The sequence below is a fragment of the Diabrotica undecimpunctata genome, chromosome 1 (genome assembly GCF_040954645.1).
Source record: "Diabrotica undecimpunctata isolate CICGRU chromosome 1, icDiaUnde3, whole genome shotgun sequence".
Classification (NCBI taxonomy): Eukaryota; Metazoa; Arthropoda; class Insecta; order Coleoptera; family Chrysomelidae; genus Diabrotica; species Diabrotica undecimpunctata.
The window spans coordinates 57,375,296-57,519,474 of record NC_092803.1 but is presented as its reverse complement, the minus strand read 5'-3'; the positions used below and the strand labels follow the sequence as shown (position 1 = coordinate 57,519,474).

Sequence of the window (144,179 nt, the reverse complement as noted above, 5' to 3'; positions counted from 1 at the left end):
TAACTTTCTGTTTAACAAAATAGAGTCTATTTTTTTGTGCTCTAATATTTTCAAAAGTATTTATAATTGTATTGTTTTTTGTGAATTGAAAAGTGTTGTTATTACGTGTATCACTTCAGCTACAGAAGCTCTCTCAATCACTCAAATTTGCATATACGAGGGTTTGAATGTGGGTGTTCATATGTACTGCATACGCGTGCTTCTCGCAAGGCTAATATTTTACTGCAGCAATATTTCTCAGCTCTACATCCCATTTTTTCAGCTTTTAGTTTCTCATCAAAGTATTATTCACTCCCCTTTTTGCTCTTTGATGTTTCGGGACTCCACTGTTTATATGTACATAGTTATTAATAAGCAATTATAGACTAAGCTCAAGAATACTGTTATAATCGAAAAATAATCCATGTTACTACAAAATACGCGCTTGCTTGAGATTATAACGGATTATACCAAAATGCTGTATCCGATTGAACACAGATAACCAAAGATATATAAATGCGTTCGGTTGGTATTTATTTTTTATTAAATAAATTAATAATTAAGGTAATACTATTGAGAATTGATTGACCTACTTTCAAGGAATACGGGTCGTCCTTGGGAGGAACGTCCATTAATGAAAGAGTGTTCGTTGAAAACTTCTCTTTGGGGCGTAGTAGCTTTAAATACACCGCTAAAACATAATTTGCTTATATTGTGTTATTTATTTTGAGCACAGGTGATGTATTGTTCATCCGAAGTCAATAAGCCATAATAATTGAATCAGAAAAATAAAAAAATACTTTATGATATTTTAAAAGGAAACATCACGTTTTGACAATTACCATCTTGAGTTTGGTTTATTTATTAAATTCTACGGCACCGTTATAAAAAAACGTATCAGACGTTGCAAATTATATGAATGTTCTCACAAATAGAGCAATATTAGTGATTTTATAAAAGCTTCCAGTATAATCGTTTAAATATTTGTTGTTGTGCTGTTAAGATACTTTTTTTTATAACAATTAAAAACACTGAAGGTGACAGTTGTCAGACATATGTAAAAACCATATTTAGGATAGTAACTAGGACCATTTACGTTCATAGGCATATAATGTACCTCGAATCCTTTATCTTTTTTTTTCTGTATTTATCTTCCAGGGTTTCGTAATTTTTTCATGTTTTTACGTACGTTCAGATGTCTTCCATGTTACTTTCTTAGTATCTTGATTCTCCCTCTGAGTGCTAAAGACTTCCATATATAGTCGTTTTACTATATCTACTAATATTGTGGCTAACGAGTTACTTACTATATTAAATACATAAAGTAGTAAAAAGTTTCTAACTTAAAATGAATCATACTTTTTCTCTATTTTAGGTACAGCAGCAAATCTCCGGAAGGAAGTCATTAGAAATAAAATCAGAGCTATTGGGAAAATGGCTAGAGTATTTTCTGTATTAAGGTAAGTTTCTATACTCGTAAAATTCTCTTATCATCTTGTCGCGAACCATGCTTAAGATAATAAAAGCAAGATATGTAACACTAGCTACAAAATATGCAGTTAAACGGACATGTTAAATGCTTTTTACATTTATCGAATAGAATGCTCCTCATTCAACTTAATACATACCCAATTACACCTAACATTATCCAGGTATATGCCCCTACAGATGACAAACCAGACGACATAAGTGAAGCATTCTCTAATTAATTATCCAACACTTTAAAAAGGGAGAACAATTGGGAAAATTCATGAAACAATTTTGGCTTGGAGAAAAAATGAGCGGAGAGACCAATTTTGTGAATTTCTAACAGCAGAAGATTATATTATATTATATATAAGAAGATTATATACACGAAAATCACCTCAAGATACTCCAGGCTGCTTAGTGAAAAATAAGATAGATTGCATTATGATTAGTATTCCGTAACAGGATAATATCAGTCAAGACATACCCAGGAGTCGATATCAAGTTAAACTAAAACCCACTTATTTTAAAAATTAGGCCTAGGCTATAGAAGATTAACATAAGATAATAGAAGATAAGGTAGCGGGTAGATACAACGTACGATCCCAGTACAGTTAGATCTACATCAGGGTCGCGACCCTGTCTACGCGAGGCATAGTTCACTATCTCTTCCTTTAACCGAAGAGGTACCATGTCCCAACCTGCTATCCTTGTCGATGACACCAAATTTTCTAACCAATCGTAACATCCTTCTACCAACCCGCACAGGTCAACGTGGTAAAAAAACGGCTAGGAATCTCCGTAAAATAAGAAACGACGAAAATGAATGGCCCTCAGTCTACAGCAGTCCCTTGAAACCAGGCTATGTTGGTAGTCTCGGATGTAGAGCTATAGAGGGTGCTAAGAATCCCCGTAGTTGACCAGTGATAAGCCAGTGATAAGCGACCAGTGTTAAGCATACAACTAACATTGCAGAGTTAAGGAATTTAAACAAAACCATTTCAAAAGCCTATAAGAAAGACGTATAGAAACACTAAAGAAAAACCCAACTACAACTAACCATAGAACAAACCGAAAGCCTAAAAGTTCTAAAACAAAAGTTGAAGACAGGAATGAGGAATATTTTTAAGTTAAAAACAAGGGCATGCCATATATGAACAACAAGATATACTGAAAATCATCTAAGAGTACTAGAGAACATTATATCGTCGGAGATGCTCACATTTCAGTGGTAGAAATCCCGGCAATACACAATAAAGGGTCAGAGGAATTTCCAGATATAACCATAGAGGAAATTTAGAGTTACAGTTTACATGTGTAACATTTTATTATGCCTGCCTCTTTAAAGGAATTACACCAGAAACGTGGAATAGTTCCATTGCGATAATATTGCATAACAAAGGAATGTATAAATGGAACTATTTTTAATAGATCGACGCAAATTCTCGCATTCGCTGACTATAATAGTTATAGTGGGCAGAAGTATGAGAGACATGGGGCAGTGTTTTACAAGGCTTGCGGACGCAGCAAGTGAATTAGGACTTGTGGTAAACGAGGAAAACACCAAATATATGTTGGTTTCTAAAAACCCTTGAAATATCCAACAGAAAATTCAAATTAACAACCATACCTTTGAGCAAGTCAAAGGACTTACATATCTTGGATCGCTAGTAAACGCACAAACACGACAAGCGACGAAATAAAAAGACGCATAGCAATAGCAAACAGAACTGTTCACGGCCTCCAGAAACATTTAAAAAATAAAAATATAAAACGTGCAGAAAAGCTTAATATATACAGGACCTTAATAAGACCGGTTTTGATATATGGGTCTGAAACGTGGATCTTATGTTAAAATGATAAAAGACTTCTTGGTATTTTTGAGAGAAAAATTCTTAGAAAGATTTTTGGGGCCGTAAATGAAAATGGGCTATGGCGTCGAAGATACAACTTTAAATTATATCAGTTATACACCGATCCAGATATTGTGAAATTCGTTAAAGTGCAGAGACTTAGATGGGATGGACACATTGCTAGGATGATAGATCACGAATACACGAAGAGATTAACATTTTCAAAACCAGAGTGCACAAGAAGCAGAGGACGACCACGAATGAGATTGATTGATGGTGTGGAAGAAGGCCTACAGATTCTAAGGGTTAGAAGATGGAGGGAAGTTGCCAGGAATCGACAGGAGTGGCGACTTCTTTGTGAGCAGGCCAAGATCCACAACGGATTGTCGAGCCACTTACGATGATGAAAGGAATGTAATAGAAATGGGATAATACAGACCTATCAGCTTTTAATCTCATTTATATAAGCTCTTTATAAGAATAATTACTAACAGACTGGGACCTAAGCTAGATTTTCACCAACCACTAGAGCAAGCCGAATTTACGTGTCAACGCGAAATACGACAATCAACTCACACAGAACAGAGTGTAAAACAATACCGTTATTCAAATGGATGTAACACAACCCGGAGCTTAAAAAGTTGCATAGACTTTCAGAAGACATACAAGAGATGACAAATAAGATTTTAGATATGATGGAGGAGAGGAGAAAGTTTAAAGATCAGGACACATTCTACAAAATCATAGACAAAAAGATCAAAAAAGCAATAAGAATAGCTAAGGATACATAGCTAAGAGAACAATATAGCTATTGTAACATATAAACGCGATTCATTCAATATGCACAAAAAAAGTTAAAGAAGCTACAGGCTTATACGAGAGTAGAAGAGTTGGATGGTTTGCAGACAAACAAGGCAAACCACTATTAAGTGTGGAAGAGAGAGTGGACGTTTGGACGAAATATGTGGAAATAACTTTTGCAGATGAAAGGCAGCATACCGTTGAAGACACGGAATGCTAAACAGGTCCCCAGATTACCATCAGAAAATTCACGTTAGGTAGAAAAACCAAAGATTGTAAAACTGTACGGCCTAAGGAGTTTTGTGCAGAATTCCTAAAACTTATGGATGAACAGGGAATAAAATAGATAACAACAATATATAACAAAATATATGTAACTGGAAAAATTCCCCAAAGCTGGTTAAAATCGACCTTCGTGACTATAGAATAAAAATTAAATACACAAACATGCGAAGACTACAGGACAATTAGTCTAAAATTATTCCAATGAACCACTTACTTAAAATTTTTTTAAAAGTGTCCTGGAATAACAAGTGTCATGGACACAATTTGGATTCCTTTGGATTCCGCGATGCCTTAGCCATCTTAGAGGCTCTATTCGCTGTATTAAAGCTTATGCAGAGTTTCAGGTATGCCAACTGTGCCAACGTATATATATATATATATATATATATATATATATATATATATATATATATATATATATATATATATTTGTTTTATCGACTTAAAAAAGACAATTGATAGAGTAAGGCATAATAAGCTCATAACCATCTTGAAAGAAGTGGGCTTAAATAATAGAGACTTGAGAATCATATAGAATTTATATTACAACCAAACTGTCAATATTTAAGTAGATGACAGTTGACAGAGGCAATCTCCATAGAACGACGAGTGCGACAGGGATGTATTCTCAGTGTTATTTAACATGTACTCTACAGATATATTCGATCAAGCACTGGGAGAACTAGAGGAAGGCGTAGTAGTCAACGAAATGCGTCTTAACATCATTAAAAAATGTTGTAAAAAATAATGTCGCGCATATCAGATATAAGTAGAGAATAGGGACTTGTGTGATAAGGACTTGAGTAAGTCTGGAAGTCAGTAAGTGTAAAATATTAAATATACGGCTTTTGGTTAACCAACAACCAATTGATAGGGTAAACAGATACAATTACTCATCAAAGTAGATATGCAAAGATTTCTATTGACGAAACCAAAATTTAGATTGTTGCTTTAATCTGTGCCTTCTATAAATTGCAAGGCAAAACAGACGATGCTGAAGGTATAAGAAAGATATTTCATCCTTATTTTCAACAAAATATTTACTATACCTTCGATTTTAAGTAAAAATATAAAAATATAAACTACTAAAACGCTACTCCTAAAGCCAATCTTTGGCCTAAAATTAAAAATAGTTTTGATAGTTTTCAATAAATCGAAACTTCGTTTAAATAGCTTATTATTTTTTAGTATATTTATTATATAATAATAACATATTTCTATATATTTTTCTTGTTGTTTTAGGGAAGAGAGCGAGTCTGTATTACAGTTGAAAGGGCTTACGCCAACTGGAGCATTGCCGTTAGGAGCATTATCTGGAGGAAAAACGAGTCTCAAGAATGGTAAGTCAAAACACTTAACCACATTAAAAGTCTGATCATCTTTTAACGTTCATTTGATTATATGTCTTCAGATGAGTAAAAATATAGTATATCGTTGATGTATATTTATTAACATTCTAATAAAATCTGGCATTTCACAGTGGTTTGTCCCACTTAATGTGTTGAATGTACACCTGAACTAAAAAAAAGTCACAAAAAAGATATGTTCCAATATTGGACTAACCCGTACCCGTACTCCCTTCACATTATCATAGTGTAATGTCTGCCCTCAAATCCTACTCTGCTGCAGTTTACATTGTATTATATAGAAAAGTTCTGTTTTTCTGTCAAGAATGTTGTTTTCTAACGAAATAGTATATAATATCAATGAAAAAAGTCAACTTGCTAAGAAATTTACATATTTTAAATGTGCTGTAAATTCAACAGTTAAAGTCAATTCAACCTTATATTCCATTGTTTACCTGCAAAAAAATGTTTAGTGATTTCAACTGAATGTTTTGATCATAAAAGATAGTTGATCAATTAAAAGGCTGGAAAACTGTATTAAAATAAAACATGTTTATCCCAACGCAAGAGTTTATTGAGAAATAACAGATTTACAAAATCCATTTTTACAAAATATAAACACAAACAAATAAAACAAACAAGCTAAAAGTAAGGTTGCTTTGGATTAACTGACGGATCTTCACGATATGACAGACCTTTAAATAACACTTTATGTAATTTTCTACTGTGGCTTGGTCATTTTACGCATAGCAATGCAGGACATGGTACATGATACCGTTTATTATTAATATTATACATAGATATATAATACAAATAGACTGAGTGTTCTAATACAGTCCTGTTCCCCCGGTGCGACAGAGAAAACTATCCCTATATCTCTTTCTAATGGGCCGGGTTAATCGATGACGTGATCTAAATGGCCAATGGGAAATTTACGTGGTCGATAAATCCGGCCGTTAAAAAGAGATGCGGGGGCTGCTTTGCGTCAGTTTTCTCTGTCGCACTGGTGGAAGGGGGCTGTATTGCAGCGCTCAGTCTATTTGTCTATGAGTATTATCATAGACATATAACACAAGACTGGTGCAATAAAGTCGCGTTCCCCCAGTGTGACAGAACAAACTGACGCAAAGCAGTCCCTGCGTCTCTGTCTAATGAACCGGCTTTATCGACCACGTGACCTTCTGATTGCTCATTTAGATCACATGGTTGATAAGCCTGGCAAATTAGGAAGATATGGAGGGGGGACTGCTTTGCGCTAGTTTTCTCTGTCGCACTGTGGGAACGGGCTGGTATTGCAACGATCAGTTTATCTTGTATTATATGTCCATGGATATAATAACTAACCTAACCTAACTTTTAACTTTGTGGTTGTCTTTTGTCTATGTTTTTGTTTTGAAAAAATTGATTTTGCAAATCTGTTATTACTCAATAAACTCTTGTGTTTGGATAAACATAAACATTTGGATAGAAAAAACGAACTTTTCTATATATATAATACAATGTAAACTGCAGCAGAATAGGACTCGACGGCAGACATGACACTTTGGCAGTGTGTAAGAGGTACGAGTACGTTTTAGCCCAATAGGATGACTGTTTTCCAGTATATTTAAAAAATAAATACCGCTATCCATAATACCAAATGTTTGAGTGGTATTTATTTTAATACATCGCTGATCTTGAAAGAGCTCATGGTAAATAAATTTATATAAAAGCAGAAATTTTAACGAGGCGACTAATACTGTTTGTTTTTGAGGAAGGTTGATCTCAACAAATTAAAACCGTTTTTATTCTATCTATTTATATGTCGGTTTTTAAGCGCACACGCTTATCTGGTAGGAATCTATGGAATAAGTAATACCGAGTCGCAAGTCCCCATCTCTTTAAGTACTACTCATCCATAGGTATATCCGATACACCAGCGTATTCTAGTCTAAGCAGATTCTCTAGCATATCCATTTATAATTTTAAACTATTACGTTAGCCTTTTTGTTTTTTCCGCCTAGGACTAAACCATCGACCACTAGATCATTCATAGTGAAATTCATTCGATTCGTTCGCCTGGATCGCTTGGCATTTGTTCTACATGGCGTTTATATTCTCTACGTCTCCTAAACTTTGGTTATGATAGTATACTAGTGTTATATGAATTTTTCTTCATCCAAATTTCTACTTTTTTACTCATATATAAGATGTTTTACCACACTTGGTTAAAGTACAAAATTTAGGTAATTGTAAATTAATCAACAATTCCCGCTGTTCAAAATTCAAATGTGCTGCTGTTGTTAAACAGCAGCACATTTGAAGAGTTAAAGATTATTGTGTATCTTCTATTTATTCATGATGCCCATTCCAGAATACTAGAACCTTGTAACACTATACATACATTGAATTGACTCCATATGTTTTTGAAGTTACTTGGTGCTCTCCCTAAAATATTTTCTGCCTAGATCTAAAGTCTAGCAGTCGTGCAATATAGTGTTGCTACAATTTTGTGCAACTTAAGTTTCCATAAATCAGACGCACGTATTCCATGACTGGTACATAGATTCCTGCTTGTTTTCCATAGCTCTTTCCACTCTATCTTGCTTACCTCACAGAATTAACAACTAGGTCTGAGTATGAACGGACTCTATACCATAGCAAGGTTCCACGGCTCTTGAAGGAGTGCTATTTTATTATATTTACAAAATATCTCCATCATATACTCACTTTTTATTATTAGCTCCTTTTAAAAGATCTAATCTTTATATTAATTTTAATCTATTTATGTTTAATTATTCTGTTACAAAGATGAGGTATATATTATGCTAACTTAATTATGATGCTAATATATTTTTATTAACGTTTTTCTTTTCTTTTGTTAGCACTGCAAGGATTCTCACCGAATCACAAGATTACCAGTTTCGCAGAGGCTAAGGGTCTCGACGCAATCAATGAACGTATGCCTCCCAGGAAAGATGCGCCTCCTTCGCCATCAGCTGAAGAAAATCCACAGGACCACAATCACACTCAAACAAATGCACACTCGTGAGCTAAACTTAGCTAGGACATCACATTAGCCATCTGCAGGTAAATTTATTTAACACTTTTATACCTGCCATTAGCAGTATTATAATTAAATTTTTGAGTAGTGTTATTTCGTTTGTCGATGTTATTATTAGGGATGTAGCTAATATGGCAGCTACTATTAGGAAGTATTCAAACCGCTAATGTTATTGTGTTAGGAAAAAATTTACAATATTGTTAGGGAAAAGCTTTAAAAGAATGAAAGATATTTGGAAATATTTAAATGCGAATGAAAGTTTTATCAGGCCACTAGATTTCAGAAATTTGGGAAAAACGCAATATTGTCTTGCTTTGTGATAAATTTACAGGAAGTCATACCGGACTTGCAATAGCTGACAAAATTGCATTCTTGACAAACAGATGATCCGTTGAGAAACAAAAAATTCATTTATTGTTTAGAGCTTACGGACAGCGAAGCTAATATGATAAAAGGGTCTGAAGATGAAGAAAGAAACAGGGGTGTTTTTTACACAAACTTCAATTAATAATCAATGACATTATAAATTCCCAAAGAACCCTGTCAGATATACCGCCCGTAGAATCGCAACTCATTTCAATCACTCGTCTTTAGCATGCAGACAATTAATCGAAATACAATAAGAGTAAATATGGACAAGAAAAAAAAACGGGTGTGGCAGTCCAGTCGGACTGCCGGTGGAAGTTACACTTCTATACACGCATTCGCCGTTACAAATTTATTTGGGAGTCAATCTGCACAATCATTACATATGTAATTCTATAGGTAAGACATAGCAGAAAGAGAAACAGAATTAATAACAACTTACTAACAATGAAGGATTGAATCAATATTTTGATGAAAATGTATATTTTTATTTTCATATATGTATGAAAGGAGTTGACTGCAAAAATGTTTTTACACATACTCTGCAGTAAAATTCATTGTTTATTTTGTTATTAATATAATAATACAATACAAATTAAACTGCAATATTCATAAGTATTTAAAAATGACAATAATATACATAAAAAAATACACTACAATACAGTGCAACATAATTCCATATAATAATACAATAAATATTAAAATGCAATATCCATAAGTATTTAAAAATGACAATAATGTAATAATATTAATAAAAAAGACCTCCCCGACTGGGAATCGAACCCCGGTCTCCCGCGTGACAGGCGGGGATACTGACTACTATACTACCGAGGACATGACACAAACGTATTTCAACATTGACAGTTCTGGATCATACAGTGATTTATTGAGATTATTATTTTGAAATACAAAAGACTAATATAATTATGAACATTTAATAAATGATGCAAAACATATCACATAAATAATAATATTAATAAATATTTTATTATATGTATAATATTATATGTATATATATATATATATAATATATATAATATTAAATTATATAATAAAAGGAACATTTTTATATTCGAGAGAGGAAGAGAGAGAAAATATATCTTCTGTCTCTCTCTTACTCATTATCTTACATATGTAATGATTTCACAGATTCACTCCCATACAAATTTCCAGCGTGGCGCGCGCGTATAGAAGTATAACTTCAAAAATTTTCAAGATGTATAAACACGGTGGAATTCTACTTTCTACAACTTAGAAAGGTTGCTTTATTTGATACTTTGTGTAAGCACCTATCTTACTTAAAATATCGAAATAAATAATTTAAGCAGTTAAAATCTACCCTTGAGTTACTTAGACCTTTTGAAGAGGTCATGAGTTTGATCAGCAGGACTCAGTTATTTCAGAAGTGCTTTCAAAAATTGTTGCATTAAGGCACTGTCTTTTGCACAATAAAATAGAACAGTTATATGGCGTTGGAACTAAAAAAGTCTCATTACTGGAATTAACTGGCATCACAAAAAGGTTTTCCAATGAGCAATCGCACGGATTGTTTTACCAAATCTACTACTTTAGAGCCCAGATATACATTTTTTTTTTCAAGTAATATTGTAGTGGCAGCTATTAAAAACAAAGTTGTGAAAAAAATTACACAAATTAATAAAAATCAATATAGATGAGTCTAGTTTTAAAAAACAAGTAGATGATAGGGATAGCGTGGTTATTATTAGCGAATATGAGGATGAAGTGCCTTTAACCGCTGCTAGGCAAAAAAAGGCGAGAATAAATTAAAAAACCGATTCGTCAACAAATGCATCCTTCACACTTTAGAAGTGCTACGATGACTTTTTATCACCTTCAACTTCTACATCTTCTATCAGTGGTTCGAAAGCAAACATACTCCATGAACTTTAAGTTTACGCTGAAATGCCGCTTAGTGATAAAAAGTCAGACCCAATTAAGTGGTGTAGCAGACACTCTGGAACATTTCCTGTTTTAATTAATTTAATTCTGCATTTTGTTGCTAAACTTGATAAAAACTATGAAAAAGAAAAACACTGAAAACTTTTGTTTTCAACACTTTCATAAATTTTATTATAATGTACTATCACTACAGCTGTTTCGGCAGAGTTCCTTTGTCAAGTGACCTATTTCTGTTATGTGTTTAACACTTTATAGTCTTTAACTCAATTAGTTATGGAGAGGAGAGCTGTTTGTCTCAAGTTGGTCATTCAGAATTCTAATAATGATAGCTTAAGGCCTTTATTTTGAATGTAAAGAATTAGAAATTGGTTATTAAGCGAATGATTATGATATAGAAGGCGAACTCCGTAAGTAGAACCGGTTTTTCTGTTATTGAAAGCCCTTTTGTGTTCTGCTATCCGTTTGTTAAAGGTTATACCCGTTTGACCGATGTTAATGTGTCTGTTTCGCCATATAGTGTTATTAAGGCATCCTACCAGTCTATTTGCTTTTTGTACTTGATCTCTCACTTCGTTGTCCAGATCTCCATAGCTGGACAGTGTAATTCCCAGATATTTATTTCCATAGCTTGTTCAGTACTGATGCCATCAAATTCTATTTTATATCTGATTGGTTCTTTGCTGCCTACTATTATTTTAGTTTTCTAGATGAGATTGTCATATTAAATTCTTTTGCTACTACCACTACTTGTCGGTGTATAACGTTCACCGCCGTTTTCCGACTTCCAATCGCCACTTAGTCCGGTTGTTCCATAGGTCTTCTTCTATGGCCATCTCTCTCAGTTCTTTATTTATTCCTTTGCTCCAACTTTTTCTCGGTCTACCTCGTTTTCTCTTTCCTTCTGGTTGCCATTTTAATATTTCTTTTGGTATTCGTTGTTCATCCATTCTTTGTATGTGTCCGAACCAGATAAGTTGCTTTTTTGTTAGGTCATCTGTGATTGTTCGTTTGATTCCCATTATTTCTCTAATGCGTTCGTTGGTAATCCTTTCTTTTCTAGATCTTCCTGCGGCTCTTCTCCAAAAATCCATTTCCGTCGCTTTCAGCGTTGCCAGTGTTCTTTCTTTCAGTGGCCATACCTCATAGCTGTATAAAGTGATACTTTTTACTATAGTCTCATATATTCTCTTTTTATTTTCTTTGCTGATGGATTGGTCAAATAAAATGCTGTTTAACATTGTGATGGCTTTTCTCTCTGAGCTATTTCTCTCTCTTATGGCTTTGTCTAATGTTCCATTCTGTGAAATAGTGATACCTAGATATTTGTAGTCGTTAGCAGTGCTTTATCGTGGTGTTATCGTCTAATATGAGATCTTTATGTTCTCCTCTAATGCACAGGTATTCGGTTTTCTTTTTATTTACTTCTAGACCCCATATATCATACTCTTTAATTAATTTTCGTGCTATATAGTTTAAATCGTCACAATCTTGAGCCATTACTACTTGATCGTCTGCAAAGTTGAGCGTATATACCATAGTGTTGGTGAGTGGTATCCCCATTGTCCTGCATTTTTGTTTCCATCTTTTTAAAGCAGTTTCGAGGTATATTTTAAATAAAGTGGGGGACAGACAACATCCTTGCTTTAATCTTTTTGATGTTATAAATCCTGTTGTTATTTGTGTCCCTGCTTTTAGTTTTGTTATTGGTTGGGTGTAAAGCACTTTGACGGCTTTTATTAATTCTATATTAATATTTGTGCTTTCCATTGATTGCCACAGCTTCTTCAGTGGGACGTTGTCGTAGGCTTTCCGTAGGTCGACGAACAACATATGAATCTCTTTATTCCGTGCCATCTTTTTTTCTATTATCTGGGTTAAGGAGAAAATGTGGTCAATAGTGGATCGACCCGTACGAAATCCTGCTCGTCCTTCTGCTTCATAATCTAAGTATTCTCTCTCGATTCGGTTCTTTAAAACCTTTCCATATATTCGACTCATAGATCCGGTTACAGCTATTCCTCGGTAATTTTCACATTTATTTTTATCACCCTTTTTATGTATAGTACTGAGGTATGATATCTTCCATTCCATAGGGATTTCGCTTGTGTTTATGCATTCTTGAAATAGTTGTCGAAGACATTCGTACAATTTGTTCGTTCCGTACTTAAACAATTCTCCAGGTATATCCCCTGGTCCGGGTGTTTTGTTCCTCTTCAGCTGTTTACATACATTTTTAATTTCCTCTGTTGTTAATCTTATTGGCGAGCCGACTATTGAGATTCTATCTTGATTTTGATTTCTATATTCTTGAAATTCGACTCTATTCTCTACCAAAAGTTCTTTGAAATACTCTTCCCAGTCTTCAGGTTTTATGCTGTGTATTACTTCTTTATTCTTTTCTTTTCTCAATTTTTTTATCAGTATCCAGCTTTCTGTGCTTCTGGTTCCTCCTAGATAAGTATTTTTTCGTTGGCAGTTTCTTTCCCAAGACTCGTTCTTCTTCTTAGAGATTTTCCTTCGTAAAATTCTTTTGCTCTTATGTTAAATCTGTGGACCAGTCTTTGCAGACTATCTTTATCTGGGGCTATCAATATGGCGTCGTCTGCGTAACAGAGTATTTTTATTTCTTATTTTTTTTTTGTCGGTATTAAATATCGTTTCTATTTTGTGTTTTCTTAGCACCCTCTTTATTTTCTCTGGTGTATCCTTTACATATGGTAGAATAGCTTTTGCGATCGGATTTGTGTCTTCTTTTGGACCCTTTATTCTTTCTTAGCGTTATCAGCCTTTTCAATGGTATATGTTGGGAAGCCGTTTTTTCTTAGCGCTGTTTTCACATGATGCATTTCTTTATTTTTATGTTCTTTCTCAGACAGTCTTTCGCATCGTGTCATCAGGGTTTTAACGACTGAATGTAATTGTACAGGATAGTGATGTGAATTGGCATGTATATATATGTCGGTATGTGTGGGTTTTCGGTATACTGTGTGTCCTATGTGCCCGTCTTCCTTGTTTATTATTATTAACACATCTAAAAGTGGAATTTGAATCGTTTTCTTCCGGTTTCATAGTACACTGGATTTTATGGTGGATATTATTGATGTATTCTAAATGTACTTATAGTTTTTCTTCGTCGTGTGTCCAGATTTTAAACGTATTATCCACGTACCTAAGCTAAAGTTTGGGTTTGTATTTTTTTTGTGTCAAAACCAAAATTATTCAACGCGGAGTCAAACCCGGAAAACCACAGAAAGCACATTATAACTCCCGCGGAAATTTCAAGTGTTCAAATTATGTATTATAAATAAAAGGAAATAAAAATTCAGGCCTATGCCTAAGAGTCGGCGCAATTATATACTTCTTTCATACACAGAAACTTTTATGTTTTAAGAAGTGTGTAAGAGAGTAACTCACTACATTTTTTTTTAATTAGGGTATGCTTTATAATTTACGTAAAATTCCCATTTAAAATAATCAAAGTTTTCGCAAACTCTGTTATTGGTATATTTTCGAATGTGATTCGCTACACATATATATCTTCTGTAGATAAGTATTCCAATAAGTGGATAAGGTTTATAGCATGTGCCAATCTTGAGTTGAAGCTGACTAAAATTGAAAATAGCAAGAAAAGACAATAGCAACTGGGGAAAAGACGTTAAAAGAAATCCTTTAGTGTCATTATTCGTATTACGGCGTTTCTTCGAGACAGCGAAATGATCAGTTCGATAAACGCATTGTGACAATTGTATAAAATTGTAACAGCGGTTCCTAGCTACTTTAAAACACTAGTGGAAAGAATATGTTTTTTAATACGGGAGCTCCTTCGTTTTTTTATTTTTTTGTAACCTTTTTTTTTCACTTAAAAGCATTGATATCAGTCTTTATCTGATTTCATTTATTATTCGACTAATGTAGGTTTTTTGGCTCTTTTTTAAACAAAATTTATAAATCTTGCAGAGTTCGGGTTTAACTAGTTTTGAGAATATTTCTCTGCGAAAATCAGAAGACTTTTAAAAAGAACGTCACATACTACAGACAAAAAGGTAATACTGAAAGAAAAAAGTTTATCCTACGCTTTCTTAAACACAGAATACAAATTAAACAATAGGAGATATAACGCACATCATTGTCACATCTTCTTGTTATTAATACTATGGTGTTGCGGATTCTTCATTTCTTTGAAGGGAATGAATGAATTTAGAATGGCACACCAAACGCTATCAAAACTATTTCATATGAAAAAAATATAAAGTTCTAATTCTTAGTTTATTTTCAGATACCTCCTGTGATGGTTCAGCGATTCCTAAGCAGTGGCGTTCACCTGAACATCTTACATCTTAACTAGGTTATAGGATCCATGTTATCTCATCAGGACGACAGGCTCGTTCCAATATTCTGATACAAGTAGCTGGTCTGCTTTCCTTTCTCTCTTCTTTTATAACGCTTTGTTCGTGTCCCGCTCTTGCACACTGGCTGCGATAGTAAACAACGTTGTATCTGCTCCTACTACATTCCATGTCTACTGGAACGGATGCTGCATCCATCTGTCACTTGTCAAAACGTCAGTAGCCTTCCTGACCTCACTCGCTGTTCTGCGAAACCAGTAGAATTTGTTATGATTAGATTATTGCATTATTGGTGTATGGAAATAGAGAACACTGAATAAAACTAACATAATTTTAGTAGGTCCAGTATAATACAAATGTTTTGTATATAAAATAAATTACAAACAAAACTTTTGCGCTTAAAAATAGTTGTACGTGAGAAAAATGTTCAACTTCAAAGTTTATTTTTTGTGCTAGACATTTTTCTATATATTCTTTACCGCTGTTATTTCAGTGTTTTAAATTTTTGTACATCACATGATATATATTTCAGTTTTTGATTCGTTCATTTTTCCGAATTTCCCATTATTACTAAAGCCTTTTTCTACTTAAATATTAAATGTATCACTGAAATTATTGTCCATGGAATTAGGTACTGAATTATAAACTGAAATATTTTTTATCATTGTATGTGTGTTCTTAAAATCAATTTAGTCATAGTCATACTAAAGCTTCAAAAAGTGTGACCATTTGTGCAGATACATAATATTTCGTGTATAGTATAGGGTTGTTATTCGTTAAAGGGTGTTTTGAAAATGAAATTGCTATTTAACAAACTTTCCATTCAGTATCTTGATCTGGAGATATTGTTGTAAACAGGTCATGCCTTAAACACAGATTTAGTACCCTATTCAAAACCAATACCAAACAAAAAGGTGTAGCTATAAAAAATATAAATTGCTGGTGTCACAGTTTTTGAAAATAGTTAAAGAAAGAATAAACTTAACAAGGCACTCAAGAAGATTTATGTTAGCAACTGGATTAAAGGACTTTCGAATTGAAATACTACAAAACAAAGCTATAAAATGATGACATAATATACTGACTTTTCTGCATTATTCGACTATTGGCTATCGTGCACCTATAAATTTTTGAGACCTATGTTTTTTGAACTCCTTAAATATGTGTGTTTGCCGTGTTTATTTGGCACGTTTGCTTTCAATGTATAGCTTATATTCAACCAATATTTGTACTAGCAATAGTCGATGGTACTATTAATATTTGTTTTTCGCAATGCTTACAAAACGGTGAGTATATACATATTCGTATCTTACCGTACATAACCTACCGTGCACTACAGTCATAAAACCGAACAGTCTTCTCTAATTGTGTATAACTTTACATAATCTGAAACTATTTTACCTCACATCACATTACATAATATAAGATCTTAAACTTAGCCATCATTTAACAATTGTTGTTTTCAAAACGCCCTCTAGAGTCGAACAGCAGTGTGAAAATGCGAGCAGAACTGGCTAGTTGCACGTGTTAAGTGATATAAGCGTGCCATATACCCCACCTGTCGCCACTGTTTTACGTCATTTTTCATTCTCATATATTGTTCTCCATTGATGTTCACCCGCCATTTTCATGTGTGTTTAATTTAAAAAAATAAAAATAAAGAAAAGAGATATTGCTACATTCTATTTGCCAGCATGAATTTTTAATTGTGTGAAATAAGTACATTTTTCTCTCTAATAATAATATATATATTATATAAAAATAATTCATTTGTAGATTATTTCTTGGAAAGATATTCCGGTTTTTTGGCATGGGACGCTATAAGATGCTGATTGTACAGTAGAAACTGTCATAGTTGGTCAGAAAAAAGGCTGAATGTTAGGAGAAAACTCCAAACTAATCTATTAAAACAACAGAACTTTTTCAAAACCTTCAAAAACTTATTTTCAAATCAATCAAACATATTTTTCTAAACATCTAATCAAATGGAGTGCTATTTTTGGCTTATTTAGGCTAACATATTTGTAGGAACACCAGATTTTGATCCATTAGGGTATAGTGGATGAATGCAACCAAATAAGCAATTTTTGTAATTATAGCATTTTGGAAAATAAAGAGATAATTTTACAATTTTAAAATGGGAAAGTTCACAGTGGTTGGCTGTAGAGCATAGTAATTAAACAACTTTACGGTGAAGTAAAGACATCCAATATAATTAATATAAATATTTTAATAGAAAATAAAAATTTTAAAATTCAAACGGTTTACAATTATTGTTTAAAACGAAATGTTTCAGGTCCCATCAGACCATCATCAGTGAACTTAAGAGTACTTGTTTAATAACCTTATCACAAAACAGTGAATATGTTGATATTATATTTTTTAGGTAGTTTTTTAAAATTGTAAAGTAAAGCAACACAAGGTTGATATTTAAAGATTAACTTTGAGAGAACACCAGCCCACTAGAGTTGGATAGACTATATTCGACAGTTTTGTCTTAGAGAGTTTTCATAATTTTTGAATTTGAATAAAAATCCAGAATTTGCTACTAATACTGCTACCTTCTCAGTGTATTTTTTAGGAATTGTTCTTGGATTAAAATAAATATACATATTATTTTTTTAATTATTATATTACTGAATGCTGTACAGTCGAAATCATCAAGATATGTTAGGTTTGAGTTTTTTTACCCATTGAACCCAAGTTTGTTCTAGTTTGAGAAAAAAATCGACCACAAATGTCTACGTTTAGCTTTGGGAAATGTTAATTCCAAGAAATAGCCTATGATTATTTTAGACAAAAAAAAACACATCTTTGCTACGAGTTGTACTTATTTTTTCTTCATTGTACAAATTGTGTTATATTAAATGGTTAATATTAACTGTGCTCTTTGTCCGAGAGAAAACCTTCCTTCACTGAAGCGTGTGTGTGTATATAATGTGTACAAATATATATGTTAATTCAATGTAATCAACAAAATGCATTCAAGAAACTAAGAATCTCCAGCACCGTCGTTATTATTGTAATCAATAGTTGAATTCGTATCCGATAGGCGTTGTCTCGATGATTCTTACCAAATATGTGGAGGTTTTGAATGGTATGTTTTAGATTTATACTGTTCCCGTTTGCTGATAGAAAAAAACGCTAAAAATGTTATATAATGTATATAATTTACGAAAACAACTATTATTTTTTAAGTTAATACCATATTAAAATATGTTAAATGATCTAAATATATTATTTGACTTTCTATTTATTTGTATTGGCTTCAACAATTAAATTAGTTTCATTGTTCATTTTTGTAAAAAATGCAAATTAAATGTAATTCAATATACAAAAACGAAAACAGAAAATCCTTTTTATTTCCTCCTGTAACCCTTACCTGAACATCAATGTTCTTGTCTCTATTATAATGTAATTTTGTCTAAATTGTCGTTATTATCATTTTTTTTTTTCAGTTTCTAAGATCTTCATCCAGTTATTTTCTAATCTCTTCGCTGTAACTTTTTGTCGTGTTTTCGTATTTAATTTCGAAGCTTGCTTCCTGTTCCTTAAATAGGAGTATACATAAGAATATTTAAAAGGTACAGTACACACCATCGATATTTCGCTCGTAGTTTTTTCATCTCTTTTAAAGATAAGCCACTTTAAGCGCGCATTACTCAATGCAAATAACTAATTTTATCACTTTCGAAATCTTTACACAAATTTGTCAACTCGTCCATATTAGTACAGTTAAAACTATTTGACGATAAAAAGTATGCGACTAAACTGGCTATTATTTACTCTCTTTTTGTATATTACAGAAGAAAACTGTAAACTAATTTGCACAATATATTTTAACCTTAACCTAAAAATTCTAATTTATTAATATCTTAATTATTTCGGACTAAAGGACGTACCTTTGGGGATATAACGAATCATCGATGAGTGGTATTAGTTTGAAAACAAGTAGGTAATGTTAATCGTGTTCGTCTATCCTTTTGCTTCTTTTGCCCTTACTTTCTACGTTCTACCATTTTTCTATCCACTTTCTAGCTTTACCTTCTACCTTTTTCTTGTTAAATTATTTATCATCCAGCTTCTTTCTTATCTTCGTTATTAACATTGTTTGTTAGACTTTCTCGTTATATTGATTAATAGTATCAAAAATCGTTCCACCTGCTTCTTATTATTGCCAGAAGACTCCCATTTGCAGAAGATATAAAATACAACTTTATGTGGAGCTGTTTACGAGAACTAAATATAATTTTGCAAATATTAGTTTGGGCTAAATATACAGAGACTTGACCATAATGAACAGAAACGAGAAACCTAAACAAATAAAAGCCCTAGGATCTAAATCAGAATGATGAAAACATCGATACATTCAATAGTAAGACCCACGTAGCATAGAAGAAAATTTACTATTTTTCTCATCTTTTCTTCTAGACTAGAAAATTAATAGATAGTGCAGGTTGTCAAAAACTCCATTGCATTTTACACCTCACTTTGTTTCTTTTAGTTTTATGATATCTTGAATTATCTTAAATCATTGATTTCATTTAAGATGCATCTTATACAAGAAATACTTATTTTTGTTACACTTCCATACATGGTTAAAAAGATAATATAATATAACCTAACATAACCCTTAAGTAAGAATTAATATTGAGTTTATTCTACATACATCGATTTAATCAATTCGAATAAAAATATCAGGAAATAGAACATTTTAAGCGTCTATTTATATTGCAATTGAATCACGAGAGAACACCATCGGATCAATTAGAGAAAAATTTTAAAAAGTGTTTTACTCAGACATGGAGTTTGAATGAATGATTCTGTTGTATGCCAGGGCGTTATATTATATATCTAATCTTATTAAAAATTCTGTAAATTTACTCTTATAATATATTATATACATATAATTATGGTATAGTTAATTATTAGATAATATCTCAACAACTATCGGAAAAACCTTAGAGAATATCAAAAAAAATCCATATGACGTCCCTTAACTTTTATACAAAACTGTACAACCTTGCTTTAGATCCTTTCTAAGACTATTGTTAACGATTTTTATGTGCAATCATGTTATTTTAAGTGACTGAACTTTAAGCTTAAAAATATTTATATTGTCGAAATTTTTTCAAGGTTTTAGTGTTGGTATAGTCGTGTATTTGAATGTTATTTCGTTATTTGGCTTCAATATCGAGAAAATAATATTTTATACTTACAAATATAAGGCCCAATGGTAAATATGTTAAGAAGATACAATAATATCTCGCACTGATAAATCATTTATTAGTTGTTGTAAGTCAAAAAATCCAGAACCTCATATACCGAATTTTACGAAAGTAAGATTAAGGAAGTTTATACAAATTAACTTTGGAGAGACAACATAAAATTAATCCGAATTTTTGTTCAGAAATAAAAATTATTTCTTTTCTTTGTCTTTTAATGAACATTTTTGAAAGCTGAAATCTGCGAATGTTTTTGATTAATTTTTTTGTTGATATAGTATGTGTTTTTGTCAAGGTGTCCATTATAATGGACATAAGTATTGCAATATAAATTTTATACATTTCTGTATTAACCCAAATAGAAACATTCAGCATAAGAAAAAGGGTATTGTTGAATACACTATAATTTTAGATAAAATAGAACTGTTTAAAACAATGTATCTGCTTTACAAAGAATAAAAGTATGTCATGCTTTAGAAAAAGCCCCAAGTTTTGTTTTTACATCTGGAATACTTACACTAGTGATCTTGTTTTTATTTTTATATTCTGGCATAAGATCAACCATTATCAACCTCTGTTTCTAAGTCATCATCTAAATGAAGTAAACCTGAAATAAAAGAATACCAATTTAAACAAAACTTCAACTTAGATCTTATATCCATGACAAAGAATATGGTTTTTAAAGTTTATCTTATTTTAAAATACAATACCTAATAAATCATACTTTGTAGACGTTGTTGCCACAATTCAATATTTTTACTATTGTTAAACCTATCATGAGATGGTTGACGAAATGTATGAGAAATATATTAAATGCTAAGTCGTTTTGGACGTATTAACAAAATCAGATATTAAATGTAATGGTAAATGTATGTAAATATATAATATTTAGTATATATTTATACACTATCTCTATATCTGTATATTATCTATAATTTTGTGTCCACTTCAATGGACATTGGTTCAGAAACGGAGAGATACTATATCGATATTGAAATATATTTTATAGAAATGGATAAATAATTCGTTTAATATTCGTTTAATAAGAGAAAAATCTAAAAACCTGTTTGTATCCTTACACGTGGTTATCAAAAACAATATTTGTAACAAAATCAGACATTAAATGTAATGGCAATATTTACTACAGAATTGTTTTATGTGTGTTCTATAATTTTGTGTCCACTTCAATGGACATTGGTTTAGAAACGGAGAGATAATATATAGATATTGAATTATATTTTATAGAAATCAATGAAATAATTAGTTTAATAAGAGAAAAATCTAAAAACCTGTTTGTATCTCAACCTGTTTGTATCTGTTACGTCAACCTTACAACACCTTAGAGTTTACGTTTTTGGACATAAACTGTTTCTCTACACGTATTTGTCGAACATTAAACTCTAGTAGAAAGATCATATGATTCCAAAATCAATAGAATTACAATAAATAAAATGCCGTTGGGATGATATTTGTAAGAATAAAATAGCGTTGTACATAGTTCTTTTTATTGTAAAAGTCAAAAGATGTTTTGATTTTACTTAATAAAGTTTGTTTAAGTACTAAGTGTTTAAAGTCATTTCACAACAAAATTACCTATAACTTTTAAAGTAGCAGTTTAAAAGTCTGTATATTTAATACTTAAGAAAAGGTGTTTAGGTACCAAGAAACAAAACGTTCTTGTTTGTATCAAAACATATTTTGTCTCTTGCAATCTGTAATAACAGGAAATTAAGTGTAATGCTCTTTTAACTTACTAAGGTAATCGCTATTCTTTATATTTCTACTGATAAACTAACAAAATCATAAGAATATTATGATCCCAGAAGAATCCCACATGGATTTCGCGTAAATTTTTTGTTCGAATTTTACAATGAGTAATATAGATAACATTTTTGATAATCGTAAAATTCGCTTGATTCTTTACACGAATAGACAGAATTCATACGATAGATTTAAAATGCACTTAAAATTGATGCATATTATTCTTTAGTTAAAGCCTCACAAAGAGAAAATTGTTGTTTTCTCCGTGTTTTAAATTACTCGTTACAATTCAATGTAGATTTCACCTATTTTTCCCGTAGAGGAACTAGTTTGCTGGGTTATTTGTAGTAGACTCAACATTTGAATGGAATTGACGCTTTTACAAATATTGAGTAACGAAAATTGCCAACACTATGCCATATACGACATGATGTATTAAAGTTTGGGACAGTTTGTTTTCGTTTTGAATTTTGTTTAAATTATATTTAGATGTGTAAGGCTAATCACACTATTTTAGCGTCATCATACAATTGTTCTCATATTTAACCACTACCTCTCACTTGTATATATCTACAATTGTAGCATTATATTTGTTTTTATTATATTTTTTTTATTTCGAGTCTATTATTATTTGTCGTTATAATATTTTATCTAGTTCTTGGGTGTGAAAGGAATGTGGTACAACTAAGCAATAAATGACATTTAGTTTTTGGTGTCTAGGAATATTAGTCGTGTAAAAGTAATATAATCAACTTCTGTTTATGTTGACACACTCAAAATCAACTGTTTACTGTTGGAAAACAACAATGGAAATGCATTTGGTAACGATTAAAAAGGAATAAAAAGCAAACATGAATTATAATAAAGGATATTTATGGGAAACTTTAATGGAATAAAGTAATGCCACATGAAGCTAGAAAGAAATTTAAAAACACTTATTGTAGACCACAGTCTTCATTTGAAATCAAAAAAGGGTATGAAAGAAAAACTATAATTATGTAGACTAGTAAATATAAGAGAACATAAGCCACAAAGAATATAATCGAAATATCCACAGAATGGTCGAAATATCAGCTAAAATTATTTATTTTTAATTTTCACAAAATATCGTCAACTTGACATGTTTCGCTTATCAGTTTGCTATGAGAAAATTATTTTAAACTATTTTTGATTATCGATATTTTAAAGATATGCTGAATGATTTTGGTTGGCAAAATGGGAATTGAATTTTCCTTTGACAAAACTAAATTTGGATTAAGTCATCAGTTTTTTGAAACTTTTACCTCTATGGCATATGTATACCCATTTATATTGTAATTATTCTGTATTTTTCTCTCAATGATCCTAATATATGGTATCATTACTTCCCTTTATATTTCTTGATATATTTGAGGATTGGAAATTGATCCGTAGGAGGGAGGGGTACTTTGATGCCTTTCGTTGTTTGATTTAAAAGGTTTGGATAATTCTTTCTGAATCCGTAGGTACTACTAATTGTCCTAATCTAATATATCCGCCAGAAAATTCAACGTGTTAATTTCCCCAAAAAAGACAAAATGCATGCAGTGGAGCAAACACAGCCGCAGGTTGCCTGAATGAAACAATATGGAGAAATAAAAATATGGGGAAAGAAATGAAAGGCAGAATTTACAAAACAGTCATCAGACCAATAATGACATACGCGGCAGAAACACGACCTGACACACAGAAGACAAAAATGATGTTAGAAATAGCAGAGACGAAAACACGAAAAATTGATGTTTAAACACTATGGGACAGAGGCAGAAGTACAGATATAAGACGTAGATGCAAAGTGGAGAACATCAAGTACTACAAGGTAAGAAATAGAAGAGTAAAATGAAACGATCATATAAACCGAATGACAACACGTAGAGTAGTAAATACAACAAGAGACGGATCCCCAATAGGAAGACCACGTAAACGATGAAACAACAACTTACTGGAGGCACATTTAAAAACAAACAGTCATGTCTACATAAAAAGAAGAAGAACATAAATCCGTACCCTGCACTTAACTTTCTCAAGAGTTAATTTTGTTAAAATTATTAACTAATAACATGTCGTCTCTATATAGAGTTAAAGGCTGCTTTGTAATTTATAAAAATATGTGGTGATATATTACATATCACAGTATTTTTTTAATTTTAAATTTGATTTTGTAAAAATCTGATGAGCAGATATTGTGCTTCTTTTTATGTGTGTTGGCTGGTCTTTGCAAAGTTGTTAGGCAATTCTGATGAATTTTTCGGATCTTGCTCACATTTAAAGAGTGCTCACATGTTAGAATGTTTTCTAAACCATGATCCTGGTTTTCTCATCATCATCATCTTTGGCTAGACAATCCTTTGTGTATTCCGACCTTCTCTAGGGGTCTCTATGATTCGTCGCCATTTTGTTTGGTTTCTGGCGACTTATAGCCATCTTCTGATTTTAAATATCTCGGTCTCAACTCATCTAACCACCAATGTGGTGTTCCTGTTGTTATGGGTCCAGCCCATCCTAGTCGTTGTATTTTAAGTACGTTACGACGTCTGGTTCATTAAAGAGTTGATATTATTTGAAGTTGTATCATTTGCGCTACTGCCTTTGGTCGTTTATAGCTCCAAATATTTGCGCGGAGTATTTGGCGCTCGAATATTCCCAAAAATATATCAGTTCGAAATTTTTCGATATTTTATGGTTATTATAATATAATATAATATTTTATGGTTATTATAATATAACCATAAAACTGGATTAAACTTTTCGGGAATCCAAGTTCCCAAAAACTGTTAGCTCTTTTGTAGGAATTCATTGTTTAATAATTTTTACAGTCATGGTATCGTAGCATTCTTCTGTGAATTTTCATATCTAGAGCTCATCACCCAAATATTTTATCTAATTTTAGAGTCCAGATTTTAGAACTGTATAAGAGGTTTGAATATTTTTTTTGGATAAAAGAGTATTAAACCTTCTTCCAGACATAAAAATTACGTACATGAATATAATTATTCTAAAATTATCATTTTTAGGCGAAACTGATGTTTCAGCGATGTTTTGACTATATTCTGTAGAAATCAACAGGAGTGTTGCGTTTTAAGTTATAACGTTTCCTGGAGAAAAATAATAATAATGTATAAATAAATCAAGGGATAATGTAAGAGACTGTAGATGAAAAACAAATAAACATAACTTGTCAAGTTTACTGCAATAAATTCAACTTAAAAATGAGACACGAACGCTGGGTAAGAAAAGGTTAATAACAAATGTCTATTTTAATTTTATATACTGATCTTTATTAATGAAATAAAGTAAGTAGATAAGACTGGCTAGAAGAGATGTATATCTTTAATCCATATTATGCGATTACCGGTTTTCTTTTTGTATCCCAAAATAATTTACGAGATATATATAAAAATATCTCAAAAAAGACCGAATTGAACACTGTCTAAAGAAAACTCTTTCTATAAAATTGTTGTGATCCATAATTTCAATACAAATAGTTTATAACATCTCGAAGTATTTAAAAATTATGCCAACAATCGATAAAATCGATAAGAAAGACAATCGATATTAAATAAGTATACCAGTGACCGCCGAAGGTAATAAAACGTTAATGCAAGTTTATTCTATATCTTTTACACGTACTGCACGAGTGGTTAGTTGACATATTCTAAATATACTTTTGATTATTTGGTGTGCACTGACACGGCCCTTAGTTGTGTTCTGACTGAATTTTGTCCTTGAGCTTATGTCCATCTATATTTCGATATACATTAAATGCTTCTATTATAAGTATATATTACAGATATTCTGCAATTTTTGTATATCGTAATGACCTTTTTAGGCCTTGCGTGTCGATTGTTGGCATTTAATAATTCGTTTTAGTAGTTCTAATATTGTTTGAACATAGTTTCCGTATGAAATATTAGTACTACTATAGTATATAAAACTCAGATCCTTCAAATTCATAAAAAACCTAACCATTTTTGAGTCATGTGTATAAACGAGCATGTTTGAAAAGAACCAAAAAAGCAAGGATATATTAAAATTCCTGATTTTTTTCAAAAAAAATCTCACAAGTGGACGTCAAAATGAAAAGAATTTTATTACAGCCGTATGTCCATAATAAAATCGTGTAAGAAGGTAGTAGGAACCTATACTATTACAGTTACCAAACGTAGAACTCTACTACATGGTGACTATCATAATTCCTTGGTGTACAGTGCATTAACTAAAGAGTAGAATTCATGAAATATAGAATAGAATATATAACATAATAGAATACATTTTGTATTCGACATAATGAGTGCATTGTCGTTTATTACTTATAATTCGTGACTATACTCATACACAAACTCTACTATAAGCTGAACTGACGATAAATCTACATAAGGATGCAACAAATAATCAATAAATATAATAATGAAACAATTATGAGGTATTAACGGATATTAACAAATTACAAACCTTTGATCCAGCAAAAGTTCTTTATCTATTAAAATTGATTGATATAACAATATTTTTGTTTAACACGACGAATGGAACTGAAGCATTATTTTACAACTTTAAAAGAGTTGCAGAACCTAAAAAACCGACATTTTCTAAAAATGTTATAATAAAGTTTGATATAAAAGGTCTGGTCACTGTGAGAGAAATAAAAACTTTATAAACGATCCAGATTAGAAATAGTATGACACTGAAATGAAAAGACAATTAAAGTAGTAAAAAGTATGCAAATACAAGTTTGTACAGCTGAAACATCGCTAGAAGTTCCTTCTTTAAAAACGCAAAAATATAACGAACTTTTAACCTAAAGTTACTATAGAGAGAAAGTCCATGCGATGCTTAGCAGGTCAGTACTCACTTTCAAATGAACAGTTTAGTGGCGTTATGTTTAAAGCCAAGCGCTGGCTAGACAATTAAAAATTTAAACGTAGCGGTTTATACTTAAAAATGGACCTGCAACTTAAAAATTGGAATATAAGAGAGTGAATGAGTCGGCCGATGGATAAGTAATATTATAAAAGATGGGATCTTCGATACCTCGATATCATTTTTGTTCAGTGTCGGAAGGCGTTGGACACTAGCAAATTGGAATATTGATCTATTATAGAAAGATATATTGTAGGAGTTGCAGATATCGTGTAAAAGTAGGGCAATGCCAAATGATATTTTTATTAGTTTTGGATAATCATGGGCAGTTTAAAATACTAACAAAACGAACAACTAACGAAAATTTTATATAAAAGAATGTAGTTACAGATAAGTTAATTTACTCATGTTTGAGAAAAGTGTGATACATTAGGAGGGTTATGGCAGAATTAAGATAAAGATGAGAAACACTCAATGCTACGTATTGCTGAATGTCGACTTCTTGGAAAAGATGTGAGAGAGAGGGAGGAAGGTTTTAAAGAACCTACAGAAGACAGATGAGGCTTGTTGCATATGTAGAAATGCAATCAGCAAGCCAAGACCACATAAAGATCTAACCATAGTATGAATAAAAAACTCTTCTGCCAAGGGCAATCGGAGTGTTCCTCTATGTGTTTCTCTTTTAAATCTATTGCTAATATTTGATACTGCACTATAAACAATGTATTAGAACCAGTAAGGGGATTTTTAAATGCTTGACGCCGTCTGGCCGTTTATTCTTCTTTGTTTTGCCATCAGTATAACTACATACCAATTGTAAATGTTGATCACTCTCCAGACTTGGACCTCCAAGCACTAATAAACGGTATTTTGTGATAGCTATCCTTAATTTTGAATAGCTTTTTGTATTTCGCTTGATATTATCGCATAGAATGTTGATACTGATAAAGACACTGCTATCGTAATATCAGGTACTGATACATTTTTTGAAAATAAACTTTTAAAAATTGTATAAATATAAAACTATCTATATGCCTTCATACTTCCTAACTTATTATTATTATTATAATTATACATATAATAATGCACTGAAGTATTGGGATGTTAGACTTTTTACTTTAGTACTATCACTGTGTCACTCCACGTGGCCGTTTTAATATTAATATTAGTACCGGAGGGGCACAAACCGATCTGCACCATTAATCCAGAAGATACTCGTCGAGATTTTAACAAAACTCCTCAGATTATACTTTAAATATATAAGTATCCATAATTTGCCGACTACTTTTATCCATGCTTATTTGTCACATAATTTTCTAGTTAATTAAACTTCACTATTATTGAAAATTACTTCATTTATTCACTGGTATTTCTTTTTTCTTGCCACATTTTGTAAGAAATAGTAACTTTGTCGCCTCTCATTCTCACACTGACATGACGACATAATGCTTTGAAGTTTTGTTTTTATGCACATATCGTGAGTACTCTGCAAAAGATGACCAAAGTTTTTAAAGTTCAACTTCAGTCCAATAAATCACATATGATTCAAAAACCTAAATGTGTCCCTAATAATCAAATGTGATTCAAATATAGATGTTATTTTAATATTAACATAGCGTTGGCCGTGGTAGACTTCAGGTATATGGTACCATTGGGATAGTGGAGTTAAATTGTTAAAAATATGACTTGGTGACTTTTTGGAGTATATACACGATATATTCGTCATATTACTTTTTTTCTTCTCTATTTTCAGTATTATCTAGTGTGGTTTTCTATATAGGCTTTGTTTCTAAAACATTCTAAACTTTGACCAAATAACCAATTCTCTCTATTTGTTTATTTATCACCAACCGTTTATAGTCACAAAAATTCATCATGGCAGTATCATATAAGTTTTTTTTTTCTACTTTAACTGCTGTCGATCTTATGGATAAGCGAACCAGAGCACTAACTTTGATATGAATCATGCTCAAATCCCAAATGAATCTGCGCGTGAGTGAATCGGTTTGACCGATGGATGAGCAGTAAGAAATCGAGACTTACATTTCATTGTTACTCATTCCTTAGTCCTTACTAGAAAGACGTGTTAATGCTAGGAAAATCGGAAATTAATAATAATTAGCAGCCATTAAATGTGCTGATCCGTCCAGCCAGCCAGCTTACAATTATTCTGACCAAAAAATACACAAGCGGGCAATATTCTACATGAAGGGATTGCACTATAGATAGAGAACAGCCATTACATTGTGTTTTGTTTCTGTTAATGTGGCATTGTATATGTTGGATTTGTTTTCATCTGAAATGTGTTGGTTCCGAACTACATTGTTTATAATGATATTTTAATATATGAATAGAACAATAGAATAATAAATTGAGTGTGCAAGTGAAGATAGTAGTTGAAATAGTAGGTACTTACATAATTTTAAACAAGAAAATGAGAAACTTATATTAGATCAACAATAAAAGTGAAACAGTGAATCATAGGAGAAAAAATTATATATATTTCTCGTGAGTTATCTATGCTCTGTCTATGTTCGTCTTCTAGAACATCCTAAAAAATACCTTTTAACTAGCACTCAAAACTAACTAATATGGTTTATTTTATTATATTTTAGGTATTAATAAATTTTACGTTAGGATTTATTTGGGTTTTTCTTTGGTAGCTGAAAGTTAACCGAGAATTATGTTTTCTACTTCAGTTTCTTGGCCGCTTTGTTTTTTTCGTCCTGTATCAAGTATTTACTATAAACGTAATTGTACCGCGTTCCCAGTTTCTTGTACTTAAATTTCATATTATAATTGTAGAATTTGATCGATGCCTTAAGTCACTAATTTACTATAAGAAGTTTTCAAGTCTGCAAAGACTAGTCCACAAATTTAACAAAAGAGCAAAAACAATAGAAATCAGCAAAGAACCAATCAGAAGCAAAATAGAAATTGATGGCATCAATATTGAACAAGTAATGAAAATACACGTGGAATTACACTGTCCAGCTGTGGATTACAAAGCTACAGACTGGCAGGATGCCTTAATAACACTATATGGCCAAACATACACTTTAGCACTGAGATGAAATCGAGAATTTATAAAGCCAGGGTAAGATCAATAATGAAATATGCCTCAGAAACAAGACCCGACACAGCCACAGCGCAAAGGCTACTGGAAACGGCAGAGATGAGAGTACTGAGAATAATTACAGGAAATCCGCTGAGAGATCGAAAGAGAAGTGAGGACATTAGAAAAAAAAGTAACGTACAGTGTATAAATGAATGGACACAAAATAGAAAAAAAGAATGGAATAACCACATAAGCAGAGTGGAGGAGACTTGTGTCGTCAAAATAGCAAGAGATAATAAACAAAATCCGCCAATGAACAAGCAGAATTGCTAAGCAAAAGGAAGAAGAAGAAGTTTCTTAATCTCTTCGTAATAGTACTTCGTTTGCAGTTTATTGTACTTCAATTTCATGTAATAATTGTAGAATTTGATTGATACCTTAAGTCAGTCAGTAAGTTTACATAAAAAGTTTTCGTTTAATTTTTACTCAACATCACGTCCCTTAGCTTGTCTATGAGCGTTGAACACCCCATGTCAAACGACCATGAGATTCATGATTTTATGAGCCACATTTTAGCCCTTTGGTTAAAAGAGATTTTGATGAAATGAGTATAGGTGTGTCTATTTATATTTGAGTTGGTTTTTCTTATGTACCGTCTATCGTTTATTTAGTAATTATTATTAATTATCCACTAACAGTTGATTTTGAATCAATTTATAACTAGTTATGTGGATTTATTTTGTTTCATTTGTAAAAATGTTTCTAAGCTACTGTTTTATGATTGACATAACAAAACTGAAGTTCCATCCATGGTTGTTGTTTAAAGCTTATTAGAAGATGCTTTCGACATAAGTAATATATGTTATCAAATTAACAAATTTGATATTATTTAAAGCTGCTTTGAATAGTTGGTGTCATATACAATGTTCATGTTCAAACCAATGATGTGAGCTGTAGAAACAAGGAGTTTAGCGATACATAGATCCTTACACAACTTGTCCAAGGTAACTTTATTGCATTGATTAATTGTTATGTTTTTTAATCCTATGATGCAGTTCTGGACCTAGTTATAATTGCCAGTCAACAATATTGGCTGAAGTGGATAAAATAACCTTTACATACGTGCAACTTTGCATATATCTCAAATGTTTTAATATTATTTTGTAGTGACCAAACTTCTTAACGGTAAAAAGTAGTAACTCTTGTTCTAAGCTTAGGTTAATAGTTTAGTCCTGTTTCTTGTAATCATTCTAGTAGTAGTGGCGTATAAAATTCATTATCCAATGCATATTCCTACTTCATGGAAGCTACACATACATAAATAAATATGACTAATGTATTAAACGTATAGCTCGATAATCTTCTGGAAAAAGCTAGAGGAAAAAAGAAAAATTGCCAAATTTTTTTGTATTTTTATCAGTAAAATACCTGGGACATTTCGGTTTGATGCCTTTCCAGTACGTTTAGGTTTAGCTGAATGTTTTTGAATAATTGAATATACATTATATACATATTATAAAGAAAATGCGTTGATATAATTCATATCAAACGAAATGTGCAATTTTAAAATTGGAAAATTTCTAAAGTTATGCATGTTACATTTGACAGTTGTTTATCTGTGATCGCCATGCGTTACATACTGAATATTATATTTTTAACTATATTCCTCTCTTCTTAAGTTTTCGGATTATTTAAAAACGTTGGTTTTTCCTTTCCATTGTACTAGATATTTTGGTTTATTACTGTGTCCTTATTGAATATACATGATTGAAAAAATTTCTTCCCAATGTCTCACAATATTTATTTAATTATTTAATAAAGGTAAGTCTTGTTTAATTGAGTATGTTTATTTTACTTCGATAGACCTCAATATCTAATCCACATAAAAAATAGGAGAAAAGGCAATAACTAACTGCGATAAAGTCAAAGCAGTTACGATCAAGCAGAAGATCTCACATTTACATTAGCTAAAATACAATATAGTACTGTATGCCTTGGGAACATAATAAGTCGCAATTAAGCGAAAAGCTATCGATTTAAAACGGGAAGCCGCTGCATTTGGTCTAAATATAAATGAAAGAAAAACAAAATATATGGAGTGCACAAAGTCAAATCGACATAAGAATCTGAAGATAGACAACCATACCTACGAATATGCCTCCACATGTCCTTACATAGGCTTAATAATAAATGACAGCAACAACGTCAGTCAAGAAATACAAGCACGGTCTTAGCGGTAATAAGTGCTTTAACACAAATACTTAATGAAAAGTAAGTTACTAAATCGGTAGTTTAAGCTTAGAATCTACAAAACAGTAGGTAATTAGACTAGTGGTCACATGTGGATGTGAAACGTGGACCCTTTCAACCACTGATGAAAATCAAGTGAGAATATTTGAGAGCAAAATATTAAGAAAGATATTTGAACCAACCGATTGTAGCGATGGCGGAGAATAAAAATGAACTATGAGCTGGATTAATTAATGTAGAGCGCATATATCGTTAGATTTGTAAAGTCACAAAGACTAAACTGGTTTGGTCACTTAGAAAGAATGCCAGATAATCGAGCAGTAAAATTAATCCAAAAATGGAAACCCCAAGGAAATAGGACAAGAGGAAGGCCCCGTAAAAGGTGAATGGACGATGTAGAGGAAGATCTTAAAACCATGAACATGAGGCAGTGGCGAAGGAATGTATTCGACAGGACAGAATTAACGAATGTTAACCAGGCCAAGACCCACTAAGGGTTGTAGCGCCATTAGAGAAAGAAAATGCTGTGGGGACGGTGTTTTGTAATAGTACGTTATATTCGGAGTGAATAAGAATTATGTCTTGCTAAAATTTTGTCTGCAATTGTGGACTTACATCAAAGGCGGTATTAGATTTAGTGAGTGATAGCATAAACTTATTGTCCAAAGAAAGCTAGAAGGCCGAAGATCATGGGGAAGATCCATAACAAGATTGATCAATCAAATTACAGGAATATGCAAAAAACCTATGCATGAGTCAAAAGAAATAAACAGAGACAGGGATCTTTGCAGACGGACTATACTGGATATCACGATGACCACTACATACCCTCCAGTTGGTCAGGACTCAAAAGAGAGGTGTGAAAAAGGCTAAAAAGATTAGGTCTACGTCCGCCCTGCATCGCCTTTGATAGTGTCTACTGCAATTGTAGTCGCAGCTTTAAGAAGAAAGAAGTTCAAACTACGGCCGATAAACACGGAATACAATTTACCATTTTAAATTAAGTACATTAAATCAAACGGCGTAGAATTTTTAGAATAGATCTTATTTTGTCTGACCAGTGTGGCATCTCTTCTCCGTTCCAGCTTGCGTGGAGGAGGAGTTCTGAATTAAATAGAGTCTCTTCCGTACTTCACGGAAAATTGGACAGGCGGGAAATCGTCAACGCGACACGGCATGTCCTGATGATTGATAGGAAAAAGGTTTTACCAAATAAGCCCCAATGGATGAACTGAAGATGTCATCGGGCACCAGATATATTGTTAGTGACCTAAGACTAGAAAATAATTCCAACAGACTTAATATTTTGCATTTATAGACAGCAATAAAATATCGATTTTTATCGTTGTGAAACTGCGGTGCAGAAAGTAATGAAAAACTTCACAATAATCCATCCACGATCGTAATAACATGTTGTCTATTAAGTATAACACATGTCTGAATCATGTTTGGCGAGCTTCTAATGATAATTATTCTATGCAGATACAACACCCTTAAAATATGAGGTCTAGTACAAAGAGATAAGTTGACGATAATCAGTAAAAAGCTAATAAGATGTAATAAGAGCATAGTGGTGACAGGTTTAACTAAGATACATTGGCGATTACTTGGTCTATTATTCAAGTCCACAAAATCATAGTTACGGAGTAGCCGTTCTAATTAAAAACAAAATTAGTTAGTCGGTTCTGGAATAGGATGCTATAGACGTCCGACTAATATCTGTACGCCTTTAAGCAAGCCCATCCAACCTAAGCTTCTTCAGGTTTATGTCTCTACTTTTACAGTGCGAAATCGAAGATTTCGACAACCTACTACTGCAAAAAAAAATAAAATCTCAGGTCTAGAACTGATTATGATTCTCCTCTAGAATTTAACGCTAAATTTGGAAAGCGATTGGTCGATGAGTGATAACCTTTTTAAAAATTTTGGTATCGGAAACAAGAATGGTCGAGGAGATGCTACAATTTGGTATTAGTACCAACTATGACGTTACAAACATTAACACGGCTAATGGCCATACAAAGACTCAAATTGATTTTATATTAATTCAGTACCCATGACATACAGATAAAAATTTTGCCAGGTAAATGCAGACCCTCAAATAATGAATACAGTAGCTCTACAAAACAATATGGGTGAAAGGAGAAATTATGTCACTTATAGACTGGAGTGCAAAATAAACCGGACACCCAGATTCTTTTTCCAAAAATTGGCGTTTAAAAAAGTTTACGATATTTCTAATTGAGTATTTAATAATAAACAAAATTTAAAAGAGAAACTTATTAGAAATCAAAAATTTACCAAAGAAAAAAGAATAAAAAATTAAAAAAATTTAAAAATCTATAAAGAAACAGAAATTTATTTTTTAATAAAAAACTATATTTAGTAGGGTGTATTGCCTCCACGATCCTTAATTACGGCTCTCATTCGATCAAGCATACTTCAAATTAAGGCAGCAAGTTCTTCCTGGGGAATTTGCTCTCATTCGTCAGAAACTACTTGCTCCAAGTCATTAATGATTTGAAACTGATCATGGTTACGTCGAATACGTCGTCCCAGAGTATTCCATGCATGCATTATTAGATTTAAATCTGAACTCCTTCGGGGCCGTGGTAATAAAGGAATCTTAATTTCACCCAATAAATCCTATGTTATTCTTACAATGTGCCGATGAACATTACTTTGCATCAGACGAAAGTTTTCTCCAACAGATAAAGCAAATGGCACTACATGATCTTCCAAACATTGCTCAATATACCTTTCAGCGTTTAAATTGCCCCCTAGAATTGTAACAATTTCTGTATGAGTCGTCTCTAAGGAAATACCTGCCAACACCATTATATGTGACTCCACCAAATTGAACTCTGGGAGTAAAACAACATCACAACTTCTTCTCCAAATCCTAGGCGGCTCATCTGATGAGTATCTTTTAAATCTTGATTTTATCTGTGAAGAACGTCGCACACCATTCTTCTTCTATATAGACATGACTTTGTCTGTTTTTCAATGTGCTTCCAGTAAGTTGTCGTTCCATCGTTTTCGTGGTCCTCCTACTGATCGTCTTTCTATTGGGGAACCGTCTCTTGATGTATTTACTACTATATTTGTTGTCATTCGGCTTATATGATCATTCGATTCTACTCTTCTATTTCTTACCCAGTTCTTGATGTTCTCTACCTTGCATTTACGTCGTATATTTGTATATACGATATTCCGGGACTATATCTTCCGGGTCCGATTTGTCTCCCATTTTGAAGAGAGGTATTAGGATGCTTGATCTCCACTCTTGAGGAATTCTGTTTTGTTCCATTATTTTTTTGGATTAGTTTTAATAGTTGTTTGGTCAGATCTGGTCATCGGTATTATAGAATTTCGTTCGGTACTCTGTCCTCTCCTGGCGATTTTCTATTTTTTAATTTCCTTAATGTTTCCTTTTCCTCTTCCTCCTCAATATGTATTTCTTCGTTTGTCGTTACCTCTGGTGTTGGTGGTTTATCCTAAAGCATTAACGATGTAACGAATCATCATCCTGTAAAGGAACATCTTGAGGTTCTTTTTTTGGTGTTATCAATTTTTTATTGCAATTTTTGAAAAGGAAAGAACAAAAAAAAACTAAGCCAAAGACTTGTGAAGACCAAAGTCTTAAAAAGTCAGTTCTCTTGCCATATCCAAAGAAGTTGTAATCAAAACCATAATAAATAAGTACCTGAACAATATGTGCGCAGAGATATATCAGCATCATAACTCTGCTGCTGTTTTAAATTAAAATACTTGGTAGTATATATATATATATATATATATATATATATATATATATATATATATATATATATACTACTATAAACTATAAAGAGATAAAACGACGAGTAAAATAACTGTGTGTACAGTCCCCTTTACTTTTTAATATGTTCTAAGAAAAGATGTTCTTGAGGACAGCAGAGAGGCGCTGCAAATTTCAGTTGATCGCAGTATTGCGAGAGGTACGGAAAGGACCTGAAGACAAAAAACAAACAAAGATAATGATTGTCGGTAAGTATAAGATTGATAATAGCAAAATAAAGTTAATAAGCATAGGCATAGCTCGCAACAAAGGAAAAAAATACAATAAAACATAGATATAAGTTGGAAGGCAACCGTATATACGTATTTCTGACTATTGGTCCTCGTCAGTACGTAGCAGCCAAGTTAGAAAAGGAGCATGTTAACTTGTGAAAGGATCACAACAGGAGCAATCCCACCAATTTGTGGCAATAATGTTAGAAGACCCTGAAGATTCTAGAACGCCAAACGTTCTAAACATTTGTTTCATATTTCAAAGCGAACACTCAAAGCGTTTACTTTAGCGGACACCATGAATCCGTCTACAAAATATCTCTTCGTCCCCCCACTCTTGAACAGTGTGTTCTTTCCTATTTTTATTATTATATGTTCCAGTTGTTTCGTTTCTTGCCGGGCAAGGATATCTATTGTGTATTTTTCCATAATTTGGTCAAAGTTTCTTAAAGCTCTGGATCTCAATTTCATGTCCCAATTTTTATCATTTCCTCGGATTATTGCCTTTCTTTAATGCTTACTTTTTCGTTTTCCATGGTCATATTCCCTCTCCTGGTCTACTATTAACACTATTTCTTTCTGTATTTTCTTTTCTTATGATGTGAGATCATTATTTATGTTATATTGACCGTTTTCCATGGTCATATTCCCTCTCCTGGTCTACTATTAACACTATTTCTTTCTGTATTTTCTTTTCTTATGATGTGAGATCATTATTTATGTTATGTAGATAAGATTTTTATAGTACTTCTCACTTTTCTGATTTAATATCTCAATTTTGTCCGTGTGGTTTTTTTCTGCTTCTATGGTGTAAACAGTAATAGAAATGTATTCATGCTTTTTTTTAGTTTCTTATCATCATTTGTACCTATTTTTTTAACCCAATATAATCACGATTTATTTGTCTTCATTAGTTGTTTCATTTCGTGTTGTAATTGTTTCACATCGTTTTTTAATTTTCTATTTTCCTCCTTTACCTCTTTTAGTTGTTACTTTCAATTTGTCCTTTCCTTATTTGGTTTATTTCATTCATAATTTCTTTACGCTTATTTATTAATTGTTGCATAAGGTTAATCATGACATCCTCTCTCTCTTCCTTCTCTCAGTGTCTCGTTTAGAAGGCGTAGGCGACGCCATTTTACTTCTAAAATATTGATCCTGGTCTCTTCTCATGTGTTTCTTCTCTTCATCTGTATCTATTTTACTTCCTGTTCGTTTTTTTACTTCGATTTGGATTTTCGTAATAAAATTATGTGGCTTTAATTTTAATATTATTCCTTGTCGGCACTAAAACAGGATACCAGATGTATTTATCTTGCAGTCTGTTGAAATTTTCTTCGTAGCTTATTGAATAGAAAGATAGAAAATGGTTGTCTATAGTGAACTTTTTTTTTTACATCAAATACATATGAGACTGTACAGCTGCATTTCACTGTACAATGTACAAGCCATTTTCCTAAGTGTCACTATCACCATAACTTGCTTTTTTTGTTGGAACTATAAATTCTTTTAACGAATTTACTAACTTTCTTCTGCCAGAATGAACTTAAAAAGGATAGAAAAATGGACAAAAATAATACAATATGATATAAGAGATGTACTTAATTCAAGAGGGGATAAAAGTTGGGTTAATAAAATAAACAATAAATCTCCTGAAGGAAGTTAAATTTTCCTTAACAAAGGAAAAAGGAAATAAAAATATCATATACATTTGTATATATTTCTTTTATCTAAGATATTAAAAACACAAACTAGAATTTATCTTTATTCTTTATATGTATACTTATCTTCCAAGAGAGATAGAGTGTGAGTAAGAAATATTATGAACTTATTGAAATTGCATAACTTTATTTACCTTTACATAAAGTTATAATAAAAAATGGGTACTTTATAAACAATAGTTACAATTAGTATAATAAGTGTTCACTGACGTCAAGTGAAACATTGTTTTTCTTCTGAGAATAATATACTCGTATGTTCAAGCGTATCTTTTAGTTTTTAACCTATTCGTGTTGAAGTAATCACACAAAATCAAAAACGTATTTTCCGTATTATAAAACTTACGATGAATTTCTAGTAAAAGATCTTCTCTTTTTGTATCCTACTTTTTGGGAATACAAAAGGTCAAATACGAAGATTTTTATGTAATTTATTATGTACATATTTATAAACATATTTTACTACCGGTTCTTTTTCATTTTCGTCTTAAAATATTCTACTATGTACTAATACTTGTAACAGTGGCTGTTTAATGTCGTCATTAGCCCAGTGCTAGTCATAGATTTACATTAATTTTAAGATAGGTATTCAAATATTGTAGATCTAAATGATATCGACTTACTAAAAAAACTGGTTAAAAATAATTCAAGATATTAGGTCACGTAGAGCAGCAAATTCTGTTTCAGACCACACACCTACTGGTTTATAGCAAAAATAAGTATAAAAATGATGTCCAACAATACTTTTACCCAACGTAATTGGAAAAGAAACTGGAGCCTATACAAAATACCTAAATAGTTTAAATATGCATAAGATTTAGCAAGAAAATTATAAAAGTGATGAAAAGAAAAACATAAAATATGATTGGAATAACATCATAGCTAGCACAATAGAAGAAAATTGGAAATTATTAAACGAATAGCTTAAGATAGTGACTTAACGATGAATATAAAAAAAATATCGCAAAATAAAGATAACATATATAAGAAGACATATCGCACCTTGAAAACCATATGGCAATATCTGCAATTTTTTCGTAAAATGATCTTTTAATGCAGTCTAATAGAAAAAAAAAATCTATTTTTTAATGCTATTTAGCAGCATCTGCAACGAATTTTAAATTCGGCACCAGAAAGATACGTCCTTATGGCTTTTGTAAAAAATCTATTCATCTTTTTATACCATCAAGCATTATCTGCAGTTGTTGCTCTATGGTTCTAAAATAGGAACAAAAACTCAGATCTATCTGGCAATATCAGCAGTTAATGCCAAATGGTTTTTCAAGCCTGGCAAAAATGTAACATTGCCTGTAACTACTTTTATCTGTTGTATTGTGAGTTGATTTCCATTGATCTTCCCATAAAATTCCACAAAACAGTGGAAATTTATAGGAAGATCAATGGAAAAAACTAATGTGAAATATAGAAGAGTAAATCCAGACAGTATTCGTGGAGCAAACTATGTCTATTTCTTCGAAGTGGAAGGCAAGAAATATAGAGTGTGTAAGCACAATGTTATTGCAACAATGGGAATAAGCGACAAGACTATAACAAATATACAACGTCGTACTGTAGATGGGTTTATCCCAAAAGACAAGCGAGGAACTCACAAGAATGGAAAAAGAATCGACGAAGTCGTGAAACAAAACATAATGAGTTACATCGAATCCATTCCTAGAGTCTAATCCCACTACTTAAGAAAACAAACTACCAGAGAATTCGTCAGTGGTGACAAAACTCTGGCTGATATTCATCGCGATTATATAAAATTTTGCGAAGAAAAGGGTTCGGTGTTCGGAAATTACGCTACGTTTAGGACCATATTTAACACGGAATTTAATATAAGTTTCTTTAAGCCCAAAGAAGACCTCTGCTCGCTATGTGAAAGTTAAAAAAATTCATTAAATAAATCTACATTAGAAGCAGCCTATAATACTCAGCAGTACAGAAATTGAACATACCTAAAATTACCCAGAAATTTTTGATAACAGGTCACTTCCAAAATGAGTGAGATAACATGCATTCTTTGATTGAGAAACAAAAAAAAAAGGGCATTAAAAGGAGAACCAATTTATGTGCCTGCGCAATGGGTCACAGTAGTTCAAACAGCGAAAAAAACAGGTGAACCTTACAAAAATAATGAAATGTCTACATCGGATATATTGGACTTTAAAAAATTATGTAAGGAAATGGGGAACAATTATAATATTGACGAAGAAGGAAATCGGGTCGTCTGGAATGAGATTAAGATGATCAAGGTGGAGAAGACTCTTGAAAATAAGTTTCAGGTTAAGACAAGCTACAATGATACAGAGTTCAGAACCATTAATATAAGGCGAAGACAACGAGGGTTGGTGGCTAATATGAAACTAAGTAAAGCATATTCGCATCCACCAGGAATATCTAATCTAAAAAACAAGATCTGCTCTCACTATGTAAGGCTAATGTTATTCAAGAGCACTACCATAGGTTTAATGAAGATTTACATGTGAACAATGGAACAGTAGAAACCGAACAAACAGAATACAATATGCATGATTTTGATTAAGTGTTAAAACCAAAAAATTGTATTAAATAAGTACAATCTTAAATAAAAAAAAAACTTTTATTTGATATGAATTTTTACAGCATCATTTTCCAAAATTGGTATATATTTTAAAACCATATGGCCGTATGTGCTAAAATACCTATTTCCTGAAATAAATTTCACATACTCCTTACTGCATATAAAAATATGCAAAATTAAAGACAATTATGATAAATATCAGGTTTGTAGCTTAATTTTTGGAATAACAGTAAATAATATTAACTTAAAAAAAAATTGAAACGCTCATAACTCAACATTATGATTTTTGCAGTTACTGTCCTATGGTTTTCAAGGTGCGATATATCAAGCCCGACATACACGTTCCATCTTCCATTACCATAAAGGAAGGTTGTCTTTCGTCAGCACTACCAATTATCCAACCTCTAAATTTGGTGTTTCGTTAAACCACTTCCCCTTCTACTACTCGGTAATCTATTACAAAGACCTCCTCGTCCAGAAGTGCTGTTGAAGCATTTAGCTATTTTGATACCTAGATAATTAATTCATAGGTACTTTTTGAACATCGAGATCCGGTAATAAGCTAAGTCGTCGTTCAATAAGGAAATGATACGGAGTAAGGTATTCAAAATCATTAGGATTTAAGGACAGAGCACGTAAAGGTCGTGAGTTTAGAATAGCTTCTATTTGAACTATAGTGGTATAGAAGTCTTCAAATGTAAGAGTACAATTTCCGAAAATTATGGTTAAATGTTTTTTACATGACTTTACCCCCTCTTCCCATAGAGCACCAAAATTTGGAGACTTGGCTGGAATGAAGTTCCAATTAATACCTTCATTACTGACAGCATTTGTTAAAGATTGTGAATGAAATAATAAAAAATCTCCTAACATTTTCAATTTTTTATTTGCCCCAACGAATTGTGTACCATTGTCGGATATAACTTTTAATACCCCTATGCGCAACAAGTCTACGAAAACACGCGATAAAATCCTCTTGTGTCAAGTGTGACACCAACTCAATATAAGTTGCTTTAGTGGAGCAAAGTACAAACAAATATAAATAACATTTGGACAACTTAGCTATTCTCCTATACCTTTTTTTATTTGGAACGGACCAGCATAATACATTCCTGTCACATGAAATGTAGGTGATGGCATTAGGTTACCCGAGCTTTAGGTAATGGATTATATACTTCTTTAGCATTTTAACAAGTTCCAGCATGCACTCGTCTCACGCATATCACTAATTTGTTCAAAAACTAACATAGGCCATTTTTGCCCCTCTAAAACCAACCAATCTGGGCCACACCACCATCCTTGACAGCCCATCAGATTTAATGGAAAAATACCGCGAGATACGATATCTACAGGGTTTTGATCCATCCTCACAAATCTCCACTCTTTTGGGTCCGTATATTCCTAAATTTGGGTTACTCGATTTCCCACAAATACCTGAATATCACTAGGTGATATTTTCAACCAACTTAAAACAATAGTAGAATCACACCAAAATCATTGCTTGTTTTACCTTAATTGTCAGCTTACTTAATAACAGGGCTCTACACAGTTCCAGTCTAGTTATGGTTAACCTTTTTATTGGTGCCACCCTAATCCTAAGCACACTAAACCATACACTGGTACACACTAAACCATAAGCTTTTATAGAAGTATCACAAACAATAACTGCCTAGGAATTGCTAACTTACTTAATAAAATGAGATCAACTTTTAATCTAGACCATTCATCATCATAAATTCACAAGGTAGTGACTCATCCCACTTCAAATCCAGCTTTCACAGTTTTTGCAAAATAATCTTGGCTAAAACTACACTAGGTGTGACCTGACGCAACGGGTTAAATATTTTTCATACATCCGAAAGAATATTTTTTTTGTGTGTGTTCCATCTGCAACTGAAAACAACAATTCATCTTGCTTAAATTTTCAATATAGTCCCAATGACTTGCTTTGTTCTTTTTCTTCAAAATGTACCTGATCAACCAAGACTGAACTATCTAACTTCCGTTGAACCTCTAAATCATTTGATACCCACTTCCGCAATTTCATACCTCCTGATTTTAGTATTGACGTCATCTGGTTACATATTTCCAATAATTCTTCTATTGTCTCTGCTCCTGTTAAAATATAAAAGTCTCTTAAAATTAGTTCTGCTGCCTTAGGATTCTCCTGTTGACCATTCATACCTAACTGTCTCAAATACCTGATTGCAAGATACTGAGCTAACTTAGTCCTATATGTTACTGTGTATAAAGTATATTCGTCCAGCTGTTGACTAGGGTAAGCTCTCCAAAATATCTTCTGCAAAGACCGTTGATTATATGATACCCAAATCATTCTGTATATTTTTGCTACATCTGCATACACCAGCATGTGTCCTAAATCTCAACAAAATCAACACAATATTCTCCTGAAGCTTTGATCTAACATGATTAATGCCCATATTTGTTTTCATCGAACCATTGAAGAAAACTCGCAACTTAGTAGTGCTTGAATTTTCATTCGACACTCCATGATCAGGGACGTAATAAGATATTTCACTTTTCCAATACTGACATTTGACGCAGGAGTCATACATTCCTTTCAGAACGACATTTTTCTCTAACCTTCTTTCCAACGCCAAAAGTCTGTTCTTAGCTTAGAAGTTTAGAAGCCCCAACTGCCCCAATTCTTCTTTAAATAGAATTCTAACGATAAATTTACCATTTTCTTTTCTCTTAGTATTTTACACAAACATAATTTCTCACGCTAATTCATCAACAGACAATGCCTGCTTGTTCTGAGGAATTTCTTCCACGGTCCAAACTTTCTCTAACAGATTTAGAATGTCAACTATATTTAAATAACGCATAGTTAAGTTACATGTCTGTAGATTCTGCATCGGTCCAGCTAATATCCACCTCAGTAATGTCCTCTACAATAAGGGTTGAAACAAATCTTAGTACAGTAAACAGTAAAAACTTTAACGCTTGTGAAGAAGACGTTCCAACTTGCAAACCACCACCACTACCATATTCTCCAACTTTCACTCCATCATATTCCTTGTTACCACTAGGTCGAGCAACTACCGTCTCTGTATTTGGTCTTTTATCATAATGTAACAGTGGATGGTGTTTTTGCCCACATTTCCTACAGATACTTGATTCATAGTATTTACTTTTATGATTTGCCTTTTTTAAACAATTTAGACAAAGATACATATTTTTTGTTTGTTCATACCCTACATATGTTTTTAATTTCCCAAATTTCACTAAGCTATTAATGTAATGTTTATTTTTGCAATAATTGCAAACGGATCTTGATTTGTTAAACTGAATGCATAAGTTTCTGTTAAGTTTGTCTCTGTGCTTAAAAATGATTTATGTCGTTTCCATTTATTATTTCCACTGTTATTATGGCTACCAACGCTATACCCCTTATTTTTCTTAACTTTTTTTGAATTTACCTGAATATTTTTCATCTACCCTCTGATTTAGAAATGTTTTAAATTCATCTAAAATAGCTATGTTTTCCTTTGGTCGATTTTCCTCTCAACATCTAAATGTATTATCATCAAACTTTTGGTTAGGTGTATAAATATGGAATGCCAACGTTTCGCTGAAATGTTAAGTTTTTCCAACGTCCACAGGGTTTCTGTAATAGTATTCAACATATTTCTTAATTGATTAGTTTATTCCCTTACGAAATGAAACAACAACAACGCATCTAAATAAACATCAACCAACATATCATCATACCTAGAGTACATAGAGCATCATACATAGAGTATCATCATACCTATTTTGACACAAAAGTTTTCAAACTATATTATAAGTAACTGCCGTAGTTTGTCGCTTTTAGAAAACTTTAGTGGCATCAGCCTGTAACGCACGTTTTAAATTAAAAACTTATATTTCTGAATGTCAGTATACTTTTATTATTATGAATAAGAGATACAAAAGAATCTTTAAATTGTAACCAAGCACTTATCGAACTTTGACTATAATCACTCTTACTGAGATCTCTACTGTCATTCACAATCTTTCTAGCTTTTTTTATAGTTTTATAAAACAAGTTTTCAAAATTTATTATCTCAGATTTGCTATTATATTTTTCACCTATCAGTCTTTCTGCTCTAGATAATCTACTTTCTACTTCAATAAGTAATTGTTCATCATTAATTTTCCCTCCAAAATAATAATACTATTCATACATTTTAAAAATTAGTCAATTACGCTTTATTATTTCTTCTCTTTCGTACTAAACTTTTTGCCATCTTATTAATAATATATTAATTACTAACCCAATCAACTAGTTCAAATATATTTTAACAGGAAATATCAAAAAAAGAAACTTAACGACCCATCCAACTTCCAATGGTACTGACCTTGCAGTAAGCCGGTCTTGAAAAAATCGATAATCCAACAGCACGTGGCTACCATAAATTTGAAGACGAAATTCCAGCAATATACCATCCAAGATTAACAAATTTACACCCGTCGTCCATCGGCTTGATTAACCACTATGTTTTACATCCATCCATCCTCTCGAATGACCACTATGTTAGGGATTTCTTCCCGCCATTGTTTTTATGTAATGGCCGCTATGAATGTAAATAAAACCAACTTGTACTATTTAATTTTATTGTTGCAATATATAAACTGAGGTTACAGCATCGACAATCAAAACCAACATGTTTGTAAATCGACTGCTGTTACAGCCTAACGAACAAATTCATTACAAATGGTTACTAACAATAATATCCTTTACTACATTACGGTTACAAACAATAATATCCATCTTGATTCCAATTAATCACAACACAAAATAGTTTCTAGACTAGCTCCTCAAGAAACATACTTTTTAGATCGAGGTATAATAAGTTGAAATCTGATAATGATGTATCTTAACAACAGACCTTTTACTGGAATGTAAGTACTACTTATATTATTTTAGACTAATTTCACATTTGGTAGCTACTCAAAATGTGGCTATATAGGCGTATTCTAAAAATTCCTTGGACTGTAAAAGTCTCAAACGATGAAGTCTTAAGACGAGTTGGACATGGCAGAAAGCTTATGAACACAATTAAAATAAGAAAAATGTCGTATCTGGGCCACATACTTCGAAACGATAAATACTCTCTTCTGTAGGTCATCATGCAAGGAAGACGAGTAGAGTGGAAAGAGGCTTGGGAAGAAAGAAGAAATCTTGGCTGAGGAATATCAGAGATTGGACTAACCTCAGTGTCGAACAGATATTTTACGTAGCAAAAGATAGAAAAGCGTTTAAAGAAGTGATCGCCAACCTTCGTTAGAAGACGGCACAATAAGAAGAAGAAGAATTTCACTTTAACATTCATTAAATAAATAAACACACCCTTTTTTTAACTATCATAAGTATTATTGGAACCGTTTGTACCATACCTGTTGCAAGGTTTATTCAAATTGTTAGAATTACAAATGTCGTGGTCGAAACTGGTCGACGCTAACTAAATAATTAGATTGTGAGTAAATTTGTCATTTATTTTTACTATCTAGTCCTTAATTTTTCTTTGGTACACCCGAACTCAAAAGCTATGAAACTGAGACAAGTTTAGGAAGTAGTATGGACTATTACCCTGTAAGAGAGAATTAATCAGATTCAATCCATTACGCTGAATGAAGTACTAGCAGCTCTGTAACATATGAAAAATAAAGCACGTGGTCCTCGAAGTTTGCATATTAAGCTAATCAAGTATCCCCTATAAACCTAAAGTAACTATTTCGTTCAGTTTACAAGTAACAAATGTCCTAAAGGAACAAAAAGTGGTTCATATCAGTTCCATTGGGAGCTTTGCTCCATTGGGAGCCATTGGGAGCTTCTGCTTAAATAACATCGACCTTAAACAGACCTACGACAGCGTACCCGTAATCCAGTTACGGAATATCGTAGCAAGAGCAAAGATGTGTTGACAGTTTACGTAACTGTAGTAATACAAATTAAGAAAGAATTAAACATAGCTACTAAATAGGACAGAACATTTCACAAAAGTGATTAGTCAAAAGTTCTCTCACTCTAACAAAAAAAGAATTTAATAAATTGCTGGTGTGGGAACGTAAAATCCTTCGAGTATTACTTATATGGCAGAGATATCATGGCAAACGAATGGAGGCGCAGACACAACAACCAGTTAGAGTCTCTCTTCGGAAAGAAAAATCTAGTATTATATATAAAAGGCCAATAGACTAGGATAGGTAGGACATGTGATACGCAGTAATGACAATCGCCGTACAACAATGCATTTTAGGAAAGACCAGGCGAAAGAAGATCTGTAACACGGCAAGATGCAGTCAGGGACCATTCTTTAAACCATTCTTCAAAAATATTTTCATCGATATTTTCGTGAGAATCGCCTGTACTCTTTATCTTCTTCTTCTTCCTCTTTTTAAGCAATTCTGCTTGTTCATTGGCGGATTAATACTTCTATGGCAGATTGTCACTCCATGTTTTACACGGTCGTCCGATACTTCTTCTGCCGATTGGTGACTTATCTCTTTCTATTTTGATGACATGGGTCTCCTCCATTCTGCTTATGTAGTTATTCCATTCTTTTTTTCTATTTTGTGTCCATTCATTTATACACTATACGTTATATTTTCTTCTAATGTCTTTACTTCTCTTTCGATCTCTCAGCGTATTTCGTGTAATTCTTCTCAGTACTCTCATCTCTGTTGTTTCCAGTAGCCTTTGCTTTGTGGCTGTGTTGGGTCTTGTTTCTGAGGCATATGTTATTATTGGTCTTACGCTGGCTTTATAAATTCTTGATTTGATCTCAGTGTTAATGTATCTGTTTCGCCATATAGTGTTATTAAGGCATCCTGGCAGTCTATTTTCTTTTTGTATTTGATCTCTCACTTCTTTTTCCAGGTCTCATAGCTAGACAGTTTAATTCTCAGGTATTTTATTTCCATTACTTGTTCAATACTGATGCCATCAATTTCTATTTTACATCTCGTTGGTTCTTTGCTGTATACTATTATTTTAGTTTTCTGAGAGGAGATTGTCATATTAAATTCTTTTGCTCTCATGTTAAAGATGTGGACCAGTCTTTGCAGACTATCTTCATCTTGGGCTATCAATATTGCGTCGTCTGCGTTACAGAGTATTTTGATTTCTTTGTTTTCCATTCTGTATTTTCTTCCTTTGTTAACGCTTTTGATGATCTCATCCATGATCAAATTGAAGAGCATGGGGCTTAATGAATCCACTTGTCTTATTCCGCTGACTATTTCTATAGGTTGTGTAAGTTGTCCATCTATTCTGACTTCCATTTTGTTGTTTTGGTAGATGTTTTCAATAGTTTTTATAATATTTAGGGGAGCTCCTTATTATACAGAAGATGGATTACATCTTTGAGTCTTACTCAGTCAAATGCTTTCTTTAGGTCAATCAGACACAGAAATGCTGGTCTATTATACTCTAGTGATTTCTCAGTTTCTCATTTGCTTTATAACGAATATTGCATATGTACACGATCTTCCACTACGAAGACCCTGTTGTTCATCTGCTAAACTTCATCTGATTTATAAGCACTTGTAAAATTTTAGTTGTAAGTTTTAGCGTAGTATTTACTGAGGTAAAGATAGTTCTTTAGCTCAGTATGCAGGTATACCACAGTATCAGTATACCACATGCAGTGATGACAAAAAAATATCTGTTAGTGATTCCATCGTAAATCATAAGGAAAAAAAACAGGCAAAAAACCTTATAGTACTATCCCGACATGGTAAGTATGTGGACTTACATTTAGTTTATAAATCTAAAATAAATCTAAATGAACACCAAACTCTCATTTTATGTATATTATTTAAAAATATAAATGATGTATCCTCGATATGTTACTGACTTACTGATAGTGGTATTTTCCTTTTATTGACTTTCTCTTTTAATATGGGTAACCAGATCCTACTGCACTCTGCCGAGGAATTTTCAACGCAATTGGTCTCATGTAGCATAATTAGAGCCGCTTCTTTGATTTTTTCTTTTTACCAACTGTTTCTTTCAGCACTATACTTGAACATATGTGTTTACATATTATAGATCTATCAAATTTTCTAGTTTTAATCTTAGATTAATGTTCACTTATTCTAACATTTAATGGTCTTGAAGCTTCACCTAAATAAAAATGATCGCATTCACAAGGTATTTTATAAATGCAAGTCTTTGTTCTTTCTCGTTTATTGTTAGGTTTAGTTTTAGATAAAATAGATCTCGTAATCGATCTAGAAATAGATGTATTTGTTGTTTTGAATGTTGTTGATATGTTGACTTTATTTCCTATCATTTTAAGTATTTCGGATAATCCTTTTATGTATGGTATTGTTATTTTTCTCATATTATTCCTTGTGTATTCTGTAGTAAACCATTCTAAGTTGTTCTGTTTCATTCGGTCGATTTAGAAAATTCCTTATTTATGAAAGATAAAGGATAATCATTTTTTAATAAAACAGATGTTAAAAAATTTTTATCCTCTAGGAACGAATTTTCGTTACACCAAGTAATTTTGGCTCTTGCGTGTAAGGATTTAATGATTCTCTTTTTAATATTGATGTAGTGATTTGATTTGTAATTTAGATATCTGTTGGTGTGTGTTGGTTTTTTATACACCTGATCTTCATTTCCAGTATTGTTCTTAGGCAGTAGATTTTGAGAATACATCATCTACATATCTTCACCACACTGTGGGTTTTTAATTTTAATTTTCAATTTTAGAAATAGTACCTATTTGTATCAAAATCTTCCATAAATATATCGGCTAATAATGGAAATAAACGCATTGCTAGACCAAAATTTTGTTTATAGAATTTATTATTTAGTTGAAAATAGGTATTATCAGTACATAATGTCAATAACTCCATTATAGCTGATATATTTTTTGGTCTTGATCTAGTGCAGCGGTCGGGGAACCGGGGTAAATTATCCCAAATGGGGTAAAAATTAAATTTTTGGGGGTAAAAATGAAACTTTTGTGAGTAAAAAGTATATATTCTTAATTTGCTATTTTATAAACCTGTTAGTATTTTTTCAACTTAAACAATTTAGCGACATATGCAGGCCACGCCATCTTACTCTCCACCACTAGAGTGTTCTCGAGTTATATCTTTGCGTAGTAAAGCACAGTCCCGGCCCCGACTACCTGCTCAGTTCGTGCTATGCCGTCAAGATACAAATACATTGACGAGTCAGAGAGCAAGTTTTTATCAATTAGTTGCTGACAAGATCACCATTTTATCATTAATCATCGATATATTGATCAAGGTAAGCCGCAATTTAAAAATTTAATTCAAGTATTTTACAACTATTATTTTCTGTCTCGCTTAAGATGGCAGCAAATAGAAAAAGAACATACCAAGACGAATTCCTTAATTACGGCTTTGCATAAATAGAAGACAATGGTACAATGAAACCAGAGTGTGTTGTATGTGTGAAGGTACTGACTTCAGAATCTTTCAAAAAAATTCAATTGAAGAAACATTTACAATTTAGATAATTTGCATTCACACCTGTCTTCCAAACCGCGAGAATACTTTGCAAATTTAGAAATACCTGTTAAAAGACAAATATTGAATAGCAACTTGTTTGGTACATTTGATCGGCGTCCAGTATCAATGGCTAGCTCTGAAGTAGCCTAATTGATTGCACGAAATAAGAAACCATACACTATTGGTGAATATTTGGTTAAACCAGCTGCTGTAAAAATGGCAGAGATTATGTGTGGTCAAAAAGAAGCAAAGAAACTGAATTCAGTGCCCTTGTCTGCGAAAATTGTGAAAGAACAAATTTCTATATTAACAGAAAATGTAAAGGAACAGGTTATTTTCGTATTAAATAGGCTAAATATTTTGCTATTCAGCTTGACGAGACAACTGATTTTCGTAGCAATTCACAGCTAATGGTATATGTTCGCTACATAGATGTAGATAATTTTGAAGAGGAATTGCTGTTTTGTTCTCCTCTCGAGTTGAGATCTCGTGGAATTGATGTCTACAATAAAGTAAATAAATATTTCAATGCGCAAAGTTTAAAATGGGAAAACTGTATTTCTGAATCTTTGCATGGAGTTCCAGCTATGCTGGATCATATTAATGGTTTTTCGGCTTTTGTAAAAAAAAATAACCCAAATATTGAAGTTACTCACTGTATGATCCATCGTCAGGCCCTTATGGTCAAATATTTAGAACCTACACTGGAAGCTGTCATGCATGATGTCATCAAGATTGTAAATTTTATCAAGGGACATGCACTAAACACGCGGCTATTTCGTGAATTATGTCAGGACGGTGAAGCTGAATATACGGACCTACTTTATTATACAGAAGTAAGGTGGCTTTCTCGCGGAAATGTACTAAATCGAGTATGGACTCTCAAAACTGAAGTCGAAATTGTTATGGTTGATTAAAAAAATATTCTCGCAGATATGTTAAAAACTCTTCCTGGGTTGCATATCTCGCATATTTAGCGGGCATTTTTAAGAGTATAAATATATTAAACAAAGAATTGCAAGGAAAGAATATTAATATCATTTCAGCGAGAGAAATAGTGTCAGCAATTGGGTTAAAGCTGCAATATTGGAGACAGAAAGTAGAACCGAACAAGACAGCTACTTTTTCAAGGTTAGCTTTGTTTTTGGAAGATTGCGAAAATATTACTTTTGCTGACATCAAGGATACAATTGTAAGACATCTTATCAAACTCAGAAAGCGGTTTTCAGATTACTTTCCAGATCTTGATCCACTTACTCTCAGTTGCATTGCAGATCCTTTTACATGTGAAATTGCTATGATACCAGAAGAACCTTCAGGTTTAGCAGAAGCAATTCTTGAACTTCGATCTAATATTCAATTTGAGAGTAAACCAAATCTGTTATCTTTTTGGATGTCAAAAGCTGCAAAGGCTTTCAACATTGTACATGAAGATGCGGTTAAAAAATTGTTGCCATTTGGAACAACATATTTGTGCGAACAAGGCATTTCCACTTTAATGAACATAAAAACAAAGGACAGAAATCGATTAAACGCTGAAGACTGTGTTCAAATCGCTCTTACACCAAGTCCCAATTTTGAAGCAATTGTATCGAACATGAAACCTCTCCCATGAAAATTCGCCCCCACAGAAAATATAAGCAAATGATAATTTCTCGTTATTTTGTAATTCATATAATATTTTTCTTGTATGACAAAATAACAAGAAATTATCATTTACTTATATTTTCTGTGGGGGTGAAAGTTATGGATTACTGGGTATTACATTGATAAATTGAATAAATGATGTTTAAATTAAATTTTTAATTATTGTTTTCTTTTCAAAATTATCATGGGGGCTATAACATGAAAGATGCTAAAAAGAGGCGATTTCGTTTTTTCTTGCTCTTAGCCATGGGGTAATATCAACTTACACAAAAATATTTTGGGGTAATGATTAAAAATGTTCCCCGACCGCTGATCTAGTGGCTTAAAAAATGTTTTATAAATGTGTTATTTTTTATTTGCAAATGGTTGTATAATATTTAATAAAAAATTTGATAGTTTTCTACAAGCGGAATTCATTGTGCTACAAATAGGTCTAAGTGGTTTATTCATTTTATGAACTGTCGGTAATGTATAAAAATGATGTAGAGTCAGATAAAATTAAATTATTAGATTTTTTTCATTAAGTTACAAAAAACAAAATTTGTTTAATTTATTATTATTTTGTATTTTGGAAACGATTTACGAAGTGAAAATTGAAACATCAAAAATAAACTTGTTTTAAACTTAACTTTGGGCTTATTATCAATAAAAAAAGTAATTGCATTAGGATATCACAAGAAAATAGAGTCAGGTCAATATAAATATATTAAATTTCATAATTGTATCTGATTCGCCACCTGTTGTTTTCATTTTATAGGGCGTACTGTTCGTGTCAGGATTTTTCTTTCAATGATGTCCATTCAGATTACCGATTTTTGAATAAATACCCAATTTTTAAAACCATAGCGCTCTATCGATCTGATTATGATTTTGTAGATTCGTATCTTTTCTTTGAAGTATGTCCCGTGATTTAAATATCTATCTCTTATAGCAAAGTATGCCGTATTGGCTGGGCTGATTCTTCTACTAAGCTCTGCATCGTTATCGTTGTCTTTTGTTATGTTGAATCCCAAATAGATCCATCTATTTTTTCTGAGTTGTCAACTATCAGATAGGGTTGTGTTCTTCTGCGATCGGCTTTGTACTATGATTTTAGTCTTTTTTATGTTTTTTGACGGACCTATTTGTTTAGAATACGATTTAACTTCCGTAATCGTATTCTCTCATGTTGCTTTGGTTCTGCACATGCTGCTAGTTGGACTAATCTATTAAATAAATGTATTATTTCTACCTATTTTGTTGTAATATAAACATGTTGTTTTTGTAATTATTTTACGTCGCCAAGACATGTCTTCCCTCTACCGAGGGAAATTACATAAAATTACTAAAGATTATGAAGATATTACTTTTTCGCATAATCTTAGAACTATGGCAAATAAAGCAAATAAAATCAATAATCTAATTTTTTCCTCAAAGATTGACATTTGTAAATGTCGTCTCCAGTCCATTAAACAGTTAGGATTATATATGACAACTAGATTTACAGTCTGTTAAAGTATTGAATATGTGTCTTCAATATTAAACTCACAATTAAATGGTTCAAAGTAACGTATGTGCTCATCTTTTAACTTTTGCAACAGTGAATATACGAATAATTAGATTCTTAAGTTTACGGTTGGGACTTGTTAAGTTCTATACTTCCAAAATTACGAATATTGCACATTAGCGAGTTTACTATAAAGAGAATTAATATTTTTATATTATTGGACGGACTGAAAATCTAAACAAAACCACACCCATGCGTAAAACAATCCAACTCTTGGGGAATTAACCATGCAGAATGAAGTAATTGCAGGAAGGTGAGGAATATTTACCCAGCAAAGGAAAGGTCATTAGTACGAGACCTTGGTACCGAAGTGTTTGGGACGAAATAAACATAAATGTTCGATATTAATTACAATAATATTCCTGAACTAAAAAGAGAACGAATGTATAAAGAATTTCGGAGTTTACTGTCTTTATAAGAACAGCGTCAGTTTATTATAACTCATGTTACAATAAAACCAGTAAACCGGAGAACAACAGCTACACCATCAAGAAAATCAAGTACCAAAAAGTATTCTCTGACATCAAATGAAGCAAAGCACACTGTATGCAGAGAATTTTTTTAGATACATTAAATACTTCTAAGGGGCTAGTAAGAGGAGCTTTGACCAAAATAAATTCCAGTTGTATACTTCTTCAAGATATAAGAGGTAAAAAAGCACCACCAAATAAAATTAAAATAGAAGGCGATACTTAATTAGGAATCACATACATTCCTTTCCAAGTGATAATTTCCATTACTATCGTAATAAAAGTATGTGTAAATTCTTGGAATTAACATTGAATGTTACAATAATTATGTACAGGTTTTATAAGGAAAAGTGTTTGGAAGCTCAACGTACAGGAGTTTCCATTGAAAAATATCGAAAGATTTTCAGGGAATATAAACTTAAATTTTATAAACCTAAGAAAGATCGTTGTAAAGTATGCATTGCCAATGAAGAACGTGCTAAATATGGTAATAATGATAAGGAATCTTATAAAGAACATTGCAATCGAAAAGAAGCTGCTCGAAAACTAAGAGACTATGATAAAGAACTTGCCAAAGAGCAAAACAATATTCTAGTTTTTCAGTCATATCTTCAAACTGTTTTGTCTACTACGAAAGACTCTAGTGGTCCCTTCTTCTATGTTACAAAACTTGCAGTTTATAACATGATTTTACACATATAACACAAGTTATAACCTTAAAGATGCAAGTGCAACTTGTTACATTTGGGACGGAAAAGAAGGACGACGTAGAAGTGTTGAAATTTCAACGTGCGATATGCATATAGAATATATATATATATATATATATATATATATATATATATATATATATATATATATATATATATATATATATATATATATAAATGTATATATATATATATATACATTTATATATATATATATATATATATATATATAAATGTATATATATATATATATATATATATATATATATATATATATAGATATATTCCAGAATAATACATTGTTCTTGATAAGAATTCTCAGAAAGCTGTTTGTAACTTTGTTCCCTACTCTGATCGAGTATTAATTCTGTCTCTAAACTCTCATTTAAAACGTAAAATAAATATAATCCAAGTATATACACCCACTGCAGACAAGGATGAAGACACCATAGAGGCATTCAATGAACAAATCTACAATGTCTTAAGGCTAACTAAAAGACAAGATATAAATATTATAATGGGCGATTTGAACGCCCTAAAGTGGGCCAAGGAGAAGTGAAGAATTGCGTGGATCGATATGGACTTGGGGAGAGAAATGAACGTGGCGATAGGCTTGTCGATTTCTGTGTCAATGAGGAACTCATAATTACAAATACCTTGTTCAAACTTCCTAAACGTAGACAGAAGATATAGAAATTCTATAAAATCTAAAACTTATCCAGGAGCGGACATATCCTCCGATCACAACCCGGTTGTTTTGTGATTAGAGTGAAACTAAAGAAGGTCAACAGCCCTAGCACCAAGAAAATCATGGACACAAGACGTCTCAAACAAGACAACACATATGCGGAAACGAAATTTAAAATAAACGAGAACTTAAGGAAAGTCAAAGGAAAAGAAACCCTCAATCCACTTGGAGAAAAAATAAAACCTTAGATGACAGTAGAACTTCTTGAACTTATGGAAATACGAAGAAAACATAAAGCAAAAGGCCGGAATAAATACAAAGAAACTCAGAGAAACATCAGGAAGAAAATTCAAAAGGCAAAAGGGAGGTGGCTCTCCGACAGATGCAAGAAAATAGAAGATCTGGATGAAAAGTATGATAGCTTTAATTTACACAAAAATATCAAAGAAATGACAGGTTCTAGAAAACGGACAAGAACGAATATCCTTAAAAATGATTAATAGGATATTATAACTGATATGAAGGAGAGATTATGTCACTGGACCAATTACATCCAACAACTATTTAATGGTGAAAGAGAAGAACTGTCATTAGAAATCACCGAGGATACCGGACCACCAATATTAAGAGAAGAAGTCATCTATGCCATCAAAAACACAAAAGAGGGAAAGCTACTGTACCAGATGATGTGCCAATTGAATTATTAAAACTCATCGATGAAGATGTTATTGATGTAATGGTTGAACTCTATAATCTAATATATCAGACTGCCACAATCCCCAGACAATGGCTGCAATCGACCTTTGTAGCAATTCCCAAAAAGTCAAGTGCAACAACTTACTTAGATCACAGAACAATAGCTTTAATGAGTCACACACTTAAAACATTTTTGAAAATAATTCACAGCAGAATTGTTAAAACTCTTGAATATGAAATTAGTGACACACAATTTGACTTTAGAAATGGTACAAGAGTACAAGAGATGCTTTGTTCGGCTTGAATGTGCTGGCTCAGAAATGCATAAACATGAATCAGGACATGTACTTATGTTTTGTAGACTTTGAAAAGGCATTTGATAAGGTTCAACATAAAAAGTTTGTAGATATATTAAAAAGCAAAAATATTAACAGTCGTGATATGAAAATTCATCATCATAAGTGGCTCGACAATCCGTTGTGGATCTTGGCCTGCTCACAAAGAAGTCGCCACTCCTGTCGATTCCTGGCAACTTCCCTCCATCTTCTAACCCCCAGAATCTGTAGGTCTTCTTCCAGGTCATCAATCCATCTCATTCGTGGTCGTCCTCTGCTTCTTGTGCCCTCTGGTTTTGAAAATGTTAATCTCTTCGTGTATTCGTGATCTGACATCCTAGCAATGTGTCCAGCCCATCTAAGTCTCTGCACTTTAACGAATTTCACAATATCTGGATCGGTGTATAACTGATACAGTTCAAAGTTGTATCTTCGACGCCATAGCCCATTTTCATTTACGGCCCCAAAAATCTTTCTAAGAATTTTTCTCTCAAAAATCCCAAGAAATCTTTTATCATTTTGAGATAAGATCCACGTTTCAGCCCCATATATCAAAACTGGTCTTATTAAGGTCCTGTATATATTAAGCTTTAGTGCACGTTTTATATTTTTATTTTTTAAATGTCTCTGGAGGCCGTGAACAGTTCTGTTTGCTATTGCTATGCGTCTTTTTATTTCGTCGCTTGTCGTGTTTGTTGCGTTTACTAGCGATCCAAGATATGTAAATTCTTTGACTTGCTCAAAGGTATGGTTGTTAATTTGAATTCTTTGTTGGATATTTCGAGGGTTTTTAGAAACCAACATATATTTGGTTTTTTCCTCGTTTACCACAAGTCCTAATTCACTTGCTGCGTCCGCAAGCCTTGTAAAACACTGCACCATGTCTCTCATACTTCTACCCACTATAACTATATCGTCAGCGAATGCGAGAATTTGCGTCGATCTATTAAAAATAGTTCCATTCATTCTAATATTTAATTGTCTGATTGCCTTTTCCAAGGCAATATTAAAGAACAGACACGCCAACGCGTCCACCTGTCTTAGACCATTATTAATGTCAAAGAACGTAGAGTTTTCTCCTTCAATTCTAACGCATGAGCTTACGTTTTGCATCGTTAGGTGGGTTAACTTAACTAACTTAGGTGGGATCCCAAAGTCTATCATTGCATTATGAATATGAAAAATGATATGAAAATTATATCTAATTTATATTGGAATCAAACTGCCAAGGTAAGAGTTGACCACCAGTACACCCAAAATATCAAAATACAGAGAGGAGTCCGTCAGGGTTGCGTGCTGTCCCCACTACTTTTCAATGTCTACAGTGAAGTGGTATTTCAAAAAGCGCTCTCAGACTCAATAGAAGGTATATCTATGAATGGAGAAGTTTTGAATAACTTAAGTTTTTGCAGACGATACAGTAATAATGACGGATAACAACAATAATTTACAAAACGTAATGCAACGCCTTAATGAACGCTGTCATCAGTACGGACTGAAGATGAATTTAAAGAAAACTAAATGCATTATCATGACTAAATCTGCATATGCAAACATCCAACTGACTATTGAAGATACTGCAATTGAGAGTGTTAATAACTATAAATACTTAGGAATATGGTTAACATCAGATGTAGACCAAACCAAAGAAATTGGAACACGCATTGAAATATCACGTGCATCATTCATTAAACTTAAAAAGTTTCTTTGTTGTCGGGATATAAGGTTAGAACTATGACTGAGAATGCTTCGATGTTACGTGTTCCCTACTATTATTTATGGTTTGGAAGCGTGGACACTAAAACGCATATCATAGATTTAAAGAATGTCAAACGTTGAAGTAACTAGAAGGATAGGAAATAAGGCGGAAATAATGTTGTTTTGTATAAAACTTAATGAGGTCGCTGGTTAAATGATAATCGATAAATAATAATAACGAAAAAATAAGATAATTTGTTTGTAAGTAAATTAGCGAAAAATAGCAAATGTTCGTAAATAGATATGTAAAATAAAATGCAATTCAAATAACAATTGGCAGATTTAATATCTTATTGTCAATTCTATATGAGATTCACTTACCTTTTGTCTGTGGTTGGGCCTCGCTCGAAGTCTAAGGTCTGAGGGTAAAAATGGGATGCACACCCGATGCTGGCTTGCTTGCGTCTCTTCACGATGAGAGGTTCTTGTAGAGTGGCCGATCATACGAAACAAAATATGTATGTACGCGAATCCATTGGGGTGGTTCTTCTGTTCTTAGGACCTCCGTGAATAGCCGTAAATTAAGCTTAAAGTGGCATTTTAAATTTTCTACACAAAGAATGGGTACGTTTCCTTAAGAACTCTGAAGTGTTTGGGTTGATTAATGTTTCCCAAAAACATGTTGTTTTCAGACAAGTGAATTCTCAGAACTTGACAATAATTAATCAGCCAATTTGAGAATTTAAAGGATGAACTAAAGCCATATTATACTTAGCTAATATACTATGATTGAATAAAAGATTTAAAACTAAATAAGGTCATATTCTGAATATTAAAAATAAAATATTTAAATCAGTCTTGATACTTTTCCAAACAAATGTTAACTATAAAAAGACGAAAACTTGAGTACTTAGGACATGTGATGAGAGGGCAAAAATACGCATTACTACAATTTATTATGCAAGGCAAAATCCGAGGAAAGCGAAATGTGGGAAGACGAAGAATATCCTGGCTTAAGAACTTAAGGGAATGGTTTGAATGCAGTAGTGCAGAACTTTTTAGAGCGGCAGTCAACAGAATCCGCATAGCCATGATGATTTCCAACCTTCGATAGAAGATGAAACTTAAAGAAGAATATGCATATCGTTAAAGAGCATCCAGACATAAAACAAATTAAGCATAGATTTTTTGAACCGATACACAGTCAAATAGAATGTAATTCAATACACGCTAAAATCGATCAAAAAGTTAAGAACCTTCCAGTGTACACAACAGAAGGTTGGACACAAGCTATAAAAACAACTCGAAATAAACCTGAATCATTTGATGTTAAGCAATTAGTTTACTAAGAATTTATATTTATCCAGATAAATTTAATTTTCTTCCTGAAGGCAACAGTAATACAAGTCTACCATTTAGAAAAGCAGTTTGGTTTATGTACAAAAAAAAACAGATCCAAATGCTGTATTCGTTAAAACAAACTATGAAGATGATGAAGAATGTGCTTAAATCACTAATAAAAGGCTTTTTATGCATTTGTGCATTTAATGCATACAATTAAAAAACGCAGTAATACTTGTATTAAAGGTATTTTATTTATTTTATGCTAAAGCCAAAAAAAATGTTTATTGAAATTTGTATTATCCATATCATTATATTCATTTATTTGATTCATCATCATTCATCATTGTTTATTGTACTATTATTACATGTAAAACTATATATATTATTAACTGTTTCTCTAAATTTATGCTGAAAAACTTCTTTCTACTTCATTTAAAGTTAAAGGAGTAAACTTGAAATATCGTATAATTGAGGGTTCTATCTGTAAAATTAAATTATCTCCATTATACCCCATCTTAATAATATTAAGATGGGGAATTAATTAATATCATTGGAAAAGAAGCAATACCAAGTTAAGCGTTCTACAACCAAACATTTTCTACCACCAGCTCCAACCAATGAAAAGAAAGGACAAATCTATCATTCGAAGATTGAGAATAGGGCACACACGCCTTACACATGGACACCTAATGCATTCCAGTAATCAGATTTTGTGCCAGTACTGCAACAGCACGACTTCCGTAACACATGTACTTCTTGACTGTTAACACTACCTAGCGGCCAGAAGAAAATACAATCTTGGTAACAACCTAAAAGACATACTTATCTCAAACAGCAGCAACTATGAAAATGTATTAAACATTGTAAATATACTTATAATACATAACGGCCGATTTCATAATGATTCGCTAAAGTGGACTTTAGTAAAAGGAGACTTTATGTTAAAGTCGACTTTAAAGTGGCTGTCAATGAAATTTGATTTCATAACTCGCTTTAAAGGGTTCTTTAAGTAAAGTGGCTTCTAATTAAATTTTATACTGTTGGTTAAATTGAATTACGATGTATTTGAACTAAAATGGGAATAATGACATTGAATGTCATACATTTTGGCCATTTTGCCGAATTTTGAGCGTTTGTATTGTACTTACCAGATTGATATACCATAATTATTGGTTTTTAACTACTAAATTACTTATTATTACTTAATTACTAATCCAGATTTAATTTAATTATTTTTAATTTTAATACTAATTGAATACTACTTTTAACTTTAACTACTAATTATTATTATTTCTTTATATAATTTGTGATTAAATATTATTACTGGACTTTCTTTTTAATTAGATTTATTACTTAATACTTACTTAAATCTATCACTATTACTTAAAAATTAATTAGTTTATTAATTAGTTCATCATCATTACTATATTTTTCTTTTTAATTAGATTAATTACTTAATACTTACTTTTTAATTCTAGTTTACTATTAATTTTATTAATATTAGGTACCTACTATTAATTCTATTAGTATAATATCTATATCATTATTAATATGTTATTACAATGTAGGATGGCAGTTAGGTTAACCTCAAACAGTGTTGTTAAAATATTGAAAAAATAGGTTATGTACTCTTTAAAGGAAGCTTTAACAACTTAAAGGTCCGAAATCCTCACTTTAAAGTTAAAGTGGGCTTTTGATAAAAAGGATCCTTTAACTTGATTATGAAATGAAAATCTAAAGTTAAAGGCAACTTTAAATTTAAAGTCTCCTTTAACTTGATTATGAAATCGGCTGTAAATGTATTATAAAAAATGTATTGTAACTAATTTGTACCCAATGTAAAGTATTAACCATGTAAACATGAATGTAAATTGTACCTGTGTCAATGACCATTAGCTGTCGAGTCACATATTTTTCGAAATAAAAAAAAAATAATATTATTTATTTTAATTATTTTTTGATATCCCTCATTTTTCTTTAACATTGCCCAGAATTTTTTATACAATTTGGTGTTTTCCCAGTTTTCCCTAGGTGTTTAATTTTTTCATTTAATGTATTGATATTTTAAATATTTTGGTCTAATGAAATGTTTCTCTTTTCTAATCTAGTAATTGATTCAGCAATATTTACAAAATTGGTTTGGATATGTGCCAAATTACTTTTTAATAACGGTTTTTTTAAAACGTCCACACATTTTTTTATAGCACCTGAGCTATCTACATCGAAACTACAAATGACGTCTCTAATTCCCCCAAAATTATCGATTATGAAATTTACTGAATTTAACCACGTTCCACATCTAGTTATCACCGGTTCAGGTGGTAAAACTACATTAGGTAAACGATCTTTATACGCCTGTACTCGCAGAGGGGCTTTTAAAAATATTTTTTTTATATATTTGATACAAGGATATTGACCATTGGGAACTGTGTCTTTACAATTTCTGCTACTCTATTTAAAGCATGTGCTAAACAGGTAACGTTTTTCATACGTTAACGTATCAAATTTGGAAAACATATTTTTAAATGCTGTCCAGCTTTGATGATATATTATGGCGCAGCAAGACTTAACAATAACAAAATTTTTTCAGTTGATATCGGTTGAGGCAAAAAAAGTACAAATCTACAAATATTTACATTGTCCGTTTTTTGCAACTCCTTAACTGAAACTAAATATCCGGTGCTACACTCACTCCCGTTTAAACTTCCTATAACCAAATTTGCAATATACTGTTCTTTAACATCAGTCGTCTCGTCAATAGATATCCATATTCGATTAATCCCAATTGCAGTTTTAATCGCTTCAAAAGTAAATTGCATGCTGGAATCTACATATTTTTCTTGTACATCATTATTGCAGTACTTTTTTAAAGTTGTTGGAATAATGGAATATCCAATTTTGCAATTAGAATATTGCAACCAATCAGCAAACTGCAGAGATCCTTATTAAAATTTTGTTGGTAAGAAACTATCGTTTTATTTGTAGTTATGAGCTGCTGAACCGAATCTTAAGGCTTTTGTACACGAGATTTATGTTTGCAGTTCCCAAGAGGTTTTAGTAAAATATCACATTTTTATCAAAAAAAAAAAAATAACGTATATATACGTTAAATAAAAACGTTAAATAAAAAAATAAATTTATTTATGACCAAAAAGTGAGTGTCGCAACCATGTTTACAGCTTTGCTAAAAATAATTTTAAAATTAGTGCATTAAAATAAATAAGTTTTTCATAATGAAAGAAAATCTACTCTAAAACTTACGTTTTAACCTAAAATTATTTAGCTTATATTTTTAGAAAAATATTTAAAAATCAAAACAATAATTAAATCAAACATAATACTTACCGGTTTGTTACAAACCGTGCAAAATATGTTGTTGTTATCAATGATTTTGAACTCAGGATGCACAGGATCCAGTCAGCGTCATAAAAAACTACACTAACGATTTAGAAGTTTTAATGAAAATGCTAACAGCAATATACCCTTACTTCAAACAAAGATCCATTAAATCCAAATGTACAAAAATAAGAAAGAAACTACTGATACATTTACAGATGACCTACTCGGATAGAGAGACATTAGAGACTGAAAGTGAGTTATCTCAGGGATCGAGTCATAAACTTCTGTAACAATCCCAAGTTTCAGTTTTTATTTATTATACACGGGCTGCTCTTCAATTTTGCAATGGAACATTAACGGTTTTTACAATAACCTTCTGATGCTCCAAATAATTCTGGCTAGGTACAATCCAGATATAATTTGTCTTCAGGAAACTAATTACAAAAATGAAAAAATACAAGCTTAATTTAAAAGTTATTGCAAAAATCGAACTAGCCAAGAAAAAGCCAGCGGCGGAGTAGCTATATTTGTAAAAAAGTCAATTGAAACCACTGTAATTTCTCTCCAAACTAATCTAGAAGCAATTTGCATTAAACTTAACTCAAGTTCAAATATCTACGTTTGTAACTTATACCTACCTTCATCAACGCAAGTCGACTCAGAAGCATTAACTGAACTGTTATAACAAATTCCCCAACCCATACTTATTTTGGGCGATTTTAACCCACAACTTTTTATGGGGCTCTTCTACTATAAATACTAGGGGAAGACTGCTAGAAGAGATATTTGAACAGTCCAACCTTTCAGTCTTAAACGACAGCAGGCCCACTAGATTTAATATACAGAACGGGGAATCTTCATGTATAGACCTTACGATATGCGAACCAGGTCTGACCCCACAGCTCACCTGGGATAAGCTCGACTTCTTATACAGCAGTGATCACTATCCACTTTTTATTTATAATAAAAAAAACCAATGTGGACAGACATATACTCCAAAATGGAATTTAAAAAAACCTAACTGGAAGCTTTTTTGCAATTTGATCGAAAGCAGTATGACCACATTTAAAAGTACCTCAAATATAGAAGAGACACTAAAGAACCTTGTTACCATTATCATAAAAGCAGCAGAAAAAGCAATAGCAAAGACCACATGCATAAAACAACGCAACCTTGTCCCATGGTGGAATCGCAAATGCAAAACAGCAGTTGAATCTAGCAAAAGAGCTTTTAACCAATACAAGCGCTACAAAACTGTTTAGAATAAAATTAAATACAGAAAACAACGTGCTATAGCCAAAAAGACAATTAGAAATGCCAAACGCCAGTCATGGACTCAATATATATCAACGATAAATGCAAACACTCTTATAACTGAAGTATGGAACAAAGTCCGAAGAGTATCCAGATTAAATAGCAATCAGAATATTAAAAGCCTAGAAATGAATGGAAAGGCAGTTACTAGTAATAATCAAATCCTTGCTAACACATACAAAAACCGATCCAGTAATACTAATTATAAAAAATCTTTCATTAATTACAAACAGCAAGAAGAAAATAAGAAAATTACCATTATACCTAACACAGATGAACCGTTAAATTTACCCATTTCTCAATTAGAGTATACAGAAGCATTATCAAATCCCAAAGAAACTAGCGCTGGCCCGGACGATATTCCTAGTATTTTTATCAAACATCTTCCAGATAGCGCTCACAAACAACTTTTAAATATGTAATATTATTTGGCTACAGCACAAATTTCCTGAAAAATGGCATGAATCTCCAGTTATACCCATACAAAAACCTAATAGTATTAAAACAAGTTCCGAGTCATACCGACCGATATCTTTAACATGCGCCATGTTTAAGTTACTAAAAAAAATTATTAATAATAGACTAAGATAGCACCTGGAGAGACAAGATTTAATGATTCCAGAACAAAGTGGTTTCAGAGAGCAAAGGTCAACCATAGATAATATCATAGATTTAGAAAGTGACATTTCTGAAGCATTCGCACTAAGGAATAAATGTCTAGCGGTTTGCTGTGATATATCAAGAACTTTCGATACAGCCTGGCACGATTAAATAATAAAAAAATTGCATAGTTGGAACATCCAAGGTCACTGTTTCTTCTTTATTAAAAACTTCCTTCAAAATAGAGCTTTCAGTGTTAGGACAAACAGCACAACATCAGATATAATGTATCCAGAAAATGGCATTCTTCAAGGCTCGGTTATAAGTCCTACGCTCTTTATAGTGGCAATTAATGATATTCTCAAAAATCTAAAATCGCCTATAAAGGCACGCGTTTACGCGGATGATCTTATAGTTTTTTGCAAAGGTAAAAATATACAAAATATATTTTGTCACACACAGAACTTTATACAACACTTAGAAATCTGGTCACAAAAAACAGGTTTCTGTTTTTTCTGACCAGAGACCTCCTATAAAGGCACGCGTTTACGCGGATGGCTTGTAGTTTCTTGCAAAGGTAAAAATATGCAAAATATATTTTGTCACACACAGAACTTTATACAACACTTAGAACTCTGGTCACAAAAAACAGGTTTCTGTTTTTCCAATGAAAAACTAATTTTATCCTGTTTTCTAAGATAAATATTAAAAAAACACCCCCAACCTAAGACTATGTGATGAGAATCTAAAACGTATAACGTCAATAAAATTTTTGGGCATGACATTCGAAGAAACTCTAAGCTATAAACTTCATATAACAAATTTGATCTTATCTTGTTACAAGCGATTAAATCTTCTAAAAACTCTGGCCAATAAAGAATGGGGTGCGGATCGCCAAACACTTTTAATGTTATACAGAACATTAATCAGATCAAAATTAGATTATGGATCTACTGTGTATTCTACAGCCACTAAGACACTGCTTAAAAAAACTTGACAGTCTTCACAACCTATCTTTACCTATAATATCTGGAGCTTTTCGCACAAAACCAATCGAAAGTATTTATTGTGAAGTTGGTGAACCGTCCTTAGAAGACAGAAGACTTTATTTAAGTGTAGCATACGCCGCAAAAATTAGGTCTAACCCAAAAATCCAAATCTCTTCATAAATAAGCCAAGAACTGCCAAACCTTTCTACGCAAGGATTAGAAGCTATTTAAATCAATTAAACTACACGTTCCCAGAATGCTTTTCCTCCCAATCGTCCTCAATTCCTCCATGGCAAATCAAGAACCCTCAGTGCCTAACCCGCCTCATTTCATTCGACAAACATTCAACAAACCCACAGTTAATCAAATCCGCCTTCAACGATATGCTTCACAACTACAAGGATTATACACATATATACACAGACGCATCTAAAACAAATAAAGGTACTGGTGCTGCAGTCATAACCCCAACATCGACAAATAAATACAAACTCCCTTCAGAGTACTCCATTTACTCTGCTGAACTATATGCTCTATACCAGGCCACCCTTGCTGTCAACGCATCCAATAATACCAATTATATTATACTCACAGACTCTATAAGTTCCCTACAGTCAATCCAATATGTCTACCCAACTAATCCTTTAGTCATCAAGATAAAAGAAGAAATCCACACCGCTCAACTGAATGGAAAAAACATTATGTTATTCTGGACACCATCCCATATTGGAATTCCAGGAAATGAAGAGGCAGACAATCCTGCAAAAGAAGCTGCAAGTAGTGATAGTGCGGAGTGTACTAAAACATTTACGAGTGGGGACGTGAAAGCGGCGGTTAAATATAAAGTGCGATATATGTGGGAAGAAAAGTGGTAAGTGTCATCGGCCAAGCTACGCGATGTTTAAAAATCGATAAAACCCTGGCCCACATTACCAAACAAGTCGGAGAGACCAGGTAATATTAACGCGACTTCGACTGGGTCATACGCGATTAACTAATATCTACGTGTTCTCCAACAAACAAGAACCAAGATGTGACAACTGTGATGAAAAATTAACAACCAAACATATATTAGAGAAATGTCCAGCATTAACGTCAAAGCGCATGTTGTACAATATACCAAACAAGCTTAGCGATATTTTATATATGCAAGGAATAATACGAGGAAAATAACAATACCATACATAAAAGGACTATCGGAAAAGCTTAAAAGGATAGGAAATAAATTCAACATTTCAACAACATTCAGAACAACAAACACGTTGAGATCTATTTTGTCCAAAACCAAACCTAACAATGAACAAGAAAGGACAAAGAATTGCATTTATAAAATACCTTGTGAATGCGATCAGTTTTATTTAGGTGAAACATCAAGACCATTAAATGTTAGAATAAGTGAACATCAATCCTATATTAAAAATAGAGAATTTGATAGATCTCAAATCTGTAAACACGCATGGGATAATGAACATAGGGTTCAATGGAATGATTCAAATATAGTCCTAAAAGAAACGGATGGTAAAAAGAGAAAAATCAAAGAAGCGGCTCTAATTATGCTAAATGAGACCAATTGTGTCGCGAATTCCTCGGCAGAATGTAGTAGGATCTGGTTACCCATATTGAAAGAGGAAGTTATTAAAAGAAAAATACCAATATTGGTAAGTCAGTAACATATAGAGAATACATCATTTATGTTTTTTAAATAACAAACATATAAAATCGGAATTTGGTGTTTATTGAAGGTAAACTAAATGCACGATCAAATACTTACCATGTCGGGATAGTATTATGAGGTTTGTTTTCCTGGTTTTTCCCTCATAATTTACTATGGAATCACTAACAGGAGAATTTTTACTGTCATCATGGCATGTATTCGTCTTTTTAAAGACGAATTACATGTTATGATCTTTTCTGACGGATATTCTCAAGTTAAAGTTGATTTCATGTAATCGAATGAACTATCTTATAAGTAAAGTCGTCCCAGGAACGCAACTCAACAATATTGGCAATATCATTTTAAAGTCGTCTACTTTAAAATGTATAAGGTATGTCTGAATTGTCAATATAAATGAGTGAGATAAAATTAAATTATTAGAAGAATTTTTCAGTGGAAATTGAAACGTCAATAAACGTATTTTAACCTTTAATTGTGGCTTATTCCCATTTAAATATAAATTAATTTAAAATGCCACAAGAAAATAGCTTCAGAACAACTACAGTACAATATTTCAAACATAAAAAGTTTCTTAACCTCAATTAACGTTTTAAATGCTATCTAAACTAACATTATAAATGTGATGCAAATTATTGTTAGCTATCATTGTTTCACTAATAGCCAATTTGGCTGATGCGATTTTGTTAATAAAAAAAAATACACCAAACTGAACTAACTGTAACTACGGACAGAAAGACAATTGCATTTTGTCTTTTGCTAATACAAATTCTGGTAATTTGTTATTTGTTAAGCTTTCGGGAAAACCATATTGATTTATGATTTATGAAAATATGCATTTTTGATAACTGCATATGCACTTATACAATTTATCTAAAATATGCAAATATGCATTTTGCGTATTTCCCGAGCTCTAGTTATTATTAGGTGAAGTATTATTTTTTCGCATATAAACTTTAAATTAATTGTAGGAGATGGTGCTTAAAATATATACTAAAGTATATTTAATACTTTACATTAGCCTAAGTATATTGGACTGAGGTATAATTTTGCAATTTAGATTAAGTTAGTTATATGGAGACACATTTACAAAAATGTCGTTCATTTATTATCTCAATTTTTCACATGAACTTAAATTGTTTTTTAGTTCTCCTGTCAAATTTCGATTTTTCAGATTCGTTACTTTACCACACGAGGGACGTTTACCTATACAACTTATTGCAGTATCCCTCTGGAAAAATAAATTCACTAAAAGGGTTAATCATATTAGATACGAGTTGAATTATTTCATATTAATTTAAAAGTCTCATCTAAATATTATTAGCTATAAACAAATATGCAAGTATTCGTGTTTTAATGTTCATTAAGTATAATGAATTTAATGAATTTCACACGAATCATAATTTAAGAAATATAACGCGGTTGGTATACAGTTTGAGGAAAAAACTAAATTGATTTCTACGAAATGGGTGGGAGGGAGAGTGTCGGTAAAATTATACAGATACCTCTATATATCTACAACTCTGATTATAATTTACATATCACCTCTGATTTACTTATTTTAAGAACCGGTTAAAAAGCTGTAGGTACCGATGCAAGTGCACAATTTATCGGTTATTGTGCTGTTTGTGGTGGTAGGTGAAATTTTGACCAAACAGAAGAATAGGGATAAAGGTAACGTAGAATATGTTTTTATTCTTGGAATATGGTTTTAAATTTGTGTAATTGTTATGAAATATTAGACAAATAAAATAAAAAAAACGTAAGAACCCTTTTTCCATTTAAACATAATTCGTCACATAAATATTTTGAGATTTAAAATAACTATAGTTTAAGATTTCTTGGTCACAAGTTTCTTTTATTATTTGTTTCGATAAATCCGATAAGAAATAATTTATACTTTATACTTCTAGTTAACTTTAGGATTCTGCCTCGTACTACCCTTGATTTTATCTAAGGTACTCATTTTATTCAGACTCTGTCGATCTGGAGCTCTCCGTTCTCTACTCCACTCTACGCAAAACTTCCAAATTGGTGCATAGACGATCCAAGGTATTGCAAAAATGTGGAATATATCTAATACTTTAAAAAATTATGGTTTATTTGCATATTGAGCAATCTATTACTTAGCCAGCTCTCCGGGTACTTGAACTTAGAAATTATAGTCATTTTTATTCCGCGTACATTTACGTCTATTAGTTAATTGGTATTCCGATTAACCACCAATATCTTGGTTTTTTCGTTGTTAATTTTTAAACACAGTAGATCTGCTCAGATGATATTTGTTAAGTAAATGATAAAAGTCCTCCGAACTATCTGCAAGTATGACTGTCTCATCGTTATTCTTAAATTATTTATCTATATTCTTTTCAATTTTATGATATCTTATGCGCCTTCCAGTGCGTTGTGGAATTCTATTTTAGAGTACATATTAAGAAGTATGGGGATCAGTACACATGGGCTTTTGTTTGAGGTGTTTGAATTCTCTGATGACAATTTCTATTCTCTCCTATGGCGCTACAGCCCAAGTCGGGCGCTGGCATCCCCAACATACGCCTCCATGCATCCATTTCCGTGGCTGCTCTTAAGTTATTCCCCGTCAATATCTATTAAGCGTCGGTTCTTAATTATTCTATCCACCTTTTCCTTGGTCTTTCTACTGGCCAACGTCCCACCATTTCTATTACTGAAATTAAAATACTTCGCCCTGTGCCCGTCTCATGTCGGCTACGAAAAATGATATCGTTGCCGTCAAAAAGATCAAAAATATAGGTTATCCATACTTCTTGTCTCTCTTGTGCATTAAGAAATATCTTATTGGATTATTATACTATTTTTGAACATGTTGTGGATATTAAATAGATCATAGTTTCTAGACATTTTCTCCATTCACCTGCTTCTTTGCATCATCCGTGCTTCCTTTGCATTTCTAATGTTTGTTCTAATACGTGTCTTCTAATAAGTCGTTCTAATAAGTTTCTTTATATTTCTAAATTAATATCTCTCGAATTGTTCACGATTTATGTCGTTTTTTATGTAATTGTATCTTCTTGTACACCTCGAGTTGTTTTTTACCTAGACCGCTTGCACCTAGACTGCTTGTGCTATAATTGCTTTTTCCTGAGAAATATGGTGTGGTGGTTTTATCTTGCTTGACACACCACCGTACAAACGCCTTTTTATGGATTTCACTATGCCGTTTGCTATACGATTTATGATCATAAAAGTTTTTACTTCTCGCTCGTTATATTTTGTCTAGGCAGCTGCCGCTACTCAATTTTCTCGCCATATCCAACTACCCCTAACTAGTTTGGACTGTAGAGCGATGCTGTTACCAGGGTGTAGTGACTACCTTGTGAGGACCAGTTGCTTGAAACCACCTTCAGTCTATTACTATTGGTCATACAAAACTTTGAAAATAAAAATTACTACCTCTATTGCATCATGTATAAAAGTTCTGATTAGCGCAGTCTGACTCTATAGGTAAAAAAAATTAAGACTCATCACTGAACGCAATAAGATTCTATTTCGGATCTGCCTGGACACTTTCTCTATGTCAACTACTATATCTTTGAATAAATGGCAAGAATAAATGCAGTCCATAAAACTGAAATTGATGAAACTAAAGAGTGGTTGTATTGTAGCAGCCAGCCATTCCTGTACCATTCATCTACAAGTAGAAAATAGGTCTCTAAAGATATTTACTATTAACAGACGTTATTCAAGATAGAAAATTGGGCTCTGTACTTCAGTAAATTTTACGTTAAACTTTAATATTTACTTTTAGTTTAATATTTACTATTAACAATCGTTATTCAAGGTATAAGTTATGTCACACAGCTCCAATATCTGTGTGACATTGTAGCATATACTTTGTGGTCAACTCATTATATTTTAACACTGTTAGTGTCTATTTAAAAGAAAAACCAAACACAGAAGCTTTAAAGTAGAAAATCGATGAATATAGGAACATGGAACGTAAGAGGCCATCTCAAAACACAGTATATAATGGAGTAGCCATACAGATAAATAATAGAATATCGGAATATATAAGGCAACATGAAACAATAAACGATGGACTCAACAAGAATATTAGAAGCAAAACCAGAAAATTTCCATGTCATTCAGGTATATATGCCCTCAAGAGATATTCCAGGTAAAGACATTGACGACATTTACAACAACATAGAAAACATATTAAATAAAATCCCACAAAAGAAGCCAGTGTATATTATTAGAGACTTTATTGCCAAGGTGGGAAAAACTGAAGATGAACCACATTTGAGAGATATTGTTGGGTTATTTGGCTTAAGCATTATAAACAACAGAGGAAAACGTCTCCTACAGTGGCTCTTAATATGAACTAGTAAAAATAAAGAACACTAAAATCAAATCGACTACATATTCGTACAGAAAAGATGAAAAACCTCAGCTTTAAATGTATAAGCTACGCATGAAGCATACTGTAAATAATAGACAAGAATTTCAGATGAAACTGATAGACGAAGAAAAACCACAAATAGACGACATGGGTAAAAGATGGAATAAAATAAAAAGCCGATTACACTCAGCAGAAAAAGAGTGAATACCACGTAATACCAAAAAGAACAACCATTTAATTTTAGGGAAAACCTTATAATTAGTAGAAAACAGAAAAGTTATGCTACAACATATCTCAAAACCAGGAAGCCACACTCAAGAAATAGCGAACCTCAACAGGAGAATAAAAGTTATGTGCACCAGAGATAAAAACAATTATATAATCAGCGTGTGTCAAGAACTGAAGCATAATTTAAACCGCCATGAAAGCTATGAACTATTTAAAAGTTGCAAATATTGAAAAAAAAAGACTATTGCAAATATCTGAAAAAATTACTGCTCAGGATTATACATAGACACTTTAAAAGACGTATCAGTCATAGAACACAAGAAACCTGCAATCAGAGAGGCAAAACCAATCATTTTAATAGCAGAATTAGAAAAGGCTCTCAATTAAATAAGAAACAAAAAACCCCAGGGATCTATTGCATACCAGCGGAGACTGTAAAGGCAATGGGCGATATTGGAGTAGATGTACCTAATACTGGATATGTGCAACATGATATGGATTACAGGTGAATGGCTTGATGAGTGATGCGAATTAACCTTTCTCCCTATGCATAAAAAAGGATTACTAACCGTATGCAGAAATTACAGAACCATTGCCCTAATTACTCATTCAAGCAAAACCCCGCTATATATAATCAATGAAAAGGTAAAGAACTTTCTACTTTCAGAGATAGCCAGAGAACAATGCGGATTCATACCAGGAAACGGAACACGAAAGCAGATACTGAACACCAGAAAAATAATAGAAAAAGCAAGGAAACACAACATACCAATGCTGCTCTGTTTCGTAGATTACAAAAACACTTTTAATTCGGTAAAATGGACTCCCCTATGGAGTATAATGAGAAATATGGGAGTACCTAACCACCTAGTAAACCTAATAAGAAATCTGTATGATAAAAACTCAGCCATAGTTAAAATACACGGAATATATTCAGATGCATTTAAACCAGTATAAATATACATTTAAAAACTCCAGGAGACACAAATCTATGATTGATTTTATAGTCACTAATAGAAAAATCCACCCCAAAGCAGATTTTAGATATCCAAACTTTAAACACCAAAACATTTTCTACAGGAAATCACTAAGAAAAAAATCAATATAGAATCACTGTGGAACGACACTAAAAAAGAAATGTACCAAAGGAGGTTAACACAGAAGATACAGCTGAAACAAATAGACGACATCGAAGATAAAACGCGAGCTGGAAGAAAATTAAAAACAACGTTAAAGAAGCAGCAACAGAAGCTCTAGGAAAAGTCATACTGAACAAACGAAACAACAACAATACACCATGGTTCAGAAAATAAATAAAAGAAAAATGCAAAGACAAACGAGAGGCCTACACGAAATACAAAACATCAAATACTCCCGAGACACCTCGAGATTCTGGTACCAAAAAGATAGAAGAATACATGTTTCGTACAAATGAAACAAAACAGTTGGTAAAAAAAAACAAAATTGAACACGAAATAGAAAACAAAATAGAACACGAAATAGAAATCCGTTTTCAGGAAGTAGAGATAGCCAATTCACTTAAAAATAGAAAGTCACCTGGACCAGACGGAATAACCAACTAGCTTCTAAAACACGGTGGAGAAAGTATAACTCTAGAGATGACAAAACTTATACAAAAACTAATATTGCACTGCAAGATACCAGACCAGGGCCGCCGCTACCATGTGTGCCAAGTGTGCATCGCACATGGGCGGCCAACAATAGGGGCGGCCAAAAGCAGTCCACTGATGATAATACTTTTTTAAAACGAAAATAAATTCAAATAATTAAATAGTAACGATTCAGATAATTCTGTGAACTCTAATATTCCAAACAATAATAATTATTCAGTACGTGATTATACTCAAATGCGTTTCATTTATCATGTATACTTCTTTTCTTCATCCTGATGTAAAAAAAATGTCAGAAAATATTTTTTATTGTTTGAACTGCCGATGCCGCCCTTTTGCAGGTACGGAACAGTGCCAAATAATGGATATTGTACTTCTTGTGCTTTTCTCCTGTAACTGACGTAACTGGACAAGGTTCTGTTTGAATTTATAGAAAATAAACCGAATGAATTAAATATAAATATTAATAATTTGCGTGGACAGGGTTACGATAATGGAGCCAATATGCGTGGTAAACACATTGGATTGCAGAAGAAAATATCCTCGAGCATTTTTTATTCCCTGTTCTGCGCATAGTTTAAATCTGGTGGTGAATGATGCAGTAAAAATAAGTTTTGAGTCATTTGAATTTTTTAATACTGTACAGGAACTATATGTATTTTTTTCTTCTTCCAATATTAGATGAAACATTTTATTAAATCACCTTCCAAAGTTGACATTAAAAGCATTGTCGGACACGCGATGGGAGAGTCGGATCGATGCAATCGCAGCATTAAAAACCCAGATTAGTGAAATATATGATGCTTTAGAAGAATTGCAAAATGATAACACAAGGGATATGAATACTAGGACTTTAGCAAAATCCCTTAAAAAAAATTGGAAATTCAAATTCATGTGTTCTGTGGCAAGATATTTTAAGTAAAATAAAAGTGGTTAGCAAAATCCTTCAAAGTCCAAAATTTGACATAAAATCTTCACTTGATGCACTTGATAATTTAAAAAAATATTTCATAACCAAACGTTGTGATGAACATTTTCAAAATTTTGTAACCGAATCCAGAGAGATATCTAAAAAAGCTAACATAGAAGAAGATTTCCCTAGCTCCTCTACCGAACGAATTAGAAGAAGAAAAGTGCATTTTGAGTATGAAGGAGCTGATGAACCTATATTATCTCTAGAATTGTCATTTAAAATAAATTTTTAATTTAAGATTTTGGATGCTGCCATAACAGCAATTAAAGAACGTTTCCAATTACTTCAACAACACACAGACATTTTTAGTGTAATATATGGCATAACCAAAGTTAAAAACGATGATGAACTTAAAACCAATTGTGAGAAAGTGAATCAAGCCCTTACAGACATAAACAGCTCAGACACTGACATTAGTGCAACCGATTTATATGAAGAAATTAAAGCTATTCAACAATTTTTTTTCCGCAGAAAAAAGTCCTAGTGATATTCTTGAATATATTTACGAAAATAATGTTGTATCAACATTTCCCAATTTAACTATAATAGTACGTATATTCCTAACTCTACCTGTTACTGTAGCTACGGGTGAGCGGTCGATTTTAAAACTTAAGATTATTAAAAACTATTTGCGATCATCAATGAAGCAAGATAGATTTTCTGCTTTAGCAATGTTATCTATAGAACATGAAGTGTGTGTGACATTGGACATTAAAGATATTGTCAAAAAGTTTTCCGAGACGAAAGCCCGAAAAGTGCGTTTTTAGTTTTTTTGTGTGTTTATGTTTCTATTCACGGTTTATTTTAATTAAATGAACGTTTAAATTAGGATATTAGGATCGTCTCGGAAAAAGTTTTCCGAGACGAAAGCCCGAAAAGTGCATTTTTAGTTTTTTTATGTGTTTATGTTTCTATTCACGGTTTATTTTAATTAAATGGACGTTTAAATTAGGATATTAGGATATACATATTCTGGACGTTGGATCATAGTTATTAAATTAGGATAAAGGACGTTTAAATTAGGATATTAGGATGGGATATTAGGATATACATTAGGATAATATATGGACGTTGGATCATGGAGGTTAGTCTAAATGTTCAAGTATTTATCTATTTACAAATTATTACTGTTATATTATGCATCTTCTGCACATTTCTTTAAATAATAGTATGTATGTCTAAAGTGTTGGAAGGGGGGCGGCAAATATTAAGTTGCACACGGGCGGCCAATACCTTAACGGCGGCCCTGTACCAGACGCATGGAGAAACAGCATAATGATACCAATGTTAAAGAAAGGAGATAAAGAAGACCCCAATAATTATAGAGGTATAAATCTACTAAACACCTCACTTACGCTTACCACAAAAGTCCTAACTAACAAAATCAATAAACTAACAACTTTATCAGATGAACAACAAGGATTCAGATCCGGAAGATCCTGCGTAGACGCCGTATTTGTACTAAGACAAATCACAGAAAACAATTATAGAGGTATAAATCTACTTAATACCGCACTTACGCTTACCACAAAAGTCCTAGATCGAAGCCTTCGAAATGTGGGTATATAGAAGAATTCAAAACATGTTGTGGACAGAACATAGAACTAACCTATCAATTCTGGAATAGCTTCATATAAAAGACAGGCTATTAAAAAAAAAGTAAACTGAGCATACCTAAATTACTTCGGCCACATAGCTAGAAAAAGCCTAGCTTCGGGAGTATGGAACAATTGGTAGTAAATGAAACATTGGAAGGCCGAAGACCAAGAGGAAGATCTCCAACTCGATAGCCAGACCAAATGAAGACTCTGGTGGGAATATTTCTACATGAAACCGTCCATATGGCACAGCATCGCAATCAATGAAAACAGCAAGCTAATAATATTTAGAGTAAAATGGCTCAACTAATGAGAAGGAGTGTCTATTTCCCAAAACGAAATTCCGGCTTCCTCGACTCTACCTCGTTAAAACTGACTTAATTAAATATTATTAACACGTCTTCTTACTGGGAGCATATGAACCAATATTTTTAAAGCTGAATTATTTTAAAAACTCCTACTATCGTATAGGATTAAAGCGTGTTTTAATGTCACACTGTATAAAACATGACACATTCTCAATGTTTGTTGTTTTAATTAATATCTCAAAGTTGAGTATTTAGTAAGGTATTTTTTATATAAAAATCGGTAAGATAGTTTCGAAACAAATTCAGATTTCTGCTTTAATCTGGAGCCTTCTAAAAATTGCAAGACATGGCCAGACGATGATAAAGATGTTAAAAGATGTTAAAAGGGAGTCTAAAGTTTGCATTCCACGACATGTCTATTCATCTAGGCAGAAATCCTAACGAATTTGTTTCTCGTACTCATACAGAGTAGATCCGAATAAAATCAAAAAGACAGAAAAGATTTGATTTCACGTTCAAAGCGTCTATGTATCTATTGATACGTATTTCGACTTTTTAAGTCGAAATACGTATCAATAGATACATAGACGCTTTGAACGTGAAATCAAATCTTTTCTGTCTTTTTCATATTTTTTATATCTTTAACCCAATCGTAGCTACTTCATTCTACTAAAAATGTTACAAAATCTGAAGAAATGAAGAGAATATTATGAACATAATAAACATTATTATTATTTTATTTTTTAATTAATATCTAGTGATTTCTCCTGAACAGATTGGCACACGTCTCGGCATTGAGATTATAATTATTATACTTTGAATATTATACTTTTTTCCATAGCTAATGTTAAAGTGTTGCTATAACAACTGTTTTGAGTAGATAAAGTATCACTTTAACCGCAAAGGTACATAAAGTGACACTTTAACAGCAAGAGTAGATAAAATGTTTTAACTTTGTTTTATTCAATAAAATGTACAAATTCAAACACATTAAGGATTAAAAACAACTGAAATTTTACAATTAACATTATTAGAAATATCTATTTTTGGAGCATCAGTACTTGTAATAGTAAAGTACAATTTATTTTATCGTCTTGTACAATAAATAACTATTAAATAAGTAATTAAATAGGAAATGAGTACATTAAACAAATAGAAAAAAATCTCATGTAAGTACATATTTATTAGAAAAAATATATCTTAACCTTTAGAAAAAACTCATAGAAATAAACAGTTGTAATGACATTTTCTCGCGACACTTTCTGTAATTATTGCATTTATATAAATATTAATCACGAAAGGAACTAAAGAAAATGATAATTACAAACCATGAAACTGATTTATTAGTTTATAAATATAAAGATCAGGTTTAACCGAGACGAATGATGGATTTTTTGCATTTGTTTTATTGTTTTGACATGAAGGCCAGGTTCAAGAACCCTTGACAAGTAATTTATAAGGTTAATTTTATACATATTTAATTACTAACGGTTATTCTCATGGTTCATTTGATTTGAAATGTGATTTTTAATGTTGTTAGCACGAACTCTAACGGTAACATTTGTCATTCTACTCGTAATATAAATATAATTTGTCTAAACCATTTCACTATTTCGGCAAACACCAAACATTTCTTAATTATTCAAAGTGATTTATAAATAACAACTCAACAAAATTTAAAAAAATGATGGAGAATTAATAACGAATTTTAAATATGTTTGATACGCTGATTTCAAAAATGTCTTCCTTTTTTTCGTAGCCACTCTAGTTTTTTCGGAATCGATTGTATGGTTTTAATAAAAGGTAAAAATATTAAAATATTTTACATGTCAGAACGAAAATATTTGGTTTTGGTATCTTCTTTTTTCCGAGGGTGGAAATTTCTAAAAAACCGTACCAGGTTAAGCCATCTCTACAGATGGCTGACATTTCTTATTCATCTTACGTAAAACCTTAACATTAGTTACAAGATTCAAGAAAAATTATGATTGGCAGGGATAATAAGACCCATGAACTGAAGAAAATAAACGTCCTTGGGTAAGAAGCATATAGAAAACTAAGAAAAACTTTTAAAGATGAGCTGCCTATGCCTAAAGAGAAAAGTATTTGATCAATGCGTCCTCCCAATATTGACATACGGAGGAGAAACACTCACTCTAACAAAAGCATCGGCTACCAAACTGAGAGTCACACAGAGAAGAATGGAGTGATCCATGTTAGGAATAACACTGCTAGACAAAATAAAAAACGAAGAGGTCAGGAGAAGAACCAGGGTGACTGACGTCATCGAACGGATAGCCAGACCAAAATGGTGATGAGCAGTACACATAGCTAGAATGATTTATGGGCGGTGGACAAAGAGGTTATTGGAATGGAGACCAAGGGAAGATAAGAGAAGTGTCGGTCGACCACCTACACGATAGGCTGATAATTTAAGAAGACAAAATAAAAACTAGATGAGAGTGACGCAAGATAGATGGGGTTGGAAACACGAGGAAGAGGTTTATGTTCTGCAGTAAACTTTTGAAGCTTAATGATGATGATGATGAGTTACAAGATTCACCCAAAAGAAACGTCTGTAATACCACACCTCGAAGACCCCAAGCTTTCCTAAAGAAGCTTTAAAAAGTGTCAAAGTCTTTACTCGTTAGACGTAAAAATTTTAGTTCCAATTGGTAAATCGTTAATCCTAAAAAGAGACTTCATGTTTACAAACTCCGAGCTCGCTCTCCCCATGCGTTGTTTTATTTTAATGGAATGGTTCCATTATCTGTTCATGTTTAATATTTCGCACTTATTAACTACCATGTACTTTGTTTGTTTCATATTGATACAGTCCATATAGTCCAGTCGTCAGAGAGTTGACCCCTAAAAATCAAACAAACAAGCTGAATTTTGCCGAAAATATTAATTTTGGGACCCCAAAAAAGATGCAGAAAAGTTTACGACTTTTACCCTCGGGCTTCCCCCGAAAATCCCCCTTGTAAGGGGACCGAAACGCAAAAAAATCGATTTGCCAAGAATCTGTACGTCGTAGAAAAAAATATTTCAAATAAAAAATGTAGCTGAGATAATTTTAAACAAAAATATTTATTAGCACTGTTTGTGTAAAATGAACCGTTCTTTCAGAAAAAATGCTTGAAGCGACCGTCGATTTTGAATGTCAGTTACATGCTCGAAATTAATGTTCAATTAAAATTTGTATCACCTCGACGGTAAAAATTCGATATCTTTTGATCCAAGTGTCCTATCGACACAACTTAAGATGCGTTTTAAAGGTAAAGGGTGCGGTTTTCGTATGCAGGTTTTGTATTTTGCCGGGAATAAACTTAGTTTTTATACAGGTGTTAAATAAATAAACATGGCACGATTTTTACCATTTTTTACGATTCTCGTGAGATCTATTATAAAATTGATCACTTTCATTGACCAGTCGTAGTGAAATTTACAGTTTTAGGAATTAATCTTTAAAATTTATGATATGAAATTTTAATTTTCAGTTGCGGCATCAAATATGAGGCATTTGAAGTATGAATAAAAACGCAGAATTTAATGTTTTATATTTCAAACGATCGCAGGTCACGGGAAACGCCTCCAAGAAGACGGTTTTAGGTGTAATTTATAGCAGAAGTTTGGTTCTTTTGAAAAACATACTAGTTTAATTGAAAAAAAAAAACAGTTTTAAACGTTTTAGATTGTTTATTACGTGAAATTTAAACTCAGCGTTTTTTTATCCATATTTTAAATTTATCCATTTGTTGCCAAAACTCAAAACTCTAGTAACGAAAGAACGAATAGTAGGCAAAATTTTATAGTGGCCAGTCAGTAAAAGGGATATATTGTATTGATCTCATAAGAATTATAAAAAATGGCAAAAATCGCGCTACGTTTATTTAACACCTTTATAAAAACTGAGTTTAGAATATCTGACATTCAAAATCGCCGGTCGCTTCAATCGTTGTTTGTGAGAGAACGTTTTATTCTATTAACCTTGTGAGAGAACAAAAGGTGCTATTAACCTTTTTGTTTAAAATTATCTTAGCTACATTTTCTATTTAAAACAATATTTTCTACGGCGTACGAATTCTTGGTAAATCGATTTTTTTGTGTTTTCGCCCCTCTACGAGGTGGACGTTAAGCGGCATTTTCGTCTCTGATGACTGGAGTAATATTTTTGATGTTCATAATATATGGTCTGTAGACCATCTAAGATGTCTGCAAAAATTACTGCTTCGTCAGTATATCTAATGTTATTTACACTTAGTTGACTAATATGCCTACGTGTTGTTCTTCTAGTGCTTGCGTGAAGATATGTACAGAGTATTAAATTAAACATAACGGGGACAGAATGCACCTTCGTCTTACTGGTACTGTCTCACTCACAATGTAGGATATACTGAAATCATATTTCTCGAGATTTCATATAAGGTTCCCACAATTATCTTTATATTGGGGAAAGAGTTCGAAATCCATTTAAAATTTATGTGTTTAAAAGCACAATATGTCATTTATGTACAGCTATGATAAATGTATTGAGAGTAGAGACAATTCCAAAGAATAACCTTAATGATGGAAAATCGAAGGTGATCATTAGTTTATAGAGATGCAAATCTCAAAAATATATAAGGTTATATTTAATTAAGCAACAGTACAATGAGATGTAACATATTCATCGATAATAACGTTATTATAAAATTAATTGACTGCAACCAGTGACTGTAAAATACCGAGACCGTAATTTATTAATAATGCGGTTTTGAGTATATAAATCATTTATTTTTAGATTTTTCCTTTTTCCTTCAAGGTTTTCATTTGAAAATTATGATTGTTAGACACTTTTTCGTATTTAAATAAATTCTATTACCCAGTAATTGTTCTTCAAATCAGCGGCGGATCCAAGCGGGGCGATGGGGTCACTCACAAACAAAAAAGTGATTTAATTTTTTCTAATTATATATAAAGATTATAATATAATAAAAACATTCAGATTTTTTTCAAATGCGTAATTATATATTTTTTAAAATAACCATATATGAATTATATAAATATATTTGATTAGCAGGAGACTTATCTCGGTGGGCCGGTAGGCTAAAACGGGCCGGTATAGTAGTAAATGAAAAAAAAATTAAGCATTAAGCATATTCAGCACAAATATTTTATTGACAACTTTTTTTTAATTATTTAACTTTTATTATTTAAATAATTTAAAACAATGTAATATGCAAATAATTTTTTCATGATGATATTATGGTATACAGTATGATGCAAATGTATGGAATAATTCTTAATTTTACATTAAAATTTAAATGACATTAAAAAAATCTTAAAACACGTAAATTTTCATTTTTAAATTACCATCAACTAATATAAATGTGTTGGACATTACGTTATCAGTGTCGGCGTAATGACGTAATCGACGATGTTTTTAAATACAAACCGAGGTCACGCGACAGCTTATTTGAAAAGTCTCCTATCGTCTTTGCAACGATGTAATCACTTAAATACTTATTTCTACAGGGTTCACCAATATTATGAACTTTGTTTAGTAACATGGAATTACAATAAATATTCATTCTCTGAACTAAAATACAATAAGGAATGCCACTGGTAATAAAACAAAATAGTTTTTTTTGCTGGTTCCGAAAAAAATACGTTGATGACAAACAATGCTACATTATAATCTGAAATTAATTATTGTAGTAAATATTCCAAGTTATTTTTCAAAAATATTTTAATCAATATTGTCATTGACTCGTCCTTATTTGTCAATGATCTGTGAATCTGTGAAATAATAGACGTCAAATTTTTACTCTTCGAGTTCGAGACAATAATAAGAGCATTTACAAGAATGAAATTAACAGAAACAGAACGAATCTAGATTTTAATCATGATTGGTTATGGAGATAGAGTGAGGAGTCAAGCAGAAGGTCGTAATTTATTTAATGCTAAATACCCTAATCGAGAACCAGTTACTCAATGAACAGTAAGTAAAATTGAAAAAAAGTTTAGAGACACGGGCCATGTTAAAGATTTTCCCAGAAGTGGTAGAAAATCAATATTGGAAGCCAAGAAACTGGAAGTTGTACTCGCGTTTCAAGAAAATCCCCATACCAGTTCTAGGCAGGTCGCGCTAGATAATAATGTCCACCAATCAACTGTTGTAAGAGTGCTAAAAAAGGAGAAGTGGCAACCATACAAAGTACATCTGGCCCGGTAGCTATTAGAAGATGACTTTGATAGAAGAATCGAATTCTGCCAAACCGTTATGGAAAAATGTAACAGATATCAGGATATCATACAAAAGGTACTTTTTTCTGATAAAGCGTCTTTCACGTAAATCGCCAGACCTATCGATACTGCGCAAGTAAAAATCCACATTTGATGAAAGAGTATAGGAAACAATATCCCGAATTACCTTAATAATGTTTTCCCAGATAGGTGGAAAGGTAGAAGGGGGGCCAAGGTGGCCACCAAGGTCTCCAGATTTGACTCCGTTAGACTTTTTTGTGGGGATATTTAAAGAGCAGAGTGCATCAAAATCGACTGAATAATGTAGAAGAGTTGAAGGAGCAAATCAGAACGAAAATTGCACAAATAACACCTGAAGTCATCGAAAACGTTAGGAAAGAATTTATTGCCCATCTTTGACATTGTATTATTGCTTAAGGTCGTCAATTTGAATACTTGTTGTAGTTTAATTGTATTTAAGTAAACATTTATTGTAAGTTAATTATATTATTAAGCCAACAGTTTTGGTCAACCCTGTAGAAATAAATATTTAAATGATTATATAGCTGCAAAGGCGATAAGGAGACCTTTCAAATGAGCTGTCACGTGACCTCGGTCACTGATGACGTAATGTCCAACATAGAGAGCATATATATAGAGCAGTTGATGGTCATTCAAAAATTAAATTTAACATTTATTTTTTATTTATTGCATTTATCCAGAATTTATTCCATACATTTGCATCATACTGTATACAGAGTGGCTAAACCCTAAATACGTCAAAATCAATAGCGCAAATCCTCCTAAACGTATTTCCACCGTATAAAGATTATTGTTACATGACTAATAAACAAAAAAAAAACAAACAAACTAATTTAATCTTACATACTATAGCTTCAAAAGAATGGTCCTAAGCTCAAGACATATAATTTAAACCAGCATACCATATTGCTCAAAATAGAGCATGGTCATGGAACAGGTCATGAATGTAAGCATGTCTTTGATGGGTGCCGTGGCACCCACACGCGTTTTTAAAGGACGCCGAAATTAGGTTTGCATTTCTAAAATTTATATAAAAAAATCGGCGGAAATATATTTCTAACCCACTTAGCCTATAGCTGAATTATCATGGGGTCTAAAAAAACAATAAATTTAAATCCATATAAAACATGGCCGCGAAATAAAGGGATCTTAAACCAAATTCTTAGAATACTTTTAATTTAACCAAGATAACTTAGGGCAGCAAAGTAAAGGAAAACTACTTTAACCACAGAGAGCTATTTTTAACCCACATACCCTATATAACTGCAAAATAAAGAGGACTTTTGCGACGGGGGATCCAATCAATTGCCATCGACAGTCACTCCACTCAATTTTTTCCGACTTTCTCCTTAAAGCTAGGACGTAAAGAAAATGATATTTCAATCTGTTGTTAAACTTACATAACAAATAAGTCACTTTTGGAGAATCACTTTTCTCTTAACAATTCTGGATACGCCGCTGCTTTAAATTTACACATTTATTTTCAAAATTATCCCATGAGGTGTACAATTCTATAAAATCTGCAGAACTTCAAATGTGTGAACAATATTCCCTTTAACAAAGTATAAGTAACTTCTTAGATAATTCGTGTAAGTAATAGTAAATCAAGCTGTATATTATGTACAGCTGCGGTCACTGAATAGTTTACAACTTCATTTTTACATTATAATACTGTAAAATCTTAGTTTCGTATGGATTTGCTAAATGTCAAAGCCCTTGTCAAAAATTTCGCGCTTTTTGAAAAATAAAATAAAAAGCAATTAAATGCGTCCAAAATGTCTAGAATGCATTTGAATGACGGGCAGAAAAACAAGAGAAATTGTCAAACTCGAAGAAAGTTAGTAAAACTGAAAGAAAATCAAACAAAAATGGGATCATTTTAACTCTCTAACACGATTGGGTGCTTCAAGAAGACAGAATATCTCCACTGAGCAACAAGATGTGGTATCAGTAGGATATCTGAGAGAAACTCCTTTTACCACAGGTCGAAACTACACGTAGAAGAATTAAAGCAAGTGAAGTAATAAATTGGGTAGCTGCAAGAAAACCATTTTGACTAAGGATCACAAGAGGAGACGATTTGTAGTTTGTAATGAATTTGGTCCAACGTTGCATTTTCCAATGAAAAAGTGTTTCATTTATATAGCGATGGTCGAATAAGATTTTATAGATGGAGAAATTATAGGTTTAATAAAAGATATACTCATCATTTAAGAAACAGTGGAGGATTCTGGGTCATCGTATGGAGATGGATAAGTGCTGAAGGCCTGAGTGTTTGTTCTTTTATAGAAGAAAAATTAACAACATTATATTACAAACATATTCTTAAGAATATAATGTAGTGATTCAGAAATTCTCCAATATCAGCTTCATCTTCCAATATGAAAATTTCTCAGTGCATACGAGTAGAATTGTTCGAGAATGGTTGGAAGACTCTTATGGTAATGCTTTTCTGTGACCTTCCCAGAGTGATGAAAGTAGCCTTAGGCAATGGAATAGAATTAAACTATGAGAAGCAATTGAGCAGGCATGAGAGGAGCTTGTTGAATATAACAGCAGGAGATTGATACTATCTATGAATAGAAGATTGCAAAGTTGTATTGACAATAATGGGGCTTTCACCAAATATTAATTATATACTGTTTATTATTATTTAATATAAAATAAAATAGATATTTTTAACACATATTTCCTTGTTTTCGTTATTAAGAACATAATACATTTTATTTAAAAAAAAACTGCTTTCTAAAATTTCCATTTCGTTACATTTTTAAAATAGATTTAATTTATTTTGGTTTTTTAATTTTAATCAACCTAGTCTGTCCGGGTCCGCCGCTGGTAACGTCACTTTGACGTAAAATGTGCGTTTAAACGAACTAAAAATTCAAAAACTCTGCTACTAGATATATGTAACGGTGTAAACTACTCAATGGCCGTAGCTGTACAGATGTACATGGTATGCAAGTTACTGCAATCCTTTTGTCTTTCGTTATTTGGATACATCTTTAAATATTTTATAATAGCAACAAATTAGATAAAAGCTGGATATACCAAATTGTTGTTTCCATAATAAGTGTTAAAATTAATTGACGTTATTAATTTTAGGAACAACAGAACAGCCTCTAAATATATATCAAGATGAGGAGTTCCCATTTCCTTATAAACCGGTACGAAGTAGATCGGAAAACGAAATCGCTGCAGAAAAGAACAAGCAATTCTGGTATCACAAAGCGGCCTCAGCGATTCAAGATCGACTTGCCAGAAAACTAAATCAAAGTAAGTGCCAAATTAACATGTTGTAAAGATTTGTTTTGTAAAATTTTTGTTATAAGGTATTAATTAAGGTTGTTGAAGGTAATTTCTGAATTTTTTTTTATAACAAAACTTTAAGTGTAAAAATGTAGATCACTACACTAGATCTACCCACAAGAAAACGAATTTGTTACTTTTTAATTTAAGTTTAATTTACCTTATGTTCTTTACTTGAAAAATTATTTTCGATTAGACTTTTAAACATTGTAGACTAACTTAGCCCTAATAAATGTCTTTAAAACAACTAGAATCGAATTGTGTAGAAATTAAGATCAATGACTACTACATAAATCATCCCAAATTCACTGTTGACATCGTTTGACTATACTTTAAGAAGACTCTAGTAACATTTATTCAGGAATAACAGAATTCAGTATTATGAAAGTAGACAAATAAACGGAAAACAAAACTAAAACCATATATATGATTTTGTTATTGATACGCCTGGCATGAGGCATGACAATCTAAAAGCAGATCAGTTGGTAGAGTTACAGATTGGAAATGGAGACAAACAAAAAGCACTTACAAAATGTGATATTCGAACTACCGTAGGATACAAATCAAGACCCTAAGCACTTGACAGAGGTCCATGATCCATATGCTCATGAGTGGGTAAATACGGGTTCAAACAGAAGAAGAAAAAAAACAAAACTGCAGCCTTTTATCGAAGGTGCAAGAGCCAATATTTCGAGCCAGTTTTTGAATTCATTTTGTGAATAGTGAAGAACGGCACATGTCATGTGCCTATTAAAAATTATATCAAGACCAATGAGGGCAGCAACGGTTCTGCATCGCAACGAATTTTTTGAAGTGAAGCTTCTATACTGGCGTTGTATTACTTTTTTCTCAGTATATGCAGTAAAATGCGTAGGCGAACGTCACAGAACTAGCGCCACAAGATGGCGTAGTCATGTGTAGCATCGGAAAATAGAGGCTCTTTACATCGATTCCCTACTCTCGACCAAGTCGTTTCTAGTCATCATATACTTATTCTAAGCAGGTTTAAATTAAAAACTACATGAAAAATAACTAATAAAAGCATAAAATATAGACTTTAAAGAAAGTAAATAATTAAAAGAATATCTAACACTAAAAAATTCCATTAGTAACGATTATCAAAATTTAAAAGAAATTAATCCGATTAATAACAACATTGAATTACCTGTTTAAATTTTTATATTTCCCTTTTTAAAATAATTTCATATAGATACAATTATTATTTTTAAACCTATTATTTAGTTTATATAATAATTAAATTTACTATTAAATAATATTTATTTATATTTTACAATTAATTTACTTCAGTCTGAATTTGACAGGTACGTTAGAAGTAAGCAACGTATGCTTTGTTAATACGTTAATAGAGAACGTTAGAAGAAAACAATAATTTATTGAATTTGTTCAAAATAAAAAAAAAATTAATAATAAAATTACTGTATTCAATTTTAAAATATTATTTAAATTTTAAAAATACAGAAAACAGCATAAAGATTTGCGTCATACCGTCTATTGTTCCACTTTTTTGTATAATTTTACGGTTAAAACCCGAATATCGGGTAAAGTTAGAATTATCCAGGCATAGCGTATAAAGCTACATATTTGTGAATATTTCATTGCATTCTGGATTTATTCGGGTAACAATATATTATTCCGTTCAAATAAATACTTAACTGTTTCTAGTCCGGAGTAAAAATAAATATGATTTTTATGGCTGTTGGTTATATCAAGTTCGTAACGATAAGTTATATGTTTTGCACAATAGTTCTCTAGTAGATTCTTAACCCTTTACCGCATGGTGTGTCATATATGGCACAATACTTAGTTTTATACCTAACCATTAGAGATGGAACCTTATTTTAAAGTATTTATAGGGCATATATTTCATGTAACCGGTAATAGAGCGCCATCTCAATGCAGCAAAGTGAACTTTTATGAAAATTTGCAAATGGCTGCACTGTGTCAGTTGTTCATAAGAAGTGTGAAATTTGTTATTTAAAAATCGAAGTTTCTACTAAATATTTCTGAACAAAAAGAAATAGCCACATCAAGGATTGACCTTCAAGAAAGAATTTATGTAAGTATTTTCACCTATTTCATTATACACTCATGGACAAAAATATCGAATATTTAAGAATTTTCAAATTTTTGTTTTTTTTCAAAATAAATTCTGGTAAACAAGTTTAATGAAAAATTTGAAGTTTTTATGCGGAGAAAATTGTGAAAAAAATTAATGTTTAATATTAGGTAAATAAGGTTATTTTACTCTAAACTTAAATAATAATTTAAATTGCTTAAACAACTGGTTTAAACTGAAAGAAGTGCATGATCGGTAACGAGTATTCCCGCCTCTAGCTCTTATTACTGCTTGCATCTTTCTCAGCATGCTTGGAAGTAAATTTTAGACATATCCTTGGGAAATTGCATTCCATTCATCTTGTGCAGCAAGCCGAAGCTGCTCTATCGTATTTGGAACAGGATTTATTTGTCGTATGCTGCGTTTTAGGTGATCCCACATGTGCTCTATTGGATGTAAATCCGGGCTAGACGGTGGCCAATCCAATCTTCGAATTTGGACCTAATCAAGATAATTACTTACTAAAGAAAGAAAGCTACAGTATCTCGGACATGTGATGCGGGGCGAGAAGTATGGCATCCTGCGACTCATAATGCAAGGAAAGATAGATGGCAGAAGAAGCATCGGAAGAAGACGAATTTCATGGCTCAAGAACCTGAGAGAATGGTTTGGATGCAGCTCAAAACACCTTTTTAGAGCTACTGCCTCAAAAATTAAAATAGCTATGATGATTGCCAACCTCCGTAGCGGAGATGGTACCTGAAGAAGAAGAAGATAATTACTCACTAGGGCAGCGGCATGTGGTCGAGTATTATCGTGCATTAACGTGAATCTTTCATATCCAATGTAACCAACATATGACAAAACATGATCTTGCAGGATGGTTTAAACGTAAGAATTACCAGTCACCCGTCCAATCACTTCCACAAGTGCGGTACGTACCTCCCAACAAATACCTTCCCAAAGAATTATGCCATCAACTCCAAAACTAACGGTCTGGGCGAGACTGCAGCTGGCGAATCGTTCTCCAACTCTTCTGTAGACGTAGTTTTGACCATTTGGCTTCCATAATAGGCTTCTGGTCTCATCAGTGAAAAGAACGTTTTTCCAGTTGTCGATATTCCACTAAATATGTGTTCTTGCAAATTACAAACGACGAGCTTTATGATTTTGGAGAAGACTTTGGAACTTTGGCGGGGCGTCTGAGCTTTAAGTTTGCTTCTTTTGATGTTCGTCTAACTGTTTGTGAACTCACATTAACTTGTCTAACATTTAATAGCTCATTTTTGAGGTGTATCGATGTCAATGAACGATTTCGTGTAGAATTAAGAAACAAAAAACGGTCATCAATTGCGGTTGTGCACCTTGAGCGTCCTTGACCAGGCCTTCGTACAACATTTCCTGTTTCGCGGAACCTTTTTAGAGTATTTGAAACTATAGATTCAGTTCTGCTGAGACGTCGTGCGATACCTTTTTGTGCATATCCTTCCTCGTACAAAATTACAATATGTGCTACTTGGACTTCATCGCAGTGCCGAATTGGTAGGATACTTGTTTTAAACTTAGTTAAATCAATAGAATGTTTAATTAAACTTAATAAATTAAACTAAAAATAACCGAATTAGTATGATTTTTCCTTTACGTGAAGAAGGATTTTTATGATAAAATGTACGAATGACACTAACCACTGAATAAACGTCAAAATAAACATCAAAATATTTCAGACCAGTTGAGTACATCAGCCTACTATATGAATATTATCAGTAATCTAAAATTATTTTGAAATAATAGTGACTACAAAAAAAATTGGAAAATTCCAAAATATTCGATATTTTTGTCCATGAGTGTATTTTGGTACTTTTTGATGAAAAATATGTTTGTGTCATATATGCCACAACATGCAATGTCGTGCAAAACTCTCTCTCATATATGGCACAATATGCATTCTGAAAATGGATCCTAAAAACTTCTATGGTAAAAATCTTGTGGTAGTGGACATACCAGATGGTAGTGAAGACGAAGGGCTATCAAAGGATGATATTTCCCCTATTATATTAGCCGCAGAGTCAGACTATGAAGATGATGTAATAGATAATAATGAATCAGATATTATTATCCCAGAAACGGATTTAGAAAACAGTTCAGATAGTGAAGATTATATTGCTTTGGACGAAGTACCACGTAATGTAATAAAAAATAGAAATATAAATCATCCAACCCGGAAAGAAGGAAATCTGGTGACGTCAGATGAGCTAGATTAGTTCATAGAAACCTGTATTTATATGTCAATAGTGCAATTGCCAAACGCTAGAAGTTATTGGAATTCCAGCCTAAATCACCGATTGATCTCAGATGTTATGTCGTGCAACAGATGAAATGAAAGAAAATAAAACGTTTTTTATATTTTGCCAACAATAACGATGCTACTGCTGCCGGTAATCCTGGTCATGATAGACTTTTTAAAATCCGACTGCTACAAAGTCAACTAAGGAATCAGTTACTTATCTAATCAGTTAGCCATAGATAAACAGATAATTCTAACAAAGGCGCGTTCATCGATAAAACAATATAATCCGCAAAAACCCCACAAATGGGAATATAAGGCGTTTGTCCTTAGTGGTGTCAGCAATTTTAAAAAGGATTATGAAATTTTTCCTGATTTAGGGGTGAGTTCAAATGTGGTTCTTCGGCTAACACAAACAGTACCAAGACATATAAATCACAAAATATTCTTTGATAATTGGTTCAACAGCGTCCCATTGCAAATTTATCTAACGAAACAGGGTATGTTATCACTAGGAACAGTTAGAATAAACAGAGTACCAAACAGTAATATACCAAAAGAGGCTGAACTAAAAAAGAACGGCCGAGTAGCTATGATCTCTATCATAGCTACTCGGCCGAAAGTCGCTAGAATTGGTGGTACAAAAATATCTGTTGTTACATGGTATGACAACAAATTAGTAAACATTTTATCAACATATGCTGGGAGTGTTCCAACAGTTGAGGTAAAACGGTTTACGAAAAAGGATAAAAAATATATATTGGTTACATGCCCAAAAGCTGTAACGATCTACAACAAGTATATGGAGGAAGTAGATCACCTGGATTCAATGCTAGGATACTATAGAATCAAACTCAGATCCAAAAAATGGTATCTGCGTATATTTTTTCATATTATTGATTTCATGACTGTCAATTCGTGGATTCTTTGGAGAAGAAGTGACAATGAACATAATAATTTAGCTCTGGCAGATTTCAAAATGGCAGTAGCAGAGTGTTTGTGCAAAGTTAATAAAGCTGGTTTTACTAGAAAAGGGGTCGTCCGTGTGGAGCTATGAAAAGTTTACAAAACAAGAACAGAAGGGGTACAGCCGATTTTCCAATGTAAGATGTTCGAACAGATGGATATGGACATCTTCCATTATGGTGTAGTAAAAGACAAAGATGGAAATATCTTTGTGGTTAAAAAAGCTTCATAAAATGCGAGAAGTGTAATGTTTTTCGTTGCTTAAACAAAGATAGAAATTGTTTTTACAACTTTCACATTGAACAATTTTTATAATTAGAAAGCAATAAATGCCTTTTTGTTTTTTTGTTGAACATTTTACTTGTTAAAGCTTATTTTAATACATAGTGTGCCATACAATACATTGTGTGTGTACACACAAAAAAAATTTAAAAATACAAAAAACTAAATAAGTAGGATTTTTTAAATATTTTTACCTTAATCTTGAAGTCAAGTTTGTATTCATAGATTTTTGTTGTAAAAAATAAAAAATCATGCAGTAAGGGGTTAATAAGAAAAAGAAAGCAAATAAAATTTAAACGTGAGCAACGTTATTTATACCAAAGTTTAAAATGTACTACTTTATTTATTTGTCATTGGATATATTCTTAAGTGACTTAGATAAATCAAGAAGTAATCAATCTCCTTTGACTTTTATCCAGCGAATTTGGATTATACGCAATGTTTCCGGGTAAAACTAGTTTTAATCAATTTCGGGGTTTACTCGTAACATATATATATATATATATATATATATATATATATATATATATATATATATATATATATATATATATATATATACATATACATATAAATATATATATATACTATATATATATACTACTATATATATATATATATTTATATATAAATAAATATGTATATATATATATATATATATATATATATATATATATATATATATATATATATATATATATATATATTGTTATGATGTATTTTTTGTTTGAATGATGAGCAATGAGTATTTTTAATAATATAGGGTTTTTATCGCGGTTCTCAAAGAATTAGTTTGTAAGTACTTTTTTAAATTATCTTTATTATAACTATTATGAAACACACATATATATCTAACCTAGCCAATGTAAATTTAAAATAAACTATCTTTAAATTGATACTCTTATAAAACTAATTAAATTCTATAGACAATGTAAAATTTAAACAAACTATCTTCAAAATTGAAATTGTTATGACATTAACTAAATTATATTAACAAAATTTTGTACCTTTCTTTCACTGAATGCCTAAATGAACTGTTTTCCACTATATAGATTCTAATCACCACTGAATGTCTTCGTACTTCGGTTATCCTTGTTTTTGTGAAATTACTTTTTCCAATTATCAGCTTCTACCAATTTAAGATATAGTTTTCTTCACCAGTATTTATACACCACCAAACAAACCAGCAAACACCATTTATATTTATTCTTCTTTTCAATATACCAATATCCAATTATTATAAGTTGATTTATACTAATCTCCAATCATAATATAATTTAATTCCTTCCAATATCCATCCAATATTCTTCTAATATACTTTTATAATCTTCAATAATTATTTGTGTATAATTATGAATGTGCATTAAATATATGCATAATTTTTAATCTTCATTTAACTCACTATATTAAACAATTTTCTATTTGTAACTGATTCACTGACTCCAACTAATTTTCATATTTCTTACTAAACTTTTCTGACTGACTTCTTGAAAATTCTGAACAATTTACTTCACTAACTAAATGTGTCTACTAACTTTCATAATAAACTGGCCTGACTTCTGACTAAAAACTGCCATCTTGAATCCAAATCACGGGTATTTATATCTTTTTGGATATTCTAGAACCATCTGGCAAGAGATCATGTTCCAATTTGTTCTATTAAATACATGTCTGAATTTTCTGGAACAAACCATTTCGCAAACATGGCCATCTCCGGTGATCCAGAGAATTCCATTCTTTTCTATTAATAATTTTGTTGACATTTAGGCTTTTCAGATCAGAATAAACATTTAAATCATTAAATATATATAAATTAAACATTTTAAACTAACATTATTATTATAACCCCACTTATATTCGTATTATGATTAATTTCTATCTGTCAATTTACTGTATATTTGGTTGCCTATGCACATGGCTCACTTAAATATATTTACAACATTAAAATACAACTTTTTACACTTATTATATGCTAATTTATTAAAAATGCCCTCACATAAATATATTTTTATTAAATTCTCTAGTATATAACTTATTTAAAATAATCAAATACTTTTTTATATCTAATATTATGTAGTATATAACTTATAAATTATTTTCTATAAACCCCAATTGTCACAATATATATATATATATATATATATATATATATATATATATATATATATATATATATATATATAAGAAAGGATATACAAGAGTTATCAGTAGATAGGGTAATAGAGTGTGCTGTATGCGAAGCTAATATAGGTAATAACAAACTCATTATAGCATCAATTTACAGACCATCAGGTAGCGATAATTGAAGACTACACTAGAGTAACTGCCACATCTAAAACTTGTATAGATAACATACTAACAAATATGCAATCATATGTGTCAGTAGAAGTCTTGCACGCTGGAATCTCTGATCATTCTGCCCAAAAATTAACTTTTCAGGTAGAGGAAGCAGAAACGAATACTCTTGAAATGAAAAGACATTTTAGTACAAATAATATTGAAACTTTTATAAGTAAATTACATAATCATGACTGGCTTAATTTAAGTTACAAATGTGTAAATGATCAATGGAATACTTTCTTAAATCAGTTTCTGTATATATTCAATCAGTGCTTTCCTTTTAAAAAGTTAGATTCTAGGCAACGTAAAAAAGGCCTTAATAAAAGAGATGATCCAGAGATAACAGAATGTAAGACTCGTTTAGACATCTTGTTTACAATGAGCAGAGTTAACCATAAATTCTATGATTCCTATAGACAGGTAAAAAAAGAATATAATAAGAAACTAATAACAAAACGATCAAAGCTATATGAAAACAGGATGTCTGAAGCTGCCAACAAAAATAAATGCATGTGGCAAATTGTTAGTGAAATTAATCGTCAATTAAAAAGTGTAAATTCAATAAAAGTAGAGGGTAGTCCTCAAGAGATTGCTGATAAATACATGATCCACTTAAATACTACTTTAAATAACACTTTATCTCAATTACAATACACTGAATATAAAGACAACATTGCAAGTAACATAAGTTCAGTGTTTGTCGCACCTTGACAGAAACTGAAATTATGGATATAACTAAAAATTTAAAAAACAAAATGAGTTGTGGAATTGATGAAATACCCACTAAAATCCTTAAACTTTGTATAAAGGAGATAGTGAATCCTCTCACTACAATCATAAATAATTCACTAAAATCTGGTGTATTTCCTGAATGCCTGAAAACTGCCATAGTAACACCTGTTTACAAAAAGGGTGATCCTAAATTAATTAATAACTATAGACCAATTAGCCTTCTATGTTCCTTTTCAAAAATCTTAGAAATGACTTTGTATAGGCGGATAACAGAATTTTTAACAAAATGTCATATTATTAGTGCAAATCAGCATGGTTATCAACATGGAAAATCAACTCAGAGTGCGATTTTTCAATTTGTCTGGGATATTTTGAAATGTACTGAGATTGGTCATATGGCTTTGGGTCTCTTTTTGGACCTATCAAAGGCATATGACTGTTTAGTGCATGACCTATTATTTGATAAATTGGAGAAATATGGTATACGTGGACCAGCATTGAACTGGTTTAAGTCCTACTTGGCAAATAGGAGACATTTAGCAAAAATACATAAAAACACTGAAATAGGCATCTCATCTGAAAGCACTATCAATATTGGAGTACCACAAGGAAGTGTGATTGGTCCTTTACTGTTTGTGATCTATATCAATGATCTTCATGGTCTAGTGGCTAATACTACTTCCAGCATAACAAATTATGCAGATGATACAAACATTTTAGTCAGTGGTAAAGACATGTCTGTTCTAAGCGTTAATGCTAGTTTAGAGATCCAGAAAGCTAAAGACTGGTTTTCTATGAATAGGTTGGTTTTAAATCAAAATAAAACAGATCTTCTTTTGTTTAAGACAAATTATGCACATTCAGATATGCCAAACAGTATTATTGTAAATAATGACACTTTAAATATTAGCAGCAGTACCAAATTTTTAGGATTATATATTGACAGTTTTTTATGTTGGGATAAACATGTTGACCAGTTATGTATGTCTTTGAGTAAAGTGATTTACAGCTTTAGAGTTCTAAAAAAATACATGAATAATAACTCATTAAAAACAGTGTATCATGCTAATTTTGAAGCAAAATTTAGATGTGGTCTAATAAATTTTGGCCACAGTAGGGACATAAATAATGTATTTCTGGTTCAGAAAAAAATAATCAGAGTTATGTTTGACTTAAAAAGTAGGGAATCATGTAGACGGCATTTTAGGAGTAATAGTATTTTAACAGTTTACGCTGTATTTATTCAAGAATGCTTACTGTTTCTATATAAGAATAATACTCTTTAGGAACTTTGAGCCCAATAGTATAGTAAATACCAGGTTATATAATTATAAAATTCCAATACACAGGTTAAGTATAACAGAAAAAAACGCTCTTTATTGCTGCATCAAATTGTTTGATAAACTGCCTGAACCTATTAAAAGGGAGGAAAGATTAAGTTTGTATAAACATCAAATATTTAAATTACTGGTAGCTCTTGAGCCATATTTTGTGGAGGACTATTTGTATATGTAACGGTTAGGAATAAGTAAATAATATTTTCGTTTGTGACACTGTTTTTTTTAAATAATTTTATGTTCATGGAATGTATATTATTTTCTAAAAATAAAGATATTGTTATGTTATGTTATGTTATGTTATATATATGTACTTATACATGGGTTACATATAAAATTTTATAAAAATTTTAAAATCAAATTTTTTTTCGTTTGTTTAAATGTTTTCCCACCACAATCAAAAAATTTTATTAAGAAAAGTTGTGCAGATTTGTATTACAAACATTTTGGTACCAAATTTGCCCGGTTTCCAACGAGTTATAGATGATTAGATGATAGTCGTCTTTTTGAGGGTTCGCCGCTCGCCTAAATAAATCTATTATATGCCTTTCATAATTCGATTTAAATTTTATATCTTACTTTTTTTATATCCAGATATTGCCAAAAATGTTATTCTATTTCTTGGAGATGGAATGTCTATTCCAACCCTAGCTGCTACAAGAGTTTATATCGGAGGAGAAGAACAACAGTTATCATTTGAAAAATTTCCTTATACTGGATTTTCTAAGGTAAATAGTACAGTTTAATGCTCTTCATATAAATTAGTTTCAAACTTATCATAAAAATTATAATATTAGGGGATATTAGCAAGCACAATAACAGTATACTTTACTACAAAAAATGTGATTCAGGTTTGAGTTTCAATAAAAATAGGAATCTAGGAGGACATTCCTTTTGATTTTAAGGAAAACAATATTTTAAATTGCAATCAGTGTCCACATATCACGCATCCAGATAATTAGAAAATGGCTAGATGTTCAGAAGAGGAATCTAAGCAATCTAAATATATGAAACACACAATAAAATATAAATATAGTTAGAAATTTACAAATGAAACAAATACACGTGTTTTAACTTTTAAGTATTATCAGGAATACTTTGCAAGAGGACTGTATTCAACCGTTGTGTACCAACCGAAACGATGTGTACCATTCTTGTGACCATTGTTAGTAAAATCATCATTATCAGTTGACGCTACAGCCCGTCGTAAGCCCTGGCCTGCCTCAAAACATTTTTTTATTTTTCCCTGTCGAGTGTCTGTCTTCTCCATACCCTTACTTCATTTTCCCTTAAATCATCCTGCACATCATCTTGATACCTGAATTTAGGTCGCCATGGTTATTTTAAAAAAATCACTTTTATCCATCCGCATAACGTGGCTCACCCGTCTTATGCGGTTTATTTTGATGGTTTTCACGATATCCGGATTACCAAAAAGTCTATAGAGTTCGAAATTATATTACTTTCTCCCCAAACCCTGTTCGATATCTCCGTCATTAGTAAAATAATGCACCAATAAATGCTAATAGCGACCTCTAACGAGGTAAAATGAAGTCAGTATCGATAGAGATTAGAGTAAACTATAAACCCAAGCTAATAAAGCTTATAGGCCCATGTTTCGAATATTTATATTCCATTTAGCAATAATTTACCCATAGAAATCACCATTATTTTTGTAATTTTTTAGTCGAGTAAGAACGACAAACAAAATAAACATAGATAGTTGCTTTCGATATTCACTTTTCGATAGTTAGAAATTTTTAGTTTTTATTTTTGACTTCCACCTCAGAGATGATTTTCTTTTGCTTCTGTCTGTTATTATCTAGGCATATTTTATTGGTAAATTGTTATTACATATCTTTGTAAAATGACCTATGCTTATTCTTCCGATTGATAACTTATCTCAGGCTCTCAACTTTTCTAACCATTCTATTTTCTGTCATTCTGCTAATGTGATTCTTCTATTCTTTTTTTGAAATGACACCCATTTATTTATGTTGTCTATACTACACGTGTACTTTGCACTCTGTAAGTAGTGTCTTCATTCTTAAACATGGGTCTAAGATACTTAAATACTGGTTATTGATTCATCCTATTCTTATGATTTGATTTGTAATCTAGTCAATTAGATGTGGTCTGTCAAATGTTATGAGCTCACTATTAACTCTTGCCTGGAGCATTTCTAGTTTTCAGGTTGGTTAGATTTTCTTTTAGAAGTTAGAGTTAGGTTCCGTTTTCTGTAATTCGCGGTAATTCATTTGCTATGTTATTTTCGGTATTTCAGGAGTTCTGTTAGTTTCCATTATTCAGTTTAGTTGTTTGAGGTACGTTATCCACTCATCTTGGGTAACTTGATTCACATTCAACAAGTCTATTTTTCAGATTTTTCTCCTCTTATGAATCTCCACATCTGTTTTTGCAATCCGTAAAAGTAAAGCTCCATTTCCATGGAAATCTTCTCTCAATGTTCTGTTTTTCTGGTTTTTACTAGTGAATCAGTAATTACGTACTCCCTTGTACTTTTTATGTTACTTTCTTTGTACAAGGGCATCTTTTGCTATATCCTATTCATCCAACTATCGTCTATTTCTTCTTCATGTACGACACTTTGCTGTTCTATTTTTTGTTCTAGTCTAAGTTGGTATAAGTTTTTTATTGAATCATGATATACTTTTTCTATGTTTTGAACTTTTTGTTTTCGTATATTAATGTTTTGTTTTGATATTGCATCACCATCAGATTTATATTTTTCAGAACTAAATTATATTCACAGCCTATATTAACTTAAGTTAGGCTTCGCATATCTAATACTTCTTTTATAGTGTATAATTGTTTTGAAAGTATATAATCTATCATTATTGATCCACTGTCTATTTTGTTATTGAAAGAATATTTGTGTAGCTCTTTGTGATTGAAATATGTGTTATTTATTCTATATTCACGTTGTCCGCAGAAATTTATCAAAAATTCTTCATTTTCGTTACGTTTATCTTCATTAATTTTCTGTTTTATACTTCATATTCCGTCCTTGCAAATTCTTGTATTTATGTCTTCCAAAATTATTATTGCAGCATTTTTTGGTAATAAGTATTGTGTTTCTCTGAAAATCTTCGTAAAATGTCGATCTCTCTTCTTGTGGTGCAGTTTTTGGGGCGGTATATACTTACTAATGTTATTTCTTGGTTTTTATCTTCTATCTCCACCATCAATAATCTTTCTGATTCACTCTCAATGTTCTTTGTCCATTTTTCGTATATTAATTTGGTCACGCCTTATTTTGCTTTATTATTCTTAGGAATTCTGCTATATATCAGTAAGTATTCCCCTAAATAGTGTTCCTGTTCGGGTTCTCCCACAAAAGTTCACAATTATCCTCTAGCTGGCGCTGTTTTAATTTTAATTTTTAATCCAAATTAATGTACTTGTGCCTATTATTAATAAGTGGCCAGGATTTTCCTTAATTGCGCAGGATATTTGATCGTAAAATATTTAAACTTTTTCGTCTGGATGTCCTGTAGTAGAGGCATACACTTGAATGATCTTTAGGGTATATCTTGCACTTATTTTGAAGTTTAAGTAGACCACCGTTGTTGAGATTTAGTTTATTGATACTGTTTGCAATTTTTTTTTAATAAAGAAACCGACGTCTCCGATTGTCCATTTCCTCTTCTCCTTTTGGGAGTGTCAAAAGACTCTTTCTTTTTTCTAACTTTACTGATACCCACAATATCCAAATTCGCTTCTTCTTCCTCCATTTTTTTAAATTTTTGAATCTCTTAATAATTTGGATGATTATTTCAATTCTATAGGACACAATTTTATAGTAAAAAGAGACGACAACTTCAAAAATAACCACTGGAAAAGTCTACTAGTTTACTAGTAACAAAGGAAAGACAACTAATAGATCAGATTAAGACTATAATTTAATTAATTGAAGTCTTAAGTATATCTCAAATATTGCTAATATTTTATATTTATTTTAGACGTATTGTGTGGACCACCAAACTGCCGATTCGGCATGTTCAGCCACAGCGTATCTTGGGGGAGTTAAAGCCAACAAGGGTACAGTAGGGGTGACTGCAGCTGTTAATAAAAGAAATTGCACTGCTATGAACGATCCAGACAATCATGTCGAATCTATTGCTAGACTATTTCAACTTAAAAAGAAAAGAACTGGTCTAGTTACTACCACTAGAGTGACACATGCTTCACCTGCTGGCAAGTATTTTAACAATAGCGTTATATTTAGATATACAGTGTGTTCCACCGAAAAGTTGACCACCCCCCTCCCCAGACACTCAGAAACCAAGAGTTTCTTCAAAATTCAAGAAAAAACGTCAATTTGTATTGTGAAGATGACGAATTTTCATGCAAAATTCATGCTCTCAAATGTAACCCCCTACTGCAACGCATCAACCCCGAGTTTTTTTTTAAATAGCAAGTGTGGTCGAGTGGCATATCATCTTAACGGTAATTTTTTTTTCTACACGACACTCAATTTTTTTTTAATTTACATAATAACTTGGAGATAATTTTGGATTTAACTAATTTATTGATTGAGTATCAGTAATAACAAGAAAAACATTAAAATTTCACCAAATTAATCAATTCAATGTTCTTAGTGACCTCCAATGTAATAATTCAATCAACCTGCAAATCGATATCAACACGCCACTGTGTTGAAGATATTTTTTTCTTTTTGTAAAAGTATCACTTATTTATATGAATTTTTTTTTAAAGATGATCAATCCCAATTATCTTTTTTAGTGTTTACCAGGTTACCTTTGATTTGAGATTTGTCAACGACTGATTAATCACAAATATTATTGTAAAGGCATACAAAAATGGGATATTTTAGTACGAGAATAAAGAAAAAGTAAATAAAGAATAAAATTAGTTAAGATATGCTATGTAAATAATCAATATGCTACGCCCACAGCAAGGATTTTTAATACGAACCATCCCGAAAAAAAAACGTCAGTCACCAAGACGTTAAATTTTAACTAATAAGTTTGAAGCTACAGGTGACGTTAACAATACAAAAGCATGAAGTAGACCGTCGAGTGCAAAATGAAGCAGTTGAAGTGGCGGTATTGGGTCATTTCATCAACATCATCATTCAGCCTTCATTTATCACGTCCACTGCTGGACATAGGCCTCCCTTAAACTCCTCCATTCTTTGCGATGTTGTGCTCTTTGTTGCCAATTTTTGGTGATACGCCTGATGTTGTCAGCCCAACGTGTAGGTAGTCTTCTCCTACTACGTTTGTCTGCTCTTGGCCTCCAATGTGTAACTTTGCTCGTCCGTCGTGAATTCTCGCTACATGGCCTGCTCAATTCTATTTTAGTTCCGCTATGCATTCCACAACATCAGCAATACTGTCCTTTTTCGCAGATCTTCGTTTCTTATTAGGTCTTATTCGTCTCTGTGCCACTCTCAATTTCGACGCCGTAGTCTTGATCACAGTCATAGTTTCCGCCCCATACGTCATGACCGGTAATACGCATTGGTCAAATACTTTTCTTTTGAGGCTAATTGGTATGTTGGCCCTAAGTGTGTCTCGCAATTTTCCAAAGGCTGCCCACGCTAAAGTAATTCATCTTTCAAACAACCTCTCGGACTTTCTGCTTGGTCATTTTTTCCAGGGGAATCGAATTTTCCCAAGGATGTTTCTAGCTCTTGCTTCTTTTACACCTATTTTTGCGTTGAAATCGCCACATAAAATTGTAAATTGAGTACGAGTATCGTCATAAAATATTTCGATTTCTTCGTCGGTATGGTCTGTTGTTGGAGCGTATACTTGGATAATTTTGAGTTGATATCTACTGTTCAACTTCAGAATAAGATATGCCACTCTAGATGATATACTTTGGATGTTTATTAGCTTGTTCGCGTAATTTTTATGGACAAAGAAACTGATGCCTCCAACTGATGTAGTTTCAGGGCCGTCTGATAGAATATATCTATTTCATTGTTTTTCACCTCTCTTTCTAATTTCGTTGATACCTATGATGTCCCATTTAATTTTATTCATTTCAGTTTTCATTTCTGTGAAACTGTCCTCGGACAGTAGACTTCTGGCATTATATGTACTAACTTAAAGAGTTATAGGGTTTTTGGGATTCCGTATAGTCAGCTTTTTCTCCTCACCCCCCAAAATTTTTGGGACAGATTGATAGATTGATAAATCAGTGTAAGATTTTGGACGCATCCTACTCACCTCGGGTAAATCTGTATGTTTTAAAATCTGACATTGCGGTTTTAAGGGGTATATTGGCATTAAAACACCACGCCTGCCAGAGGTTGGTGAGTGTTCGCAGTATCACAGCCGGTTAAATCAACTTGATCGCCGCCTGCGACTTTGTGGTTCCGCACCTGTCAGGAATTGTATTCCTCAGCTACGGGCCACTAATGACACAGCTGCTGACCTGTGTTATGTCCTCAGTTGATCCACGGGTACTTATTTGGCTACGCCTTATTTGTCCCTGTAATGCATATCTACAGGAACTTCCGTATCAGCCATTGGGACGCGTCGTGTCGGGGTTGAGGATTCCCCTGCCGAGTCTGTCTTGCGCAGAGGACTGAAGGACCTCTACTTAGTTTGGAGTCCCTCCTTTACGCAAGCTGAGACCAGCACGGGGTCTCAGCTTGCGTATCTCTCATTGGGCCATTTACAAATGGATAATCGACAGTCTATCAAACACTTATCTGCATATCTGTGCATCTGGTGTATCAGCATAGAGTGTTTATTGAATTATAAAATCCCATAAAATGTCACCCTTATAAAATACGATTACTTCATTAATTAAATGAAGGTAATCCTGATCATTCCGATGATCGGCTTTAATTGTATGAAGAATTTAGTGAAATCATAAATAACATCCAACATCTCTTGTACAATACGTGTTTTTTCGACGGGTGTACTTTTACGTTAAATGGTGAAGTTCATATAAATAATTGTCGTTATTGGAGTAACAGTTCTTTCTTCTTCTTAGCCTTCTGTCGTCCATGTTTGGACATAGGCCTCTCCCAACTCCTTCCATCGGTCTCTATCCTAAGCAACATATTTCCAATTTGTTCTGGCTATTCTTTTAATGTCATCAACCCATCTCATCTGTGGTCTTCCTCTTGGTCGTTTACTTTCGTAAGGTCTCTAATGTTGTATTGTATTATTCCAACGTTGGTCTTTTTGTCCTAGCAGTGTGGCCCGCGAAACTCCATTTAAGTTTGCCAATTTTAGTTGCTAATGTCCGCTATTTTTGTTTTGGATCTTACCCAGTCGTTCCTCCTTTTATCTGACAGTCGTATACCTAACATTGCTCTTTCCATTGTTCTTTCTCTTGTGGCTAGTTTATTCAGTTTGCCTTGGTTTGGGTCCAGTTTTGACATCCATATGTCATGATAGGAAGGATGCATTGGTTGAACACTTTGCTCCTGAAGTATTGGGGTATTTTGCGGTTCTTAAGTAATTTCCGCACTTTGGTTTTCTTTGTCAAGTCTCAGGATTTGGCCTAAGTAGATATATTCCTGGATTTGTTCTATCTCACTGCCATTTATAGTTATACGTCTGGGGTCATCTGTGTTTGTCATTTTTTTTTTCATATTCATTTTTAGGCAAACGTATTGGGAGCTGGCTGGCTAGTTCCCCCATCATAATTTGCAGTTCCTCGAATGTGCTCGCTATAATCACTATGTCGTCAGCGAATCAGGTGGTTTAACTTGTTGCCATTACGTTAATGCCATAGGTTGACCAATTTGTAGTTTTGAAGATGTCTTCTAGGGCTAGGTTGAAAAGCTTTGGCGATATTACGTCTCCTTGTCTCATTTCTCTCTTAATGGGGATATAATTTGTATTTTCGTCTAGTTGTACTATCATAGTTGCATTTTCATATATATTATGTATTAGTTGCCTATATCTCGAATCTATTCTACAATTATTAATAGCTTGTTCTATGGCCCACATCTCGATACTATCAAACGCCTTTTCATAGTCGACGAAGGCAAGAAATGCGGGTACTTGCTATTTATTTGCCTTCTCTACCAATGTTCTCATTGTCAACAGATGGTCTAATGTACTATATCCTTTGCGGAAGCCACCCTGTTCAACCGGTTGGTAATTGTCGATTTTGTAGGTTAACCGGTTGTTAATAATTCTCATAAATAGTTTGTATACTTGACTGAGCAACGATATAGGTCTATAATTCTGTAGATCACATTTGTCCCCTTTTTATGTAGTATTACTAGACTCTCGTTCCAGTCTTTAGGGATCTTGCTATTATGGAGACATCTATTAAATAGCTCTGTTAGTACAGGGATTTTTAATGTCTTGCTTGTTTTCAAGGGCTCGGCAATTATACCGTCGTGTGCTGGGGCTTTATTATTTTTTAGCTCTTTTAAAGCTCTTCCTATTTCGAATCCCTTTATATTTGGTAGTACTTCTGATCCCACGTTTTTTATTTTTCTTTTGACGTTCTCCTTTGTTGTTTTATTAGGCTGGCCTTGCGAGCTGTACAAGGATGTGTAGAAGTCTTCGACAATATTTGTTATTTTATATTTCTCCTTCTCTTCCTTATTGTTGGCGTCTTTAATTTTGATGATTTTGTGAACTCCCAGTGCGGGTCTTAGACATTTTAAGCCTCTGTTGTTTTCAATGACTCGCTTTATTGACTCCGCTCGCGGAGTAACAGTAGTTCTCATTTATTTATGAAGACACATACATAAATACCTCATAAAATAAATGTATTGGTTGGCATCTTTGGGATTCACGTTATTGGACCATTATTTCTTGACAAAGATCTCAACGGAATAACCTTTTTAAATTTGTTAGAAGACGTTATTGATCCGCTCATCACTGACACATTGGAATCTGATTATAATCTTTTAGAGGATGAACTGACTTTCCAACTGACTTACGTATATTATAATATGGGTACCCCCATATTATAATATACGTAAGATAGCTTTTAGGTCAACGTTTTACAGTGTTGGATTGGCAGAAGGAGTCAAATAGAGTGATAGGCCAGATTACCGGATCTTTCGCCTTTGGATTTTATATACGCCATTCTGCCTACAGATCTTGCAGAGTTGTGACAAAGAATTGTGGCAGAACGCCGATTATTGACACCGGAGGTAGTTTCCAATGTACGAAGAGGCTTTGAAAACAGACTGTATGCAGGTAACAGGAAATCATTTAGAACATTTAATTGGTTATTTTGATGAAATTTAATGTTTTTTGTAATTAGCGAGGTTACATTTAATGGCATGAATTTCGCATGAAAATTCGTCCCCCTCCCAATACAAATTGGCATGTTTTTTAAAATTTTGAAGAAACTCTTGGTTTGTGAGTTTCTTGGTTATAGGGGGGGGATCAAATTTTTGTTGGAACGTACTGTATAAACAATCGTATGGCCTTTATTTTAAATATATGTGGTATTTTACGTAGAAAATATGTATAAAACTGAGACGTTACAAATAAAAAATAGTCCTCTTAAAGACTGATTATGCTCATTAAAAACACTTAATATATAAAATATTGTTTTAGGCGTTTATGCACACACTGCTTACAGACATTGGGAAAGTGATACTGACGTCCTAGGCGACCACGAAAATCCGAAAGAATGCGAAGATATAGCACATCAATTAGTTTTTGGAGAAACTGGAAAAAATCTGAACGTGATATTAGGAGGTGGGCGAAAAAAGTTCATACCTACTTACGAGAGAGATGATGAAGGAAAAAGGGGTCATAGAAGCGATCATCTGGATTTGATTCGCTTATGGATGGAACAGAAGGAGGCGATGAAAGCTAAATACGAGTATGTGTGGAATAGGAAACAGCTGTTGAATGTGAAAAATGATACAGAATATTTGTTAGGTAACATATAATTTGGTTTTTATTTTACTTCTATACATCAATTTTAGTTCCATTTATGTATTTTAAAAAATATTCTACAGTACCTATCGTTTTACTACTACAGATCTTCTAAGCACTCTGCAGTTAGAACTCGATCATTAACGTATTTAATACTTATTGTTTTTTAGGTTTATTTGAAGCAAATCACATGCAGTACAATTTAGAAAGAGACAACGAAACCGATCCCTCGTTAGAAGAAATGACAGAAGCAGCCATTGAAGTCCTTCAACGTGGACCAGACGGATATTTTCTTTTTGTGGAAGGCGGTAAGATTGACAAAGCTCACCACGCTAGCGCTCCACATAAAGCATTGGACGAAACAGCCGAGTTTTCGAAAGCTGTCCAAAGGGCCGTAGAGTTGACAAACGAGGAAGACACGTTGATAGTAGTAACAGCTGATCATGCGCACACTATGAGTTATGCCGGATATGCAAAACGTGGTAGTGATGTGTTTGGGTATGGGGGAATAGCCAATGACGATAACTACTACACCATATTGAGTTACGCCAATGGTCCGGGATATAAATTGAGGAAAAACAAAAAGCGATATGTGCCGTCAGAGGGAGAACTAGGTAAAGCAATTTTAAAAACTATGGGAGGAGTATAGAAAGTAGTACATAATTTTTAAATAATAATATACATGCTTTTAACAACTGCATGTTGTAAATATTTGTTAAATGACGCTTAATATTGTTAACTCATCCTGCCAAAAATCTTTTCTAATTTGGTTTTTTCCATAAGTTCAGTAATAATGAGATACTGGTATATTTGCCTCTCCTATCATTCACATTGATATTATTTCCTTGTTCCTTTCTTTCTGATCTTTTCAGAAGATAAAAAATTGGTAATAACTTTTTAAAGATTCTATTATATAACACCAAAAAACAATTTCCCAATCCATAGTGCGAAACAAGTGTCGTTTTATTAGGGTTTACTGAAAATTCTTCTTTCTAATATCGAGTAGCTATTAGGTCTGTGACACATTTTTTAAATATGCGATTAGTACTGTGTTTTGTCTAAGACACACTTAAAATTCTTCTTACATTTCGAAATATTCAATCTCACTTTTATCATTTTTTTAAGAGTTTTAAGATGTTTAAGCTACGTATGTGGCAATGGGAAAAATAAGTGCATTGACCAATCTGAGTTTAGTCCTCTTTAGTATTTGTTGGTCTATCGACTTTTAATTAATTTAGATATTGCGGTTCGGGCCACTGATCGTCGACGTTTGATTTCCAAGGAATTAACGGCGAGTATACATATGCATAAATTTGGTGGCGCCAGTAGCCACGCCAGTTCTGTTTGCACACCAGTGAAGGTTTACACTAGATTTTAACAAACAGAAAATTTTGGTATGCCAGTTTTATTTTACACAGTGGATATTCATTTCAATTCCGTCTTCCCGTGGCCGTTTACAGGATAGTTACATGTCAATCGAGAAAAAGATATTTGAAATCCGTGTCGGCTGTCGTCGTATGCTAAAAAGTGTTGTTGAAGAAATTATAAGCCGTGTAGAAAAGCCTACTAGGTAGAAATTTGGTGTTTAAAAAAATTACTATCACAACTTTCAACCAAAGATCTAGAAAATTAAAAAAACTCTTTACAGATGTCTGGTAAACAGTTTAAAATTCTTCTTCAGCGAGTAGCACAATATATGTATTAAAAACTATCTGCGAAATTATTGTTTCATGTAACTTTAAGATATTTAACATCTGGAGACTCATCAACCATGAATATCCAACAAGCATGGGATTTCATACATATAGTGTGTCAATTTTAAAACTTACAATGGGCTATATCTCACAAACAATAGCTGATATCGAAAAAAGGCTTGAAACCTTTTCTAGGATAGTAAGGGGGAACTAAAATGACATGAGAACTCATCCCCATCAACTCCCTAGGCCCCACCCACCACAACCAAAAAAGTTTAAATTGCAAACCCCTACTTGTGATACAACATTGAAAAGATTATAAAAAATGCTATTCAATTGTATAAATAATAATTATACAGGGTGAAGCAATAATTGTGAAACTTTGGCTTAAATGAAAAATTTAATGAGGTTTAATAATTATACAGGGTGTTAATATCAGCTTACTATGACTTTTGTATTTGTAATGCTATCTCCCGAACTATTATTTTTAATGATAAGTGTCCGTCGGAATTTATTTTTGTTAAATAAAAACTTAATTTGCCGTTTTTGCAAAACAAGTTGAAAACATCTGTTTTTTGTGTTCTGTCAGATTCAATAATTTTTTTAAATGTCATTAGTTTTCATCACTTGTACGATCGGTACTGTCATTCAGCTGTGGTTGTCACGATGGTTTACAGTAGACCTGAACGCGGGGAGATCATTTTCATATTTGCCTCCCAGAACCAGTGTTATTTACGAACAGCTCAAATATTTCATGAAAGGCATCCGGACAAAAATGTAAGTCACGTGCATATCCGCGATTTAGTTGAAAAGTTTAGAGAAACGGGATAAGTGCAAAATAAAAAAAGGGATGCCCCAAAATTACTGAATGAAGCATTCTAAATTGATGTCCTTGGAAATATTCCAATAAAGCCTACTGCATCAACACTTTAAGTATCTGCAGTGACAGGACTTTCACAAGAGTCGGTTAGAAAGGTGTTGAAATTACATAAGTTTCACCCGTACAAAACACAAATTCTTCAAGAACTAGGCGATGATTATCCAGACCGACGAATTGAGTTTTGTGAATTCATGACTGAAAGAATTCGCGTTGAACCGAGAATTTTTAAAAATGTTTGTTTCACTGATGAATGTACTTTTATGCTGAATAGTAGTTTAAATAAACAAAACTGTGGGTACTGGAGTGATGCGAACCCGCATCGATTCAGAGAAGGTCACACTCAATATCCTGAAAAACTGAATATTTGGTCAGGAATATTAGGCGATGCTATAATTGGTCTTTTGTTCATACCAGGCAATTTAAGTAACGACATTTATCTCGATACGCTGGAAAATACCATCGAACCTTTAATTGTGCATGAATTAGATAACCAAAGGGACGATCAAAACAACTTAGCTCTAAACGAAGATTTGCTGCACTTCCAACAAGATGGAGCACCTCCTCACTATGCAGCGCCAGTTAGGCACTGGTTGGATACTAATTATCCGAATAAATGGATTGGAAGGAGAGGTCCTATTGAGTGGCCACCGAGGTCACCAGACTTACCGCTACCTGAATTTTTTTTATGAGATTACCTTATGTCAGTTGTTTATAAAACTGAGCCTGCGTCAAATTGGAGAACTGCGAGAAAGAACTACGCACGCATGTCGCGCTATTACTAGAACAACATTTGCCGAAGTTTGTGCAGAATTTGAAAATAGGCTGTATTATTGTTTACAAAACAATGGAACCCACTTTGAACATTTACTTAATTGACATTTTGAACAAATTTGTAGGTCAACAAAAACCTCATTAAATTTTCCATTTAAGCCAAAGTTTCACAATTACTGCTTCACCCTGTATAATTTTTATTTATATCATTGGATAGCATTTTTTATAGTCTTTTCAATTATGTATCACAAGTAAGGGTTTGCAATTTAAACTTTTTTGGTTGTGGTGGGTGGGGCCTAGGGAGTTGATGAGGGTGAGCTCTCTTTCATGTCATTTTAGTTCCCCCTTTTTTTTTTTTTTTTTTTTTTTTAGCCCTTTTTTCTATCCGAATTGTCGAATAAAGGCCTCTCCCATTTCTCGCCATTCATCCCTGTTGTGTGCTAGGCGTTTCCACATTGGTCCTGCGACTCTTTTGATATCGTCGCTCCAGCGCATTTGAGGTCTTCCTCTTGGTCTCTTCGCATCGTACGGTTGCCAGTTTCCGACTTCTTTGTTCCATCTACCATCTTCGAGACGTTCGTTGTGTCCAGCCCATTTCCATTTTAATTTAGCTGCTTGTTTCGCGGCGTCCTTTATTTTTGTTTTGTTCCGGATTGCTTCGTTCGTTTGCCGATCTATTAGTGAGATACCAAGCATCTGTCGTTCCATGGCTCCCTGAGTTTTTCGAATCTTGTCCATGTTCTTTTTTGTGAATGTCCAGGTTTGAGCTCCGTAAGTGAGAACGGGAAGGTCGAACACTTTGGTTCGAAGGTTTTGGGGTATCTTTTTGTCTTTCAGTATGTATGAGAGTTTTCCAAATGCGGCCCATCCCATTCTTACTCGTCTGCTTATTTCGGTAGTTTGGTTTTCTTTGTTTGCCTTGATATTCTGACCCAGATATATGTATTCTTCTACATGTTCCACTTTTGTTCCTTGGATGGTTATCGTCGGTTGATCATCTTTATTCGACATTAGCTTAGTTTTACTCAGATTCATTTTCAGTCCTTTTTTTATGGATTCCGTATGAAGCTCATCGATCATTGTCTTCAGTTCTTTCCAGTTGCCGGCTATTAGTACTACGTCATCTGCATATCTTAGATGGTTTAAATACTTTCCGTTTATCGACAGTCCCTTCGTTTCCCAATTTAGTGATTTAAAGATATCTTCAAGTGCGGCAGTAAATAGTTTTGGAGATATGGTGTCTCCCTGTCTTACTCCTCGGTTGATTTTTATTGGCCTCGTTTTCATTCCGTTATCCATCGTGACTACCATTTCAGCGTGTTGGTATATATTATGTATTAATATCCTATATCTAGAATCTATTCTGCTGTTGACCAGTGCTTCCTCAATAGCCCATAATTCTATGCTGTCAAAAGCTTTCTCGTAGTCTATAAATGCTAAACAGATTGGTAAATTGTATTCGTTAACTTTTTCTATTAGGAACTTTAGTGTGTGAAGATGGTCACATGTACTAAACCCTTTTCTAAATCCGGCTTGCTCTACTGGTTGATATACATCGAACTTTGTTGTCAATCTATTTGTAATTATTTTTGTGAATGTTTAATAAAGTTGTGATAGTAGTGATATTGGACGATAATTTTTCAGATCTGTATTGTGCCCTTTTTTGTGTATTCCCCCTTTGTGTATGTTGTTCCCCCTTACTATCCTAGAAACGGTTTCAAGCATTTTTCGATATCAGCTTTTGTTCGTGAGATATAGCCCATTGTAAGTTTTAAAATTGACATACTATATAAATATATTCATATTTATACAGTGTACAGTGTACCTATACATTCACCTGCTAAACTGTCCATTTTTATATATTTTGTTTAAAATTACTCAACCACAAAAACACGAAGGTTTACACGTTCAAGTTCAATTTAACATGACGACAAAATGGTGACGCGTATGAAAAGTTAGAAGATTCTAACTTTACTTGTTTCTTCTTCTTCTTGATGTGCCTATCCGTTACGAATGTTGGCGATCATCATGGCAATTTTTATCTTATCTGCAGCAGCGCGGATAAACACTGTAGATGTTGTATTAAACCAGATTCTGAGGTTCTTTAACCATGATGTTTTTCTTCTTCCTGGACCTCGTTTTCCAACTATTTTTCCTTGCAGGATGGCTTGAAGGAGACAATATCTGGATTCATTTCGCATAATATGTCCGAAGAACTGTAACTTTCGAGATTTGATGGTGGTCAGTACCTCTCGGTTCTTATTCATTCTTCTGAGGACCTCCTCATTTGTGACGCGGTCAGTACACGGGATCTTAAACATTCTCTGATATAGCCACATCTCAAATGCTTCCAGTGTTCTGCACATAAATTCGTTCAAGGTCCGCGATTCAACACCATAAAAAATGACAGAGAAGACGTAGCATTAGAGCGTAGAAAATTAGAGGAGACAACAACAAATAACATATGTTAACAAGTACAATTTTACTTGTTTACTCAATATATCAAATGTTCGGACTTGCTCGCCACTACTTGCCAGTAACTGTTAACATTGTCATTTTGTTTTGCTTTCGTGCCTACAACTATTGGCGCCAGCAACTCCACGCATGTATAAATTTGCCTTAACGTCATTATTGGTTATCATAGAATCCAAGTTTACAAATCTGTCTACATATTCGAAATTTGCCACTTTTAGTATGTGCGGTAGATTATTATTTGCCCGGATAAAACCATCATTCTTTTTGGTTTTTCTACGATGGTAATCATTTGGACTTCGTTTGCTACGAGTATAGGTGGGTCGTCTGCGTATCGCAGGTTACTGATTCTTCTGCCTCCTATAGTGATTTTTCCATCTCGTTCGTATATATTCAAAATATATGTTGTAAAATAATGATGATAGTATGCAGCCCTTTCTAGTTTCTTTTTTTTTGTTTTGAAAGCATTTGCTTATATACCGTTTCGCTGAGTTTTATCATACAGATTTCTTAATAGGTTGATTAGTTGGTTAGGTTGGGCATTCACTTACTTCATATATCCCGTTATATTCCAGAGGTAATTCCATTTTACTAAATCGAAACAGAAAAAGCATGTATGTATTCGAAGAAATAGAGCAGTATTAGTACCTATATTGTGTTCTCTAGCTTTTTCTATTATCTCTCTGGTATTTAGTATTTGCTCACGCGTTCCTTTTCCTAGTACGAATCGGCCTTATAATTCAACTATATCTGGAGTTAAAAAGTTATTTAGCCGTTCACTGATTATATGTAGCCCTATTTTACTTGCATGTGGAATAAGGACAAAGGCTCTGTAATTGATTTTTTCTTATGGATAAGGTTAAGGGTTGATTCACACCACTCATTAGACCATTCACCTCTGGTTAATATTATATTGTTTATATCTGTCATATTCTTCTTTGTGTGATGTGCTTGTTTGAAATCAATGGCTATCGTCGTATTAACAAGCTGATGAACAAATTCCTTGACCGTTCGACGTGTCCATCGTCTAATGTTACGCAGCTAGGACAGTTGTTTTCTTCCGTCCTAGCATTTTCTTCACTTCTTCCTTTGCCCTATCCGTTTCGGACGTTGGCTATTAACAAGGCTATTTTGACTTTGTTTACGGCACCTCTGAACAGTTCGGTCGATGTTAGTCCGAACCATTGTCGCAGGTTATGTATCCATGAGTGTCGTCTTCTTCCCGGTCCCCTCCTACTGTCGATTCTTCCTTGGACTATTAACTGTAGCAGCCGGTACTTAGTATGCCTCATGACATGTCCGAAGTACTCAAGCTTCCGTTTCTTTACGGTGAAGATTATTTCTTTGCTTTTGCCTATTCTCTGCATTACTTTCACGTTAGTGATGTGGTCTGTCCAGGATATCCGAAGAATACGGCGATATATCCACAGCTCAAAGGATTCTAGTTTCTTCAGGGTGGCTTCCGTTGTGGTCCATGCCTCTGCTCCATAGAACAAGACCGGGAAGACATAACACTTGACCAGTCTTAATTTTAGTTCCAATGAGATTTTGCTTGTGAACCACTTTTTCATATTGTTGAACGCGTTTCGCGCTTTTTCAATTCGTGATATTATTTCTGTTGACTGGTCTCATTTTGTGTTGACTGTGGTTCCAAGGTATGTGTATGTCTCCACTTGTTCTATTTTTCGGTTGTTTAATGTCAATTGCATCGGAGGTTGTTGTGTTCTGCTGATGAGCATGCATTTAGTTTTGGTTGTATTGAGTTTATTTCTTCACTAGGACCGATATTTAGATACTCTCATTATATGACTAAAGTATTGGACCTTCCTGATTTTGATGATGTTGGTAAATTCTCGCTCTTTGTGTATGGTCTCTAGCACACATTTGTTAGGTATGTGTGCTGTCTACGGGATTCTAAGCATGCGACGGTAACACCACAACTCGAACGCTTCTAATCTAGGATTTTTTATTTTTGTTGTACAGATTTCACATATCCTCCAGCGAGAGGATTTTTTTAAACGGCGTCCTAATTTTAAATAGTTTAGGAATCTTCTTGTTTAGTGTTGTCCAGGACATCTCTGTTAGTATTTTCTCGATTTCTTGTTCGTAGTTAGTACTCCCAGTCCTCCGCAAAAAAAGAAATCCTTATCCACGACCTAGCTCTCCAACCGAAACACGAGTAGACGCTCGAAAAGGTTTTAATTTATTTGCTTACCCTTGCGCCCAGCCCAGTTATTGTTCAGTGCCCTAAATAGCTCATTACTTTCATGGCTGTTTGCACGACCTTCCGCTTCTTGACACATGTTATTTGTATGATTGTCGTGATTTGTATGATTTGTATGATTGATGTGATTTGTTTTATTCCTAATGTACATATATTCTATTTTCTTGCCTAGCTCTGCTATTTCCTGAATTTTGTTTCCTATTTTTGTCGTATATTATGGCGTAAGTCTTCTTTCGGTTACTAATTTTAAGGTTTTCCTGGACATCTAATGTATATTCTTTTGGATTTTATGCGGTGTGCTTTTTTTCCGCCAAATGTATTCAGTGTTTCATTGAATACCATGTTTTATTGGACCTCCTAATATTTGTGATTTTTTTTTTGTTTACTAGTTTTATCTGGAATTCTTCATGTTTCATCTTGCTTATTAGTTTTATCTGGAAACTAATATAGAAACAAAAACCTCAAGAAAATCTAGACATCCAATTATTGAAAAATAACACCATACAACAGACAGAACCAAGAAATGAAAAGGGAAAGATAAAAAATACCTAAAAGCAACACCTGGAAATAACAAAGAGGAATGAATAACAGAAGAGATTTTACAATTAATGGACAAACGAAGAGAATCTAAAGATCACAAGATGGAGAATATAAAACACTAAACAATAATTCGAAAAAAAAAATTACCGATGCAAAAAAGAAAGGAATGGAAACTAAATGCGTCGAAATAGAAGAACTGCAACAAAGACACGATTTTTTAAATTTAAAGAAAAAGATAAAAGAGTTCACATCTACTAACAAGAGAACAACGTTAAACACCATGCTGAACACGGATGGCATGCTGCTAGAGAAGCGGTCAAAGATAAACTGAAAGAATGGGAAAACTATATCAAAATATTTTTAACGAAATACGAGAAGAACCCAAAAACAATGGACAATAACAACGAAGGTCGCCTAGGTCCAGATGGAATATACCCAGAAATTTTAAAATAAGTAGCGAAGAAAACATGGATATATTTTTTCTTTTATTCAATCGCATATAAGATACGGGATACCCCAAGACAGGCTAGAATAATATTCATCCCACTACCGAAAAAGCCAAGCCCACAACACCGTAATGAGTTCCGTCTGATAATCCCTATGGGTCGTGCAGTAAAAGTCCTATTAAAAGTAGCACAAAAGCGAATCTATAAAAAGTGCGAAACAAGTATCGGAAACGATCAGTTTGAATTCAGAGCCGGCATGGGAACGAGAGAAGCCCTGTTCATTTCCCTAGTTGTGGCTTAAAAATGCTAGGACCAATAGAAAAATATATTCATATACTTCATAGACTTCATAAAAGCATTTGATAGAATAAAATACGACCTACTATTAGAACATTTGCAAGAGGTCTGTTTGGATGGGTAAGACATATAAATTCTAAAAAACTTGTACTGAAACCAAAACGCCAGTGTTAAGATCGAAGGTTCTACGTCAGCAGAAGTAGAAATTAGCAAAGAAGTTAGGCAAAGATGTGATTTGTCACCCTTGCAATCTTTATTCCGAGTTTCTATTTAAAGAAGCACTAGAGGATTCCAAGGATGAAGTCAAGGTAAATGAAGTAAATATCAATAGAATCAGAGATGCCGATGATACGGTGTTGACTGTAGATTCCGATTGAGTCTACAATGACTTATCGAGAGGACCAACTTGATCTGCGAGTACCTGGAATGTTGGATCGATAGCAGCCAAAATCCTAATCTAGAAATAAGATCGAGAATAGAACAAGTCAGAAAATCTTTCGAAAAAATGAGTGCTATGTAATTCTCGAATAAAACTTAAAATTTGACTACGTTTATCAAAATGGTTCGTCAAGTCGACTCTTCTCTATGCGGTTGAAACGTGGACCCTTAAAACATCAACGGTAAATACATTGGAGCTCTTTAAAATGTGAATCTAAGAGGGAATCCTTGAGGTTTCATGGACATCGCATACCTTAAACGAAGAAGTACTGCAGAGAATAGGCAAGTAATGAGAACTTTTCAACACAGTGAATGTTCGAAAAACATCATACCTAGATAACACACTGAAAAATAATCAAGTGTTAATATGCTCAACTAATAATCAAAGGAAATATCCAGGGAAAGAGCAGAGTATGGGGCATTTGAGACCAGCTCCTCCACTTCCACTCTGACGTCACTAACCTCAAACGACCGCCAACGTCACAAACACGCCAATGAGAACGAAGCCCGCCCATCGGCGTCACAAAGGCCAGCCCGAAAAAGATGGCCACCGCTTCTTCTTCTTTTCGGTCCGTCAATTCTTCTTGCTTTTCAGCTGTCATCTGTCAATTTTTCTTTTCCGTAGCTAATGTCAACTGTCAATTCTTATTCATTTCGATGTGTCAATTCTTCTTTTCGGTGTTGTCAATTGTACTTTGTAGCAGCAACAGTCAGCTGTCATTTCAATTGTCAAATCTTCTTCTTTTCGTCGAGTCATCTGTCAAATTTCGTCTTTTCGATCTGTTAATTCTCCTTCTTATTAGCAACCGTTGTCAATTCTCCTTCTTTTCAGAAACCGTTAGCTGTCATTTCAATTATTAAATATTTTTCTTTGCGTCGACTGTCAATTCTTCTTTTCTTTGGGCAGCTGTCATGTCAATTTTTCTTCTTTTTTGCGTCGGTTGACTGTCAAGCCAACCAACTATCAACCGAGATAGGGCACTATAGATGATAATAATAATAATAAATGTACAAGGTGTTGAAGAAGAAGGCCTTAAAACATACGCAACATTAAATAAAACGGCGCTTGGTATATGACACAAGTATGACACATATATTTTGTTGTTTAACGATTTGAGACTGTGACACAAGCGGAAACCGTAACGAGCTGCATACTATATTTTATCCAGGACTAGGAAGGAAAAGAGTATCGTGGCTAAGAAACATCCGACAATGGACAGGGTTAAATTTTGAAAAGTTAATAAGAACAGCTGAAGACAAAAAAGAGTTTGCAATTATTGTAGTTGCTAACCTCGTAGAGAAGAGGGCACTTTAAGAAGAAGGAATTCTTCCGCAGCTTTTCCGTGTCTTACTGATTTTTTTCATTATTTAGCATAGGTATGAAGTTCATTTGATTTTTGTATTTCCATGTAGTCCATGTTTGCTCAGCTGTTCATGTGCTCTTTTATCTAGTAATATATGATCAATATAGAATATCTAATAAGACTTTGATCTTCTTATATTCTATTATGACTATGTTAATTTACTTCCTATTTTATGTTTTATTAATTTTTCATTTTTCTTTAAGTAATTTTCTTGTTCTGCTTTATAATTTTAACTTCTCTTTCTCTTTTGTTTTTTCCAATTTTTTGACATTGAAATTATACCGCTTTGAGATTACACATAATTTATTTTATACTTTATTGGCATTATGTGGGAATTTTTATTTTAAAGCTTATTTGAACATTCACCATCTGCTTTGCACGAACTAATTCTTATTTCAGATAAAATCAGTACCAAATGGCCATCATTAGCTCCTCTACGAGTGGAAACCCATGGGGCAGACGATGTTGGTATTTTTATAAGAGGACCCCAAGCGCATCATTTTACCGGAGTAATGGAACAGAATGTACTTCCTCATTTAATGGCTTTAGCAGCATGCGTGACCGAAAACCCTTTATGTGATAATACTTATATAAAACAACCTTAACAAGCATTACAATGTCTTTAAGTGTAAAAAGCTAATGCGTCCACCAAACAGTGATACTGATTGTGATAAAAAAATTGTAATATATTGTCAATAATATAAATATAAAAGCTCCCTTGCGATAAACAGCTTCCACTTAATATTAATTTTTATTATTTATTGATGCTTCCAAATAACTATTGAATTATCCTATGTTCACATGCTGTCATTATCGGCGCAGCCATTTTGGTCCACAACCATTTTTGTAAAGTTACTGTACCACCTTCCGTGTCTTCTTCCTTATGAGCTGTTGTTTTGTATTTCTTATCCATTCTTATCTTTGGTCAATTTGCAGATGTGCTGATCCATCTCTCTTATTCAGTTTCTTACCCATCTAATTATGTCGTCGATTTACCAATTTTCTCGTATCTGTGTTTCTTGGTATGTCATTTAGTGTGTACTCCATTACATGTCTTAATATGATATTAGTTGTTCTTAATTTTCTTTCTGTTATTGATGTTTCATTTTGTTTTTACTGCTCATATGCCATTATAGGACTCGTGTGTCGCGAACAGAAAATATTGGGACTGCCCTCGTAGTGCCGCTGATGGCACTCATATTATGTTCTTGATAAATTGGACTTCTCCGCAGCTGCATGACGGGGATGGTAGCTTATCCCACTTGTGCAACATATACGTATATCGACCATGTTCAGTTCTGAGGCACCCGGTCTTTGTGGTAGGTTAAATCCAGACGGTCTTTTTGTGATATTTGGTTGAGCTTCCTACCATTTTTTGGCCCATTTGGTGATTAAATTAAACCCGATGGCTGCGACCGTCTGCAGTTTCTATGGGAGATTTTTTGAAGCGCAGTCGACTTTTAGCTGCAACTTTTATATAGTCATTATGTATCGGCAGCAGCCGCCTTGTTGTTAAGGATCTTTTTGAGTCGGCGAGATATGTTGGTGAATGTCGCTCAGCACTGGTAGTCAATGGGTTGTTGTGGATTTGATTACTTTAGCGATCATCCTCATGGTGTTATTTAGCTGGACATCAATTTTTTAAAAACAAGCACTTTTGTTTCATATTATTAAGCAATACTCAGTACAGAATAAATTAGAGCTAACACTAAACACCTGAGTGTGGATGCCAATGCTCCACTGGTTGTTTCACAGAGCATCTGAATGATATCTGGTTTTTAGCTTCTCTGAAACTGTTCATAAACGTTCTATAAAGCTTAAAGTTCTGTTCAAAGTCATGACTAGGTATTTTAGGTGTTTATTCTGGTTAAGTCGTGTGTTATTAAAGTCAATGTTAAGACATCCTAAGGGCAAATTGCTGTTTCAAGTGGAAGCAGGATACTTTATTTTTTGGAGGCCTTGGGTCAAAGTCTCCATTTTTTGAAAGTAACTTTCTATAATTTCTAAATCATCCGTCCGAATTTCTTCGGCTTCTGTTAGGGATTTTTTGTTTGTCAATAAAGTCAAGTCATAAGCATAGCCTAACTTTGTTGATGTTGTGATCAGTATTTCTGCGATATAAAGGTTAAAATGTAGTGGTGCGAACACTAAGTCTTGTGGCAACCCCTTTTTTAGTTTTATGTTCGTGCTAACCTCTGATCCTATAATTACTTAAAATACTGCATCTTTGACTATATTTTTATTAATCTGACGGTGAATTTACAAAGAATTAACGAAAGCTACTATCAGATGTATGAACGTCACAAAAATCTTTAGTTTTTGTTTTGAAAGTTGGCTTCTATGTAAGTACAAAGAGAAAAGGCCTGGTCGGTGTAATATCAATTTCGTCTTAAACCTGATTGTTCGATTGGAATTGCTTCGAGGATTATGGGGCTTATTCTGTTAAAAATTAGTTGTAAAATAATTAAAAAGTAGTTACTACCAAAGTTAGTTACGACTAGACCAAATATGCCTTCATAAAATGTTACACAGAGTAAATTTTAACTAGTGGGACATAGACTAGGATAAGTTTATTTGGGCCTCTTGACCAAATATACCTTACTAAAATGGCGTAAAATGGAAAAAGAACAGTGTGTTTAAGTTAAACTTTTTAAGATTTTTTGCTAAGAATTTTAGTGCATTTTTATGTATTTTTTATATCTGTATATTTATATACAGAAAGGCATAACTTTATGCAGAAATAATATTGTTTTTATTATTTTATATTTTAAATAGGAGGCACCGCTGAGAACATTCCTGATCATGAAACCAAATCGAATATTTTTTTGTCGAAACCTTTTAGTGGTTTTGTTTAAAAAATATGATCTAATTATTTTTATGTAAAACTGGTATTTATGTTTAAACACGATAATTTTAACCGTTTTCTAAAAAACGTAATTACACATTGCCAACATAACATTACAAAGAAAACATCTATTATAATACCTTCGCACGAAAATCTTAAATCAAAAAAGAGAAGAAAATTAAAATCTTTAAATGTCAATAAATACAATAATTTGCATAAGATTATACTAAGGAAAATAACAAGAACAAAAGAAGCGTGACTGACGGAGAAATGTACGATCATTAAAACACTACAACGCAAACATGACGACTTTCTATGCACAAAAAGATTAAGGAGGTACATACCAGATTTTAACAATAATTGAAGTCCAATTAAGAAGATGGAAAGACTACATGCCTTAATTATTCGAAGATACAGCTAGTAGACCGACTGAAATACACAACTTGGCCCAAAAATAACAAAAGAAGAAGTAACAGTGGCCATTATGCAGAAACAAGATAAGAAATCCCCAGACCCTGATGAAGTGCATGATGAAATTTTAAAGCTATTAATGGCATACCAAGTCACAGCTCTTACTTAAGTTATTCAACAACATATATCAGAGTAGTTACATACCAAAAGACTGGCTATATCAATATCTATTTCACTTTCACTAAAAAAGCCAATGCTAGGAAATGTGAAGAACATAGATTAATTAGTTTGAAGAGCCATGTACTTAAGTACTCCTTACTATCATTTACTTTCTCAATACATCAAATTAGAACATCTAAGTGAAGTTGAATTTGGATTCAGACAAGGACTCAAATCGAGGGAAGCACTTTTCAGTTTGCAATTTATAATACAGGGAACCAGGGATGTCAACTGCGATGGTTATTTATGGTTGTGGTGATGGTAGATCGGGAAAGGGCTCATTGACTGCTATAATCAGCAGGGGTTTTAAGTCTGAGTCCTTCCTGACGTTCCGAACATCTAATCCTTTAGTAACCCTGTGGTTTCACAAAAAGCCACAAGTCTCTTTAAGGTTAACTCTCTAATTTGGCTTGGTTGCATAAAAACCGAACCCAGGATTTACCACCTCAGATACTCTAGTTGCGGGTACTTACAAAGGACATGTGAAGAAGTTTCCTCCTCCTTATTACAAACACGGTACTGTGGGCCATCCGCTAATTCAAGCAGATGATTGACCCAGAAAGCATATACGGTCTAGAAGGAGAAGTAAGACTTTTGGATGGCCCCACTAGTGAAGCCTAACATATCTCCTACCTACACAACTGGCTTAGGAGACATGAAACTTCAGCAGAAGAAGCTCTTTGAGACTATCCCGACTAGTACTGAAGGGCACTAAAATCACAGGTTCGGGTCCCACCGGCAGAGTGGATAAGTCCTGCCTTGCCAGGACGTCATCCCGTTCGTTTTCCTCCACGCCTTTAACTGCGAGACTTTTGCATATTTCATCGATTTGGAGAAGACATTTGACAAAGTGAAATGATATCAAGAAAAAGGAAAAATCAAGAAACTAATCGATATCCTAAAAATACCAGGACTTGATTGTAAGGATATAAGACTAATCTCAAACTTTTATCCTCAACAAAAAGAAACACTGCGATTCGAAAATGAACTACCGAGACCTTTAAAGTTGGAAAATGAGTTCAACTGGTTTGCATACTAGCATATTAGTAGTATTTCTGGCAGATAGTGCGCAAGGGCTTCAAAGAATGATTGTTAATATTGTAGAAACATCTTAAAAATACGACCTAAAACTAACTTTTTAGAAGACAAAAATAATGATCATTAGTAAGAACACCAACATATTACATTAGTAAGAGGCCCAAACTAAAATAAACGATACACCGTTAGACATATTGGATAAAATATGTTACCTGGGCTGCAACATTAAGAATACCTGGGATCATAGCTACGAAATAAAAACTTGTTTTGAAAAAGCCAGAAACTCTTTTAGTGTTACGCCTTTAGTGTCTTCCTCTGGAAAAAAGAGTCTCGCAGAGTCTTCTGGAGTCTAAGAGAAGATACCATAAAACGGTTAGAGGCAAACATAGCGCTATCGACATATTTTAAGGGTCTCATATATACACCACACAACTAACAACTATTCTTCTTCTTTTTTTTTGTGCACTCAATTACTAGAGGTTTGCAATCACTATATCAAAATGTTCTCTATTCTGCGCCACTCTTACTAATTGTTGAACGTCCACGCCCGTTCATGTTGTGATATTGCGAAACTATGATATGGCTCTCCTGTCTCTATCTTTCCTTCAATCATTATTCGAAAGAGGTTATATTTGTCATATCTTATTGGGTGACCTAGGTACAAGGTTTTCTTATCTTAATTGTTGTTATAAGTTCTATCGATTCGTAATACGTTGTGTCCATGACATTGTGAACATTCTGTGATAAAGCTACATTTCAAAAGCTTTTAGCCGTCTTATAGTATTTAATTTTATTCCAGGCTTTAATTCCATACAGAAGGACTGACCAAACGTAGCATTTAATTCTAACTAACTAACTAACTACCTCTACTTTGAATGTCTAATCTAAGTTTTCGGTTATAAATAATTTGTTTCCATTTATTGTATATATCCCTAGCCTGTTCTATTCGTGTTTTTATTTGTATATCGGGATCCCACTTCTCATTAAGTACTACTCTTAAGTATCTGAATTTGTGAACTTCTTCTAATTGGGTATTATTTAGACCAATTCATCAATTTTCATCTGTTTTGCAAAGCACCATTACTTTAGTTTTTAGAAGATTTATTGTCAGTCACATTGCTTCACTAGTATTATTAATATCCCCGTCTATAATATTTTGTAAGTCTTACATTTTTCTGCTCCCAGAAGGTTATCGTCTGCATAGAGATAACAAAACTGCATAACTATTGTCCAGATGTTAAGAAAATACACATAAATTATTTATCATCATCATCATCTTTGGATCGACAATACTCTGTAGATCCTGGCCTGCTCTAAGATTATTCGCCATTCTGTTCGGTTCATCTTCTGATCTCTAGTATCCCTGACAGTCTAAACTCCACCTAACCACCTAATTCGCGGTCGGCCCCTGCTTCTTAGAGTATACTACCTCTGTAGGTATTCCTGTTGTTACCTTTTTACCAATCATGTTGTCAGGCATTCGTATTATGTACCCGGTTCATCTAAGTCGCTGTATTTTAATGAACGTTACGATCCGGTTCAGTAAAAAGTTGGTATAATTCGCAATTAAATCTTTTGCGCCACTGATCGCAAAGTTTGTCCTTGATCGTTTATAGCTCTAAATATTTTACGGAGTATCTTACGCTCGAATATTCCCAGAAGTCTTTCATCCTTCTACGTTAGAGTCCATGTTAGCGCCCCTTATGTAAGGACTGGCTTCAGCAGTGTTTTGTATATAATAATTTTAGTTTTTCTTTGGATATTTCTTAAGTGGATTTGTTTTTGGAGTCCATAGTATGCTCTATTTGTAAGGTTTATTTCTTCTTTTAATTTATTCGCTTGTTTTATTGATAGTAGTCACTAGCGAGCCAAGGTATGTGAAGCCGTTAACACGTTCAATGATATGACTTCCAAAAGGTGATTCCGTAAATAAATCATTAACACCGCAAATAACAGAAACTTGGCTTACTTTGGCCATATTATGCGTAATAGTAAATACAGACCTTGCCAGTTGATGAAATGCTTGAAAGCAAGAGATTGATTTTGTAACAACTAATAGACTATTTGACCATTAAAATTAGAGACAACACATATAGTTCATTTAAGACGTTATAAAGGCGATGCGAAACGTACGTAGAGGTGACCTCGTATCGTTTTCCTTTTATTTGTTGCAAGGCTTATTCTAATCTGAATTCAGTTTGTTTTCTGGTTAATTACCTTTTATGTCTATTCCTGGTAATACTCTGGAAAATAATCCAGTTATTGTTTTTGTGTCTTTTATATTCATTGCAAAGATTTGGAAATTTAAGTATCTTTCATATAATATCCGTTATTTTGTAAATTTTTTCGATCTATTTTTCTCCTGTTTTTGTCTTTTAAAGGTATCTAATTAAATAAACATTCCAATTTTCAATGTCTTACGTTTCATTGAAATATAAAACTACCCTCTCTATATATTTATTAGACTGGGAAAATACAAAAGACCACGACGCTCAGAAACCGTTTAAATAAAGCCCTCGAGATACAACGACAAAGGCATTAAAAAAGAAGAGGTTCGAGACAGTGATCCAATAAGTTCACAAAGATTTTAATAATAACATTAAACAGACCTACTAAGTTGATTTAGTAAATGTATTTACGTTTATAATTTCTTTAAAATTGCTTTTAAAAAAGTTTCGTCTGTCTGGGAGATGGAACTTTTGTTTCATCTCTAAATCGTTTATATTGCGTTTCTTGTTTTTTCAAATCAGATATAATTATAACTCATTGGATAAATTTACAAATATATACAAGGCTAGTCAACCGCAAAGTAAAGTTACTTTATATCTACAGGTACAACAAAAGGTAAGTTTTGAGGTGGAAGTGAGTTATTTTTAAGTATTTTTCGATTCTTTCGATTTTTCGATTATTTACTGCAAAGAAACAAAAAAAAAAGAATGTTCAAAACTCTTTAATGTATAGCCGATTTCTCCCAAACCATGTATTAACAGGTTGACTGCCACGACGAGCGTGTACTCCTTTGTAATTTTCCCAATATACCCCGCCGGCCGTATTTAGAATGGTTTTAGATACAGTATACGACTTTATATCATACACACAACAAGAAAAAGGCTACAGTATACTACAAACAAATAAATATAACTACTTTGAATGCATAATATAACAATCTAAACAAAAATTGATGCTTGCCGTCGCAGATATCGCAATAAGTCATAACTTTTTTTACACGATTTTTCAATATCTCTCCATGAAGTATCTCTTCACCTGTAAAATATTTTCTGGCATTGTTAAGAGGCCCTTCTTTTTTAAGCAACCTATTGTGCTGATTTCTCTGATGTCTTTTGTGTTGTTTCATTTTCATCATTTTTCTCATTATAAGGTAGCAGGGATCTCACTAATTCTTCCCGAAACGCTGTAAATTTTACTTTTTTGTCAGCAACCTAGTTGTATACTATGTGAGAATTTACAACTGCTATCCCCAGAATGAATTCTATTGCTAGTTTTTGATACCACTCCAGTGATTTTCGTAACGATGAATTATAAGAGGTCATCTAATCGGATTTATTAATAAATAACATATAGATATAGACTGATATAAATAAATGAAATATAGAAGGTATTAGTAGAAGTAAGAATTAATGGCTATGATTTATTGGGTGCAACTTATCATCCAGCTTATGGAGTGACAACCTATGTTAGAAACAAAATAGAAAATGCACACATATGTTCTACATCAGACGTAAATAACATTCATACGGTTACTATATAAATTGGCGAAATTACTATCAGCAATATTTATAAACCCAGGCAGTCCTGTGGTCTCAGCATGTTATTCACGCCCACCCACACCCCTCAGTTTATGTTGGACACTTAAACAGTCATCGTGAACTCTGGAAGTATAGGCACAGTGATCAAAACGGCAAGGCTCTGCTAAACTGAAGCGAAGAGGCTGACACTTATTTAGTCTTTGATGCGGGGGAAGGCGAGAATGCAACCCAGACCTATGTTTTGTTTTAACAAATCAAAACAATCAACCAATCAACCAAAGATTTTCCACATAGACCAGTTGTAACAAAAGTTGGCACCAAATACCAATAATATCATCTTTTCCTCAACCTAGGTAGATTTTTCAAAAATCAGACTGGGCGACTTTCACTAAAAGATTGGACAAATGTCTGGGATGGATAACCCCAAAACGTGCAAACTACATGAGATTTGTTGGCGCGGTTATCTCTACAGCGAAGAAAACTATACCCAGAGGATATCGTAAAGAGTATATCCCAGGATGGGATGAAAAATATGAGAAATTGTATCAAGAATACAACGAAAACCAAGACCGAGAAATTGTGGACGAACTACTGTACAGTTTGAATGCAGCCTGACGACAAAAATGGATGGAAACTGTGGAAAATTAGACTTTGGTAAATCAAGCAGAAAATAGTGGTCTTTATTTACAAAACTTGGTAGTAGCAGACTTCCAACTAGAGACAAAGTACCAATAGCTCCCAACAGAGTAGCCTTTCACATTTTAGCAAACTTACGAGCACCTAGAGATCGTGACCACACCACCAAAGTAAAACAAGAACTAAAAATACTAAAGTCTGCATGCCCGCCTACATCTGAATACTCTGACGAGTTTCTCCAGAAGAAATTATTTCAGCAATATCAGAAATTAATTCTGGAAAGGCACCTGGCTCCGATAAAGTCCATACAGAATTGTTACTCCACTGTGGCAAATATGCTAGAAAATGGTTGGCTGATTTCTATAGAGATATGTTAAAATCAGGAGAAATCTCCCATTCACTAAAAAAGGCCTCCATTGTAGCCATATTAAAACCAGGAAAGGCAAATGATCAGCCCTAAAACTATCGACCGATTGCACTGCTGAGCTGTGTCTATAAACTGTAGTAACGCTTAATCTACAACAGAATTAGTAGAAACATATTTGAATTGATATCTATTGAGCAAGCAGGGTTCAGACCTAACCGCAGCTGCATAGATCAGATCCTATTCCTAACAACACACATTGAAGCAGGATTTCAAAGAAAACATAAAACATCCGTTGCTTTCATTTACCTATCAGCTGCATACGATACTGTCTGGAGACAAGGACGAATCTGCAAACTAATTCGTGCCATCCCGTGTCAAAAGGTAACTAAACTCATTGATAGCATTCTCACCTACAGAACTTTTCAAGTCACAATTGGTAAAATGGACTGCCACAGGGATCATTTTTGGCACCATTACTGTTCAATTTATATATCGCGGACCTCCTGGGACAACTTCGCAGAAATTTGGCTACGCTGAAGAATGGGCCATTGCAGCAAGACATAACAACATGGATATTACAGAAATAATACTAACGGATGACATGGATATTACAGAAACAATACTAACGGATGACCTTGCCATTATGGGAGAATACTTTTACAAATAGAGGCTACGGCCCAATGCAACGAAAAGCGAAGTGTGCTGTTTTTATCTGAATAATGCCCAAGCCAACAAAAAACTCTCCGTTCACTTTGAAAACAGACTGCTTACTCATAACTCAACACCAAAATATCTTGGAGTGACTCTGGATAGGACATTAAGTTTTAAAGAACACCTACAAACAACGACAGCAATACTGAAAACGCGAAATAAAATAGTCCAAAAGCTATGTGGCACCACATGGGACTGGTAGACTCGGTGGCTGAATAAGTTTCCAAGGTATGGCTCAATCGCAACGAAAATTATTGACACCCAATTAAACCAGACAATGCGGATGGTCTCAGGTACAATTAGACCCACACCGAACTATTGGCTTTTCATTCTAAGTCACATTTCACCGCCGAAACTGCGAAGAAATCATTCTCTTCTCAGAGAATATCGAAAAACCGAGGCTAGACATCAACTACCCATCCACCATGATAAGCTTGATATCGAAATAAACAGACTGTGCTCCAGATATCCCCCATTGTTAATAGCTAACTCCTTACATTAGGAACATTTTAACCTCACCAACGCTTGGAGAAGACAGTGGGAGAGTGACTCCCCATAGAAAGCACACCAAATAGCCTGTATCGATCAGAAGCGCCAGGCTTTGAACTGACCCGCAATACATGGACAACGCTAAAAAGAATAAGAACAAGTAGCGGTAGATGTGCTGACAGCTTTTATAGATGGGGAAAAGCCCCTACTCCTGAGTGTAACGTGCAACTGTGGTGCGCAACGACAGACCGTCCGTCACATTGTTGAAGAATGTGACGTACACAAACGTCCTCGTACACAATTTCCTTGAAATGATTTTAGTTGGTTGCAATTAGCGTTTGAATTGACATATATGCATGTTTTTTATATCAAATTAAAGCTGATTTTTTTCTTAATATGATGATATAAGTTTACTTGAAACAAAATGATCGAAAATTTCTGTGGGGTGATATTTAGTGGGGTTTTCCAGGTATTGATTATGATTTTTTTTATTAATTTACATAACCTATTTATGTTCTTACATAAACATTAATATTAACTTTTCAAATGATCATCTACCCATCATCTGTCTGTTAGCTTTGATCGTATATCTATTAGCTTTGAAAAAAACCAATGTTGGACGTAGACATCCCCTTCACTCTTTCATTTTTCCAAGTTGGACATCCATATGTAATTACGGATTTTTGAACAGTTTTGTTTATAGATATTAAGGATAATTTTATTTCTCAATACGTAGTTAAGTTTACCAAACGAAGCCCATGCCAATCTCGATAATTTGTCCATTCCAAAGAACAACCCCTCGGCTAAGAATGTTTTATTTTCGGAACAGACAAACATGTATTAATTCTTCGTATAAAAAATAAAAGTAAATAAGTGAAAAGAATCACGGAATCGGCAAATCATGACAAAACAAAAAAACAAAAAAAATCAATCAAAGCATCAGTAAAACAAATGCACTCCTCTGACAAAAACTGTACTAAAATTTGGTAAATAACGTAAGTTATTGAGTAATTGATATAACAAATAAAATTAAATAAAAAGAATATAAATTAAACAACATGTATAAGTTAATATTACGATATAAAGTTATTTATTATATAATAATATTCTCAGAAACATTAATAAAATTAAGAAAGAGGTGTAGATATGTCCGCAAGAGGAAACGTTCCTGCGTACCTGATCAGGTATGGGACGGCCAAGATATATCTATTTGTTATATATTATCACCAGCCTATTTTAAGTCCACTGCAGGACATAGGTCTCCCCTGTTTGTATCCAGAGTGTACGGTCTTGTGTAGTATGGATCCAATTTTTCGTCATCTTTCGCAGATCATCTTGCCATCGTTTAGGTGGTTTTGCTTTGTTTCGTTTATCTGTCCTCGGTCTCCATTCGAGTTAAATATATTAGACATACGGGCACATTGAGCTGATACAGTCCTGGGTCCTTCCCCTTATTGCACTGTGTGCTTTTATGCCGAGAAGTAAACAATTCATAAAAGGAAATAATGAGATTAGCAAAAACTTGTTTAGTTAGTTTAATTGAGTTTGCTGTAGGTCGAATATTTGTATTAAAACATAACAGAGCTATGAATTTGTTTTGTTTTGATATTCGTTTGCTTCTAAAACCTATCAAAAAACAATTCTAATTTAATATACTATAATATAGTAGACACACGAGGCGCCAATTAATGATACTTTAAAAGTTTTTTTTCTGAAATATGTGTGCTTTATATTATTGTAATACACAAAACGTATTTTCGAGGTCATAATATGTTATTTTATAGTACACTACAATAATTATATAATCAAAAGAATATGAAAATAAACTTTCTGATGTGTTTATTTTTTGAAACAAAAACAACGAAATTCTTTTAAACTGAAAATGTAATTCTTTCTTATTTATTCTTTTTCGTACGTTAGTCCTTAAGGACTAAAAAAGAATAAACCAAGAACGCCAACTTTTCGAAACCATCAAGAAAAGGAAAACGGCGTATCTAGGTCACATCATGCGAAATGAAAAATACCAGTTCCTCCAACTTATAATCGAGGGTAAAATTGAAGGCAAGAGAGGAATGGGACGCAAGAAAATGTCCTGGCTCCGAAACATAAGGCAATGGACAGGGATTAACGACATACAATCTCTGATACATATTGCAAGAAATAGAGAATTAATGGAAAATGTGATCGCTAACATCCATTAGTGGATTTGCATCTAAAGAAGAAGAGAAGTCCTTAAGGCCTGTTGTTTCCGGTCTGATTTAACAGTATTTGCGATGTTGACTGCCAGCTATCTCTTCGTCTTTTAGGGTGTCTTTTTTAACAACAAAATACCTTGAAATACAGTAAAAAATAACCAAAGTGTTAACCAAACTATAACCTAACCTTAAAATATGAACATTCATAGTAAATATCTTAATTTTTTGATATTCTTACCTCAAAAATTCACGAATAACAAATAATACCAATCGCAAAGAATGAATGATCCTAACAAAAAGTCCTTATTTTTTCTTTAAACAAAAAAAACCGATATTTCCAACTTATGAGGCAACTAGACATAAATTAAAAATGTTTGGAAAGGTTTTTAAACCCCCCGTCCATTGCGACGTCAGAGCTTAGGTAGTCCATTAACACAAAAACAAATAGAACAGATACAAACTTGATGTTAGACTGAGATGCTAAATGAAGTGAAATTATTTTTTCTATTTGTAATTTTCAAGAAGCTTCGAAGTCATTTTCTTGTTCTCAACTCAAAATCAATAATATCTGTAATATCAAAAAATAGTTCAACATCGATTTCACATTTTTGTAACATGTAAATTAAATGGTTTTTATCACAACCTTTTGTTTCAGAAAACAACGAATTTCAGTGGCCTTCACTGGCTCCTTTAGTAAAAGAAACCCACGGAGCTGACGACACTGGAATATTCGCGCTGGGACCATGGGCGCACTTGTTTACTGGCGTAATGGAAGAAAACGCCATAGCTCATCTTATGGCATTGGCATCGTGTACTAGTAAAGAATTTGAATGTGATATTTATAAAAAAGAATCATGAAAATAAATCTATACTAAATTCAGTGTTTTTTTTTAAACAGTGCAAGAAATTATCGTGATTATAAATTATACAGTTAAACTCCTCAAGAGCAGTCAATAAAACAGTATAAAATTCTGGGAGTTTATGTGGATGCTAGCTTTAAACGGATATAAACTTTTCCAGACATGAACAGGAGACTACTTAGCTTAACACTCTGTAATGCGGTAAATATTTTAAGAGCAAAAAATCTCAAACCCCAAAACGTGTTATAGACAAGAATCGTAAACCCTGCTTTTCCTCAACTCCAAATCGAGCTGATCACGCTGTAAATCACTGATAGTTAAGTAAAGATCGGTTAGCCTATCTCAGCACCCTAAAAACATGAAGTTCGGCTTTGATTCGAAAGACGGTGACAAGTCGCAATATATCACGTTGTAAATATATACTATTTCGACTACCAATGCACGAATCTCTTTTAAATACATCTGCAGAGAATTTATACTCTACTAGAGAGGTAAAAACGCTAGATGAACCAAAAAAAAAGCATACAAAAACAAACAATATCAAAAATTTTTTGCGTCGCTATAAAAATGGAAAAAAGATAACTGATCGACAATACGTAAAAGAAATAACATATTTGCAAACGTTTATACAGTTACATGGTTCGTTGCTGTGTATTGAGTAGGTTCTTCTGGTGGGAGCTGAATGAAAAAAGAGTTCTCACTCATTCTGAGTGTGTCAAACATGTGTATGGTTGAGTAAAAATTAACGATATACACTATAGTAGACTGATAAATTCCATGTGCAAATAGATTTGCATTAGAACTGATTCTATATATTATATTCTATATATATATATATATATATATATATATATATATATATATATATATATATATATATTCTTATTAGTGTTAAATTAAATAACAGAGAAGTTTGAAGAATATATTTACAGTAGACACACGATGTTTATGTTGAAGAAAAATACTAAAGTCAGGAAAAATTTGAAACAGTGAAGATAACTTAAAGGTAAAGTTTAAAGCATAAATAGCGATAAATAGAACAGATCAAATTTAAATAAATAAAATAGAAGACTTTTATGTTTAAATATAGCACGTATATAGTGGATAAATGTGATTGTTAATTATGACATTATATTGTCAAATATACATATTAACAATATACTCTATACGCATATTAGCAATATATTCTGTTCATAAAAATATTAGCAGGATACTATAAAATCACTAAGAGCTAGAAGTAAGGAAAGCAAGAATATACGATTAGTGAAAAACAGTGAACTGGAGTAATAGGGTCTAGTAGTGGAGCAACCATGGATACTATACAAAGACCAGTTTTAAAAGGAAAGTTAGAAAAAGAAAGTGTATTTTGAAGACAGTAATATAAAGAATGGCCAGGTCGAAGATAAAGTCATCGGACAATGTCATCTCTATAATTATTTATGTCATAATCAAATTAATTATGAGCAAAACTCCTAGAGGCTGGACTTCAGGCTAACAGCGGGGTCACCGGTGATGGATAGTAGATGGCCTTTAGATATGAAGGGTAACTGAGAATATGTTGTATAAGCAGTCTCTGACCAAGCTGCGATAGTAGAGGGGTGTAGTGAGTATGCCAGTCAGCCTCATGGTTTGAATATTTCCGTTTGATCGTCAATGTGAGAAGGAGACTTGTCATTTTTTATTTTTCTATTAATGTAGCCAGTATAGTTTAGTGTTAGTGGTCTTTGAACGGGTACTGCCCTAATTTTTTTATGTTTCGATTACTATTATTTTTAATAAAACAAAAAATTTTGTGTGTGATTGTAAGAACTAAAAAACTACATATCATGATAGAATATTATTTTTCCAGGTAAATTTTCAATTTATTTTTTTTAATAACAGTCAATAACAATATAGGATTGTTTAATGAGCATACTAGGTGTAGTTATTTATTGTTTATTTGTCTATACATGTCTACTGGATATTGTTTATTATTATTTGGTTATATATATTTATTTTGGTTTTGAGTTTACTTTGTCCCTGACAAAAAGGCAGAGTGGTGCCGTTTTTGCCAAATTTTTAACTTGTTTTCTGTCATCAAATAATAAATTGAAGATGGACAATTAAACATTGTCCATCGTTCGATATGCTACGGTCTTTCATCTTCTATTGATTTATTAAAGTTGATATATTCCTGTTGCTGACGTCCCATTTCAATATGGGTAAAAAGATCTACATTCTTCTACGCATTTTTCTTCATTATGTAAGATAAAAGTTGCTTTTTTGATTTTTCTTTCATGACTATAGTGCGCATTATCCCAGGCATATTTGTAAATCTAGGATATGCCGAAGCCTCTGTTTTGTCTCTCTCTCTCTCCCTCTCTCTCTCTCTCTCTCTCTCTATATATATATATATATATATATATATATATATATATATATATATATATATATATATATATATATATATATATATATATATATATATATATATATATCTCTTTTTTTGATGTATAATTTATGCTCATTTAACACTATATGACGTATCAGGATAAACAAGCATGAATTTATTTTAATTTCGTTTCCCAGATACTTGTATTTGTCGACTTTTTCAATGATTATTATTCTCTAGAGATATAGTTCTCCCGAGTATCAAATTAGCCATAAGTTTTCTTTTTCGATGACAATGCACACGCCATCTTTTTTGTTGCCTACCCCAGATCTTTTATCATTGAATCGGCCTTTTTTAAATCATCTGTTATCTTACTATGTCATCCGCAAAGCTTAGATTCTTTATTGTTTTTCTATCTATACTGTTACTTTTATCATCCCAATCTAGGTTCTTAAAAGCATATTCCAAAAAAATAGAAGTACTCAAGACTGCATACCTTGAACACATACTCAGGAAATGATAAATATAATCTTCTGCAGGTCATCATGCAGGGTAGCGTCGATGGCAAAAAGAGAATAGGTAGAAAGAGGAAGTCATGGCTGCGAAATATTCGAGACTGAACAAACATGACTGTAGACGAATTATTCCACGTTGTAAAAGACAGAGAAACTTTTAGAAATGTGGTCGCCAACCTCCGTTAATGGAGACGGTATAGGAAGAAAAAGACAGTAACTAATAAACAAAGTTAATGAAGTAAGTGAAAGATTTGGACTACAAGTAAACATATCAAAAATTAAATTTATGGTCATCAGGAAAAATAAAATTAGAAACATCCAACTGCTTATCAAGAATACACCAGTGGACCGAGTAAAACAGTTTACCTATCTTCGAACAATGGTAAACAAACAATGGGATCACTCACAAGAAGTAAAATGTAGAATGGAGAAGACTAGCAGTGCATTCAATAACATGGCCAAACTCTTTAAAAGCCACAACCTTAATCTGGAGATAAAAATAAGGCTCCTACGATATTATATCGAGATGTGGCTATACAGAAGTACTATATATTTTTCATGGTTAAAAAACCTGAGGAAATGGTTCTCCACAACAACAACTAATCGATTTAAAGCATCAGTTAATAAAATAATTATAGCCAGTATGATCGCCAATATTCGAAACAAATAGGCAGAAAAAGAAGAAGAAATGTTTTCTGAAAGTCAACAAGTATAAGCATCAACCGACTATTTTATTTTCTTATTTTCTCAATGAATAGCCTTAATGCAAGAAGTTAGTCATTTGTTCCGTATCCCGAACGGAAACCTGCCTGTTCAACTATTTGGTAAATATTATAGTTCTTTCTCCAGTCTTTATTTATTATTTTTGTTAAAAGCTTATATAGATTAAATAGTAAGCTTATAGGCCATTCGTCTTTCAAATTTTGTAACTTTAATGCACTTTAAAACGAACCTTCCTTGTACATACGCGGAAAAAAGTATCTATATCACGTACAGAGTAAGTGCATAATTATTATGGAGAGCGACATTTGTGTGGTAACTGGTTGAGTCCTTGTAGGCAAGTAATTAAAGCAAATTAATCGACATTTTATTATTAACCTAGTGTTTTATCCGCCTTTATTAATTTTTAAACCATTTTTATTGGTGTGCATACTGACCTTACCAAATAGCAGTGCAGTGTTAGTACAGACGCTAAAATACTGAATGGTTAATTCTTATTATAATATAAATATATGAAGTTATTTTATTTTTAAGTACCTTTATGTTTAATTTCTTTTTTCCGGCAATTCTACAATTTATTTGAAATCAATGGGAAGAGAAAACGAAACATGACACAAAAATTAAGTTAGCCGTAAATAATAAAAAAACTTCCTCTATTGAAAACTGTAAAGTATTATTATATTATCACCACTGTATTTTAATAACCACTGTATGGAGCAATGCCCTCTCTGATAAATATTGATACAAAATTGTACTTATAGTACCTCTTATAGTATAATGAACTATAAGAGGTCAAAAAATAAATATTTTTTTATTGAACATATTCGGTTTTTACAAAACATTAATATTTTAGGATTATTTATTATTAGAGAAGTAATTCAAAGTTCTTCAGATTCATCTTTACCTTCTTCTATTGGCCATGTTAATAAATAATCATAAAATATCTTGGATCCAGGAATGTTCTTATCCAAGTAAAATGCAAATTTAAATAGATGTTCTAATTTCTTTATCTTAATCGAAACTCTCTACGTTGGTGCGTGTAGAAATATCAATATCAAAGGAATAGTCAAAAATTCCATCAATAAATTCACGAGCAAAAATTTGACCTTTTGCCTGCGAGTTACAATAAAAGTGCTGCACTTGCTGATGCAAGAAAAAAACCTTTTGTTCTTTGGCAATATGCAGACTTGGTGATCCTTATAACAAAACATTTCTTTTGTAATATCTAGTCCACCATGACTTGCACTCTTTGATAATATTATTATCATTCTCGATCAGATAGACAGTGCAGTTATATCTTTTAGTTCTAGCAGTTGTAATGAGATCTACATACTCCTTTAATGTGTAAATCCTATTAGCCATTCTTATTGTTCTCCTTGCTACAGTGAATTTACGGTCACAAGTCATAAACAAGTGACCACGAATAGGGTAGTACTGGTTCATCGTTTCAAATCTTCTGATGTCTGTTAGCTCTGGCGAACCTTAAAATTATAAGGTTTTGTTTTGATTTTTAGCTCCATCAGAGAAAATGTAAAAGTGTTTCACTTCCTCAGATAAGTTTGTGTTTTAATATAATCTACATATGTTTTAATATAATCTATTATGAAGAAACACACCTCGTTGGGTCACTTTCTGTCTAATCCTTCGTAATACACGTAGGAGTAGCTTTTACCGGTTTTAAGATCGTGTATGTTAAACACACTGACTGTCAGTTGAATCAGGTAAAATGTATCTTGGATAAGTATAACTGGTAAAAATATATTTGGCATATAGTCAATACTTATTCCTCCTACTGATGGATCCACTTTGGCAAGCAAACTTTAGCAAGTACTGATTAATTTTAGCAAAAAATTTTTTTAATCAATGTGCATACACCATCTTTTTAGCTATTTTTATAAGCATTACCATTTAAATATTTGAATTTTATTTTGAAATATTCTTCACATTTTTGCTGAAGCCTACCTCAGAGTATCTTATAGAAGTTGGTGAAGACAGCTCTATAAAATCCATATTTACCTGAGACATCTGGAAATTTTTCCAAAAATAACGAATGCATTATTTTTATATTTAGTTTTTCGGTCAAATATTTCACTTCGCGTCTAGTGTAATGTGCTAGTTTGACAGGAAGTGACTTAATATCGACTATTTTACAATTGACTATTTCTTTACGTTTTCCATTAGCTGGTTTTGGTTTTTCTCTATGTCAACAAGTACATACCTTTTTCTATAAACTTTATCAACCGACCTACTCTGCATTTCGTTATAGCATTCAGACTTGAAAATGCAGATATACAATCAGAACAAACTCCTGTACTCCAGTCACTATGTACGAAAATGAGTATTTGTATGGTTTTTCCCAATATCTTCAGTGTTTTATCGAGAACGCCTTCGAGCAACTGTTATATTTGAATAAGGGACTGAAGATGCGCGTCTTGAGCACTTTTGTTGTCTAATTAATAAAATTTTATAAAAATTCTACCTGTGACCTACTCTATTTTGACTTAAAAACAGTGTCTTGATGGGTCCCTAAACACGAAACAAAAGTGTCAATGTTTTATCCGCATCTCATCCTTATAATTATTTTATTGCTTAAAATTTGTAATGCAATTGTAATTTGTAATGTAAGTTTGAAATTTATATTATCATTTTATATTATACTATTGAATTTGCCCGATGCATGCGACGGGGGAATGAATCAATTGTCATCTACAGTCATTCATTAAATTTTTAAAATAATAAACTTTTGCATATATGTCTCACGTCCGTCGTTTGATTTGATGTGTCATATGCTAGTATTATGCTAGTTGTCTATTTTGTAATCAGTCAGAGGCCATCTTCAGGCCAATCAAGTAAATTTACTAGTAAAATATTTGTCTTATAGTACATTTATTTATATTCATAGTGCATTATGATAACTCGTACGTCGCTATACGTAAATTACTAATGAAGATACTTTGTAGTGCCCTTTTGGTAATAGCCTTGTTTGTTTTTTCTTATTTAGTATATTCGTTATTTCCTCCCCTTTCATTTTCTATGTCGCATGTTAGGATTTGATCAGTTGTTCATTTTGTACTTAGCTAGAGGCTTTCTTTTTAAGTCAATAAATCAAAATTTGTGTTTTAGTTAAACTATTTTTATCCATAGTGCCCTATAACATTATGTAACTATACGTTCACTAATATTGACGGCACTTATAATACGGCAAAATAAACAAGGCAACCACCAAAAGAGTTACTACAAAACTCTTTTGGTGGTTGCCTTGTTTATTTTTTTAATCTTAGTATATTCGCTATATCCTTCCCTTTCATTTAACGCATCACACGCTCCAATCGAACCAATAATAAAGGAGATATGAGTTAATGCCCTTTTTGCAATACCACAACGTGTATTTTTTATTTTAACATATGTGCTACCCCCTCTCCCTTTCAATGATGTATCATACGCCACGATCCGATGAACTATTTTACCCCCTCCACAAAACGCTCAAAAAATAAGCAAAATAAACCTTAGCATTTTCTTATGTGATTTTACATGGGAACTGAAGCAGAAACGGTATAGCAGCCTTTGTACAGGCATAACTTTCACTTAATTTTATTTAATTTTTTTTTAATTTTACGTAAGTCTGGTTAAAATTATTTAATTTAATTTAATTCAATTTGCCTTTATTTGATTTTATTTAATTTTAGTCAATTTTATTTAATTTTAGTCAATATTATTAAATTTTATTTATTTTTATTCAATTTTATTTAATTTTATTTAGTTTTATTTTATTTTGGTAAAAGGTTGTCGTTTGTTAAACATCATTTTATTTTCATAGTAAATGTATATTGTGTATCTTACCCAATGACGTATAATAAATATCTATTATGCGTCGTTGAACTTACCTTACAATTACAGTTATTTTTAGCATTTTTAAGAAAAAAATAATTACTGTGAAGTAGTAAAATTTCCGATTAAGAATATTTGAATCATCAATTTGTAAAATGAATTAGCAATAAATCAACCGTATCGTTTTAAGAATAAAATATGATTGAAATGTGAGATATTAGTAGTTTAGATTTCTTTCCTAGGTGGCGTAGTAACCTTACTGCACAAACAGTGTGACTTGTCATCCAAGCCTTTTATATATGTCATTTAAATAAAAAAAACAAATCTCAGAAAAAGGAGTCCTTTTTTTAGGGCAGAAAAGCCCATGAAGAGAAAATAAAATTACGTAAGCCAGACTTGAGCCCCAATGACAATAAAGTATTACAAACAACAAGAAAAAGCTATATCGGTTTAGTTATTTTAAATTATGTTTGGACAAATATATATTGAACCGAAAATGATTATTTTTATTATAAAAAGACGTAATTTTATACCATTACGCTAACTAACACACAAGGTGAGTTACAACAAATGATAAGTCAACTAAAAACCACAATACTAAAGAATTTGGTGTGCAAATAGACAGAAATATAAGAAAGTCGTGATAGTTAAGTTATAGCACACTAAGTGACATAGAAATCCGAACACCCATTATTATTATTAATATATTATATTTTGAAAATTATTTTTTTTGCTTATTGGCTTTGGCTTGGAACTATTTTGAAAATATTTTGTACAATTTTACAGAGTAGCACAATAGATAAACAATCAAAAGTTCAATACGATTGAAACAACTTACAGGGGTAAATCAATTAATAATGTGTTAAAGCACCTCGGTGCCAATCTTGGAAGGACCTGGGCTCGCTTCTAACTAGGTGGTCAATATCCTCCTGAGGTATCTCATTCTATGCCCTAATTACCTCTTCCCGAAGTGCTCTTATCTTCTCTGGGAAAGATAAATCTGGGGATCTGTGGGGCCAGGGCAAATATAAGTAGAGCCTGCTCAAATAAGTCTATTCCTTATTATGTGACCTTGCGTTAAAATCCTGAAAAATTGGATATTGGAGCGTCGGAAGGTACGGTATAGAGGTATTTTTGAACTATAAGTGAAAACATACTATATCATTACCCTAACAGTGCGATGCATGTGATTTGCAATTAACATGGTAGTGGAGAAGCTATCTCTTAGATCCATCAACCTAGGCGAAGACCTTGACGTTCTGTTGTTCTCCGGCGCCGCCTGTGACCCTGCATATTTGTGGTCAGCCTTCTTGATGCCATGCTCAATAATATATTATATAGTATAATATATTTTATACAATTTACATGCAGCTCATTTCCGTTGCAGTCAGCAGGAAATTGAGCAGGAAAGTTAGCAGCTTGTACGTATGTATGTAAATACGTCGCTCACGCTGCCATTACTCATGAAACTGCCGCTGTCGTACGCTCCTTTCATTGGCGGTTTTTAAATGGAAATCAACGGTACTACATGGTAGTGCGAGTGACAGTGATTGTTTACATGCTGCTCGCTGTCTTTTTTTTTGGCATTGACTTTCGTCATTCAGCCAGCCTCGAAAGGTTATAATATATTCCTTAAAAAAGTATACACAGATAAGTACAGATTATTTCTCTCAGACAAATGCACAGCGATATCCCTAAAACGAAATAGACGAATAATTAATAGAAGAACACGTCGAAGGAAAATACAAGGACACTCGCTTCTCGTCCAGGGGTCCGTCAAGACATTTATTTTAACAGACAAATAATACTGGACCACGGATAAGGTATTGTTACATATAGGATAAACAAAGGGTACAAGTCTAACCCTATACACGCTCATGAAAATTTTCATGAACGAGTACCTACCAGATTTATAAAGCTATGCATGTGTCTGACAAAAATTCTATAATTAAATTATATATTGTTACAGAACCTATGGCTAACAAGGACTGTATATTATATGGAGCGTATGTATTGCATTTAGTTAATTTTGTATACAGGGAGTTTGAATGCTGAATAAATTTAGGACATTCAAAGAAGATGTGATCGAGGTCACCTTCTTCTTCTTCTCGTGCCACTCCTAGCAGAGATTGGAAATCATCATGGCCACTGCGACTTTGTTAGCAGCGCGCCTAAAAAGTTCAATCGAACTACACCCGAACCATTCACGTAGATTACGAAGCCACGATATTTTTCTTCTTCCCACACTTCTTTTGCCCTGCATGATATTTCTTAAAAGTTCGTACTTTTCACCTCTCACAATGTGCCCCAAGTATTCCATCTTTCTAGTTTTTATCTCATTTAGAATTTCGCATATTTTGTCTAAAGTTTGGAGTACTTACGTGTTAGTGACGCGGGGGTCGAGGTCACCTAGCTTGCCGCAATGTTTGCAACTATCATCATCGATGACTTTAATTTTAAATAAATGGCATGGGAAGCATGCATGTCCAAAGCGTATTCGATTTATAGTAGTAATATATTTACGAGGAGCTTTGAAATTCTGAAACCAGGTTGTTTGAGGTAGAGTTGGTTGTAAAGAGGTATACCTTTTATGGTTTGTAGAACAGTAATGTTTCCATTGCTCTCTCCATCTAAGTTGCTGATTTTTTTTTGAAAATCGTAGTAACATCTGATGTGTTAAGCATATATTTCAACGTAGAGCCAGTTGTTACACTCATTTTAGCCAAGTGATCTACATATTCATTGTGTTTGAGACCAATATGTGCTTTGACCCAAATAAATTTTATGTTGACTCCAGTCGATGATAAATGATACAATCGGTCTTTTATTTCAAATATGTAGGGGTTGCTAAATGTTGAGGGCAATTCAATGTTTTTTATGCTCTGCAAAACTGAAAGGCAATCTGACAGAATTAAGATATGTCTATTACAGGTGTTTTTAACATATTTTATAGCCTCTAGTATAGCTATTGATTCCGCAGAAAAGATTGAACATTCATATGGTAGTTTATACTTGAATTCTTCGTTTGTAGCAGGTAAAAAGTATGCGCATCCAGTCCCTTCTGTTGTTTTTGATGCGTCCGTGTATATTACTGTGGCTTCCCTATAATCCTGCAGTAGAGATATTAGAAGATTGCTACTCATAATGGTGTTCTCACTATAAGTGGGTATTATAACCTGAGTTCTGTGGAATAAAGAATAGTAGTCTAAGCTTCTGTCAACCGTGTCCAATTTCTTGAAAAAAATAGGATTATTCTGTAATGCCATGCATAAAGGCGGGGAAGGTTTTTTCTCCCAATATTTGTTTGTAAGATCTGACTCGTTAAGTTGACGGACGCTTGAAAATAACTGGGAGTTAGTTAATAGAATTTTAAGAAGGCTTTTTTCACTTAAATTTTTTTTTCTATTTTCCAGGGGTAGCTCAGCGGCTTCAACATATAAGGGTTGTATAGGGGTTGATCTCATAGCACCCAAACATACTCTCATAATAGAATTTTGAAACGTGTCGATTTTTCTTAAAAGGTTCTTAGAGGCGGAACCATAAAGAGTAGCACCGTAATCTAGAATAGATCGTATATATGCGCGATAAAACAACAAGGATGTTTCTACATCGCAACCCCACCACGTTTTAGTTGTCATTCTGAGGAAATTGCTGCCTTTGTTTCATCTATCAAGCATGTACTCTATGTGTTGTCTCCAAGTTAACTTCTTATCCAAAATAAGGCCTAGATATTTGACATAATTTTGAAGCTTAAAACATTGATCGTTCAGAATGATATTTTCATTTGTAGGAATGTTATGTCTTGTGAAGATAGATACTACTGATTTTTCTATAGATAAATTGAGACCATTCTCTAAGAACCATGAAAAAAGGGATTCACATACTTTGCTAAGGCTTTGTATACAGGTTTCATATTTTTTGTTTTCTGTATAAATGCAGAAATCGTCGGCATATTGTACGATTTTGAATGAAATGTTATTTATTTGGATGTTATGTATGTCAGAGCTGTATATATTAAATAAGATTGGAGATAAAACTGAGCCTTGTGGTATACCTTGATAATTATATCTCGGTCCAATTAGCTTGTTATTATGATCTCTTACATAGATGATCCTGTTTGTGTAAAATCCAATTATTGTATCCACGAATGCGATTGGCATATGAAATAAATTAACCATTTTATTTCTTAAAGTTGACAAGCAAACTGATTCGTATGCTCCCTCAATATCCAAGAATAGTCCTGTTAAATAGTTGTTTCTGGTTAAGGTATTTTGTACATCTACCACAATGGTTGTTAGAGCATCTAGTGTTCCAAAGCTTCTTTTATAACGAAACTGATTTTCTGGTAGCAAATTATTTTTTTGTAACCACCAATCCAGTTTAAATTTTATGAGTCTCTCTAGAGTTTTAAAAACACAGGAAAGTAACGATATTGGTCTGTATGAATTTGCAATATTTGGATCTTTACTAGACTTTAGGATAGGAACCACAATGGCGTTTTTAAATGAATCAATAACGATGTTATTTTGAATGATGTCATTAAATATTTGTAACAGCAGATATTTAGCGGCTCTTGGTAGGTTGATTAACATAGGGTATTTGATTTGATCAATCCCTGGTGAGGTATTACTGCAATTTTTGAGAGCGAAATTGACAAGAGCTGTCTTGTCAGTGCACGGACTTATTTATTTATTGTTTGGTAAATTTTTCATAAACTATGGTTGAGTGGAGCAATGACCAAGTACTGAAGTTTTTAGGGCTTTATGCTATCTCACACTTTATGTGAAGAATCCCACAAAAATCTCTCTGTGAAAGATTGTTGTGGGATTCTTCACATAAAGACCACAAAAAGGCACAAATTACCCGATGTGTGGAAAAAGATCAGCATAAATTTGGAACATACCTCAATGGAAGAACTGAAATCGAAAAAAAAGTCGCCAAAAGACGCCATGACAGAATACAATACTTCATAAATATTGCAATAACGATTAAACAGAATAAACACTTCCTAACTCTTATTAGTGTTTATTGCTTACCTTAATTTGGTCCTTAAAATCGATATTAATTGCTTTAAAAACTTACTGGCACAATCAGTAAAATTGCTGGAGATGATACTTTAAATAAGTAATGCAAACTTTGGTAACTGTTCCCAGTGGCCAAATATCGTAATGGTATTGCCAAGCATATTTTTGGTGGTATTGGAATTCTTACTTTAGTCTGTTTTTTTTTCATGGGCTCAATTTTCTGAAGCAAAAATTCAAAATCTATGCGTAACATTCTGCAAAAGCTATAAATTTCTGCGGATTCCTCACAAGTCAGTTTATTGAAAAAGTTTGTCATATTGTTATTTAGCATAAGAGGAAACAAATTGTACTACCAGAAGACACTTTTTACCTGCCAGAGACAGGTACATAGGCCAGAGACATATTGTGGACTTTTACTTTTAAATAAAGCAAAATACGACAATATTCAGCATTTGAAAAAATTTTGCTCTAAAAAATCTAAAGCATATTTTGACGCACTGTCGCATGCTTAAAGCTTTTCATTGTATTCATTACTAACTGTATTTGTAGCTTTTTATAATTAACAGGAGCAGATCTCTATATAATATTACGTTTAAAAATATAGACTACCTTATCTGTATTTTTAGTTTCATTTTAAGACACGTTAGTGGACCCTCATCCATTTAGCCTGAGATTTCATGACATCAAAAGATAAATAAATTTATATTTATAGTAATATTTGTAAATTGATAACCCATACGTTTCCTATTAGTTACTGCGTGAATAAGTAACCAAAATGAAGTGCCCTCACTATTAATTATTTTTATATCTAGTTTTAAAACTTAAAAACCTAATTTCTCAAAACTTTTTTTTAACCTTCATCTATTTAGCCCTGAGCTATTCAATTGTATATTTCGTCCAAAAATGCTCAGTAAAGACAGAAAAAAAAATAAATTCTTTAAATCTTCTACACTACATCAACCAATAAAAATAATCATCCACACTATACGAATTGCACCTCCTTAATTTATC

The 144,179-nt window shown here is 32.8% G+C and overlaps 3 protein-coding genes across 8 annotated transcripts in view; all 3 read left to right on the top strand.

The window, feature by feature from the left end:
• LOC140449622 (serine/threonine-protein phosphatase 2B catalytic subunit 2-like) overlaps nucleotides 1-23,011 on the top strand; it is a 727,881-nt gene extending 704,870 nt beyond the window's left edge. For 2 of the 5 annotated variants that reach the window (XM_072542882.1, XM_072542865.1), the window contains 4 exons: nucleotides 1,361-1,439; nucleotides 5,628-5,725; nucleotides 8,596-8,800; nucleotides 15,337-23,011. In XM_072542882.1, coding sequence (XP_072398983.1) covers nucleotides 1,361-1,439; nucleotides 5,628-5,725; nucleotides 8,596-8,762 — 344 coding nt within the window. In that variant the 3' untranslated portion in view covers nucleotides 8,763-8,800; nucleotides 15,337-23,011. Of the gene's footprint in view, nucleotides 1-1,354; nucleotides 1,440-5,627; nucleotides 5,726-8,595; nucleotides 8,801-15,336 lie in introns of all 5 variants that reach the window. The other 3 variants (XM_072542873.1, XM_072542892.1, XM_072542878.1) reach the window with 2 other exon arrangements.
• Nucleotides 23,012-50,629: 27,618 nt separating this feature from the next.
• Nucleotides 50,630-52,028, top strand: LOC140448480 (protein FAM200C-like). Its single transcript, XM_072541596.1, has 3 exons — nucleotides 50,630-50,743; nucleotides 50,785-51,150; nucleotides 51,441-52,028. Exons 1-3 carry the CDS (start codon nucleotides 50,630-50,632, stop codon nucleotides 52,026-52,028), a joined length of 1,068 nt encoding a protein of 355 aa, XP_072397697.1.
• Nucleotides 52,029-68,993: 16,965 nt separating this feature from the next.
• On the top strand, nucleotides 68,994-130,726 carry LOC140449614 (membrane-bound alkaline phosphatase-like). 2 transcript variants are annotated; one of them, XM_072542852.1, is made up of 7 exons: nucleotides 68,994-69,135; nucleotides 85,956-86,126; nucleotides 96,772-96,905; nucleotides 100,161-100,395; nucleotides 105,720-106,049; nucleotides 106,217-106,660; nucleotides 130,506-130,726. In XM_072542852.1, exons 1-7 carry the CDS (start codon nucleotides 69,054-69,056, stop codon nucleotides 130,706-130,708), a joined length of 1,599 nt encoding a protein of 532 aa, XP_072398953.1. In that variant the 5' UTR covers nucleotides 68,994-69,053; the 3' UTR covers nucleotides 130,709-130,726. The 2 variants fall into 2 exon arrangements, with proteins under 2 accessions (XP_072398953.1, XP_072398946.1); XM_072542845.1 differs by lacking the exon at nucleotides 130,506-130,726 and adding an exon at nucleotides 117,572-117,902.
• The last annotated feature ends 13,453 nt before the right edge of the window (nucleotides 130,727-144,179 follow it).

Excerpts from the sequence above, each read along its gene's own strand:
- LOC140448480 (XM_072541596.1), top strand. The coding sequence starts at position 50,630 with ATGGCAGAGATTATGTGTGGTCAAAAAGAAGCAAAGAAACTGAATTCA. Across the intron at positions 50,744-50,784 it reads CAGAAAATGTAAAGGAACAG|CTTGACGAGACAACTGATTT; the intron begins GTTATTTTCGTA and ends TTTGCTATTCAG. Across the intron at positions 51,151-51,440 it reads TGCATGATGTCATCAAGATT|AATATTAATATCATTTCAGC; the intron begins GTAAATTTTATC and ends TTGCAAGGAAAG.
- LOC140449614 (XM_072542845.1), top strand. The coding sequence starts at position 69,054 with ATGCAAGTGCACAATTTATCGGTTATTGTGCTGTTTGTGGTGGTAGGT. Across the intron at positions 69,136-85,955 it reads ACAGAAGAATAGGGATAAAG|GAACAACAGAACAGCCTCTA; the intron begins GTAACGTAGAAT and ends TATTAATTTTAG. Across the intron at positions 100,396-105,719 it reads GACACATGCTTCACCTGCTG|GCGTTTATGCACACACTGCT; the intron begins GCAAGTATTTTA and ends ATATTGTTTTAG.